The sequence below is a fragment of the Zalophus californianus genome, chromosome 2 (genome assembly GCF_009762305.2).
Source record: "Zalophus californianus isolate mZalCal1 chromosome 2, mZalCal1.pri.v2, whole genome shotgun sequence".
NCBI classification, from domain to species: Eukaryota; Metazoa; Chordata; class Mammalia; order Carnivora; family Otariidae; genus Zalophus; species Zalophus californianus.
In genome coordinates this window covers 177,711,101-177,855,279 of record NC_045596.1, presented here as the reverse complement: position 1 = coordinate 177,855,279, position 144,179 = coordinate 177,711,101, and the positions used below count along the sequence as shown (strand labels likewise).

Sequence of the window (144,179 nt, the reverse complement as noted above, 5' to 3'; positions counted from 1 at the left end):
GGCTATGTAAGTCGTAACCTTGTTGGGGAATCAGTGCTTGTCTTCACACATTCAGCTTTTGGAGTAACAGTTTGAAAGCGCCAAAAGCCAAAAGCAAAATTAAATCCATCAAAATGCCTTTGAATGTACAGCATTCCTCTTATGGAGGACATAGGCTCACCAAATCCGGGCAGTTTACTGCTGAAGCTATCCATCTGCCTCCATCCCAGTGTGAGTGCCATGTGTTTGTCAAGCACACATGTTGTGTTCCTGCCACACGCTTAAACTCTATATTCTGGGAATTAAGCTGAGGAAGATTTCCTCTTCCTTGACCAACTGCCAGAGCATGCTTGCTTTAGTACACAGTGTAAAATGCAAGCCTGGGGTTCTCAGGAAAGCTGTCTGAATTCTTTGTTCTTTAAATAACCCAAATGTGAAGTCTCAGCTCTTATTTACCATTATCAATGCTTACTACCTTCCATGGAGGCCTTGGGTGGGAGGTTACAAGATAGGATACATTATCATCTAAAAATAAATGAGCTGATATTACACAGTACAAATTACATTACTTAGGACTTCAGTTCTTTTTATGGGTCTTCTCCATGAGTTTAGTTACACTGAACTAGTGAAATGGCAAAGTTGGAGGAAAATATTTGAAAAATTAAGATTTGGAATACAAATAGAGCTTCCGTCGTATTCGCTGAACAGCTTGTTTCTGATCACATCTTTTTTTAAAAGATTTATTTATGAGAGAGAGTGCCCGCGAGTGAGGGAGGGGCAGAGGGAGGGAATCTCAAGCAGGTGCCCCGCTGAGTGCGGAGCCCTTACATGGGGCTCGATCTCACAGCCCTGAGATCATGACCCGGAGATCATGACCTGATCCGAAACCAGGGGTCGGACGCTCAGCTGAATGAGGCACCCTGGTGCCCCCTGATCAGATCTTCCTGATTGTTGTCTTCTCTCCTCGCCTGCCTTCTCTTGCTACTGGGTCAGCCCGGCAGTGACAAAGCCAGTGGTTCAGTGGGCTTCTCAAAGGGTAAAAGGAGACCCTGAAAGCAAGGGATCGAGCAGACTCAATGAGACAGAAGGAACATTTCAAGAAGCTAAGAGGTGGATCAGATGCTTGCAAAAACCAAAGAGCTGGAATTAAGGATAGAAGCTATAAACCTGAGAATCTAAGACAAACAGGGATAAAGCGACCAACTAGAATGCACCCTGGTCTTCCTGCTTCACTCAACGGTATATGAATTTACTGTAAAGTACTGGGCTGTCAGAAGAGAACAAAGGAAAACTGGACAGCTCTTCCTCAGCTTTCCTGTCTTCTCTAGGATTTCCTGCTAGTTTTCCCCACCCTCGGCCCCCACCCACCCTGATAACTACCACCCATCCCCATCCTAATCAGGTTAATAGGCATGCGAGGCACATTACTCATGCATTACGTCGTCGGCTGCTTGCTGGTGGATAGAACTGGGGAGGCAGCTGTGAGAGCCTACTGGCTCCCTGTGACTGACTCGCCCTTTCCTTGTTTAAAACGTGTTGTTCCCTTAGAGTGTTCCCCGGGGCCCCAAGGGAAGGCTTGCTGTGATTCATGTGACTTTCAAATGTGATAGAAATGTAGGACCAACTTGTTAAAGTATTTATGGGGATCTATTTTCAGGAGACAAAATGTAGCCAAGACACACATCAAAGTTCAAAAAGGAAGGCAGAGCAACAGTGATGAAGATGTGGTCCTCAGGACAGAAGGACATTGTAGCCGGGAAACGTAAGACGAAGTCTTTCATGTATCTCATTCCTGAGACACTTGTGATAAGCCGCTGGAGAGTTGCTAAATGTGGCGTATACGTTGGGCTTTAAGCACTTTAGAGCCAACCCCAAAATGGACCGTGGAAGAAGTTACATGATTGGGGAAGGGAGGTTGCAGCGGAAGTTACGGATGCTCTTGGAATAGAGCTTAGAGCAAAAGCACCCTCCCACTCCACGCACGGCCACCCCTCCCACCCCACTGCCTCTGTGAAGTATAGTGAACCACGTTTTCTAACACCTTTACAATAAAAGTGTCAACGGTCTGTAAAGGCTGGGGCTCTAGGGGCATAGTGACAAACAGTGGTCCCTGCCCCCCAGAATGTTATGCTATACTAAGAAGGGGGAATATGCTATGATTTAATGGGGAGAGGAGACTGAATGGATGGCCTTGCACGGGCACTCGTCGAGCAGAGAGATGTTTCACATTTTATGTCGAATGTCCACCATCTGTATAAAGTGGAGTGTTCTGCATAGACACCTGCAGCGTGTCCAGTAAGTCTCTTCTGAAAAACAGGAAGTGGCTGAGAGAGAAGGGACTTGTGAAGGAGGTAAAGAATACCCTTGTTGGGGTTACAATAATTCATACTTATGGGAAACGCATGAAAGAAAAAATCGTGGCTCTTCATGGAGGCATGGGGGAAGGGGCATTAACGCAAATGGGCCGGCTCACAGGGGGAAGGAGGAGGGAAAGGTTGAATTCAAGGAGAGAACAGACGCCTCCCCTGGACTAATAAGAGGGGTTCATCTGAAGAAAACACCAGAAATGTGCCCTGGAGATGCAGAGGACACGTGCCTCCAGCATGACCGACAGGGACATCTTGTTAGGGTAAAGGGGAGAGGAAAACAGGGCAAGAACTAATTCCTCAGAACTCTCTCAAGTGAGTGGCGTAAATACTTCCTCCACCGCAAAGTGCTTTTCGGGATAGGACCTCCAAGCCATTCTTTTGAGTTTTGTATGATTACTTTGCTTTTACTTTTATTCGTTTGTTTTTGCCCTAGATATCTGACTTAGGTGATTACTAGTGTGTATGAAAGATGTTAGTGTGCTCTAGAAGGGGCTCTGTAATACTCTGAAGCAGAAGTGACCACCAGGGTGACCATATAGGTTGGGTATTGCAACCAGGGCAACGAGACCTTCATATTACAAATAAACCCAGTTCCATCTTTGCCCCCCTTCTCCCACCAGCCTCTAGGCAGACCAAGCAGCAACTAGGAACATCCGTGATGCTCTAGCGGCCCTCACAGGGCAGAGTGGATTCTCGTACCAGACCCAGCTGCTCTTCTCCCGACATTCCCATCATGCCTTGCAACTTCCCCTGGAAGGCGGGTGAGGTACTGTCCTCCCCAGAAGGGGGAAGATGGCACTCTTTTGAAACACAAAGAACCATGCCTTCTTTCCTCTTCCTTGTCCCAGCTTTTCAGGGGAATTCCTCTTCTACCCTAGCCAGTCTACCGGAAACTTGACCCCTCCTCATTTCTACCCATGAATCACCATTATTCATACCCAAGCACAAACCTGACACCCCTCATTTTGGGGCCATCTCACTACTGGCTCACCTTTGGTCACATCAGTCTAATTTTAATCGTTATAGGACTTACGTCTTATGCGTTATTCACAAGTTTATTGTCTATTCTAGAACATAAGGGCTGTGAGAGCAAGGACTTGCTTGTCCCATTGACACCTGTATTTTTCATGTTTAGCATGCTGTCTGGAATGTAATCAGGATGCCGAATAATTTATTATTGTTAAAAACAGAGGGTAGAGTCAATTATAAATCAAGAACTTGGGGAAATAAAACATTCTAATATTAATATATGAAAATCACTTTTACCTTACAGACTCAAGAGACACCCCCATTCTATTGAGTGCTGCAACAGGGAAATGTAGAGTAGCCAGAGGTCACTGGGGGCTGGAGGAGAGCTGAGGAAAGAGGAGCACTAAGGGCACGTCTCTGAGACCCTTTCAGGGAGTCTGTAAGGTAAAAACTCGTTTCATATTAATATTAAGGTGTTGATTTTTTCACTGTGGTGACATTTCTACTGATGATGCAAAAGCAACAGAGAGCAAAACTGCTGCCTCCTTGGCATGTGGCATGTGGCACCAAATTGTCACCACGTACTCGCAGTAAAACAGATTCCAGTGTCCTTTAAGAATGTCCTTGATAGGGGTACCTGGCTGGCTCAGTTGGTGGAATGTATGACTCTTTATCTTGGGGTTGTGAGTTCAAGCCCCACGTTCGGTGTAGAGATTACTTTAAATATTAAAAAAAAAGAATGTCCTTGATAAATCAGTAAAAATTATTAATTTTGTTAAATCTTGACCCCTGAGTACATGTGCATTTAATATTCCCTGTGTTAAACTGGGAAATACACATCAAGCATTTCTGCTGAATAATGAAGGGTTGGTTTTCTTGAGGAAGAACACTTGGCAATTAAATTGTGAGCTAAACTAGCCTTTTATGCCCCCTGGAACACCATTATTCTTTAAAATTTTAAAGAGTGAAAGCCAAACTATAGTTTAGACTTGGGTATTTGAAGGATATTTCCTCAAAATGAGTAAGTAAGCTTGTCCCCTCAAGTAAAACAACTGACAATATCAGTTGCCAATGATAACATTTTAACTTTCAAGAAAGAACTAGAATTATGGAAAACTTGTGTCCATCACTGTGAGCTTGACAGCTTCCTATGGACATTATCCTGATGAGATTGCTGGCAATATATTAATAATGTGATTTGTGGAGGGATGTGTAATATGTCAAAACTCGGAAGATCTATGTAAGTTAGTGAGCCGATGTCACAAAAGCATGCGTGGGTAAAAGATCCATCCAAAGTGCAAAATAGATCAGTGGATTTCACGTAAGAGCATTTAAAAGGTTCATTGATAAGGTTCCAGAGTCCACATTAAAATTAACTTTAAAGAAACGGGCACTTACTGGGCTTGGGTGTAGTATCAAAGAAAATGCGCACGTATCTTTAAAACCTATTAAAATACTCCTCCCTCACACGAGGATGATTTTTCTTCATAAACTTCTACCAAAACAAGATACTACAACAGATGGAATGTAAAGGCAGAGAGAATGTGAGAATCCAGCTGTTTTCTATTAAGCCAGACAGTAAGGAGGTTTGTAAAACATAAATGACACCGTTCTTCTCAGTAAACATTTTCTGTTTTGGAAAATAGTTATTTGTCATATTCTACATTAACCTGTGATGCCTTATGGTCAATCTTAGATATTTTTTAAAAATTTCTCAGTATTCATTTCTAATATGGTAAATATTGATAACCCACATAAAAAAAAAAGCTATCTGGAATCCTCAGATTTTAAGAGGTCAGTGGTTTTGAGACCAGACTGTCCGGAGAGCCACTGGGTTGGATAAGACTTGTGAGAGTTCAGCCCTGGCTCCAAAGAAACTGAGGCATTTTTTTTCCCTTTGCTGGAGGCCAGGTTCACAGTGTGAGGGACTAAGTGAATTAGAAAATTAAACGGAAGGCAGGAGGCTGTTATTTCCCGAGGCTGCTTTGTGCCTGAGGACCTCTTCTCTCAGGCTGTCCTCAGGAACCAGCCCGTGAGGGAACAGTGATCCGCTCCCCTCAGACCCAGCCCCTGAGGGATCAGTGATCCGCTCCCCTCAGACCCAGCCCGTGAGGGAACAGTGAGCCAGTGCGGCGCTGACGGAAGGAGGCGGCTCAGGAGGGTTCGTTAGCTACGGCCAACAGAATAGGTGGCAGAACCACAGCTCAGCCAGTACTTCCCGTCAGACCAACACATCTAATACTGACTGGAAACGTTTAGGTCCCAAATACTTTCACGCAAAGTATGGGCACCACTGAGGCAAAATAGGACTTCCCTGCCTCTGAATTCTCCCAGTGACCGCCTGGGCATGCCACCCTCCCGGGGCCGGCGAACACAGTGGCATCACCGAACTACCAAATGTCCTGCCAAGCTCTGTAAACCAGCTGCGTTTCTCTTTAAACTTCTTGGAATCGTTCTTCTTCCTAAAGGAAAGAGCTGTGGGTGTTTTGGTTTTTGGGGGGTTTTTTTTCTTCTTTTTTTTGGTCTGTGTGTGTGTGTGTGTGTGTGTGTGTGTGTGTGTGTGTGTGTGTGTTGCCTTCGGTTTTCGTCCTGGCATTCTTTTGTGAGCATGGACCTGATTACTAAATAGGGTCCAACAGCTTGAGCTGGGCTTCCTGTGTGAACGCGAACGGTGCTGATTCCCAGCTTTCCGTCCGATACGTTATCTGCGGCGGCCGCGGCCGGCGTTCGACCTGCCGATGGCTTCCTTCCCCTTCTTGTACCGGCGGAGCCGTGCGTGTGTGCACGTGCGCGCGCGGGCGGCCGGCGCGGCGCGGCTGTCCCTGTGCATCTCGGGGAAGGTTTTCAGTCAGCGGCGGAGAGGGCCGCGCGTTTCCGGGGGCAGAATGCGGGCCAGCTGGCACGCAGGTACCCTCAGTGTGTAGCTGCCAGCGAAGGAGTGAGTTCCCCGGCCCCGCTCGGCTTCCAGCCGGGAAGTTTTGTAGCTCCGAGTTCTGCTCCCAGCCGCCGCTTCCTAACGCCCCACCCCGTGTCGGGTTTGAGGCATTCCGTTTGCTCCTCTCGGACCCACATTCCGTGTGTTCCTTGCCCTCTCGCCTTCCCCTCTTTCTAACCCCTCCGTGACAGCCTCTTATATTCGAATGCTTCTCGAAATGGTCCTCCTTCGCCAGCTCTTTATCCAGCTCCCATTGTCCTCCAGAGAGGACGAGGATGGCGGGCTCTTTCTTAGAAAGGAGATCCAGCCTGTGCTCGCTTGCCGTTCTGTCCGGGGGCTGGAGGTTGGCTTCTGTCTGGACCCTCCCTCTCCCTGCAACAGGGGCTGGAGTCGCTGGGCCGGCAGCCGTTTCTCCAGCTCCGCTCTATGTTTATCAAATCCAGTTAGATTGAAGTAGGCAGGATAATGGCAAACTTAACTCATCTGCCTTCACGTCCGAGTATGAACATTTAAAATGGACCCAGGACGCTAACCTTCTCCTGTTTTCCACCAGCTCGGGCTCCCCTCTCCCTCTGTGGCCTCCGCAGATCCTCCGTCAGTGGGTTTGGCGCCATCTAGTGGTGCGATGGGCGAAGGCTCCGCCGTCCCGTGCCTCCAAGGCTTGAGGAAAACCTGTTCACCCTGAACAGGCAAGCGGGGATTTAAACAAAATACTGGGAACATCTGCAGCGGATCACTTAGTATGCCCAGAGTTCAAGTTTGTTATTAACCATGCAAATGTGTGTAAGTTACAGAATCCCTGGGACCGTGCACAGCGAAGATTTATGGGTGTGTTCACTTCGGATATGAGTCCTGTTGAGCTTTTAACTTTTCAGTGAGGTTTTTGTACGCTTAGTGCGGGATGCAAATGTTGGGTGCTGGTAATTTATGCTCCTATGAAAAACAGGGGCAAATGGCTTAATTTTTCTCAGCCTCAGTTTCTCTTTTTGTTATCTGCAAAAGATAATTTCTAAGGACCTTTCTAGTCCTTAAAAAATGTCAACCACTACAGATATTGCCGTTCTGCAGTTCACGCTGAACACTGTACATACTTCAGATCCGTGATTTTTTTCCCATCTTCTAAGAGTTTAATGTTAACAGGTGGTGTAGAAATAATACCAATAATTATCTTGTCATTGTTTTTAAAAAATATTTATTTTAGAGAGAGATAGAGGATGAGCGGGAGGGGCAGAGGGAAAGGAGAGAGAATCTAAAGCAGACTCCTTGCTGAGCAGGGAGCCCTCCTTGGGGCTTGATCCCATGACTCTGCGATCATGACCTGAGCCAAAACCAAGAGTCTGATGCTTAACTGACTGAGCCACCCAAGTGCCCCGTAGTTGTCTTGTCATTTACTGAGTCCTGCTATATCTCTCTTATTGTTTTAGGCACTTTACACACGTTTGCTTTGTTATTTGATCTTTCAAAAATTCTGGCTGACCAAATTCTGCAAGATAAATATTATTATGCTTACTTTACAGGTTAGGAATCTAAGGCTACCCCACCTTACTCTTCATGTTTACAAACTAGGAAAGAAGATAAAAGAGAAACAAGTGAAAAATATGGCATTGTCATTGGTTTTTTTGTTTGTTTGTTTTGTTTTTGTTTTTAATTTATTTTTATTTATTTGACACACAGAGAGATGAGAGAGCATAAGCAGGGGGAGTGGCAGGCAGGCAGAGAGAGTGGGAGAAGCAGGCTCTCTGCTGAGCAAGGAGCCCGATGTGGGGCTCGATCTCAGGACCTTGGGATCATGACCTGAGCCAAAGGCAGGCGCTTAACCGACTGAGCCACCCAGGCGCCCCTGGCATTGTCACTGTAATTCATCCATCGTTCCACGATTTGCGGTGCAGAGCACAGTGCAATTTGCCAGGTTCTGACAATAGCAAATATATTCAGGCCACATAAGAGGAGATATTTCTCTGTTTTTAACATACTCAGTAAGCTGCTGTCATACGGTGATTGTTAGAGTAGTTAAAAAAAATACATTTTCCAAGGATTCAGGGGGAAACGCCCATTTATTAAGCTCTAATATGGTGCCCATTCTCTTCCCTGTGAGGTGAGCAATGAGGAAAGGTGGAGAATCAGGTCCTCAAAGGTAACTGCCACGTCCCCACTGCTGATCCGAAGATGGCAGGTGGCCAGGGCCCATCAGCACGGTTGCAGGAACAGCTGTGGGGTGCCCCGCCATGGCACAATAACAGCAGTCTCTTGTTTTTGTTGATTGGTTTGTTAGAGTCTTCCTTTTGAAAGCTAGAAAGCCTTTCCCAAAGTGTGCTGCATAGGGTGTTTATACATTTTATGTGGAAAACAGAGCTTCCAGGTTCAGGAGTATGGGATCCAGTGGGCTAAATAAAGTTAAATGGGTTTTTGGCTCTAGCAGAGGACTTCTTGAAGCATTTTGTGCGTCAATGTGTACTTTTTATTTAATTTATAAATGGAATGTATTTTAACATAAAATCAAATAAACCCGAAGGTAGAGATAAGGCAGAAAGTAATTCCTGTCCCTCTGCTAGAAACCCTGTCACCTAGTCACTGTTGATTTTTGTGTGTGTAAATTTCCAAGAACACTGGGGCACCTGGGTGGCTCAGTTGGTTGAGCCTCTGACTCTCGATGTCGGCTCAGGCCTTGATCTCAGGGGTGTGAGTTTTAGCCCCATGTTGGGCTCCATGCTGGGCGTGGAGCCTACTTAAAAAAAAAAAATTCTTTTTTTAATTTCCAAGAACATTGTAGTAGCATCATTTTGCTTATGTGGGATAACACATTAATTCAATGAATGTTGAAAAAAAATGCTCTGTAGCTGTCACCTGGCAACCCTGAGCTATAGTCCTACAGAGCAACTGTGAGCCCAGTAGCTGCCGCCCCCTATGGAGGCGGGGTTCCACAGTCCACCTTGCAAGCTCCTCCCAACATCCTGCCCTTAGGTTACCCACCTAGTTCCTGTAGGCATCCGTCTTTGCTATCAACGGTTTTGATTAATGCGTGCAACTCTTGATCTCAGGGTTGTGGGGTCAAGCCCCATGTTGGTTGTCAAGATTTCTTAAAAAAAAAAAAAAGTCTGTTAAGAATTCCTATGGTTGCTAAACACTTTTTGGGAAATCCTATATCCTGATTCATGGAATCTTACCATTTTAATAATAACATCTTTTCTATGTGCTGGGCACTTAATATATGCTAATTTGACTAGCCCTTCAGCAGCCCCATAACGGAAGGTGCATGCAACATCTATGACTTATAGAAGAGGAATTGAACCAAAGATTGGTTAAGCACCTTTCATCCCTAGACTACAACTTCCAGAATCTCTTAGCACCTCCTACTGTCTCCCTGCATTGGTCTCTGATACCCTGTAGGACCTCTGCTTCTTGGAACTTCAACTGATCAGGACAGAGAGTTGTTGAGCATTTCCTGGCCCACAACTTTGCCTCCTTCCACCAGCTCTCACTTCCCACTCCCACCGCCAGCTCACTGCTCTGAGCATGACACACACAAAGAGTTTCAGTGTCAGACTCTGCAAGATGTTTCTATATTAAAATATGAAGTGAAAGAAACAAAGAGTAGACTTTCATGTATACTCCGACTTGAGTATGGGAAAAGTGCACAGAAAAGAAGACTAGAAGGAAAAATGGTGATTGTGTTAGAGTTGCAGGGTAATGGATTTTTTTTTCTTTTGTATTACTTTTCTGAAGTATGGTTCTATGCATTATTAAATGGGCACGATTTACCTTTTTCATGCATTTATAAATGTCTCTCCAAAAACTGAAAGACACGTATCAACGCAGATGGTTACCATAGAATACCATGAAGTAGTCTTTACAGTAGTTACTATTTATCGATTGATTAATAATTGCTATTTACCTTACATATAAAAGTTTGAATTCCCATAAAAACTCATCAAAGAAGCTATTATTGTGCTTTTTTGAAATTAAGGACACCAAGGTAAAGAGAAAGCCAGTGATTTTTCTAAGACCACATTGCTGGAAGTAGAAGTCACTATTGTCAGGCTCACAAGACTTCAGAATGCCATCTCAGATAAACAGATGTCTACAATGCCTGGATTTCTGTGGGCTGTTTTCACATAAACCCTTTCGGTCATTTTATCAGTCTGTCATCATCATTCATCTGGTAGAAACAGTTATTATCTAAGATCCCTATTTGCATGGTACCCCCAAATTTTGTTACTGTATGAGGATCACGTGAAGAGTGGCAAACACATAATAAGAATCTACAGCTTCTGACAGTGCTCCTACGTCCAGCTTCTGACATTAATTCCTTAGCAGGTGAGTTGGCCTGTCTCCAAGATGGCCCCCAATGAGCCCAGCCCCCCGGATTCATGCTCTTGTGTAGTCCCCTCCCATGTCATAGCAGAGTTGTCCTGGGAGACCAAATGAACACAGCAGCGGTGATGGTCTGTCACTTCTGAGACTGGGTCATGAAAAACATCATGGCTTCTGTCTTGCTTGCTCACTCTTGGATCACTTACCTTGGGGAAAGCTAACTGCCATGTCACAGGGACATTTAAACAGTCTATGGAGAGGTCCACATGGTGAGAAACTGAGGCCTCCAGCCAACAGCTCTGTCACTGAGTGATCTTAGCAGCAGTTCCTCCAGCCTCCTCAAGCCTCCAGGTGACTCAGCCCAGCTGATACCTTGACTGAATCGTCCTGAAAGACACTGACTCAGACCCACCCAGCAAAACCACTTCTGAAATGCTGACCCACCAAAACTGAGAAGGTAAATGTTTGTTGCTTTAATAAGTTGTCGGGTAACTTGCTACATAGTGATGAATAACTAATAGATATTTCACTTAATGTCTTTAGTTCACAGGACCTCCGACAGAGAGGAACCGCACGTCAGGAGAATTACCTGCATTGGGACCTGATTTAAATGGTGGCATTCTGGATTTTGAGCTAGTGACGTACAGGGGTGAGACTTTAGGGCAGCATTGGGAGGAATAAGAGTATTTTGCCTGTGGGAGGAATATGATGGTTCAAAGTATGTCTACAGATTCTTCAACATTCCTTTAAAAAGGCAGAGCCTCATTCCCCTGTACTTAAGGGTGGGCTGGACTTAGCAACTCACTTCTAGTAAATAGATCAAGCAGAAGTGACAGTGTGACTTCAAAGACCAGCTCATAAAAGTCACTGTGTCTTCCCTTTGCTCTTCCTCTCGGAGGGCCCACTCCAGGGAAAGTCGTGAGCAGTGTTATAGAGAAGGCCACGTGACACTGAGACCTTCTGCCAAGAACTGTTTGAACGAAACTTATGGGAGATGGCTCCTCCAGCCCCGGTCAACCCTTCAGATGACAGCAGCCCCAGCCAGCGTCCTGTCTGCAATCTCACGGGAGACCCAGAACCACTCAGCTAAGTCACTCTCAGAACCCAGTCCTCAGAAACCGAGTGAGAAAATAAATGTTGCCTTAAGTTACTAAGTTTGGGGGTTATTTGTTCACAAGAGATCATTAATGTCCCAGTGGTGAAAATTACCTGGTAATATTTTCATATTTGGATTAGAAAGAAAGTTTTGAATAAATCTAAGCAAATTTTCTTCCTACTCAGGTCATGGAAATTTCAAATGCTCTGCAATTTTTCTTGCTCCTGGCCTTCCAACATATGCTCAAAAGTTCCTTTTGTCTCTGTTATCTAATTTTTACCCAAACTTTCTCAGTCTTTAGTCGCTGTCAAAGACCTAGAAGGAGAGAGAGACAGACCAAATAAACATTGGATTGATAGAAACAATAGTATACAAAGGCAGCTGGTCTGTATATACTGTATTTCATTATATACATATACAGTTGAGGTCAAGTACAAATAATTCTAAGAATATACAGAAGATACAAAACAGTCTTTAACTTTAGGTTCAAGTTAAACATTGCACCCTTGAAATTCAGCCCTGCTCTCTGGATTTTCAACTGGCTCCTCTAGCTTATTTACTTCTATTGTCCTCAGCTCCTCCAGGGAGAAGGGCATGGAGGACGGCGGACTGGGAGTCCAGGAGGCCTGAGTGTGGGACTGGTTCTTTCCTGGTGGTGGAAGACCTCTCCCCTTGGGCCTGTTCTCTCTTCCAACCCCTCCCTGGCCCGCCCTTCCCTTCTTTCTTTCCCCCTTTCTTCTCGCCTGCAGCTCAGGTTTTCAGCCCATTAGTTCTGTTGTGATGCTCTATGGGTGAGACTATAGTGTGTGTGTGTGTATGTGTGTGTGTGTGTGTGTGTGTGTACCCAGGAAGGGGGCAGTGACAAGGTAGTGGGATGATATCTGCCACACAAATAAATAATTGCAATATTCTGTGATGAATGTGTTGCCTGTCAACTGTCTAAAAAGGCCACCAGAAAAAGTTGATTTAAGAAAGCTAAGTTTCTTAGATCTCCTGCAAGGACAGAGAACATCATCACCCAGACTGTCTCAGGCACACCTCAGAAAAGGAAATTAGAGCAGAGTATTCATCTGGCTTCAGGGCCTGGGCTGGGGGATTTTAAGGTGAGACTTGCAAGCCGGAATTGATTGGGACTGGGCAGAGTTCTGCCTTGATAGCTTTGTCTAGATGGCTGGGCACAGACAAGGGGTTTGATGCTACTCTTGATGCACAAGGTGTGAGTCTTGTAAGCAAACTGTTTAGTTGGTTCACAGCCTTTTCTTCTAGGAACTTGTATTTCCTGAAGTGACTAGCTAGGTGGTTTTCGTTTGATCCTAATATTGTGTAACACAGGTGCAGGGAACTGTTGGTGTCAGCTCTCAGGGGCTGCGAAAGGAGGGACGAATTCATTCCTTCCAGGGGACAGCTGGGAGCAAAGAGGGTGAGGTTGGGAAAGTCTTGGGCAGAGAGGAGCGACTTGAGCTAGGGATCCTAGGGATGAAAGCATGAGTGTGGATTCTCCAGGGGTGCAAGCCAGGAAAGCATCTAGAATGTTTCTCAAATTTTAATGTTTGTATATATCAGCTGGGGTCTTGCTGCAATATGGATTCTGCTTCTGTGGCTTTGAGTTCCCAGACAGGGTTGATGCTCCCCGTCCTAGGAGTTAGGTCCTAGACCCATGAAAGAATGTGGAAAACCCTCGGGGCATGAGATGGTGATGTGCATTCAGGGAACACCAGCAGGGTGGTGGCATGGGTGTTGGGGGAGGGTGGAGAGGGCTGAGGTGGGAGAGAGCACCCCGACAGGAGGCCTTGTGTGCTGGGAGAGGAGCCGGGGGCTTTGTAAGCCAGGCTGCCTAACCCCACTGCGCACTGGCCTGGGCCTGCATTAGTGGTTCTGGGTGGGTCTTGTTAACTTAGTGTGTTCTAAAACCTCCGGACGTGTTTCTCATCCACAACCAGGCTGAGAACCACTTCTGTGAGCAAGGGGTGCCCCAGGAAGGTCCTTAAAGCAGGTTTGCATCTGAGGTGACTGAGAGCAGGTAGCATAGAGCTGCAGTGGGTAAAGCAGCATAGGAGGAGGGGAGCTTTGCAGATGTCCCCAAACTCTTGAATTGACGTGGATGAGGAGCTGTTTCTGGGGGAGCGAGATGGCCTGGTTTGGTGAGGAGAGAGCCCAGCTTCTGGAAGTTTGCTACTCTAGGCTTGAGATGTTTCCAGGGGAGGGACGGCCTAGAGCCCACTTCCAGTCTCTAGGCCTGGAGGAATGGCATGGGACTACCGATGCCAGCCAGCTGCAGACACAGAGGAGCCCCAGCGGGCACAGTGGGGGCGGGGGTGGGATGAGCACAGTGAAAATCTGTGGAGACCTTTCCCACGTTTACCTAAGCCTGGCCCTGACCTGGCCCTGACCGCGTCCTAACACCATCCAGCAATTCCTACTCAGATATGTTATCAGAAAAATGCCTTTGTGCAAATTAGAAATTTGGAATTTGACCCGTTGATGGTACAGATGCTTGCTTCCTAGATTTCTTCCAATTTTAAGTTTATCTTTTTCCTAACCAATAGAGAACTATGTTTTTTGCTTTATAATTAGAAGGGGAAAGGACAAATGTGGTAATTTCATTACCCCCCAGTTATCTTGTTGTCCTGTAAGGCCCTTACAACAATGTCCATACCACACATTTGGTTAGTATATTACATTTTCCCCTGTGCTAGTGGCCTTCCTTGCTAGCTCTTTCCTTTCCTGACACTTTGAAACTCAAAACTCCAGTTATATCTTATTCAATTTGCTAGGGACTGTTATCGTTAACCTGATTTTACAGCTGGAGACACTGTAGAGATCAGAAAATTGATGCTCAGGAGGGGTCAAGCAATTGGTCAAGGCAGTCAGTCCTACCAGCAAGAGAGCGCCAAGGAAGAGGGAGTAACAAAGAAGGGAAGCCATTAGCTTCCTTTGTCTCCTCCTGGTCCAAGCTCACTGTGCTCTCTATGGTGTTCACTCGGTCCCTGAGGACTTTCTCCTCAGGCAGTCATGGGGAACCACATTCAGCCATTGAGAAACAGGTCCCTTCAAAACCTAAAAGCCAAGGTGGTCAGTTCTTGGTTTTTCAACTCTAAAACTGCTGTCTAGGTGCAAGGCAACATTTTTTTCTCATCCCCATGCTAGATTCCCCAGTCTGGGAGGAAGGGCATTGGTCATTAAAGGCTGCAGAGTCCCCCTGGGCTTGCCCCCCAGCCCGGTCACCCCAAGGCTGACCATGTGGTCTCCGTGTGGGTGAACACTAGATATTGCAGATCCAAGAACCAACTGTAAGCCATCAAATATTTATTGAGTGTTTGCCTTATGTTGAGCACTGTTCTCGGTGGGGAGATAGAGCAGTGGACAAGATGACAAAACAAAACGCCTGTTCTCTTGGAGCTCTATATCTTGGGGATGGATGGAGCAGGTAACATATACAAGTAAAATGTAATATTTGAAGATGATAAGGGCCATGGAGAAAAATGAAACATGGAAGGGGAATAGGGAATGTGTATACGTGTGTGTGTGGTGGGGGAGGTGTTGGGGAGGAATGTGGTGTGCAATTTTAGATAGGTTGACCAAAGGATAACTTTGGTCACATGACATCTGAGCCAAGTCTGGAAGGAAGTGAGGGGAACGTAGCTTATACTTCAGGGAACAGCATTCCCAGTAGAAGGAACAGCAAGTGCAAAGTACCTGAGCCACCTGAGTCCTGAAATGTTGGAGGAATGGGAAGGAAATAGTAAGTCTAGAGCAGAGGGAACAAAGGAAGCCAAGTAAGGTAGTTGGGCCAGTGCTGTAGGTCCTGGAAGGCCACTAACAATTCTCTTCTTATGACTCCCAGGCCAGACCCGCCATACTATCATCCACCATTCTGGGACTGCCCTGCCATTTGGCTCTCCCCCTGCACACAGCCCCTTTCAATGGCCCAGTCCAGGCAGATGCCCCGGGAGTGGATGTGGAAGTTAGGGGGTTGCGTGGGGAGGCAGACCCCTCACTGGGGGGGTGGGGCATAGGCTGTGAGGGAGGCCCCCCATTCGGTCCTGTTTTCTTCCCCTGACCTTATCTTTACCAGATTCCACATGTCATATTTTTAAGTTGTTCAAACCATCCACATTTCAACAGTTGGTAGCCTGAGGTATTCCACTGTAGCATTAGCAGCTGAAGACCCATCGTGATTTCAGTCTTTTAATGCTTCTAAACATTTAATATTTCCAAAAGATCGGCCTTCTTTTTCCTTCCACAAATGAATACTGTCTACTTTCAGTCAAGTACACATCTCTTCGGTCGTCCAACTGCTTCCACGTCTGGAATGGTGTGCGTGTTGGAAGATGTAACAATTTGCTTTGAGAGCCTGCTGTTTGTTGTCTCTGCACTAGCAGATTGCTCTGAATTACTCCCTGGTTAGCAACTTTAAGTGACCAGGTGTTTGAAAGACCCGCTAGCATCCACTTGGGGGCCTCAGCTGGTACTGTGGAGACCTGAGGGACCGGCCATGCCGACGGCTTCCTTCTCCAGAAGAGGGCGACCGAGGGCCACACTGAGTGTGGAGGCCTCTGGGCAGGGTCTGTCTGAGGCCTCACAGCCGCCAAGCAGCCAGGAGGAAGCAAGGGAGCCATGTTCCCCTTTCCTTCTCCAGGCTCTCTAGTCAGATTCTAGTTCATTCTTAGCTTTGCATGTCTCTTTTCATTTCTCAGCCTCCTGTCCCAGCTCCTGGCTGTGTCTCCTCTACCTGCCCCAGACTCCTCCCAATCTCAATCCCCCTTCCCCACCCACACCTTTGCTGGTTTCCAGAGTCATCTTTCTGAAGCACTTGCTCACAAACCTTCAAGAGCCCCGTAGCATTATAGGTTCAAGTTTAAAGCCCCCAGCATGGCATTCGGGCCCTGGAAACTCAAACCACAACCTGCTTCTGCAGTTTTCTCTGCCTTTTACCCCCCTCCACAAAAGCCCTCCCCACCTCCATGTGGAGTGAGTGGAACAGGGGGGTTTGCACATACAGTCCAAGCTGAGGGCCTTCACCCCTCCCAGCAGCGTGACTTTGGCAAGGAGCCTGACCTCTTTGGGCCCTACATTTCTACACCTATACATGGGGCTCAGTAATGCCTTCCCCTCGGGTTGGCGTAACAAGTAAAGGACACTAAATGTGAAGTTCTTTGCATGCAGCACCCACAAGACAAATGTCATTATTGTCCATCATCTGTTTACTCTGAGCTTCCCTCCCTCTTTGCCATTGTCCAAATTCCCTGACCTCTGTACCTCTTAACATTCCACCCTTAAAGGTCCTGCCTCCCTTCTGCCAACCCTCCTCTCCCTCAGGGCCCCATGGTCTCTGTAATTTCCTTTGAGCGCCCCTCGTGCCCAGAGCCAGGCAGCAATAAACTCTCCTCCTGAGCACTCCCTACCCAGCCAGCACGCTGCTGGGCACGGTAGGGTCCTGCAGTGAGAGGGCAGACCAGGTCCTGGTCCTCGTGATATGTGTACTCTGGTAGACAAAGGAAATGCTAAGGAAATAAATGTGTGAGATGAATTTCAAAAGGGAGACTACACATGGCTCTGGGACCATAACTTCTATCTGGTCTGGGTTACGCCAGGGACACCAAAGGCCTTCCTGAGAGAGATGTATTTAACCTGAGGTGGAAACATGATTAAATTGGGCCAAATGGAGAGTAGAATATTCCAGAAAGAGAGAACTGTGCACATCTATTCTGCTCACTTTTGAGTCTGCAGGACCAGGGACTGTATCTTATTCCCATAAAGTCTCCAACAGTACCTAGAAAACCCCTTGCCCAGAGGTATTGTTCAAAAGTAGTTTAACACAAAATACAAAGGAATAAAGAGTTTTAAAATCACCATCTTCAAAATGATGGAAAAACAAGCGTTTTCTGTTCCCATGGTTTCAGTGCCTTTCTTGGTTTGGTTCTTTTGAATCAGTTACAAATATTACAGTAATTAAAAAAAAAGACAAAAAAACAAACAAACAAACCTAGATCACCTGCTTTTGAGGGCCGGGGGCCTCACAAGATGTTATGGTGAGTTTCTTCAGGATGGCTGTGCATCATGCCCAGGAGCGAGAGAGCGCTACATGTGTGCGAGTGTGCAAGTCTCTTCAGCTCACACACTGAACTCCTCCCTTCAGTAGACTGTGGGATTGGATCAGGACACCCTAACAAGCAACTTCAAGACAAGAGTCTTCTTGTTTCGTTGAAATATGAGGGTCCAACTTACATTTCTTTTGATGAGAAATTTTCAGTTGCCCCTGATGAAGATGACCACAGGCAGCTCGCCACCTTACCCAGCTCCAGGATGGGCACTGCTGTCCCGCGTACTGCAGAGGAACAAGGTCGACGGAAAAGACCCACCATACGAAATATGAAAGTAGCAGCTCCACGCACTTCCTACCAAGCCTGGCCATAGGGATCTTTGCCAAGGTCCCCAAAGCTGGGGCTAGTCCTCAGGCTGTGGTACACGTGGGGCTATCCCCAGTCATGTTCCTTCCACTCCCAGGCGAAGTGTCAGGGGCCCAGCTCACTGCCCCAACTGGCTCCCCTGTGAGTGGGGCTGCTCCAGCCTCCCTCTCAATACAGCATCTCCACTGATAAACCCTTGGGGGATTCTGGCCTCTCAAAGGCAGGGATGGGGTTGACTTCATAGTCCTGTTCTCCTCCGGAGCAAGATGGCTTTGAACACAGAGATCTGACTGCCCTAATTTTTCAGGGGTGGCATGTGGGAAGGAAGAGATTTCCCTTTGTATCTCAAAAATATCATGCCTTTCATTTTACACTTAGCCAAATACTGTAGCCCCTTTCTTTTCAAGAAAAAGAAAGAGTTAGTAACTGATGGGTAAATATTGGTTACTGGTGATTTCATTTTAACCCTTGATCAGTTAAGGCTGAGAACCAAGCAACCAAACATCATTGGTTTTATCTGTACTCAAATACAGCAGCCCCCTTTTCCGCGGTTTCAGTTACCCGCGGTCAACCTCGGGCGAAGCAGGCGCTTTTTCTGATCTTAACGCTGCGTCACAACACCTATGTCATTAACCTCACTTCAATTCATCATGATGGCGTCTTATCAACTCACCTCGTCACAAGAAGGGTGAGTGCATTATTTTGATATAGATTTTGAGAGAGACCACTTTCACATAACTTTTATTACAGTATATTGTTATAGTTCTATTTGTTATTAGTTATTGTTAATCTCTTACTGTGTCTAATGTATAAATTAAACTTTATCACGGGTATGCATGTATAGGAAAAAACATGGTATATAGAGGGTTTGGGACAATCCATGGTTTCAGGCGTCCACCACAGGTCTCAGAACATATTCCTGGCAGATAAGGGGGGACTATAGTAAAAATCTTGAGTAAATGAACTCTTTACACCTGGGAGTCTTAGAGGACCATGAGAGAAGGAACTTAGACCTACAGGATCAAAGAGGAGAGGTTATCTTGGCAGAAGACAAAATAAAATCGAGACATGTCCCTCCATAGCCATCTGATCCCAGGAACTGAATTCTATCAGCCAGAGCTGGACTCTTCCTCCCCAGAATGCTGAAGGCAAGCTGGGAGTCAGTGGGGGGTGGGAGAGCTCCTTTAAACCCACTTGCAGCAGGCCCCCCCTTTTTTTTTTAAGATTTTATTTGACAGAAAAAGACACAGCAAGAGAGGGAACACAAGCAGGGGGAGTGGGAGAGGGAGAAGCAGGCTTCCCGCTGAGCAGGGAGCCTGATGCAGGGCTCGATCCCAGGACCCTGGGATCACGACCTGAGCCGAAGGCAGACGCTTAATGACTGAACCACCCAGGTGCCCCGCAGCAAGCCCTTTAAAGTGGCAAATGTGACTTTGTTCCTGGAGCTCAGGGCCAGGACTGACACGGAGGACAAAGATACCAGGTAGAAATGTGGCTGGAGCTGGAAAGGTCTTATTCAACTCCCCCAACTCTGCCTTTTTTTTTTTTTTAAGTTGGAGAGACATAAGGGGAAAAAACTATGGGTGATTCAGGAAGGTTTTTGTCTTTTTTAAGATTTATTTATTTATTTATTTGAGAGAGAGAGGCCCGAAGTGGGGTCCCAAGAAGGTTTTTAATTGCTAAAGGTGAATATGGTGAGTAGTGCCATAAAATACCCTGAATGGAAAGAACTATAGTTGGTGAACAAGAACATCAACCTGGAGCAGTGAGTTCAGGCAATTCTGAAAATGGGACCTGGGCTGGGGTCTGCAGTATGACAAAGATCCGGAAGGAAGTAAACTAACACAGGGAGTGCAAACAATGTGGTGCTTGGGGGAAATGCAGGTCTGCTTCTTGGCTTGGGCAAATCCCTCCTTCTTAGAGTCAGCGACAAGGAAGGTCCCTGGTGGGTCAAACACCTGGCAGTTTTCCACCGGCTGAGGCTGCTTAGCATTGCTGCTTTCATGGGGACTGTTTTCTATGCCCTGCCTCTAGGGAGTGAGTGTACAGTAAAGAGCAGGTACATGAACTTGATGATTTCCTTCTGATCCAACCATTGAGAAAACTGTAAAACCAGCTAACAAATCTGTTCAGGATATAAGTCTTCATCTGAATCTATGCTTAGATATTTCAGAAAATGGCGGATGAGCACAAAGATGGAAGAAGTGATAGGTTTCTAAGGACAAACAACTAGCAATATTTTAAAACCTAGAGATTTCTGCCCAAGAGTACAAGGCACGCACGACCGAGGTTTCATTGATTCTGGCCGAAAGATTGGCACAGAGTGTATTTTATCATGTTTGCCTCCTGAGCAGCCACCACGAGGGGCAGACAGACGCTCAGGGAGATGTGCTGGATGCTTCCATCACAGAGAATGGGAGGTGGTCAGGGTGGTGCCAGGCCAGGGCACCATCTGCTGCCCGAACGCACTCCCGCTGAGCTGAGTTGGGCACACGCCTCTCCCTTCACACCCCCCTCCCTTCACACCCCCCTCCCTTCACACCCCCCTCCCTTCACACCCCCCTCCCTTCACACCCCCCTCCCTTCACACCCCCCTCCACACACCCCCTCCCTTCACACCCCCCCACACCCCCTCTCCCCCCACACCCCCTCTCCCCCCACACCCCCTCTCCCTCCACACCCCCTCTCCCTCCACACCCCATTCTGCTAAGGAGCTGACAACCTGTGGATGCAGTGGGTCCGGAAAAGTGCTTGCATTCCAAGAATGTGAAAAATGGTGTTCTTTCAGTATCGGTACCGTATTTCCACACACACTTTGGATAGTCTATACATTTTTATTCACCTTAAAAGATTTTTTTTTAGTCAATAATATTCTTTTACTAAACCTTTAAAGACAACCTATTATTAAATGGTGAGTTTGGTTTCCTTTAGACAAAGATAATAGAATTTGATTATGAATTTGCCTGGTTTGAAGTATCAGGAGAGGTGGCTGTCTGAATGGATGGAGGTTAAGAACAATATCTGTCCTATCACACTCAGAGTGGAGATAAAAGGCATAATTTTGTTCACCTAATAACATTTTTTAAAAGTACTCATACACACAATTTAAATAAACTACCTAATGTATATCATAGGCATAGGAATTACACCATTTTAAATAATACTGATTACAAAAAGATCCTCAACATCATTGGTTAATGCAAATGAAAGGTCTTCAGATTATTACAACAGTCAAGATATTTTATATCAATTTGTGCTTTTAAAACTATTGCTAGCTGCTTCTGGGAAAGGCAGAAGTAACTGTATATACTGTAGAAGAAAAGTTTTTGCACTTTTGATACCAATAGACATGTCAAACTCAGAAGAAGCACAACTATATTTAACAACTATTTTTCAATTTCCCTGAAACAAAAAAAAAATCTATTAATGAAATACATTTCTATGGTAATTGATAACTTAAGGTTTTGACAAGTACATTAAGAGGGCTATTCCTTGGTCACTCATAACAACAAATACTTGATGTCTAGAAATATATATATATATTTACAGAATACATATTTAAGAGAACATCTAAAGAAAATGGAACAGTTTTCACATCCATATTTAAAGTTTCTCAGAAATTCCACCAGAGTCCACATTAGTGAGCCTTCCCAATTGCCAGTCCTTCCCTAACGAAGTCCCTCCACATACATTAATAGAAAATCTGATGGAAGTGGTATGATTTGCTCATTACAGAAATGCCTGACATTCATCCGAATTCCCTGCAAAGTGAGGATAAATATGAATATAACTTTGACAGGGAACTCAGCATTCAGTTATACTGGCTACAGATCAATGGTGGTGACCCACAGTCTTCTCCATGAGGAGATACCATGCAGAGGAAAACAAATGTTCCATGTGGAGAAAATATGTTGTTTCGTATGGATTAATTAGTAATTGGGTTGAGGTAAGCTTTATTTTTCCCAGCTGTAGTTGAAGAAAAGACAAAATATATATTTATTTGCCAAACAAGGGATCCAGTTTGATTAAACCAGACCATCAGTTCTCACAGGTGGCCCATCAGATGGGTCAGATGGATGGCATGCTAATGATACCCCATCCAGAGAGGGCCCTTGCTGGAGCCTCATCAACAGAGGAAGGCCAGCATCCAGGGGGTGGGGGGGGATGTGACAGGATTCTTGTTCCTGTGAATGCATCCCTTCCTGTGGGACCAGTGGGGAATCAAAAATAGGGCAAATCACAGTCAGTATTTTCTCTGTGATTAGCTCTTAGGTTTCTGTGTGTTTTCCGTGCCACGCAGAATGCTTTCTATTTGCATTACAGTTCTGGTTCTTGGTTGGTGAGAGTTCTTTCAAAATATTCCTGCTCCAGATTGGTGGGCAATTGATATGGAGGTTATGTGATTAAACCAATAATCATAATTTCGTGTTGAGGCCAGGAAAAGAGGAGTGGAGCATTCTTGGTTGGGGCTTTAGGGAAGTCTCTGTAATGCGCTTCACTCCCATGGTTTTTCCATCTGCTGGACGGGTGTGTGATAACGCTTACCTCATATGCCCTTTGCATTGTCGGGATGAAGTGTGCGCCATGCATTTTTCTTTGGAGAAGGGTTACAATTATGGCATTGGAAATCCAAGTTTATATCTAGGGGTTGTGGTAATTGCTTGTTACTCTGTAATTTCTAATAAAAGCGTTGTTTAAAACAGCAGATTGCAGAACAGAAAAAAAAAATTGGGTGCAATTGCAGGAGATGAGCCTGAAAAATGGTCAATTTATGAAGAGCCTGAGCGCCACCCTAGGGGGTTTACAGTTTATTCTGTCGGACGCATCATTTTCTTAAATATGCTTGTCAGAATGCTTGTGCTGGAGGATGTTTATGTGTTGAGGGCAAGCTTGGTTACATTAAGTCCAAACTTACTTTAGGGTAGGCCTTCAACAGGCACGGCGATTCTCTAAGAGGGCGTTTTGTAGATTATGTCAAGTACAACGAGGTGGTAGGTATACGACGGCATGGCTCCTTTGAGTCAGTTAATTTTAATATTCTGTGTATATTCAACATACCTGAGGTTCATTGCCTCATATCCTATGTATCTGGCACAGAGCAGGGTTCAGTCAACAAACAAAATGAGTGAAATATCTGAATAGCCCTCAATTTTCTCACCCATAAAAAGGAAACACAGTAATAACAATGTTTAAAGGGTTGAAGAGTTGGAGCATTTTGTGACAAAGACTATTTTTCTTATTAAAATCAAATTGAAACAGGGTTACAAGTGAAAAAGATAGGTGTAAAAGATGTAAGGGATTACTATCCAATTATTGTGTAACTGTGACATCTTTGCTTAACTTTGCTGAAGTTCACTTGTAAAGGGGATGATCCCACTTCCCTTGAACGGCTCTTATAATCGGCCAAGCACCGTGACTGCGTGTATCATACGGTGCTGTGGTTGAGAGCAGAGGATGGGAGCCAGCCTGCCTGCATTTGAATCTCAACCCCGCCCCTTACTACATGTGGGATACTTGCTATGTGTGTGATATTAGGCAATTTAATTCATTTCTTTCTCAGTTTTCCTAGAAAACAATAAGTATATTTATATACTTATAGTTATATTGTGATAAGGATTACAGATAGAATAATTAATGGTAGATATTAAGTTAGCTGCTCTTATTATTTCACATTTTCTACATAATAGCAGGGAAGAGCTCAGGCCTGCCCTATTTTTTTTTTCCTTAGGCTGCAGCTGCTTAGACCCCATTTCCTCCACCCCTCCCAAACTGAGCTCCATTTTAAGGAATACCTTCCCCGACCAAGCCCCACAACTCTTGGGTTAGCCCCTCTGTCCTCCTCCGAACCCATTTAGTTTTATAAAAAATTCAGCAGTGCTTATTTTTTGTGTGGCTATTAATGTACAATTACATTAATGTTCCTGGATGATTTGGATTTGGATCGCTTTCTCTCTGGATTACCTACAATATTTGCCCTTTCAATTGATGGTCAGTTAAAACATAGAGGAATTCTTGACATCTAGAATTTGGAAGAACATAGAAGGGCAAACTAGAAACAAGAATCCTACACCATCCTGCATCGGACAGTGTGGTAAGAGAGGAGGATCAGACCGACGTGATAACCTGAGACAGTTGTCACAGGGTTTGTTTGTTACAAGACGTGCTGGTGTCACTTCATCACCTTAGTGACAGTTTAAAAAATAATTTAAATAGAGCATGTGCATGGTTGCCAATGTGATGTTATTTTGATTGCATCCTTTCCCGCATGTTAATGCAGTCTACCCCAAATCGCTGGACTGTGTGTCTTCCTTAAATAGGCCAGTGAGGCATCAGTAAGTCAGCAAGGGCTTTCTTTTTTTTTTTTAAGTTTTTTTTTTTTTAATGGGGGCGCCTGGGTGGCTCAATGGTTAAGTGTCTGCCTTCAGGTCAAGTCATGATCCCAGCATCCTGGGATCGAGCCCCGCATCGGGCTCCATGCTCTGCGGGAAGCCTGCTTCTCCCTCTCCCACTCCCCCTGCTTGTGTTCCCTCTCTCGCTGTGTCTCTCTCTGTCAAATAAATAAAATCTTTTAAAAAGAAAAAAGGTTGTTTTTTTTTTTTAAACCTTTTTTTTTTTTTAATCTATTTTGAAAGAGAAAGCGCACATGCATGGGCAGGGCAGAGGGAGAGGGAGAGAGTGAATCCTCAAGCAGACTTGCTGCTGAGCGCAGAGCCCGAAGCAGGGCTGGATCCCAGGGCCCGGAGATCATGACCTGAGCCAAAATCAAGAGTTAGACACTTAACCGACTCAGTCACCCAGGTGCCCTGGCCAGCAAAGGTTTTTAAGGAAAAACCTTCCAGTAATCTCCTAAACACTTTCTGCTACTTCAGATAGTGGGACTCTGCAGGGATGCCAGCAAGGAACAGAGAAGGAACAGGGAAGACACTCTTTGATCCAGTATTATAACGGAGTCCAAGTTTTCATATTACTTCAGATCAGCAAAATCTATAGCTAAGCAAGTTAAGGCAGACTGAACACTCATAAGTAAGCTGTGTATGCTTAAAGTCGCTTATGATTTGTATTTCCATTTGAGGACAGTCCTAAAGATGAGCAAGATTTTTAAATGATTAAGATACTTACATTAGCTTGGCTCTTCAACGACATATATATATAATCTCCAAAGGCGGAAATTAGAGTTGAGAGTGCTTTTCACGTGAATATACCAAAGAGAGGTTATCAACCATGGAGTGTTCAATATTCACACACACAAAAATATCTGGATGCATAGAATTCTTGTGCTCAGCAGATGAAGAGCAAAAGACTACTATTACTGATGGCTTCTTATTTACAGCCTTGTCAAAATTATGGGAAAATCTTTCTCAAGAACCAATCTAGAGAATCATCTTATGTAAAGTAGGGTGTGTGCCCAGCTCGCTCACACAGGTTAGGGCACAGCTATTTTGGTGCGGCCGGCCTAATATGCGGGGTTCCATGTAACTGGTACACTCCCACCAGAAAGAGATGACTTCAAGCAGATTTCTAGCAGCAAGGTTGGCATTAAAGATACATGTGACAACAAGCTTCAAGGAGAGGAAAAATCCACTCGTAATAAAAAGGCCATCAAGACTTAACTGTAAGAACTTCTCCAACTCAGAGAATATTTTCTTTCTACTAAGAAAACCACTTATACTCATGTTTAATGTCCTAATTTAAGAAATGAGACCCTATGATCCAGCGATTGCCCTACTAGGTATTTACCCAAAGGATACAAAAGTACAGAATCAAAGGGGCATAGTCACCCCAAAGTTTATAGCAGCATTATCAACAATAGCCAAACTATGGAGAGAGCCCAAATGTCCATCGACTGATGAATGGATAAAGAAGATATATAAATACACACACACACATAGACATACACACAATGGAATATTACTCAGCCATCAAAAAGAAAGAAAGCTTGCCATTTGCAATGATGTGGATGGAGCTAGAGTGTATTACACTAAGTGAAATAAGTCAGAAAGACAAATACTGTATGCTCTCACTCATGTGTGGAATTGAAGAAAGAAAACAGATGAGCATATGGCAAGGGCGGGGGGAAGGAGAGGGAAACAAACCATAAGTGACTCTTAATGGTAGAGAACAAACAGGGTTAATGGAGGGAGGGAGGTGGGGGATGGGCTAGATGGGTGATGGGAATTAAGGAGGGCATTTGTTGTGATGAGTACTGGGTGTTGTATGTTAGTGATGAATCACTGGATTCTACTCCTGAAAGCAATTTTGCACTGTATGTTAACTAAAATTTAAAACAAAGAAATGGAAGACACTAAATTAATCTTTAATTTATATTCCACTTCTAGGTCTATTTTCATCGTCCCTCTAATGCAAACTGTGTACCAAACACTACAAATCCTATATCTCATATATGGTCCACCAGACAATCTCACCAACCAAAAAGGTGATGATGGGATCTCATTTTGAAGCCAAAAGAGATAAACACATCAGTCATTTTCAGATAAGCATTAAAAATAATCCTTTAGGTTTCTCTGAAAATAGCAACATTATCTTAAGCTAGAGGACAATCACAGAGGGGATAAAGAACCCAAAACAAATGAAATCTTATACAAAACAAGAATTGAGTTTTGGTCCAGGATTACAATGGTCCATAAATTAAAAAGACTTCTGTCAAATGTCAATTCCTAATTATATCTGTCTCCTGACCCATGACGTAGATTTAAACAGACCCACGATTAATCTAAACAGATGCAGTGACCATACAACACCCAGTCTATTCATTTGCCTACAAAGTGGCAGAAATTCAACCTTGAATTAATAGGGCTTAATTCTGCCTAAATCCCTAATATAACTAATAAAATGTCACTTTCGATAAGATAAATGCCCAGATTTTTTTTAAAACAATCCAACAATAGATCCTCTATCAAGGACAAATATCTTGCCCCTTAACAGTGTATTTATAATGAGAGCCAAAATAAAATGGTGCTTCAACCAGATTCTCATTTCCTAAATACCCCTTCAGTTCATAAGAAAAGCATCATTCTAGATGAAAACTCCTCATTAGTCAACCTTGGTCTTATCTTAACCAGACATTCCTGCTTCGAATGAGGTCATGAAGATACCACCCGGGTACTTGCCATGGCGTCTAGTACCCACACCTACCACTCTCTACAGGCTCACAGTGCCTTTAAAAACCTTCCGTGCAACATTGAAAACCTTGTTATTTGTGTATTTGGAAGCAAGTCTGCTTATCATTCAGAAAAGTTCTTGTAACACTTCTTGTCTCTCTCCACCATCTCTCACTTTTTGAAAGACTTCAAGTAAGAGCAAGGCCTTGGCAACAAATTAATGTATCGCGTGATTCCATTTACATCTGCGCAGTGGAGTTTACCTGGTATCTTGCATATGGATCTAAAGTGTAGCCTGAGAAGCAGAACTCACCCACCCCCTTCATTATAAAAATAAAAACAGAATCTTGTATGGAATTGTCAGATCACTGTGTTGTACACCTGAAACTAATATAACATCGTATGTTGACCCTCCTTCAATAGTAATAAAAAAAAGTCAACACCCAGAAACGGCTAAAATCAGCATCTAATACTGACAAATGATATACATGTATCCTCATAATAATTTCACCTTGCAGGGAAAAGAAGATCCCGACAATACTGAAGTTCACTTCCTATTGCTTCTTCAGTTGTCTTATATTAATAATTTACAAATACCCTTAGTCAAATGCTTTACATGCCAGGCTCTGGGTTCATCCAAAGATTTAAAAGATGACCAACTCATCATCTTTACAAACCAAAGCATACATGGATTAAAAATAATAAAATTGGACACAAATTCAGGTAACCATAACTAAACCCAGTGAAAAGAACATGGTCCACCTTTTGGAGGAATTGTCTAAAATGCCCCAGTCAGTCATAATTGTCCTTCTTCTCAGCAATGATACACCAGTTGCCATGATCATTCCCAGAGCTCAGAACATGCAGCTCTGCCACGTGCTCCTTCAGCAGGCCATAGAGCTCACCTTCTCGAAACACATGGTAGTAGCGCATAAAGGCTCTGGAATCCAGAACACTGGGCTGTTGGTCTTCGACAGAAATTGTCTCCTCTGGGTTGGAATCTGTGGAGTCAAGTGCAGAAATCCTTCTCAGGATTCTACTAGCAGAAGGGGGACTTTCTTCCACATCACCTGCATTCATGCCATTCTCACTAGTATTGGCACCTTCCAGAAAATTCCCATCTCCATTTCTCCTAACTTCTCCTTGTTGGTCCCCACATAGATGTTTCATTGTGGCTGGTGCTCTCGGCCACTCCAGTTGCTTTTGAGACATCTCCACAAACACATCTTCGTCTAAATTTTGCTCCCTTGTTGAAAATGGTTCTTGGGGACCTGAGTCTAAACTGGCGTGTGGGGAAGGCTGGATGGATATAGTGCTTTGGGCCCAACCTTCTGTATTTTTCAAGGGTCTCGCCCTTTCAATTTGTTTCCTCAGAGTTGATTCATCCAAAGACCTAGAGAAAAACCAGGAGCGAAAAGATCTTCCTAACGTGTTAGAGAATCCATTTTCTTCCTCCCCTCCCTTAGAAACATCTGCACAACACATTCCAGCCATCAGTGGCTCATAGTCCAGGCTGTGGGATCGTTGTGAATGACACTGCTCTTGAAAACAAACAGAACAGCTACAGACAGAGCAAGGAGGGTGGTAGGGTTGGCTTCTTTCTGGATGTACACACGGCTGCTTTCTCCCAGGTTGGGTGGAGTCTGCGAAAAGCCGGGAGCATAAGGCCCTGTTCCACGGAACGAGCACATCTTGCTTCTCAAAGTGCCGGTTCTTCTGTTCCATGGCCCACACGTAAATCATCAGCTGACCTCCGGGAACTAAGACCCTGGCCATTTCTTTTATTGCTCTGATTCTTCTTTGTTTTGTAGAAAAATGATGTATGACTGAAAGAGAAGAAACTAGATCTCAGTGTGGATACAGATACGTAAACTGACGCATTCAGACATTAGTATTTTCCATACAATAGATACAATTTCAGCATGCAGGAAAGCCTCCTTATTTCCTACATGGCAGGAGAGATGGTGGGAACAGCACAGCCTTGCTTTAGGGGAGACATAATTTTTGTCTCTGGCTCCTGTACATTTTAGACAATTTGGGGCAATTATTTAACTTCTTTAGATTTCAGATTTCTTTGCCTATAATAAGACACTTAAATAATGTGTCCGTTCCAAATCCTCCTAGTTCCCAAATCCTATGGAATTTGCTAACTAGAAGGATGATCAGTGTGAATTAATGAAATTTTCCTGGGAGCACTGTGTTAGGTAAGTATGCCCTAGTAGAAGAACTATGAAATAATTCCTTGCCTTAATGAATGATTGGTACTTCTAAAGCACCAAAAGGTTAACACCACTAATCAATGTTAACAAAATTAATAAAGCAAATAGAAGTGGAGAAGAATGTTAAAGATTGTTTTTCTATTTAGATAATGCAACAAAGATAAGCCAGCCAAGCCCAAGTCCAAATAATTGCTTATAAAAAAAAGTTCTTAAATATAGTTTTTTATAATAAAAAAGTTATTAAATATAACATTTAATATTTAATACAGAAGGTTGGGCCCAAAGCACTATATCCATCCAGCCTTCCCCACACGCCAGTTTAGACTCAGGTCCCCAAGAACCATTTTCAACAAGGGAGCAAAATTTAGACGAAGATGTGTTTGTGGAGACATCTCAAAATTTAATTTAATATTAATATAAATAATAAGTGGTTGTGTATGTATTTTCAAAAAATCAACATATAAATCATTGTTTTACTTCTTATCCCTGCAAAGTTAAAGTGAGATTCAAGTAGGACTGACTTTATCCAGGCTTAAGTGTGTTATTAGGCATATTTTAATCAAATAATATGTGGAAAGCGCCAGTCTATTAGTTCCAAGAGGAGTTTGATCACAGTTCTATGTCAAGAGAAACTATCAAATCTCTTTCCACATGCAGAGGTAAGGCCCACCCCATGTCTCAGGTAGGAAATTGGTTCTAAGGGGAGTCTGGACACTACTGCTCAGGATGAGTAGTGAGAGGAGAGATGGAGGGGAGGCTGGGACAGTTCCTATAACCCTCACCACAGTCCAGCTGGTAGTGGTGATTTTAAGCAGATAAATCTCTAGTTTACCTGCCACAGAGAGATAGCAAATATCTAACATGAGATTATTATAGAGATAAAGCTGTCAAAGGAAGATCATTCAACAGGAACACTTGGTCTTGTTCCCAATCAGGTTTTTGTTGCTATCAGCAGCACACACACCCTGGTGTCTCCTGCCCCGCCATGCAGCAGTGTGAGAAGCCAGAGACATATGATGAGGCTAAAATGGGTTTGAAGAACAGGAGCCCCATGTATTTTGTCCTAGATCTGTTAGTAACTCACCTTGTGATCTCTGACCAATCACCTGACTTCACGTGGCCTCAGACTATTCCCCACTCCCATCCCCACAGGGCCCTTTATAATGGTCCATTGAAGGATGTCTCTATGTCTAGAGACAGAGTCTTGAGCTAAAAGGAGGCACAGAGGTCAGGAGAACAAAGACTTAAGATGATGCTAATGTTCATATCTAGGACTATTCATGGTTGTTCATATCTCCCATGACTTGCACCTAATTCACGCCAGAACTTCTGTGGGTGTATCTTGTAAATATGGTCAATCCTTATTATCTGTGAATACTGTATTTGCAAATTTTGCTACTTGCCAAAATATATTTGTAGCCCCCCAAAACAGCACTCTCCATGTTTTTGTGATCATTTGTTGACATGCACATGGTGGCAAAAAACTCCCATCATGCATGTTCCCAGCTGAGATCAAACCAGGTGACCCCTGCTGCCTTGGTTTGGCTTACCTCCTGTCAACAAGTGTCCTTTCATGGTCTATTTAGTGCCACGTTTTTTGCATTTTGTGCTTTTCGTGTGTGATTTTGCTGTTTAAAATGATCCCTGAGCATAGCGCCCAAGGGTTCCTAAGCGTAAGAAGGCTGGGCTATGTCTCAAAGAGAAAATAGATGTATTACAGAAGCTTCGTTTGGGCTGTTGGCATGAGCTCAAAATAAGTTTTCTTTAGGGGCACCTGAGTGGCTCAGTCGGTTGAGCATCTGACTCTTGATTTCTGCTCAGGTCATGATCTCAGGGTTGTGGGATGGAGCCCTGCCTCAGGCTCTGTGCTGGGCATGGAGTTTGCCTGGGAATTCTCTCTCTCCCTCTGCCCCTCCCCATCTCCCCCACTCTCTGAAAAAAAAAAATACATAAAAATTAAAAAATAAGTTGTCTTTAAACAGAGACATGGGCACCTGGGCGGCTCAGACGGTGGAGCATCTGCCTTCGGCTCAGGTCCTGATCCCGGGGTCCTGGAAACGAGCCCCGCATCGGGCTCCCTGCTCCGCGGGGAGCCTGCTTCTCCCTCTGCTTCTCTCTCTCTCTCTGTCTCTCATGAATAAATAAATAAAATCTTTAAAAATAAATAAACAGAGACACATGTAAAACAAGGCTGTGTATTGGCCAGTTGACAAAAACGCTGCAACCAGAGGCTCACGGAAACCTAGTCCTGTAGTTGTTCTCTGGGAGCAATGGCTCCGTATTCACTAATGAATTGTTCAAGAGACTTAATACAGTATAACTACTGTGATTAATGAGAGTTGACTCTGTTCCTTTTGGGGGGGGTGGGCAAAAAGGAAAAAAGCATCATTAAAACCAGACTAATATAATAGTCTCTTTTTAGCAGATTCATAAGTCTTCAACATTCCAGGATTCTGGGCTTCGAAAGAAGTCTTTTTTAAAAGGAGTAAAGTCTTTATATGTATTTGTTAAACATTTGTTCCGTGATGATTCATTTTTAATAGCATATCACCCAAGAAATATCTCAATCTTTTATATTGCTGCTGCTGCTGTTTTTTTGGGTTTTTTTCTTTTTAAGATATTTATTTATTTATTTATTTATTTGCGAGAGAGAGCACTAGCAGGGGGGAAGGAAGAGGGCCAGGCAGACTCCTCACTGAGCAGGGAGCCCGCCAGGAGGCTACATCCCAGGACCCCAAGGTCATGACCTGAGCTAACATCACACGCTTAACCAACTGAGCCACCCAGGTGCCCCTATATTGTTTTATGTTTATATTTAACATGTAATACTAAGTAACCTTTAGGCCATATTTTTTGGGAAAAATTCACAAATGAAGATTTCTTCATTATATAAAAAATGTATTTTAAAACATTCTAGGGCGCCTGGGTGGCTCAGATGGTTAAGCGTCTGCCTTCGGCTCGGGTCGTGGTCCCGGGGTCCTGGGATCGAGTCCCGCATCGGGCTCCCTGCTCCTTGGGAGCCTGCTTCTCCCTCTGCTTCTCTCTCTCTCTGCTCCTCTGTCTCTCATGAATAAATAACTAAAGTCTTAAAAAAAAAAAAAAGAATACTTAAAACATTCTAAATGGAGCCAAAATGGGATGTGAAGATACATTTACATGAATTATCAGTGTCAGGAAACTATACTGAATCTTTAAAGGATAAAAAAAAATCCCCTTTTGTTTAAAAATCATAATCACAACCTAAAGGCAAAAATAGTACAATATAGGGATTCTATAGCAATGTATTCCTGCTGAGACCCCAGAAAATAGGGAGGTTGAATTCAATTACTGGATTCTAGAACTAGATGGGAAGTTACACAAGATCATCTTTTTTTTTTTTTTTAAAGATTTTATTTATTTATTTGACAGAGAGAGACACAGCGAGAGAGGGAACACAAGCAGGGGGAGCAAGAGAGAGAGAAGCAGGCTTCCCTCAGAGCAGGGAGCCTGATGTGGGGCTCGATCCCAGGACCCTGGGATCACGACCTGAGCCGAAGGCAGACGCTTAACGACTGAGCCACCCAGGTGCCCCATCACAAGATCATCTTTAAAGTCTTGCTATATCTTGATATTTTATGACATACTGTTATGTAACTTTTCCAGTGTACAGGTCTCATCTCTCTATCTAAAAGCATTCAGAATCCATAGGTTTAGCATAAAGCAGAGCATTCCAACCTCAGCACTCCTGACATTTCGGACTAGATAATTCTTTGTTGTAGGGGGCCACCCACTAGGTGATAGTCGGTTGTGCATACACACATCCAGCTGAGCCAGCTGAAAATGTCTCCGGACAAGAACAAGTGTCCCCTAAGGCTGGTGGGGGCAACAACATAACCCCAAGTTGAGAACCGTTGGCATAAAATAAATAGTTGATTGGTACTGTTTTAATATATTGCTATATTTTCATAGAACTATCAAGCTATTCTAAAAGTAAGTGAAAAGAGTGTTTATTTTTCCAATCTGCCAGGAAAACATAACAAATGTATCATTAGGTATGATGCTTACCTTTCAAATTATTATTATTATTAAGAGACATGGAAAAGCAAAAAATGTATATTTCTTCATGTGAAGATTAGCAAAAAGTGCCAACATACAGATTTCTAAACAGGGAAGTAAATATAAATAGACATAAGAGAGACAGACTATCAAAATTTTTCATAATATGGTTCTAAATGTGAAACATGGCTGAAATGACCACATCACATTAATTTATAGTTACAGTTCCTAAAAATACATGGTGTGTTTCCACCTAAGGAAACATTTTTCTTCAGAAGATGGCAACCAGGTGTGTTGCATTTCTTCTGCCGACAAGTCGTGAGACTTCTGTTGAAAGCCAAGAGAGACTTAGAGCATTTCCCAGGCGCAGGAAAGCCAGGCAGTCTCCCCCTGCCCACAATGGTGCCCCAGGGGGACAGCCTGGACGTGGGGAGCCTTGCAGACTAAAACTGATGTCAACCAACAAAAAGAGCAAAGAATACACTTCTCTGAAGCCGCAATTTCTTGTTCTTTAGGTAGAATGACCAACCCCGAAACTTTCTTTCCACTCAAGATTCAAAGCATTGTAATGAGTTGCTTGGTGTAACAGGAATCCCTCCTCTTCATGTTGAGGCCCCAAATGGACTTAACAGTGGCTGTCGTAGAGCAGGTTTTCATGGCAACCGTCTCCTGCCAGTCCTAAGGACTTTCACGGCTGTGGCATCCAGGCCTGCATCCCCTCGCTAAGCAGAGACAGAGTCCCCATCTAAGGTCAAATAGAGCGAGTCCTCATTTCCTTCAGGAGAGAGCAAATAGTCTTACTCTGTATTTTTATCTGACAATCAGTTTTGTATCTAGTCAATTTTATGTAGGATCCCCTTGCTTTGACGAAGCTCGCTGGAGTCAAATAGATTAATCTTTTAAGTGTATTGGAGCAAATGATTTGCTGTGCAGAAGATTTTCCTCTTTGCAAAAGAAATTGCTCCAACTTTCCCTAGCATATTTAAATAGGACTAATGTACTCGGTTTCAGAATTATGTGCATTGCATAAGAGAGCCTTACCTGTGTCTATTTCAGGCATGGGGTTTTGTTGTTTCTTTTCATTTGTGGCCTGTGTGTTTGTATGGGCACCCTTGCTGGGAAAATAGCAACATATTCCCTAGACTTCTGAACAATCTTTGGCATTAAGAGAGCTGAGTGGCATTGTAAAAACAACGCAGTCTGGGACCAGGTGGGGCCATCTTCCCTGGTGCCTTATGCATCATTGAGTGGTAGGGTGCATGACACAGCCTGCAGGTGACATTCAGTGCATCAGTTTTATAATGTCCTGCTAATAAAGGACACACTAGCAACCTAAAGCAGGTAATATGACTTCTAAAGTTCTACTTCACATTGGAAAAATCTGGCTTCACTTCAATATAACCAAGTACAAAATATTCCAATGAGTAAAATTCCCTTAATGCTTTCTTACTCATAAATAAAAGCACTGGGAATGAGTCATCGGAGAGAATACAATACCAACTGGAGGCCTTGACTAGTTATCACAATCCCATGTACCACCATCAAGTACCTTTGAGATTAGTCCAGGAATCCAGCTGAAATATTTTTAATAAAAATTAGATCACATGAATCACATAGACATTTCTACAAAGAATGCACATTGAGTTGTGAGAAGGGCCTCCACCATGTAATGTCATTCTCAAGGTGAAGAGCGAACGTGTGGCCAGAGGCTGCCTTACCTCCTATGGAGATGATAGCATCCAAGCCCTGGTCCCTAAAGGGGAGCTGAAGGTTGTCACATACCATGACTTCACATCCTCTGCTCCTGGCAATCTCTACCAATGGCCCACAGTAGTCACAGCCCAGGGTGTATACCTGGCTGTTCACTTTAAGATACTTTCCAGTCCCACAACCTGTAAGAGAAAAACCTGTGTTACGTGTTGCCCTTTCTGAGAAAGTAGAACGCACAGTTTTTCTTACAACAAGCAATAGAGATAACTTTGTATTAACGAACCGAGACCAGTGACAGCATGGCATGAAGGTATTCACAAAAGCCAAAGAAAAATCTCCAGAGGGCACCTACAGGTTTTCACTTATAGGAGGAGAGGGAGAGGAATCGGGAGAAAGAAATTATATTTATCAAACATTTAATGAGGTCATGCCTATAGGGGTGAGCACGCTAGTGCCACCAAAGACTGTTAGCTGGCTCATGGCAGGAGGGGGGTTTCCTAGACCCCGGGAGTGATGCTCAGTCCTTTATAAAAGCTACCTTCACATACATATTTCATTATGCAAAGGTCTGTCTGTGATGGCATTTATTCTCATATTATCTCTCCAGACATTTTTTAAAGGTTTTATTTATTTATTTATTTATTTATTTATTTATTTATTTATTTATTTATTTGACAAGGAGAGAGAGAGCACAAGTAGGGGGAGTGGCCAGGCAGAGGCAGAGGGAGAAGCAGGCTCCCCACGGAGCAGGGAGCCTGATGTAGGACTCAATCCCAGGACCCTGAGATCATGACCTGAGCCAAAGGCAGACACTTAACCAACTGAGCCACGAGGCGCCCCTCTCCCTAGACATTCTTACCACTCGCTGGCTGTGTAAAACAAACTACTGCCCACCATTTTTTCATTGGATATAAATAAAAGAATGTATACAATAGAACATGCTTCTCAAAAATGTTGAATTTGAATGAAAAGGGAATTTCAGTATCTTTTCATCCAATCTATTGTCAGTTCTAAGTTTTAAATGATCTCTGTTGACTCAGTATGCAACTCTTAGAATTACTTTTTTCTTAAACAGACCATTTTTGACATTCATTTTCTGGTGGTAGAGACCCAAAGAATTCAATATTTACACAACCCAAAGATCTAGATCAATCAGATCTGATACTACAATGAAGAAGGAAGTAATAGGAGTGAGTAACCGCCTTGAAACAAAACCTTCTAGGATCTGGTACCTAGTATTATATTTGCCCAGACATAGCAGCTAATTCCTTTTCCAGAAATATTTAAAGATATCATTAGAGCTGATATTTGTGCTTAATGGCATTAGCTCTAGATTTTTCTCCCTGAAAAAAATATCTACCACTAATCAAGGACGTTTAGTTGGCTGCTTCGGAAATATGTCACAATGCTCTAATAACTCCCTCTTAATAGGCCATTCAAAATTATATGAGACACTAAAAGCATAATTAAAGTTCATCGATGCCAGCTGAGACAGTGGCAAGCCTGTGAATAAAAAAATAAGATTTCCAGTGTGATTATTTCAATGTAAGTGACTGGGGTCTTAGAAATATTTTAGATCTCACAGCCATGGTTCCCAATACTTACGAGAAAAAGAAACCAATATTTGAGGGGAGTTATGGGGAAAATAGGAATCACAAAGTATTTTAAAATGGCAGTACTGAATATTTCAAAGATGATGGTCATAGTTGAAGAAAAAATAGTCTTGCAAATCCGTTTGCTTTTTTTATTTTAATTGGCTCAGGGGATACCTTTAGAAAAATGGAAAATTACCATAGAGAGGCGAATAAGAACAGGTTCGTGATAGACTGCTGGTTATAGGGGGTGGGGGGGTGGGAGGGATGGGTGAAACAGGCAAAGGGGATCCAGAGCACACTTATCGTGATGAGCACTGAGCAGTGTACAGAATGGTTGAATCACCAAATTGTGCACCTGAAACTAATATAACACTGTCCATTAATGATGCTGGAATTTAAAAAGTAAAAAACAAGAAAGAACAGGTTTGTGGACCATTCGAGCTAGAGGGAGGTGTTCAGAGGGCATCTGGCAGTACTGAAACCACTTGGGCCTTTTCAAATCTCAGCATCTCCTGAAAGGCTTTCAGGGCCCATGGCAACCTTGATTTATCCCATATTCATTATTTTTAAGATTTTATTTTTTTGTCAGAGAGAGAAAGAGCACAAGCAGGGGGAGGGGCAAAGGGAGAGGGAGAAGCAGACTCCCTGCTGAGCAGGGAGCTAGACATGGGGCTCCATCCCAGGGCCCTGAGATCCTGACCTGAGCCGGAGGCAGACGCTTAACCGATTGAGCCACCCAGGCCATCCCAATCCCATATTCATTCCTGATGACATTCCGTTTTAAGGATAGTGGTGGATCTCCCAAGTATGATGCCATTATTTATTTTCCAGCTGCGTACACTAAGATGCTAAAGAGGGGCAGATTTTATCCTAATGAGGAGATGGGGAACACTGCCAAGCCTTGTGACCCCGTTATCTTAAATGTGCAAGAAGCCTATCAGAACATTTTTGATATTGCAGCAAGCTCCAGCACGCAACACTCGTGCTGCTTTACAAAATCGCATTAAAGGATAACCTCTCGTAGTACTGAAGCGAGCAAACAAAGTGTCTGTAGGCTTCCATTCCCTCTTTTTTCCATTCTGCACCACACTCAGAGAAGAAAACAGACACTTGCCCCAATTCCACAAAATGTTCTGGTGCACGGTGGGCAAGTGTTTGCTAGAAATAATTAATCTGCTTCCTCTCAAGTTTGTAGGAATGACATTTTTTAAATTAAGTTTTTGTTTTGTTGCTAAAACCGTTATCTGAAAGAGAATTCTCTTTTCCCATGGGAAAGAGAAGAATGTATAGCCTATTTATTTCCCATTTTATATACATTTCTTGAAACCAGAGATGAAGGGATATGTTTTATTCTGTAGGCATATTATGTGCCCACCACAAAGCAGAGGTTCTACATTTCCATTGATTCAGTGAGGGAATGGTAAATAGAGAATGACTTGCAAATCAAATCTGACCACAGAGACTGGGAATAAGTACATACAGTGAAGAGGCAAAGGGAATCTTAATTATTGAAAAGTTCATTTTTATTATGTATGCAAAAATGCAATTTTCAATACTAGTGGGACAGACAGTTGTCTCTGATGTTGGGTAAAAAGGTAACCTTGCCCAAAAAGAATCGGGCTCTGGTCTTTTTCCTGATTTCTAAACTAATCTAAATAAAGCTCTCAAACCCCAGAACACCCTCCATGCTCCATCTAATGTCCTTAGTGACTAGCCCATCTTAGGTAATGGCATTGCCACGACTGCACAGAGCCTAGTATTTCCTGAGAGACTTCGGATTTCTGCTGTCTTTAAATCATCCAAGTTCTTTTCACTTAGGCTATAGTTCCTGCTCACTTAATTCTTGATACCTGCCCTGAAGACTTAGTTGCCATCAGGAACCCTTCATCCACACCTCAGCAAATCAGCTCAATTGGGGAATGGAGTGAGGTGGTTAATAAAATTTTAATCAACTGAAAGTTGCACCACTTAAATAGTGAAAACAGCCTAGGAAATTACTGTATGGGCAACTGGAACCCAATTACCTCCAGATGTTTATTACTTATGCAAAGTTTTACTCGTAATTAACAATAAATTGCTAATCTAATAACTAGTCAAGTTGCCAACGTAATAATTGATTTTAGCGACGTGGAAAAACTGGAAAGAAAAAAATATATTCCTTTTGGAGATAGTCATATTATCCTACTTTCTTTTTTTTTAAGATTTTATTTTATTATTTGTCAGAGAGAGAGAGCACAAGCAGGGGAAGCTGCAGGCAGAGGGAGAAGCAGGCTCCCCACTGAGCAGGGAGACTGATGCGGGACTCCATCCCAGGACCCTGGGATCATGACCTGAGCTGAAGGCAGCCGCTTAACTGACTGAGCCACCCAGGCGCCCCTATCCTACTTTCTTTTCTTCTAATCTCCTTGGGCTTCTTTCTTTTCTTTTCATTTATTTTTTCTTTAACTTCATTTTTATTTTAAAATCTATCTCTCGGGGTGCCTGGGTGGCTTAGTTGAGCATCCAACTCTTGGTTTCAGCTCAGGTCATGATCTCAGGGGATCGAGCCCCCCATTCGGCTCCATGCTGGGCTTGGAGTCTGCTTGGGGTTCTATCTCTGCCCTTCTCCCTGCTCTCAATCTCTTTCTCCCTAGACTATCTCTCTCTCTAAAATAAATAAAATATTGGGACGCCTGGGTGGCTCAGTCGGTTAAGCGTCTGCCTTCGGCTCAGGTCATGATCCCAGGGCCCTGGGATCGAGTCCCGCTCAGGCTCCTTGCTGAGCAGGGAGCCTGCTTCTCCCTCTGCCGGCAGCTCCCCCTGCTTGTACCCTTGCTCACTCTCTCTCACCCATGCTCTCTCTCTAACAAATAAATAAAATCTTTAAAAAAATAAAATATTTTTTAAAAAAACCCTATCTCTCATTGTGTAATCAAAATAGTACCATTCATTTATTGAGTAGTTAAAAAAATGTAAAAGCACAAAATTCGGAAGATACAAATGGGTGAAACAAATATTTACTAGGTAAAATTATGGAGTTGCACAGGGGCATCTAAAGAATATTATTTGCGCCCTAATTTGTAGGAGCAAGATCGAGCAGACGTCATGTATCTGTTAATACAGTGCTATTATCAGAGAATGCTATGCAGGTTTTAATACGACGCAGCTCTATAAGCACACACATGGGATGATCAGAACATATGAAAGGAAACAAAAGCTAGGTTTGTATAGCATACCACCATTTGGGTAATCAAAAAAGGACAATCCACCCATATGTACACATATGTAAATGCTTATACTTGAAATATCTCAAGATGATACAAAAAGCTAATTGGTTCCGGCCTGGGTTACTTGGTGCCGCAGGGCTGGGATGGCATCTTTTTCACTATATACCCTTTGGTACCTTTGTTACTGAGCCATGTAAGTACATCAGCCAGGAAAACAATTTTAAGCAAGTGGTAGTCCTCCTTTTTTTAATTTTCTGTTCGTATCCTTTCCTCATTTTTTTTTTTTAATTTTGGTCCTATTCTTTTGTACTGACTTTAAAGAATGCCCTGTAGATTCAGAAAATTATCCAGTTTTCTATCAGATAAATTGCAGATATTTTTACTTAATTTTTGTTTTTTGACTTCATTTATACATTTGTCTAGATTTTTACCTTGTAGAATTTTTTATATGGCCAAAGATATCCATATAGTCGATCTTCTTTACTCACAGGTTCCATATTTGCACGTTCACCTACGTGATAAAATCTGTGACCCCCACGTCAATACTCAAGCACTTGCACAGTGGTTCACCGACAAGCCTGCTTATATATAGAGAGAGAGCAGCAAAAATTTGGAAAAATTTGAGTTGCCTGAGGTGTCTGGCCAGTGTCTTGTTTTGGTTCTCATCCTATCAACAAGTGCTCTTTCTGTGGTCTATTTAGTGCCACAATTTTGTGCTTTGTGTCAGTGACTTCACGGTTTAGGATGGTCCCTGACCATGGAATTCAAGTGCTATGAAGGGTTCCTAAGCCCAAGATGGCTCTAACGAGCCTTATGGACAAAATATATGTGTTCAATAAATTATGTTCAGGCATGAGTTATATAGTGTGTTGGCCTTGAGTTTAATGTTAAAGAATCCATACTGTATCGTCATAATGTGTCTTCAAATAGACAGAAGCATGAAACAAGGTTAGGTATTGATCAGTTGACCAAAATGTTGTGACCAGAGGCTCACAGGAACCTGATCCTACATTTCCTCTAGGGGCAGTAATTCAGTATTCACGAAGTCAGTGTTCATGGCAATTTTATCAATTTAACATAGGTACTGTGAATAATGACAACTGTATTGTCTTTTATGATTTCTGACTTTCCTTGGTGTTACACATAGAAGGGGCTTTTGCCTCTGAGGATATTTTTAAAAATAATCTAGTTGTCAATCATCTAGTCCTTTAACAATTTCATTTTCTCATATTTAAATCTTTGCTTCATTTGGAATTTTGGGGGTAAGGTATGAGAAAGTAGCATATAATTATACTGTTGTCCCAAAGCCACTAATGGAATGGTTCCTTTTCTTCCTAACTGATTTTAACATTCTGGCACTTTGCTGACATCGAGGGTGGTAAGAGTTCCAAACTCACTGTATCTTCTGAAACTGCAGTTAATTTTTAAAAGTCGACACGATATAGTTTTCAAAGTCTCTCCGTTTCTATATGGCATGCATCCCTTTCCCAGATTCCACCCTGCTCATACCACCTTTAATATGCTAAAAGCCATGGATACACATCTGTTTCTCTTACTAATATTTAGAGTAAATGTTTAGAGTAAATGTCAAATCAGATGGAATTGGTAACTGCAGATTTATGACTCTCCTGGGCACAGTCTGCACACAGTTGCTGGAAAGCAGTTTTAGGTGGGCATGTGTCAAGTGGGAATCCTACCATGTCTTAAACCTTAGTCTTAGATCTGCTGGGTTGTGGTTTACCACTTCTTGATTCAGAAAGATACTGAGCCAAAGTCCTCCAGGCAAATCAGTGATTACGAAGATATGATCTAATTAAAGAAAGGCTCTAATAATGAAAGACCTACGGAATAGTTAAGGGAAAAGGATCTATGAGACTAATAAGAGGTTACGGGACCTCTTGTGTAATCCCACAATTCTGACTCTTCTGTAGAAGGCAAGAGAGCCAGTCAAGGTGAGCCACCAAATGTTATTTACAAATGTGAATGTTTCCAAGTTTTAAATGGTCAGTTTCACCCGCAGTCATCTCAGTCATGATTTATTCATTCAATGTCAGGTCGATTTTGTTGGAGGATGTGCGTGCGCGGAGGCTCTCGAAAAGGTCACCATTGTGTGAATGTAGATTTCAAAAAGTTTCCTACTTTCTGACTTGGTGAATTTCTGCTATAAGGTTGAGTAGTCTAGGTACTGGCAGGCCAAGGACACAATTTCAGACTTCTGGTTAGAACAGAAATGTGAGATGCATCTTAAAAGGAAAGGCACAAGAGAAATATTTCAGACTACAGGGCACAAGCCCGGGTTACCTATGTCAGCGATGAGGCTGCCGGGCTTCTGCTCCTGGAGGAACTGGCGGACCCGAGGCCAGGCTTTGCTCTGCAGGTCACTGAAGTAAGGTGCCGTACTCTCATACACATCATGCACATGTTGCTTCTCCAGCTGGGCAGCTTCATGATCCATCCTGGGAACGGGGCCACCCCAAGAAATGCAGGTCAGAGTACGCACCAGAGATACTGATGGAGGATGCGGGTTTCCTAAAATCGGGGACCTACAACCGTCAAGGTTGTACTGTTTTTTCACTCTCTTTTGCACTGCGAACGACAAAACCTGCAGTGTAACCCCACCATAATTGTCCAAAGGCTAGCAAATGCAGAGTTTTTACCTGCAGAGCTTTGGAAAATAATGGTTTGGAAATGAGCCAGCCACCCTAAGTTCCTGTGCAAGATCAACTCTTCATTTTGGAAGCATATATAAAAGGCTTACCAAATGGTTCACTCTGGATAAAATTATTCTATCTAATGCTAAATATGTTTTTAAAATTTTATAACAGGTAGCTCATCAATCCAGTCATAAAGCCCTATTGATTCTACCTTTTTTTTTTTTTACAGGTCTTTGAAATTTATTGTAGTCACATAGGGAAAAAGTCAGGTTTAATGTTTTTGGATTCCAATCATTTATCTATTTCCATACTAATTCTGCTTTAGAAGAGGTGCTTATCTCCGTGAATTACTTCCACAGTCTGTTAACAGGTTTTTTGTTTGTTTTTGTCTTTTGCCCCTCAACCCCTTTCCTTCACTTACGCCACAACTATTTTTCTAAAACATAAATCCAGTTGTGTTGCTTTCCATCTCAAACTTCTTCAGAGACAATTTATAGCTTGTTCAGTCAAGTTCAGGTGTCTTAGTGGGGCTTACAAGGCTCTTTCTGATCTGGCCTTAACTTACCTCTTGAAGCCACTTCTCACCACCCTTCCCCAGCATCAGATGAGCTGTATTACTCAGTATACCGTGGTTTCTCAGATGCGACACGTTCTCTCCCTGATCCAGGGGCCTGAACAGATGCTGTGCTTTACCTGGCTAACTTCGTTCATTGTTGACATGCACATCACCTCTTCCAGAAAGCCTTGTCTGACCTTTCATGCAGGATTAGGCAATCAGGAGTGGAAAAATATAAGAGCAGTCTGAGAGGCCTCTGCTGTGTTGGGTTTAATCTTTTCATTATTCTCTTGAGGCATGTGAGTGAAGAGCATCCCAGGGAAGTGGCCAGGGGCTCAGCTTGTGGCTTTTTACCAATCAATATCAAAGTATTTTCAATGATTTGAGAGCATCAGCTAGCTTGGTGCGGCCCTTTGTACTCCTGTGCATCCCATGCATACCTCTACAGATACAAAGGGCTATAATATTTTATTCGATATTTTCCTCTAGCGCTGACTGGAAAATCTTAGAGATCAAGGGCTTGTCTTATTTAACGCTGAATCCCCTGGAATTTGCACACAGCAGACCGTCAATAAAGGAACAAACAAACATAACCAGAATGGAATCTAACCATGACCAAAGAAGGCGGCATTGGCTTTGGGAGAAGAGGGAGTGACCGTGGGGCGTGTGGGAAGAGAGGGACCTACACTCACAAGCTTGCAGATGAGAGAGCGACAGGAGAAGGGCCCAGGCTCCAGACAGCCCCTGCGTCCCGCTTCCCACCCTCCATCCTCTTACACCCCCACCCTGGGAAGTAGGAAGCACTTGAATAAGATGGTGTCTCATTAGGAACTACAAAGTACCTTCCCTTCTTACTCCCCTTTGCATTTAAGAAATATCTTGTGGAGAGATACTTTGAGACTACATAAATACCCTGTTTCTCAGAGTCTCATCCACCAATTTTAGCACCCTACCCATGGGTGATTCTTGCCCAAAACAGTTAGTACCATAATCATCACCAAATGATGATATTCTAATTCCATCATTCCTTCTATTGCAAGGAAGAGCTTCTCAGGATTTACTCTTAAGAAAACAAATTAGCAGTAGACTCTCCTTAATTACCATGGACCTGCCCACAGCCCCTGCAAAAAAATCTGGCAAACTCCTAACAGAGTACAAATCTCATTTGTGAGGCCTGACAAAACTTCCACCCAAACTGAAACAGCTTATGTTGCACCCTCAACTGGAATTTACAAAGTAAACATATGGCTGCCTGTAACTGCCTACACACCAGAAAAGCCCAAACGCCGAGTGCTTTTCTTTTTAATCAAAATCTCCCTAGACTCAAGTCTCTTTAACACTTTTTCCCCCTCATGGAATCAAATTAGGCAATGCAATTTTGAGGAACCCTAGAACAAATACATTTTACTTTCTTGTACTTGCACATGTCAAGTGGCAATCAGCATAAACTCGATTATCTTCAATCTGGCTCCAACTACAAGCTCAGAATTTGTAGTACCTGAACAGTACCCCTTGGAGACCTTCCTCTAAGTCCTCTCCCAAATTGCTTGGCCTCTACTATAAACAAAGACCTATTTTAAAGTGTGTGAACAACAGAACTCCACTTTGTTTTTATTGCATTTTAAGTTAAGATTATATACTGCAGAATAAAGAGCTGACTGTGAACCTGATTTGTAGAGTTGGGGCTCTCTGATGTGACATTTTTAACACTGGATTTAAATTTCCTGCAATATTTTCCAGATGAATGTTATACAAATAGGCAAATTCCTTGTGAATTAGGTAATGTGATTAAGCTATTGAGATCAGTACTAAAATAAGAGTACAGGGTTCAAGGTGAGCCAAGGGATATAGGGTTTGGTTTAGCCAGGCTTCTTAACCTGTGTGCTGTCAAATTTTAGGCCCTTGTAGCTAGCTGATGCCTTGCTGGTGAGTCATGAGAGAAGGTAAAATAATCTGGAAGGTAAGGAGAAGTCAGAAGAAGTAGTGCACTGAAAATTCAAAGAACTAATTTGGGTTTTACTTTATTTTTTTTATTTTTTTTTAAAGATTTTATTTATTTATTTGAGAGAGAGAGAATGAGAGAGAGCACGAGAGGGAAGAGGGTCAGAGGGAGAAGCAGACTCCCCGCTGAGCAGGGAGCCCGATGCGGGACTCGATCCAGGGACTCCAGGATCATGACCTGAGCCGAAGGCAGTCGCTTAACCAACTGAGCCACCCAGGCACCCTGGGTTTTACTTTAAATGCAATGGAAAGTAGAAAGTAGTTTTCAGTTGGTAGATGGGGTGGGGGGGCTGGGTAACATAATTGGACTTACAATTTTAAAAGATCGCCCTAGGCATATCTAATTCTAAGTAGACTAGAGTAGCTATTGTTTTTATTTGTCCCACCAAGTTCACCATCCCCCTTATTCTGATAATTCATATCTTGTCCTCCCTGGAGGGGCATGTGACCCAGGCCTGGCCAATCATGGTATCGTATCCCGGACACAATCATTGGTCCAAGGTGGGCAGGTGATACCAGGTGAGCCAATTAGAGTCCTTTCTGGAGAGATCTCCATGTGGAACTAAAGAACCAGTGGCCTTGGGGCACCTGGGCGGCTCCATCCGTTAAGCATCCAGCTCTTGGTTTCAGCTCAGGTCACGATCTCAGGGTTGGGAGATCGAGCCCCCAGTGTGAAGCCTACTTAAGATTCTCTCTCTGGGCCACCTGGGTGGCTCAGTCATTAAGCATCTGCCTTCAGCTCAGGTCATGATCCCAGGGTCCTGGGATCGAGCCCCGCATCAGGCTCCCTGCTCGGCGGGAAACCGTCTTCTCCCTCTGCCACTCCCCCTGCTGGTGTTCCCTCTCTCACTGTGTCTGTCAAATAAATAAAATCTTTAAAAAAAAAAAAAAGATTCTCTCTCCCCCTCTGGCCCTCCCTGCTCCACCTCACTCACACACACATACTCTCTCTCAAAATAAATTAAAAAAAAAACAAAACAAAACAAAACAAAAAAACAAAAAAACCCAGTGGTCTTGTCCCTGGCATCACAGAGCTAGAGAGATGTGAAGGTCAGGCTGCCAGTGACTATGTTTCCCCCACGTGGAAAAGAGCTGTCTTCACGTAGAAGAAGAGAATGAAGTCAGGCAAAGCAAACAGATGAGAGACAAACATGGGAGAGAATAAACACGGGAAGCATAAAGTCCTGGTTCTACTCCCTGAGACTTGGGTTCTTGCAGTCCTGGGGGCTACTCCTTATCCTACCCACCTCAGAGTCTGTCAGTTCCCCTTTGTACTTACACTGGTTGGGTTTCTGACCTGACCCCCGCAAGAGCCCTCTCTAATCCAGCCTTACTTCTTATACTAAGAGCTTTGGGTTTTGCTCTATGGCTAGCCTATATTCCTTGGAAAATGGAAGCGAGGAGAGAAAGTGGTAGGAAACTAACAAGAGAGGTCAGTGGCTTGATGTGTTTCCCAGGGAGAGAGGAACAAAAAGAAAGATATCAGCAATTCTTCTAGCAACTGGGTCATCATTAAGAAGTCACAAATACTTGGTTGTGCTGTTCGGAGCATGTGATTAGGGTAACACTTCTCCACCCAACTTCATTCAGACAAAGCCTGGATTTTGACCATTAAACATGATCAGAAAAGGTGTGAGTTATGTCTGAGCAGAAGCTTTAGGAGCCAGCATGTAGCTCCAGTACCGTTGTCCATGTCTCTGCAAAATCATGGAACCAGCAGTGTAGGTCCCTGATGCACAGACAGCATGGGTGTTTTAAGCCAAAATAAAGGGAATAAACAGCTCACCTAAGAAATGTTGAATAGGTAATGAAAAAGTAAAAACTATCAGTTATCTTCTATTAGAAGGTACCTTGTTACTATGTGAGTGTGTCTAAATTTTTTCCTTCATAAATATTAACATTTTCCTTTTTACTACAGATGTAACAAAATTGGGAGAAAACTGAATATAGTACTGTATCCCATCTTTTAAAACTTAATATTGTGAGCCAAGAAGTGACTTTTGCCTGTGGTTTTCTCCAGACTTCTCAAATAAATGTAATTTCCTTCATCCCTAAATTCCACAGGACCTGAAATGTTTCATAGTCTACAAAGTATTATAATGACTTAAGTAATTCTACCAGATTCTGAACTCTAAAGAAACAACATTAAATATACATCTTTGGTTAGCCCATAGTATCTAGCATAGTCTTAAATAGGTCTAACCATGTTTAATGAATAAATGAAAAATGAAACTCCAGGCAAATAAACAATATTTTTAAATCATTTTATTTTTAACAGTTTAGGTATAATTGATGTATAACAAACTGCACATTTGTAATGTGTGCAATTTGATAAGTTTTATACATATGCATGTGGGGAGCCACAAGACAATTATGATAAAGAATGTAGCCATCACCTGCAAAGTTTCCTATGTCCCTCTATAAGCCATCCCTCTCACCTTTCAGTCTTTCTTAATGCTGTTTCTGGACAAAGAAACAGGGATAGATGGGTGCACACTGAGACATGCCCAACACCCACAATTTCAAATGCAACTTTGAAATTTGAAATGAGTATAAAAAATGAATTACTTTTAATGATCATTGTAAAACTATATGCCTATCACACACATTTATAAAGAGTAAAAACATTCAGAGGAGCTGAAAAGATTTCCCAAGAAAAGATATTCCTAGTATCTCATCAAGGAGATGAGACAACACTGCACTTGACCCACAGAGAACTCTGAGAGGCCTTGTTTTGTCCCCTGGAGTGGCTCCTTGTCCCCAGGGAGGAGTCACCATAGCTGCATATTCTCAGGACAGTTCCTTTCATAACCAGCCCTAGAAAGGCAGCTCAGAAACTGGGATAATAGGCTCGAAGCTCATGGCCCCGTCACCAGAAGGGATTTGTCTTTTGTTTGCGATAGGAACTTCTGTTATATTTTATCCTGAGTTTCTTTCTGCACCATTATTCTCTCTACAGTCAGTCCTCCACGTTTTGGCTCAATGGAAAACATACTCATTTGTTTTCTTATTTTATTCTGTCTCCAGGTACCTACCAATGACATTTCTAAATTAAACTCTCTCTTGCTATTAGGTAAAACAGTAGAGCTTTTAGAGGAAAAAGACAGCTTCTATATAACCTTGAGGTGGGTTAGGATTTCTTCAACAGGTCCTAGAAAGAACTAACCGTAAAAGGGCAAATAAGTAAATTAGACTATATTAAAATTAAGACATCACAGGGCACCTGGGTGGCTCAGTCGGTTAAGCGTCTGACTCGTGGTTTCGGCTCAGGTCATGATGTCAGGGTCATGAGATCGAGCCCTGCATCAGGCTCTGTGCTGGTTGTAGAGCCTGCTTAAGATTCTCTCTCTCTCTCTCTCTCTCTCTCCCTCTGCCCCTCCTGTCACCCCACCCCCCGCCGCTTACACTCCTCTCTCTCTCTCATTCTCTCAAATACATAAATAAAATCTTTAAAAATAAAAAAATAAAATAAAATTAAGACATCAGTAGGAGAGTGAAAATTCAACCCATAGGATGTAAAAAGATAGTCACAGTACATACATCTGACTAAGGATTTGTATCCAGAATATAAAGAATTCTTCCATATCATTAAGCAAGAGACAAACATCCCAATATAAAAATGGGCAAAAAAACCCCACAGAACTTCACCGTGGGCAGGAGATGAACAGGAAACACATGAAAAGGTGCCCATCTTCGTTCATATCAGGCAACTGCAGATTAAAACCACAGTGTGATGCCACCACCCATGCGAGAGAACAGCTAACAGGAAAAAGACAGAAGATACCAGATGTTGGTGAGAACATGGAGCTGCCAGAATTAGAATATGCTGCTAGTAGAAGTGTAAATTGCATCAGCCTGTTTGGAAGACTTTTGGCAAGTGACAACTAAAGCCAAACATATGCATATCCTGTGGCCCAGAAATTCTACTCTTTATGTATGTGTATATGTATCCAAAAGAAATGCTCACATAAATTCACCAAAAGACAGTCTAGAATTTCCACAGTAGCATTCTGCAAAACAGCACAAACCTGGAAACCATGCATTATGTCTGTCGTCAATAGAAGAATCAAAGAAATTGCCATGGATTCATACAACGAAAATACTGTAGAGTAATAAGAATGAAAAGTCTGCGACTATATGCAATGAGATGGTTCAGTCTCCTAAATATAATGTGAAAAGAGAAAGACACAAAAGAATACGGAGTATAGGATTCCATTTGTGTAAAGTGCAAAAACAGGTAAATCTGTGCCATTAGAAGTGGAATCATGGCTACCTCGGGGTATAGGAATTGCAAAGGAGTGGGGGGGCACTGTCCTGGGGTGTGGGTAATATTCTATTTCTTGATCTGGGTTCTGGTTACACAAGTGTGCTTATTTTGTGAAAATTCATCTAAGTGTACACATATATACTTCCCTATAGATTTCAATGTAAGAAAATCCTTTTACTTTCAGACCATTGTCTTACTATGAACTTTAAAGCATTTTTAAAACTCAAAGCTGAGCAGAATATCCTTTCTCAGCCCTGTCCTGCCATTGCCAGGATGAATGAATGTCATTCATTTGGTGCCTTCTAGGGGACACCTAGAAACTGAAGATCACTAGGGTCAAAGATGAGTTAGGGTACCATGTTGATGCAATATTCCCATGAAATTAGATTATGTAATAATATATACAGAAACTGTTGAGAGAGTTTTTAGCTCAGATGAAATTTAACTGAGGATTTCCTCTCCTCTTTTCCTTGGAATAAAACTGTAAGACTTTTTAAAGAACATAAAAATGACCTGAACAAATAGAGATAAACCCAATGCTTGGGATGTGGACCCAACCACTGTGACTTCAACAACCACACATTTAACAATTCTGATTCACAAATAACCCTTAAGGACATGGTCTAGGGAAATTAACTGAGGATTTCTTATTAATTTAAATAAGATAATGTCTCATGCCAGATTATCCAGTAACCAGTGAAGAATAAAGTCCATTTGCTCTCAGTAAAGATGTCCTATCAGGGCAGTGTCTAATTGGTCCGCTACAAGAAAAGAAACTCACTTTACCAACCCTAGATTCATGTGTTTACTAAATACTGAATAGCTTTACCTAAATATTCAATGTGAAATTAAGGATGAATTATGTTAGCTCCAGCCTCCAAGTAGCAGATCTACAATGATATATGAGGATTATGGATCTCAGTAAATGGATGGGAACAGAAATTATGTAAAGAATCCAGGAGAGATGCTGCCTTATCTTTAGCTTTCTAACAGCATGTGGGTCCAATTCTTACTTACCATCATTCTCTCACTACCTTGTTGTTCTATTGTTACTGTTACTCATTAAGACAATTCTCAGACACTTCAGTGCCTTGTTAGAAATGATCGGACAAACTGAAATTTCCTGATTTATTACTGCTATGTTGGTCAGCTGGAATGTTTAGCCAGCTGTTTATATGGCTCTCTGCAAGAGCACTTACTGGAAAAACCTGCTGAGCTTATGGGAGAATAAAATCTTTCGGAACGATTTCACAATATTTATAAGCCATAGAACCAAGGAAACAGCAATTTGGAGCCTAATTGATAGGAGGGCAGTTAATCACTTGAACAACACGGATGTAATAGAAGAAACAGGGCTCCCCAAAAAACAAAGAAGGAGCCAAAAATATGTGCCAATATGGTTTTTCTTTTCTTTTCAATATTTTATTTAATTATTTGAGAGAGAGAGAGACAGCAAGGGGAAGAGCAGAGGGAGAGGGACAAGCAGACTCCACGCTGAGCATGGAGCCTGACGCTGGGGGCTCAATCCCATGACCCTGTGATCATGACCTGAGCTGAAATCAAGAGTCAGATGCTTAACCGACTGAGCCACCCAGGTGTCCCTACAGTTTTTCTTTTTAAAGGTGCAAAATGGAACGATAAAGAAAATGGGAAAGGCACTAGGGGAAGAGAAAAGAAGGAGAAGAAAAAGGAAAACAAATATATATTGAATGATTATCATGTGCTTCTTATATGTTAATGCAAAAGAAGCAAGACACGGGAAGTGGGAAAAGTAGATAAAGATCTAAGAGTTCCAATTTCATAGGGATAAAAATAAAGAAGAGTTAAAATATATAATTGTATGTTTTTATTAATTTTGTATCTATTCCAATTAGGGCTCAGAACTAGATATTTACATTCTGATATTGTTCATAGAATGTATTAATATTAATCAATCATTAATGGAAATCAGAGTGGGACAACTTGTAACTACAAGAGAGATTCGCTTGAACCTTTGTATTAAAAAATTAAAATTCAAAATAATGCCAAAAAGCTTAAAAACTCTTGCTCTAGAAGTCTAGAATTGCAGTATGCTGGAGTTTAATGTATTATGTTCATTTCCAGTGTGATTGGAAATTGTTAAAAAGGAAATTGTGAGCCCTGCTTGTATGTAAGATAACACATCTCCAAATGAATGCATGAGAAATTGGGATCATCACCTTAGAACTCAATTAAATTGCATTTATAAGAAGTATCTATTCAAAGACTGACCAAAGCTGGGCAAGCCAGTGTGTTTCTTAAAGCCCTTTGGGGGCACCTGGGTGGCACAGTTGGTTAAGCAACCAACTCTTGGTTTTGGCTCAGGTTGTGATCTCAGGGTCATGAGATCAAGTCCCACATTGGGCTCTGCGCTCAGTGCAGAGTCTGCTTGAGATTCTCTCTCTCTGCCCTCCTGCTTGTGCTCGTGCTCTCTCTCTCTCTCTCAAATAAATTTTTTTTAAGACCTATTAACCTGCCTTTCAGGGAGAGTAGCAAACTTGGAAATTCTATCACAGATAAGGCATAGAAATCAAATAAATCACTTCAGGTCTCCCGATGTGTTTGAAGATCTGACTGCTACAAAACGAAGGGAAGGAGAGAGGGAGGGAGAAAAGACACTAATGTGTGGACCCCAAAGCATGAAGGCATGAAGGTATTTGCTGGGGGTAATTTCTGGTTCATATCTGTTTGTTTGTCTTAAACCATAAGACTTTAGTTTGAAAGCAGAGGGTCTGCCAAAGGTAGTTGTGAAAAAATTATTTGGGAAACCTGAGATTCTGCAAAATATCTGATCTCTCCCCAAGCCTGAGGCCATACACTTTATGACCATTATCTATATTCCCAGACATTTTAGAAATTAAATACTATTCATTTATTTGTGAGAGAGCGTGTGCGTGGGGGGGGGGGGCAGGGAAGAGAGAATCCCAAGCAGACTCCCTACTCAGCATGAAGTCCCACATGGAGCTTGATTCCAGGTCCTTGACATCATGACCTGAGCTGAAATCATGAGTCAAATGCTTAACTGACTGAGCCACCCAAGTGCCCCAGAGATTAAATACTTTTTTAAAATTTCTGCTTATCTGATCTTCCTTTGAGGAACTGCCCCTGTCTCAGACTCCAAGTGATGCCGGGGCCTGCTAGTCACATAGGCCAAGGGGTGGACACGTGATCCAATCTAGGACAGTCTCTCTCCCCTGGGAAACTGGTAAGAGGTAGTTGGAACGCAGTCACTAATGGCACAACCCTAAAGGAAAGATCCTCAGGTTTCTTCCAAGTGTTGCCTTTCCTGAGGTTTGGTGTGTAGCTCTTCTGTCAGCGACTTAGTACACTCCCAACAACTCCGTCCTTCATGCCCGATGAAGAGTTTGTTTTGACGTTTGCTGCCAACGGACTTTATTACAGACTTGGATGGGTCTTCGCAACCACGGCACTCACCTCAGGGGGTGCCACAGTGGACAAGTCGCACTGTGGCTGCCACAGTTCCCCAAGAGGACTTGCCACAAATAGACGACGAAAGGACCCTTGTTGGAGCCCAGTGGTACTAGAGCATGCTGGGATGGCAGCATCATGTGGGATCCAGCGCTAGCCTAAGAGATCAGAGCTGTGGTACTACCACCGCCATCTTTGCTGTCTCTCCGCCTTTCCTTTTGCACTGCCACAACCTAGTATCGGAGCTGCTTCTGCAGCCTTCCAGTCTCTCTGTCCCCCTTGTCTTCCTCCCACCCCCCACATCTCATATCCATAAGGCTGGGAGTTTGCCCCACCCCTCCTTTAATCATGACTTGCTGGAGACACTGTACGTTTCCATGGTAAAAAGTGACTTGCAGGGACCACACAGTATACGTGTTACTCCCGGCTTGATGGCTGCAGCTTGTCGTTTTCCCTCCATGAACCCAAGAAAAGCAATTTAGAATCTCTGTTTCATGTCAATTCTGGATAATTTTCCAGATAATGGATAAGGGCCATTTAATAGGGTTGAAAGCCCTTCAGGGGTCTCTATTCTCTGCAGGAAGAAGCTCGTACTCCTCGGTCTGGCATTCAAAGCCCTCCACAACCTGGTCCCAGTCTGTCTTCCCAGACTTCTATCTTGGAGCCACCATATCTCAAATTCTCAGCTTCCACCTGAAGACCTCTCCTCACCCTTCCCTGAGTGGGTCTCGTACAGCTCCTCATTCAGGGCTTCACTAAAGCCAACAGACTGTCCTCTGTCACCTGAAATGCTCGATCACCTTCCCCTTCCAAAATCTCACCTGGCCTTCGAAGTCTAGCAAGCTTTGTCCTCCTCCATAAAGACTTCACGGAGAGCCACAGATATAAACCAGCCTTCCCACTCTTTCTGTATTCGGCATATTTATTATCTCTATCACTCTTGGGACATTTCTCCTGATCCCATCTTGAATTCTCAACTTTGTGTATGTGCCTAATGAGACTAGAAGTCCCTGGAAGCAGGAACTGGACTAGGACCTTCCTTTGTCTTAGGACAGTGCTGAACACAGGGCAGTCATTCAATATTTAACTAGAACCAAGGCATCAGTGAGCCCTTTCCTTAGCTCCTTCTGCAGGACAACAGTACTTTACTCCAGACAAACCGGTCCTCAAGTCTTTGGTCAGAAATCATAAAGGCCCTGCTGGGGACCAACAGGAAGCAGGGCTAGGACCGAGCTTTTTCCCGGTTGTGTTTTCTATTTCATGACTTTCTGCCCCAGCAGAGGCTGTTTCACGCATGGACCCTAGGCATGCAGAAGTCACATTTTTGTAACTAAAAGTAAATATAAGCATTGCAAATGGTTCTCCCATTATAAATGCCACAGAAGACACAATATTAAAAAAGAGAACATAAAACTCTGCTTTAAATTTTAAAGACCTGCTCAAATTGCAATTCTAACACAATGATACAAGTTGGTCATGATAGTTCAAAGACTTAATTATAAAATACCTAGGTTTTGGGATTTTTTGCCTTTTAATCCACGATCCTTCAAACTTAACATCTACATATTTCAAGTCCAGATGATACTGCAAACTTTTGTAGGATAACAGTTATCATTTAACAATGCTCTTTCCTAGAAAAGCATTTTGTTCTCTAAAAGATACTAAGTACATTCTTGGAATTTTCACTCACCCTCTACAACTATTTTCAAATTCTTTTTACCACCTTGTACAAAAATAAACTCCAACTTACTTTATATCACATTATCATAAATTTAAAATTATAGCGATGGGGACTAATGAGGTTTGCCCAGCGCCCCAAAATCCTCATGTTATTTGAATTGCAGTAAGAGCTAAAAGGTACTAACCTGAGTCATCTTGTGATTACAGGAAAATTACTTCTTGCCTTTGTGAAGCATGGCAGTTTCTACCCTCAGAGAGTGACAGTTTTGGCTCATGACTTTGTCAGTGTGTAACGTAAATGAAAAGCCGTCGAGTGAAATCAAATAGCGAGGTCCTTCACGCGATGAAGCACTTTGCATGAGTCTCTGAAGGGAACACAGGCTCTGTTCGGAAAAACACAAATACTAAACGTCATTTTGCAAAATACAAATATTGAACCAGCGACAGCCCAGGTTGACCTCTTGACCCACGCATAAATTACCCGGAGAAGAAGGGATTAGAAAGAACTGGGACTTTGTGGACAATGCCAGAAATATAAGAGGTGTTTCTGAATTAATTCCTAAGCTTTCTTTTTTTTTTCAAAGATTTTATTTTGATATCTGACAGAGAGAGACACGGTGAGAGAGGGAACACAAGCAGGGGGAGTGGGAGAGGGAGAAGCAGGCTCCCCGCTGAGCAGGGAGCCCGATGTGGGGCTCGATCCCAGGACCCTGGGATCATGACCTGAGCCGAAGGCAGATGCTTAACGACTGAGCCACCCAGGTGCCCCTAATTCCTAAGCTTTCTATAAAATATACAGTACTTTCTCCCACAATTACATTGAATGATCTCATCTTGTTCCTAGAAAAATTACAAGCCTTGAGAGTCAACTCTGAATCCCATGGTCTAAGGAAATGTATACTATTTAAGACAATGTTACCAAACTGCATTAAATCATTCCAGTACAATTTAACTGCTCAATATTTGCACATCTCTTTGAGAAATACTCCTACTTATTCTTCATTGTTCACATTTATTTTCTTTTCTCATCATACAGTGGGTCTGTCAGGAAACCCAACAGAAGACTCTTAGTTACTTTTGGAAAAGAAAAAAAAAAAAAAAAAGATGGACCTTGTATGCCAAAAAGCACTTTGTAATGTAGAAATCTTGGGGTATAAAATGAGGTCCGGAGGGATGCCTGGTGTGGTAGGAAAAGCCAGTTCTGTAATACAGTGGGACCTGACTCCTTCTCTGTAAATAAAGCAAATGAACTTTAATCTAGATCAAGTTCTCAGCCATGTTCCCTAGTCTTCGTTTTCTTTTCACGTACACCTCACTACCACAAACTGCACCTCCATTATAGACAGTGATTCTCAGGATGGTGGGGTGGCATGCACGTGGCTTCCCCCAACTTCCCCCTGTGCTCCACACCACCCCAGTCTTGGTCCCTATCTAAGAATCACTGATCTGGGGGTGCTTTGGAAAGCTTTATTTTGGGTCCTCAGAATATGCCTATACATTTACACCTCAGTCATCTCTCCATCGTATCAGGTATATGATCTGCACCACTGAGAGCCCCAAGGGTTGACTTTTTAGGAAAAACATTTAAGAAGGGTCTTGAAAGAGCTATTTGTCAAAGGATCTCATCTTTACTCATGCAGTTTTAGAGCCTGCCTTTATCATAAACGAGATGATGTTTGTTTACTGAGCCCTCATGCTAGTCCTGAAAAGAAATGCTCTCTACTTGGATCCACACTTGCATGCCCTGACCTAGGCACTCAGGTCAGTGCCAACTTGGCTATGCACCTTTCCTTCAGGCATTAGTGCCTAAATGTATTAACCTTCTCCAGTATGCCCCTGAAGATGAGTCCATAATAGTAGCCAATGAAAGGAATTATAGACAGTGCAGAAGGCATCTGTGAGCTACCTGGATGGGAGCAGGGGTGGGGAAGCTTTTCTGTATGCCAAAATCATACCTTCAACACCTATACATATAATTGACTTTCCTTATGTTTACTAAATTATGATCCAAATTTGTCCCCATTGAAAATGTGTGAATCATTTTATCTTCTCCAAGAAGCTGTTGGGCAAAGACAAAAGAGGATAGTATCTATCTTTTAAAAAGGTTGAATTCAGATGAGTCCTTTTACCATATTAGCCCTATATCTCTGGAAAGTTAGTAGTAAAAAAAAATGTATTTTCTGCACAGCAAAGGAAACAATCAACAAAACTAAAAGGCAACTTATGGAATGGGAGGAGATATTTGCAAATGGCATATCCAATAAAGAGTATCCAAAATATATAAAGGACTTACAGAACTCAACACCCCAGAAACAAATAGTCCAATTAAAAATGGGCTAAAGACATGAACAGACACGTCTCCAAAGAAGACATACAGGTGGCCAACAGACACATGAAAAGATGCTCAACATCCACTCATCAGGGAAATGCAAATCAAAACTACAATGAGATATCACCTGACACCTGTCAGAATGGCTAAAATCAACAACACAGGAGACAACAGGTGTTGAGGATGATGTGGAGAAGAAGGAACCTTCTTACACTGTTGGTGGGAATCCAAACTGGTGCAGCCACTATGGAAAAGAGAATGGAGGTTCCTCAAAAAGCGAAAAATAGAGCTACCCTGTGTTCCAATAATCACACTACTGGCTATTTACCAAAAAAACAAAACAAAAACAAAAACAACAAAAAAACACCAAAACACTAATTCAAAGGGATACATGTACCCCAATGTTTATAGCAGCATTATTTACAATAGCCAAGATATAGAAGCCACCCAAGTGTCCACTGATTAATGAATGGATAAAGAAGAGGTGGTGTATATATATATATATATATATATATAAAGGAATATTATTAAGCCATAAAAAATAACGAAACCTTACCATTTGCAACAACATGGATGGAGTTAGAGAGTATAATGCCAAGTGCAATAAGTCAGTCAGAGAAAGACACCATAGGATTTCACTCATACGTGGAATTTAAGAAACAAAACAAATGAGCAAAGGGGGAAAAAGAGAGAGAGACAAACCAAGAAACAGACTCTTAACTATAGAGAACAAACTGATGGTTACCAGAGGGGAGGTGGGTAGGGAGATAAGTTAAATAGGTGACAGGGATTAAGGAGTGCACTTGTCATGATGAGCGCTGGGTGATATATGGAATTCTTGAATCACTATATTGTACACCTGAAATTAATGTAACACTGTATGATAACTATACTGGAATTAAATTTAAAAAAATCTCCTTTGGCAATAGTGTAGGCTCATATTGCCCAGCCAGGTTCACAATGAAGATAGAGAAAGAACCCAGTTAAATAGTTTAGGTATGATATTAGGCATGTAACATAAGGGATATTAAGGAGAAAGGATCAAATTAATAGGACTGGGGAACAGAGGAAGAGCACGCTGAAGAGGAAGCAGTAATAATAATAATGCTGACATTGTTAAGGTTTACCACCACCATCTGAAAACCAAGTGGGAGAGATAATGAAAGGCAAACAAAATGAAACTTTGGTAATGACTATATATAAGCCGATGAACCATTGTTTGGAATACATGTGAATCTATCAAAGAAGGTTACTTAAGATTTATGCGTCTGCAGGAAATAGGATATAAGAAGGACTGGATGTTGGTAACTGACTCGGAATTGCCATGATCAGTAACAGGTTATATTTCATGGACTGGCATGGGCTGTTTGTACATACCCCTTACGGCCTCTGGTTGCAGTCTTTTCCAGGTAGGAACAATGTAGCTTATGATGGCTGCATTTTTGCTGGGTATTGCAATTTACACAGTGCTCAATAAAGGTCTATTGTATAAATATGTGTAGAAAGGAATAGAAGAATAAAAACGATGGCCCTTCAGATGGTGCTAAGGTCCACCATCAGAGGGAATAATCAGAGGGAGGGTGCTGGATATATTGTTTCCATCGTGTCTGGAAGACAACAAAGTAAGATGAATATGAAGCTCCAGAGCACCTGCGGGACTAAAGATCATTTCAAAACCATTATCCCACGTCTTGGCAGTTAGGGCCATGGGAGTGGATTAAACCAAAAGAAATTATGCAGAGTTAAGAAAAGGAATGAGGTTAGAACACCAAGGATCCCTAATATTTAACCCTCGTACGTGTTTGTATCAGAGGAAAGGTTAGCCATGTGCTGCTATTATAGCTCTACCATAATTAAATTTAATGCAAGAAACACCGACTGCGTCCCTACTAGGCAACAGTTGTTTTGGTAGCTATGAGAGGAGCAGAACATGGGTGGTCCTTCCTCTCAAGAAGCTACAGGCTGCTACAAGAGTAGCACAGAACAACCACTGAATGACAATACTAGGAAGCAAGCACATGATTTATTGATAAAAAATATGGACAACGAGCAATATTAGCTTTTATAATTTGGAGTGACACTTTGAGTATTATTCCCTCTACGTAATGAGGCAAGTGAAACAGTATGCTCTTCTAATTAATATTCCCTACCCTATACAGAAAAGCCCTTAATGATACACCAGAGAGATTACAGAAGAAATGGTAGAAAAAGGAACAATGGCATTTCTTTTTTTTCCCTTTAAATTTTATTTATTGTTATGTTAATCACCATACATTACATCATTGGTTTTTGATATAGTGTTCCACGATCCATTCTTTGCGTATAACACCCAGTGCTCCATGCAGAACGTGCCCTCTTTAATACCCATCACCAGGCTAACCCATCCCCCCACCTGCCTCCCCTCTAGAACCCTGTTTGTTTTTCAGAGTCCATAGTCTCTCATAGTTCATCTCCCCCTCCAGTTTCCCCCCCCTTCATTCTTCCCCTCCTGCTATCTTCTTTTTTTTCTTAACATATATTGCATTAGTTGTTTCAGAGGTACAGATCTGTGATTCAACAGTCTTGCACAATTCACAGCGCTCACCGTAGCACATACCCTCCCCAATGTCCATCACCCAGCCACCCCATCCCTCCCACCCCCCACCACTCCAGCAACCCTCAGTTTGTTTCCTGAGATTAAGAATTCCTCATATCAGTGAGGTCATATGATACATGTCTTTCTCTGATTGACTTATTTCGCTCAGGATAATACCCTCCAGTTCCATCCACGTCATTGCAAATGGCAAGATCTCATTCCTTTTGATGGCTGCATAATATTCCATTTTATATATATATATATATATATATATATATATATATATATATACACACACACCATATCTTCTTTATGGAACAATGGCATTTCTAATTAAAATCTCATGAGCAGAACAAACTCAGGGCCTCCAAGCTACATAATACGTAGCACTGGGAGACTATGACCCTCTCTGTAATCCCAGCAGGGTCCAAAGGTCACCCCAGAGTCAGTGTACATTGAAAGAAAGCAGACAACATGAGGGAAATATATCTTAGGAGAAAGACCAAATATTCCCAAGAATACTTTGTTTTCCTTGAAAATTTTCAAAGATTACATGTCGAAATTGACTCCATTTAGGAGCAGGATACTACCTCCAAAATCTCAGTGAAGGAAATGAAGGTTCTCCCCTCATCCAGGTGAGGAGCGTGAGTGTATGACGGGGAGGGTGGTTACAGGAGGATATACAAAATAGGAACGAAGAACTCACAGCACAATATTGATGATGAGGTCCGTTATTGAAGGCCACTCCTCCCCAGGCCATGAATGACTAGACCAGATTCACTGAACTTTATTATAATTCATTTTGATTTTGTAGATTAGAGGCTGCTGGGAAGTCGAATATGAGTATAAAGAAAAATGAAAACTATAGCACCCTGCTGCCTCCAGGCACTTGCTGCTGGTGTCAGTTTGACAAAACCAGCTCTGGTCTGTGTTAAGATAAAGGTAATAGGATCTCCAGAATGGCAGCTTGGAAGAGGATTGTTTTGATGTTACAGAAGGGCAACACTGGGAGAAGCAGAACCTGACCCATCTTCTTTCCTCTGAGGAAAGAAGGTTTCAGCAGGTCAGGTGCTGAGGAATCCCACACTCATCTTACTGTCAAATGATTGTTCAAGAAGGAGTTTTACGTGGGCGCCTGGGTGGCTCAGTTGGTTAAGCGACTGCCTTCGGCTCAGGTCATGATCCTGGAGTCCCGGGATCGAGTCCCGCATCGGGCTCCCTGCTCAGCAGGGAGTCTGCTTCTCCCTCTGACCCTCTTCCCTCTCATGCTCTCTATCTCTCATTCTCTCTCTCTCAAATAAATAAATAAATCTTTAAAAAAAAAAAAAGGAGTTTTACGTGAGGACTATGGTGTCAGTATAAAACGAGACATGATTTTCTAAGAATGGAATAAGGGGATAAATGTGAAGATGTATTATGTATTCATAAAATGTGTTTATAATACAATTGATCCAAAGGAGGTAGTCATGAGGCTGTTGTGAAAAAAAATCTGATTATTTGAGATTCAGCAAGAGAGTCACGTGCATACAAAGTATAGTTAAGATCTGGACGGTCAAGCATCTTATCCTATAGACTCCACCTGCATCTCTCCTCTTAGGTGCCTCCCACGCCTTCCCCACTGCCTCAGCTAGGTGTTCCCACTCTTATGGATTTCACAGACCTCCCCCCAAATCTCAGAAGGACATCTGGAGAACCAGAGGGGCCAGCTGGTTCTTTACTTGAAGGCTAGGATGGACACACACGCACGCACACACACACACACACGCACACACGCACACTTTTAAAGCCTATAATTTACTGTCACCATAATTGCATAGATGATTGGACAATTTACCCCCACAAAAGTTGGGAGGCCCATAATTTCGAACTAAAGAAGTCCTTTAAAATTGAATAATATTTGGCTTTGTGAAAAACTGACTAAACCTCCTTTAATTTTCTCATTCCATTAGATTGATCACAAACTAACACTGAAATAAAGAACTGAGTTTTGGGGACCAGAATAATACAATGGTTTCCAGACCCACCAGTGCCCCAGGCTTCACAGCTCTGCGCCCTAAAATTCATTCTCAACAGCACGGTCAAGGTCACATCTCATTTCTCTTCAGACTTAAAGAGCAAGTCCAAATACCTCAGTATGTCACATAAAGTCCTCCGCAATGTGACCCCAGCCCACCCGCCAGCATTTCCCGCTATGATGTTCCCCCTCAAAGTAGCCAGTCAGCAAACTGCTTGTCACCATAAGGACTTGGCACCAGAACTTAAATCAATGATGGCTCCTTTCATTGAGAAACTCTTGCTGGGATGAAGGATAAAGGAATCGGTGTAAATACGCAGCTGATTTGCAGTCAAGGACAAACTCCTTAGCTCGTGTCACCACTCTACACGAATGACTTGAGTTTCTCTGAATGCTTTAGACATTTGATGTCTTCATGCTTTTTGCTCATCTGTTCCTTCTGCCTAGAACTACCGTGCTCCCCTAGACTACCTGAGAGACACAACTATCTTGGAAGGGTCAGCTTGTGCCATATTCTCTATGAAGGCTCTCCTGTCCCCCAGCTAGACTCACCACCCGGTGCTCCCTCATGCCTCCCCTGCATTACATAGATACACATCAGCACCAGCACCATGGTGGCCACTGTTTGGTCTGTCCTGGCTACTTCACATGGTGTTAATGAAACAAATACATGGAATCTCACACAACATTGCTTCGGACCAAGAAGCTTACCTTACAGAGAAAGAAGTAATAAATGATGTCCTACCACTGATCTTACCATGGACCCGATCACCTAGAAATCTTGGGTCTTTTCTAATGGTAGAATGGCCTAAGAAAGACTCAGTTAAGGTCCACATGGGAAACAATATCTTCTGACCTCAAGATGGGGCTTGTATATATGATTCTGATCTATGTGATATGTGATACCCTTTTTTCCCTATAGCTCTTGGGTCTGGGAAACACGAGGTAGGAGGGAAGGGAGAATTTAGAGCAATGCCACTAATAATTATATCTAAGTATTTTTTTTAATATTTTCTCTCTGTTGTTATGGCTCTGGGTTTGCGGGTTTAGAGGTCCTCACACTCCAGCAATTACTATTATTACTGTGGCCAGGGAGCCTCATGTTGCAGGAGGCCTCTGCATCAGTGGCGGTGGGTCCTGGTCAGGAACCATGGATCACATGGAACTGAAAAAACATTCCTGTACTCATTTATGTTTATTTCCTCCAACTTGACTTTCGGCTCTATATGGACAAGGACCATCCCTGCCTCATATCTTTATCCATAATACCTCTTACTGTATGTGGCAGATTCGGTGGTGATGGACAATTGCCAAACGAAGAAATGAAGGCTCCCAAGTAACTAGAAGCATCAGTTAAAAAGCTCTTGTTGGAGTCACAACTTTTAAAAGGAAAGAGGCAAATAAGTCATAAATTAAAAATATTTTTTTATTTTTAGTTGTGATTAAAACACATAAAATAAAATGTATCATCTTAACCATTTGTAAGTGTACAACTCAGTAGTGTTAAGTACCTTCACATTGTTCTGCAACAGATCTCCAGAACGTTTTCATCCTCCAAAACTGAAACTCTATGACTATGAAATAGTAACTCCTCATTTCCCCTTTCCCCAATCCCTATCAAGAACCCTTCCTTCTAAGGGTTTGACTACTTTAGATACCTCATATAAGTGGGGTCATACAGTATTTGTCTTGTGACTGGCTTATTTCACTTAGCATAATGACCTTAAGTTTCATCCATGGATTTCCTTCCTTTCTCAGGCTGAACAATATTTCATTGTATGTACATACCACAGTGTTTATCCATTCATCTGTCGATGGACATTTGAGTAACTTCCACCTTTTGGCTATTGTGAACAATACTGCTAAAACATGGGTATGCAACAAGCTCTTCAAGATTCTGCTTTCCATTCTTTTGGGTAAATGCCCAGAAATGGGATTGCTGGATCATATGGTAGTTCTATTTTTAATTTTTTGAGGATCCTCCATACTGTTTTCCAGAGTGGCTGCATCATTTTATATTCATGCTGATGGTGTAACACGGTGTCACACCCTCCCAATGTGTTTTTTTATGTTTTTTTTTTTAAATTTTATCCATCCTAATGGGTGTGAGGTGCTATCTCATTGTTGTTTTTATTTACATTTCTCTAGTAATTAATGATACTGAGCATCTTTCATATGCATTTTGGCCATTTTTATGTCATCTCTGGACAAATACAACTCCCTTGCCCATTTTTATTTTTTTTATTTTTTTATTTTATCCCTTGCCCATTTTTAAAGTCAGGTAATTTAGCTTGTTCTTTTTTTTCTTTCTTTCTTCCTTTCTTTCTTTCTCTCTTTCTTTCTTTCTTTCTTTCTTTCTTTCTTTCTTTCTTTCTTTCTTTCTTTCTTTCTTCTTTGTTGTTGTTGAGTTGTAGGAGCTCTTTATATATTTTGGATATAAACCTCTTATCAGATGTATGCTTTTAAGTACAATCTTCCATTCTGTAGGTTGCCTTTTCACTCTGTTGATTGTGTCTTTTGATGCAGAAGAGATTGTGTCTTTTATTAAGTTTGATGTAGTCCCAGATAAGTTCTAAATTTTATCCTGGGGTCTACATATATTCAACAGTTATATGTTCAACAAAATAGTTGATATCCATATGAAGTAAATTGTTTGGGCGGGGTGTGGAACATTCTGATTCCCATGGGCTCATAGAAGTACATCTGCTAACCTATTTGCATTTGTTATCATATACTCTTTCCTCCTGGAAAAAAGACAAGGGATGAACTGTCCATACTTAACCTATAAAGCAAACCCACCAGCTTTTTGCTGATAGCTCAACAGCTTCTTTCCTGCAACTCTCTCCCCTCTCTTGCCAACCATCAATTTTCCCTTTGCTATTAAATCTTTCCCATTAATATAAAAATATGCTTCAATATCTCAAAACAACAACAACAACAACAAAACCCTCCCAGGCATGACCACAGATCACTGTCCAGTTTAAGCCCTAATTTCCCTGCTTCCTTTTATGGCAAAATTCTTCAAAAACGCTGTGTCTACTTGTTGGCTTCCCTCTTATTGCCCAATTTTCCAGCGACATGCTCATCATAAAACACCCATCAACCCTAGACCACAATGCTGGACCCAGCAAATAGAGTAGTCAGGGGAGCTACTTTCAGGAAAAAAAAAAAAAAAGCTTTGCTACTGTTGTCTCCCTTTTTTTCCCTTTAAATTCAATTAGCCAACATATAGTACACCATTAGTTTCAGATGTAGAGGTCAGTAATTCATCAGTTGCGTATAACACCCAGTGCTCATTACATCACGTGCCCTCCTTTATGCCCACCACCCAGTTACCCATCCCCCCTACCTCCCCTCCAACAACCCTGTTTGTTTCCTAATGTTAAGAGTCTTTCATGGTTTTTCTCCCCCTCTTATGTAAGAAAAAGGTAAAATGCTTTTGTTTTCCCAATAATGCATCAGAGGGCCATTTCCTTTCCACCAACCTCAAGTCATTGCTTTGAGCGCAGACTGTAACACTCTGTGTTGTGTTGCCCACAGCCTTCGCAGAACTGTCATGTGGAACAAGTTGGATGTGCAGGTGATATGATGTCCCTGGACACCTATTCTGTGGCACTCATACTTCTACTGCTCTTGTTCTCCATTTGCTTTGTTCATAAACACCCTAATTTCTGAAGCGATGATTCCCTGTCCAGTATAAGAGCAAGGTCCATATTGCATTGCAACCGGGAAGTTCTCATCTCCGGCTTGGGCCTGCTGCCATAGTGAAGCCAGTGGCAGAAAAGGTGGAGCATGGTGGTATCGCTTTGGGACCTCCTCCCTTACTCCCAGGTCCAGCTTGCTTCAAACCTTCCATTCTGGAGTGGTTGGAGGGGTGGCTGGCAAGGCAATGTCAGGGAGCCAGAAAAGTCCCTTTTTGACCGGAACTGGTGTGAGCTGATGGTGATCTCTGGACATGGAGGGAACCAAAGGCTGCTTCTCTATTTCATGGAGCATTTGGTGGCCTCTGTGGAATACCTTCGTTGGTTCTCTGTAGACCCTCATCGCTGCAGACCTCTGACCTGTCATTTCCTGACAGGAGCGCACGCACTGTCCTGCTGACAGCTTATGATGGTTCTCAGCAGCTGGTCACCTGCTCTACGCCTCCTGCATTTTCACCCACCACCTTGTGGGCCCATTGGTCGAGACTGTGTTCAGCAGCTAATCTATCTTGTGTGGCCCACATCTGGTCCAAGGAAAACACCTTTGATCCATCCTTAGTGAGAGTGCTGGTATTTCCCAAACAATACCCCCTGCTCAGCTGCCATGGGCTGCTTCTACCAACCTTTATATTTCTCAGGCGTATGCTTGACCCCAGACTACTGTGCCCTCTAAACTGCAGGGGCCACAGATCAAGCTTTCTGTGTGGCCCCCTTGAAGCCCTGCCACTAGACTTGAGGATGGGAGAAACATCTCCCTCTCTTCTCCCAAAATGTGTGGGGGGGGGGGAGGAGGAGGAGGAGGGAGAACATGGAAAGGGGGCATCCACAGTAGGCCAAAAAATGCTCTCTAAATAAATCCCCACCCCAGTGTCTCAGTTCTTCAACATGGGTTGGCCTAAGGACTCACAAAACCAGATTTCATAGAATTCAGCCTTAAAAAGGAAGGAAATTTGGACATATGCTATAACACAGATGAACCGCGAAGACACGCTATGTGAAACAGCCAGACAGAAAAGGACAAATATTATATGACCCACTTATCTGAGGTCCCCATAGTCATCAAGTCCATAGAGACAGACAGCAGAATGGTGGCTGCCAGGGGCTGGGGGGCAGGGGCAGGGGCAGTGGACTTACTGTTTAATGGGTACAGAGTTTCAACTCAGGAAGATGGAAAGAATTCCAAAGATTGGTTGCACAACAATGCGAATGTACTGAATGCCACAGAACTGTACACTCAAAAAGGGTTAAAATGGTAAATTCTGTTACATACATTTCAGTACAATTTTTTAAAAACAACAGATTTCAACCACTTCTGCAAGTTCTGCTTGAGTATTCTAGCAAGGAGTGCCACAACCTGAGAGTACCTTGTCCCCGCTGGGAACATCTTTGGGCCTGTTGTTAAGTCAGTGTTCCTCAATACCCTTCTCTGCGCTGCTCTGTGTGGTGACGTGGGGGTTCTGCAAACAGCGTGTCTTCCTTGTCAAGGGGCTCTGCACACAGGGTACACTAAAGGGAGGCTGGCAGGCGGAGTGGGGAGAAGGGGACCAGCTTCTTTGGATTGCTTCCCGTTCCTGCCCGAGTTACCCAACTCCACGGGCCCCCTCTGACTTCCCAAGGTCTGGCCCTGGGCTCCGGGGCCCTCCTCCAAGCTGCTGGGTTCTAAAGAGCCCAACTCCTTTTCTTTGTTCCCCCAACACACGGTGGGGTGGGGAGGGGGGCAACTGCCGTTGCTTTTGCTGTCCGGCCTTATTTGTCCCCACTTTGTATTTAAAGCTCTCTAATATGTTGAACCAAATCTCTCTATCAAATTCCCTCTATTAACATAACTAGGGTGGTTTCCGTTTTTCTGACTGGCACTGAGTGATACTGCTGTCTTTCTGCACTCGTATGCAAAAAGCAAAAGCAAGAAAATTCCATTTCCGCATCCTGCTAGAGTTGTTTATTACCGTCATCCCCCAACTAGTTTGTAAATACCATGGAATCAGGTGTTTGGGGTTCACTGATGTAGACACAGTACTTTGAACACTGCCAGGCATATGGCAGGTGCCCAATCATCATGGGACAAATGAGTAGGAAATAATTTCATGTCAACATAAAATAATTCTGGTCATGAAAACAGGCTTCTAATATATAAACGTTATAACCACATGCCAATAGTTGGGGGAAAATGAGTAGCTGATCTCTACAAAACTCTCTGAAATTCTTAACAATATCCTTTTTCTGTTTTTGTTCCTCCCCATTGTCTTGTTTAGTAATTTCGTAAGTGGGGGTCTCTCCAATTTTTTTTCTTGTACGTTAGGGCATTATCCAGGAGATAGTCATTCAGTATGATATGGTGATTTAGAATAAGAAACATATATTTGGTCTTTGACCACTGTTCCTGGCACATAGCTCCTAAAACCCTTAACTTTATTATAAAGAGCCCTATGGACATCTTTTGCTATAATATTTACGTTTTTTTCTTAGCTATTCCTGAGTAGCTCTAGAGCATAAAGGTGAAATGGGTATCTTTTGTTATTAATAAATAACAAGGCTCTTTCACCCATACCTGAGTTTATGTTAATGAGGTGACCTTTGGAAAGCCCCTAAGGATGGGCTGGTTGCCAGGGGAGTAGAGGGTTGGACCTATAGGCCCATCCCCCAGACCTCCAGGGAAGTGAGAGGGAATGGAGGTTAAGTTCAAACATCAGTGGCCAATGATTTAATCAAGTGTGCCTCCATAAAAACCCAAAGAATGAGGTTTAGAGAGTTTCCACTTGTTGGACAAGAATGCATTCATGTCAGCTGGGTGATGCACCTCAAACTCTAAGGGGACAGAAGCTTGGAGCCATAGGTCGAGGGAACACCTGATGGATGGCCGGTCAGAAGCACAGGAGACAAGCTGGACCTGTAATTGGCGTCTGAAGTGGGGGAGAGGGGGCAGTCTTGTGGGGCTGAACCCTTAATCTGTGGGATCTGAGGCCATCTCCAGGTAGCTGGCGTTGGAATTGAGTTCAATTGTAGGGCACCGGACTGCTGTCCCAGAATCACGTGACGTGCGAGAATCTCCACACAGCTGGTGAGCAGTGAGGTATGGTGTACCGAGCATAGAGAAGCCTTCCAGGAGGGTGTCTTTCCTCTCCATCCACTCAGTCACTAAAATATACAGCTTGAAACCTGAAACACAAATGTGTGAAACCTCACAAATAAAACTTGAAGAGCAGAACTCGGAGCATTTCGGTGTGATGAAGAATACCGTAGCGGGAGAACACCCAGGCCCAGCTCTGTCATAGGTGCATGACCTTGGGCAGGTCATTTAGCTTCTCCAGGTCTGCATTAGTTCCTCTTAGATATAGAGTGCCCTTCCTCTTTTAAGACTCTGATTTTCTTTTTTTTTTTTTTAAGATTTTATTTATTTATTTGACAGAGAGAGACACAGCGAGAGAGGGAACACAAGCAGGGGGAGTGGGAGAGGGAGAAGCAGGCTTCCCGCGGAGCAGGGAGCCCGATGCGGGGCTCGACCCCAGGACCGTGGGATCATGACCTGAGACGAAGGCAGACGCTTAACTGACTGAGCCACCCAGGCGCCCCGAGACTCTGGTTTTCACATAGTAAATGTGCTTTACCATCCCCCAAGGGCAACGTAACAGTCAAGCATTGACAGCCTGTGTCAGACTTGAACTCCTCTTCTCTCAGTCCTCACACACATTACCCTGCACGGTCTGAGCCTGGACAGGGGCGCAGTGATGGACAGTAAGCCGTCGAAGCTCTGGTGCCAATTCCTACTTCGTGTTCCAAATGAGGTTATTGTTTTCCGTGGCCAGTACTTTCTAAGCTTGCCTGGATATTTTTAAGATCTGAATCTGGGGGGGTAGCATTAATACTAACAGCTACATTCAATGTCTAGCCCATCGGAATACATCGCAAAGCTCAAAAAAGACTAGGTCGGGGCAGCCAACTCTTCTAGTTCAATGACACGTAAAGGTTTCAGAAGGTGCCAGGCAGGATGCACGCTCACGGGGAAGGAGCCCTGCAGCCACCGCAGAGCCACGAGGGAGCTCTGGGATGATGGTACAAGGCTAAGTGCAGTGAATTGCCATCCGCATGCTCTCTTGAGTGTCATGGGTGAGTGAGAATGCAGCACAGTATAAAAATCAATCAATCAAATGCTACTTTAGAAATAAAAAGTGAGGACAGATTACAAACAGGATTACATAAAAAATAGATCTCAGAGTCTAAAGTTCAAGGACAGTGAAAGAACAGACTAGTCTGCTTACTGATAACTGATGTCTACAAAAGCTAACAGTACATTTGTTTTTTGGTGTTTTCATACAATTTTATTCACAGAAGTAAAATATAGTGTGCATATATATATATATATATATATATATATATATATATCTCCACATATGTATACGTATACACACACAAAGTATATATAGGTAAGAAAACCAAGTAGTACTGGAATTATCACCAGGAAAGAACTAAAGGTAAGGGAGTCTTGGTATCAATAAAGGAGCCTGGGATCTCAAATAATTTTCTATATATAGAGAGGGCCCAGATGGAAATCCAGCTATAATCCAGAGGGAAGGGACTTTGGTTTTCCAGACACAGGAGCATGCATCCATGCTGACCCTCTGGGACACTGGTTGGGCAAGACCAGCGCAGTTAATAAAGGGCATGACGTATATCCATCATGCCTCCGCTCTTCTAGTAATTAACAGGCATTGTTAAATTGGAAACTGCACTTCTGGGGTCCCCTGTGAGCCCTGGGGTCAAGCTTTCTGGGCTGCCTGTCCTCACCATCCTGAGGACGGGTCCCTCTCAGAGGGCGCAGCTGAACATTAAGTCAACATGCGACCCTCAGTTCATGCCTCGAAATGTCACTAAGATTCCTCTTAGCGTGATTGTATTCCATAAAAATTCAGACCTCGGAGTAGAGAACATGAAGAGATTTTGGAAGTTAATTAGAAGCTGTAGTAGCTCTCTATGACAAATAAATCAGAAGTTGATAAACGATTAATGCTTATGAAAGGAAAATTCCAAAGAGCAAGCCTGTGGTTTTCTAGATTAAAGGAACAGAAATCAGAAAAGTCTGCCCATTGTGGTCCCCTTCCCACCCTCATCTTCATCAAACAGGCAGCCTCCCAGGACAGTCACATATCTCTGCAGACCTTTATGGTCTCTTAGTGTGTGTATGTCTTTTGTGACTTGGGGGAGCAGCTCATTTAAAATAGAAATTCATCTTTATCCCTTTTTTTAGAAGCTGTATTACAAGGTCCTTCCGCCTATACAATGACTTGTCACAGTGCTTCAAAACAAATTCAAAACATGTTCAGCACTTCGTCCCAGTTATTACTCTGATATTGACATTCACTATTTGGAGTTAAGACGGTGTTCTAAAAACGTATTTAATACTCTGCTGGCATTCTAAGTGGATTAGTGATTGTAATTCTCCTAGGAGAATGAGCTTCCATACTTAATTAACAAGAAAAGTTGAAAACTCAGGAGGCTTTGCCTTCCTTGGAAATTACTGATGATTAAGGGCAGCTTTCATTAGAAAGCAATATGCTTAGGTATTGTGCATTAGTGAAGAAAAGTTTAAAATAATCTACATGGGTCAAATGCTTAGAGGTAGAAAGTCATTTTCATGTCAGTTCTACCACAAGAAAAACCTCTGGGGTGAGCAAGTCATCATCATTGTCCCCATGACCTCACTGTGGTGAGCTTCAGTCTGTGTGCAGGTGGTAGGGGAGAGCAGGAGTCGAGAATGTGACTTTGAAGCCCCAAGGTCGTGAAGTCAGGACTTAGCTGTGCCACTGCCCCTTCCCATTGCAGATTACATTTGTTCTGAGACTTTGGGTGGTTTTTTACATACGCTTTTGTCCAACATACAAGCATTTAATTTAACTGATCAAAGATTTCAGGGCACTGCACGTATCTTTAGATGCTCATTTCAGAGAGAAAACTAATACAGGAAATGATTTACCCAGAACCCTAGAGTGAACCAGTGTTTGAACATGGAACCCACAGAACATGCCTCCTTCTCAATCCAATTTCTCAGGTACTGTAAAAAAGTTTATTTTCATGCTACCTAGAATTGTATGACTTAAACCTCCCGTACTGCTGGAGTATCGACCTTTGGTGTTTGTACTAATGAGGAGAGTTGTGTGATCCTAAAATGCCTTTATATCATATGAGGATTATATTCTCGTAACAGAAAATCGACAGGGACACTGTAAAATGGAAACAAGGTAATGAACATACTGTGACCTCTATTTCTTGTTCCTGCGATCTGGGGAAATGAAGCTTTTAGCCCTCCACCATGGACCTCCCCACCGTGCCCAACTTCTGACCAGGATCAGCTCATCTCCGCAGGGCTGACTCCCCTGATTGAATGCCCCAGAAGCCAGGGTCACTCTGAGCTACCCCATTTTGTTCCTACTCTGGGACGGTGCTGGATGGGATTAGCACATGCCATCCATCTCCTGTATGAGTCTGAGAAGTCCTATGCCAAATAAATATGTACTGAACTCCAATTTAGACCAATTTTAATAAAAACCTGTATCACATAATTTAACATTAGAAATAGCCGAGGTTGATCAAGGTATTATTTATTTTAATGACTTTTATGGAAATCTTTCTAACATAACACACATACTTTTGATGTCTTTCTAAATAGCCAATAAATGGCCTGTTTTTAAATTGGTAACACAGGAGCTAAGTCTGACAAAGCATTAGAAAAGAGTGTTGCTGTCTGGGGCTAAATAGAGTGTCTGCATCTACACCAGGTGGCATGAGGTTTTGAGTACTTCTTCACTGTTTCTGCTGTCGGCACTTTTCACTCTGCCTTTTACTCAGCCTAACAAATCAGGCAACTAAATCTCTTGAAATCCTACCTAAAGTAGGAAGAAAAGACTTCTGGGTTATCAGAGGGGTCAGCTTTGGATAAACCAATTTGGTGACATCTGTACTAACCACTCTCATGCTTTCTGGGTTCTGAGTCGTGAGTTGGATGCCGGAAAAGGCTGGCAGCCCCTGCGACCTCCTGCCAAGTCCCCGGGTCCTGGCCTTCCGATTGGCAGCCTTTTGCTTCATGACCCGAGCTCCCTGACACCATCTCCTTGCTGTGTTCACTTCAATGCTAGTTCTGTCTCCTTTATACTGAGCTCCTAAGAGCTTGGATCTTGTAGTTCCTTCCACAGTCTGCAGCAACCCATACCTGCTCAATACTGATGACAACTGATGCAGTGGTAGGCTTGGAATGTTTGCAGGCTTTCCATTCTCAGTGCCACAATTACGAAAGCTGTACAGACATACGAAATATGCCAGCTAAAAGAACGGTCTAATTTGCAGGCAACTTGCATTGTATTTTGTAAGAGTATGTTTGACATTTTAAGCTTTGCTGTGGCAGTAAATTGTACTTCTTCTAGCAGCAGGAGTTATTAAGTCTGTGCCCAGAATAAACCAGACTGTTTTGGAAGATTTAATTTTTTTCAGTTTTCATACCCCATTTTATAACTGTGTTTGTCTCTTCAGAGATAAGCCTGTAAGGAGACACAGCCTATTACTTCTAATTTCAAGTTAAAATGCCATTCTTTAATCTTCACAGGGTTGCATCATAATCTCCTTAAAAAAATAAATATAAGAGTTCTGATTCTAAATTAAAAATTAAAAATAAATAAGACCAAAGATTTAACCTGAAGCATCTATGGCTGATAGAGATATTTCTTGGTGATGGCCCTCCAGTCCTTAATGGAATCTAGGCTGCCATCTTCGTGGCCTGAATGTTTTTGTCTCCCCCAAAATTCATATGTTGAACCTCTAACTCCCAATGTGGTTGTGTCTGAAGCTGGGGCTTATAAGGAGGTAACTAAGGTTAAATGAAGTCATAAGGGTGGGGCCCTTATAATGTCCTTAGAAGAAAAGACACCAGAGAGGCACCTTTCAAGCTCAGTAGAGCATGCATCTCCTACCTTGGGTGTGGAGCCTACTTAAAAAAACAAATCCAAGCGAGGACACCGTGGAACTCTCTCTCCGTGCGCTCACAGAGGAAAGGTCATGTGAGGACCCAGCAAGAAGGTGGCCGCCTGCAAGCCAGGAAGAGGGCTCTTCCCAGAAACCAGATTGGCTGGCACCTTCATCTGGGCTTCCAGCCTACAGAACTGTGAGAAAATAAACATCTACAGTTTAAGCCACCAAGTCTGTGCTATTCTGTTCTGGTCATCCATCCTAAGACGCCGTCTATTTTGTAACATGCACAATTATTGTGCCAAGAAAGTTGATGATACGCCACCAACTGTAAGATGCACCCCAATCCCTGTGACGTTAAAACATGAAATGTTAAAAAAAAGTTGAAATTCAGTATTTTAGAAAAATAGTTTTTAAAGAACACAAATCAAGAAGATGACAGTAACGACTTAAGTTTTTCAACACAGCTTTTTCCTCAGAAAAGCCAATAGTCTGCTTTAGTCATCTGATCTCTGTTTTATGGCCTCCTAAACTGTTAGAAACTGAGATGCTGCAGAGCTCATGCATGAGAAAACTAGAGCCAAAAATGGGCAAAGAGATATAAAACCAAAGCTTAAAGTTGTATCGTTTGCATTGGGAACCTAATTTGATTTCCCCAGAAAGCCTGGGATGTTGACAAAACAGTGCCTTATCAGGCTAACTCTGCTCATCCTTCACTAAGAAAAGGCAAATTTCTTCAGTTTCCCTCCTTGCCACCCCCACGTCTCCTACATCCCTTTTCCTCCCCAAGATTGTCAGATGCCTCTCAGAGACTAGCATCTCTCTGTTGATCTCATCTCTCCTGGCCTCTGGCCAATCCTTTCTCTCCATCTGCAGCTTCTCCCCCAATGACCACTTCTCTTCTGAAACAGGAACAGAAAACCACACACCAGTACAAGCCATTCCCAGGCCCTGCATCTGCCCGCAAGCTTTAGATTCCCCTTTCTAAGGGGTCCGCGAACCTTGCCTACTTCCTTGTCCTTCACCCCCCCTCTCAAACCACCACAGCGTGAATGCTCTAGAACACCACTCTATCTCAACAGACCCTCTGGTTTTCCTGCTGCAGGCTTCACTCGGTTTTATGGCAACATCACGGTTTTGAGGAAAACTGTGGTTAAACTGCCTAGGATGGCCATTCTGCTGGCACCTCTGGGACTGACATGGGCTTTCTGAAGCTGCTGGCCATCCAGCAAGCAGGGAGCCTCGCCCAGCTAATGTGCTGCCCAAGTGAAGGACACCCGATGCTAAGCAAGGCACAAGAGGAGGCAGGTGTGGTGCATAAGGGCCGGCAGGGAATAGCATGGTGCTGAGGTGGGGCCAATGTCAGCTGTGTGTGGAAAGAGGTTTAAGTTCTATGTCATAGTAGGTGCAAACTAATGCCCTTGGTGCCACTTACAAATCCCTGACAGCCAACCGGTAAAGAAAACTATGTCAGCTTCTTAAGGACTAAGGACTAGAATCCACATGTACTGATTCTATAAGCCCAGAGGCCCAGCAAACCCAGCAAAAGGTCTAGTTTAAATAAACGGATCCAGGAAAACAGGAGTTACTCAGTTCCAGCTTTGTCTAAAGCAGCTGTTGCAGAGTATTCAATAACCTGTAGAAATGCTTTAGTGATCACTATTTACCGACAATAAAAATTTCCGTGTAGCCACTTCGGAAAACAGTGTAGAGGTGCCTCAAAAAATTAAAAATAGAGCTACCCTATGACCCAGCAATTGCACTCCTGGGTATTTACCCCAAAGACACAGATGTAGTGAAAAGAAGGGCCATATGCACCACAATGTTCATAGCAGCAATGTCCGCAATAGCCAGACTGTGGAAAGAGCCGAGATGCCCTTCAACAGATGAATGGATAAAGAAGATGTGGTCCATATATACAATGGAATATTACTCAGCCATCCGGAAGGTTGAATATCCAACTTTTGCATCAACATGGACGGAACTGGAGGAGATTATGCTAAGTGAAATAAGTCAAGCAGAGAAAGTCAATTATCATATGGTTTCACTTATTTGTGGAACATAACGAACAGCATGGAGGACATTAGGAGAAGGAAGGGAAAAATGAAGTGGGGGAAATCGGAGGGGGAGACGAACCATGAGAGACGATGGACTCTGAGAAACAAACTGAGGGTTTTAGGGGAGGGGGGAAGGGGGATGGGTCAGCCCGGTGATGGGTATTAAGGAGGGCACATACTGCATGGAGCACTGGGTGTTATACGAAAACAATGGATCGTGGATCACCACATCAAAAACTAATGATGTATTGTAGGGTGACTAACATAACATAATAAAATTAAATTAAAAAAATAAAAAAAAATTTTCCATGTCAAAACAGAACATAGTTCTTCCTCCATTGTTTTACTGGCCAAGTGTTCTTTGATGTCCTGTTTTCAGGGATGAATCATAACACCCAGAGCACTGGGAATCATTCAAAACACCAAACTGTGTGGTTAAAAGTTTACAAGCTGACAGTTGAGTCAACGGGGCATACCTTGCCTACAGCACTGAGAGCCGGCATTCAGCTGATCTGCTTTTAGCTGCACAAGCGGTGGGATTTCAAGTAGTTTCTGCTTTTCAAAGATTCACCATCATTGTAAAGTGGTATGCTACACACAAAACCATCAATTTTATGCCAGGCTCTATCATCTCAATGAGAATTAAAAGCTTCTGGATGCACATACTGCAAATACATTTCAAAAGGCTCAGATTTTCAGGAGTAGGGCACATTATCAGACAAAAGATCATAAATTACTTTGAAAAAAAAAAAAACCAACACAAAAACCTAAAAACATCCAGCTCAATGTTCTGCTTGCAGGTTCCCACATATACTGCATACATCTGGGTGTGCAGGTATATCTACCTAAATAGCTTTTTTAAGGTGTATGGTCTAGCCCACTTTGCCATAGTCGTTCCTCTGCAGGAACGACAGCATTCCTTGCTAGGAAAACAAGAGGAGCTCGGTCTGCATTTCTGCCCACTTGATGCAAAGGCTCAAGAGCTTCCCGCAGAGGAGAGCCAGCATGGAGAATCCCAGCAGTGTCTGCAGTGGGAAAAATTGATGGCTGACAGTTGGCAGGACCTGGGGAATGGCTGGGCCGCTTCTGGTTTCAGGTGTGTCAGTGGATTCCGTGGGCCCAGACCCAAGTCTTTAACCAATATGGGAAGGAAGTAGTTTGTTCAGAAGTCTGATTGCATGCATCTTCCTCAGCTGTGAAGAGCTTGGGTGAACAGTCTGGTACAGTGTAGCTGGTTAGAGAGGGAAGAGAGGGAAGAGCGGACAGAACCACTCTCATTTGAAGTGAATGAAGAACCCTTCATTGACTTGGAGCCATGTTCCCTGCACTCAACATGCCACCCCTCGGATCCCTGCAGGTGACATTTTCTCCATCTTCTACAATAGCACCAAGTGAAGGGTGTCTTCATTTTTTAAGACACACTTTATGTAATTTTTAACTAACACCTTGCACTGTTGTAGAACATTGGTTAAAACTGATGAACCAATATTGATGTATGATTCTTAACAAATGTCCATAGTTTATATTAGGGTTCACTCTTTGTATTGTACTGTTCTGTGGGTTTTGCCAAATACAAGATGTCTCGTGTCCATAATTACAGGATCATTCAGAATAGTTTCACTGCCCTGAAAGTCCCCTGTCCTCCATTACTGATTTTCGTCCCCCGCCCCCACCCCCCGCCAAAAATCCCTGCCCATCACTGGCCTTTTTACTGTCTCGGTCCAGACTCATATACTACTCTTTTCAGAATGTCCTATATTTGGAATTATACAGTATTTTACCTTTTCAGACTGGTTTCTTTTACTGAGCAATATTTATTCAAGATTCCTTCATGTCTTTTCATGGCTTAATAGATATTTTCATCATTGAATATCATTCTGTTGTATGGATATACCCCAGATTATCTATTCACCTACTGAAGGACATGTTGGTTATTTGCAATTTGGGGGTGTTTACATTATAACATCTGTGTGCAGGTTTTCATGTGGACTCACCTGTTAGTATTTCAGTCCCCACTGATACAGGTGCAATCTGGTGAAAACAGACTTGTGGGCACTGTTCATTCTGGAAAGCTGTAAGACAGTCACTTCGGGTCCAATTTTCTCAAAGCTCCTTAGTACCTGTTGGGCTCTTGGCTACCATTTCTGATTGGCAGATAAACCCTGCACATGTATTTTTTGAAGCTTTGCTCTTACTGATAACCAAAAGTTTGTCAAGTTCCCTCAAGGCTGCAGTTACAGTTGAATTCGTTTCTTTATTGACTCCAGAGAGGGCTGACATCTGCCACAGAGACTTTTGAGAGGGACATACAGCAATTCCTTATTTGTTCCCGACATGTCAACATTACTTTCCAGGTCTATAAACCGCCAGTGGAAATAAAGTGCTTAAAATTTCAGATGAGGAGTTATACTTTGATGCTCCCATTTCCATGAAGGGATTATCGAAGCTGAGATCAGATGTACCAATGTTCTTGACACTGACTTTCTCATATCTACTTCTAGGGCCAAAAGAAGAACATTTTTCTCAGTATCTGGAAGGTCCACATTCCCCTGTAGCCTGTCTCCTTTCATCTCAGCTTCCAAACCAACAAATGGCAGTTGGTTCTGCTGCCTGTTTTCTGGAAGTTCATGGTCCCCTGTGTTACAAAGCTGTTCTAGGTCATGTGGAGCCTCCTGTTATTCAGTCTCATGCTGTTGATTTCCTGGTTCCTTATATTGCTGAAGGCCATCCACTTGACTCAGATTCTGATGTTCTAAATGCCAGCCCTTTTCACTTAGAAACATCTGTGATCAATGCATCATGGTAGCAGAGAGAGAAACACTAGCTTCCTTTCTTGTGTGCAGATGGAATTTGAACCCCTGGGTGTTTTTTTCAGCAGATTATCTGTAACAACGGGTTTTTCTGATAAATTCTGTAGCGGCATCACTGGACTCCAGTCTGACAGAGTACTGTACTGAAGAAGTATGACCAGAAAGTTCCTGTAAAGGAAAAGAATGTTCTTTTTCCCTCCATTTTTAATTTCTTCACTTAAAAATCAATATTGTGGGTAAACGCCCAAAAGAATGGCAAGGAAGGGCTCAAGAGATATCTGCACACCCACATTCATAGCAGTATTATTCACACTAGCCAAAGGTGGAAGCAACTCAAGTGTCTATCTACGAATGAACAGATAAACATTATGTGGAAATACATACAGTGGAAAAATATTCATCATTAAAAAGAAAGGAAACTCTGATACAAGCTACAGCATGGATAAAACCTGAGAACATTATGTTAAGTGAAATAAGCCAGTCACAAAAGGACAGATAGTTTATTACTCCACTAATGTAACGTACCTAGAGTAGGCAAATTCAGAGACAGGAAGTAAAATGGTGGTTGCCAGGAGTGAAGGGGAGAGGTGAACGGGGACTTCCTGTTTAATAGGTTCAGTTTCAGCAAGGCGAGATGATAAAAATTCTGGAGATGAGTGATGATAGTTGCACAACAATATGAATATACTTAATGCTACTAAACTATACACTGCAAATGGTTTAAATCTAAGTTTTATGTTATAAATATACTTACTATAATTTTTAAGAAATCAATATTGCAGTTAATGCAATAATGTTATACAACCAGCATCTTAATCTTGGGTGACCATAAATCCTGGTTTGCTGGCCTTGGTCCCCATTTCTGCTTCTTTTCCCAGGGCAATCATTAATAGTGTCCCTTTCACTCTTAGAAGTATCCCAGATTGAACAACACATCACCTAGTCACCCTAGATCTGTTTCACGATTGCATAAATCATTGCATTGACATTTTCATTTGCAAATGTCTTAACATTCCGAATGTGCCTGCATTTTCTCAAGTACTCTAATTATAAATTCAATGTCCTATAGAACGTTAAGGGTTCTGATCTTTTTTTTTTTTTTAAACTTAAAACGACACCCATTTATTAGCTCATAGTTCTAGAGGTCCGAGGTTTGGAACAACACAGCTGAGTTTCCCGCTCAGTATATGACAAAGCTGAAATCAAGATAGTGGCCAGGCTGAACTGTCATCCAGGGGCTCTGGGGAAAAATCTACTTCCAAGCCTATTTTGGGAATTGAATTCAGTTTCTTATAGTCATAGGATGGAAGTCCCTGATAGGACTGAGGTCCCCCTTTCCTTACTGCCACCCTTAACATTTTTTAAAGCTAACAGACTACTTTCTGAATGTTAACTAAAGAACTAAAAGTGGTCCTCTTTTCTTACAAACTCATTATTTCTTTAAACACTAAAACCCTCTAACTTGTGACAAGCTCACTTCAGTATCTGTAGGTTAAAGGGAGAAGATAAAAGGCCCAGTCTGGGACAGCTGACTTTTTTTTTTTTTTTTTTTTTTTTTTTTTTTTGCCTCCCTTGGCTGCCTTTTTATTGTTTTGCTGTTGTTAAAAATATCAGTAGATATTCTTAGAAATCAAAAATATGTCTGTTTTCGATTAACTCTGCCTTTCACCTTACCATGAGAAAATGAGAAAACCACTGTTCTCCATACTGACTCTAAGAGGACCATTTTACCCACCATAACCCTTTATTACTGTCTCCCCCAGAGTATCAGTCTCTTAAAAGGAGAGCCATCTATCTTTAGCACCCAGTACCAATCCTGGTACAAAAGAGGTTCTTAACAGCCACATCTTGAGTCAGTGACTAAAAAGTCATTCGATGATGTTCAAATACTAGTCTTGCTTGATTGTCCTCAAATTTTGCTTTAAAAAATAAACCAAAAAACCATGCTTTCTCTACCCACCTCCCGCTTCAATTTAGCCCATCAATGATCTAACCAGAGAGTGAGTTCAGATTTGCATGTTCTTCTACTTTTTTTTTTTTTTAAGATTTTATTTATTTGACAGAGAGAGACAGAGAGTGGGAACACAAGCAGGGGCAGTGGGAGAGGGAGAAGCAGGCTTCCTGCTGAGCAGGGAGCCCGATGCCGGGCTCTATCCCAGGACCCTGGGATCATGACCTGAGCTGAAGGCAGATCCTTAACAACTGAGCCACCCAGGCACCCCTGGATGTTCTTCTATTTTTAAGAACTACTTTTACTTGGAAAATAGGAAGATTTTGATTTTTAATCCATAAAAGGAGTTGTGTCCTACAACGTAATCTGCAACTAAGCTCTATATAGCCGAAGATAAGAACTCATCCCCCCCTTATAACCCGGTGGGAGGGAAATCCAGGTTTTTCTCTTGAATGTTTACTCAAATATGAATGAAAGAGAAAAACTGTGGGAAGGGGGAATCAGAGATCCTAATGTGTTACTGTAACATGGATTAATACTACTTACTTTCCCATACAATTAATCAAGTCATAGTGTAATAATAGATTCAAACAGTTCCGTCCTGAGAATACAGTGTCAGTGGGGCTTAGGTAGGGGCTCAGGATGGAAGACAGTGGATTTGTCTTGAAGCTGCGTTTACAGAGCAAAAGCACTGTGTTTGGTTTGGGTGGCTTGGGGGTGGACTGGCTAAACTCTTGTTGTCACCATTGGACTTGAAAGAACACATTCATATTATGGTGTAGTTTACCCCAGGCAGCATTTGTAAATCCGCATTTAAATGCTTTCAACACCTACCAGAGAAGCTATCTGAATGGAATGTTGCCTTTTGAGACATACAAATCAATTAAAAATAGATAAATGTCATAGACTGACCAATTCACTAAGGTACTCCATTTGTTTCAGTTACTCTGCTCTCATTTTCGAGATCCAAATATCAGAGGCAAACATAAAATTACTTCGTTCAATAATCAAGATTCGTTCCTAGATGCACTAATGGAATTTCTGACTGCCGATAAACAATAATTTATTACCTAGCGATAGTAGAGACTCAATCATATTTACTTTAATGGTTTGGAAAAACGGAATCTGACAAGCACCAGGGTGTGAAATAAGTGATTAGAGTCGATACTCTTATTTTAATCTCCAATTAACAGGTCATTTCTATCTTTGTAATCCTTAAAAAAGAAGAAAAAAAAGCACCATTCAAGTTGTAGATTAAAGAAAGTTTCGGTAGAAACACAGATACATAGATAATTCATCTAATGAAAGAGCCAGCCTGCCAGGAGCTATTTCTCTTATCAGACAGGGCATTCTTCCTTTGTACTGCTATGCATTAAGCCTAGGCTATCTGGGACTTTGGTGGGAAGAATTTTTTTAGAAATCAATTCTCTCGGTATTTGACTTTGATTACTAAACCAAAACAAAGGAAATTATTTCACTTTCAAACAGAACCACATGCAGAGGCAGGCGCTTGGTAATTCTTAGCTATTTATTTGCTTGATGCTTTTTCCAGGAATTTTGACTGTAATGACTATAATATCCATCTGTTTGAAATGGAAATTGGTTAAGCCACTGGATTCTTTTTGGATTCTTACAATAGATCATCTACCTGCTTTGAATGAAATATGCTAGCTAAGGCTCTGAAGAAATACGTTTTAGACGCGATGGGGTGTCACTCGCGTTCGTGTTCATTCCTGTCTCCTACAAGGGTGCAATCCTCCACCGGGAGGCTGGAAAGGGGTAAACTACATTTCCCAGAGTTCCTTGCAGTTAGGGTTCTGGGCACAGATCAGGTTCTGCCCGTGAGTACATAAAAAAGATGTCTGCTAGTTTGTTTTTGTTGTTGGTAGCTGTGTTCAGTCACTGGCTTCCCGGGTGGAGTGTAGCAGCTTCTCTCCTCACTGTGCTCTTGATTGTCAGCGGTTCTGGTGGTGGCCCTGATTCCCAGCCCCCACACGGTGGCAATGATGGCAGCAGCCCCCCGGGGGGCCCAGTTCAGCAGTGCTGCCTGGGTGTCACCCCTAGAGCTCAGCCTGGATCCTCGTCTCTCCTTTCAGTGGCAACCTTTTCTTCCAGACTTCTTGTGGGCACCTAACTGCCATGTGAAACCCCGGTCCGCTTCCAGCAGCTAGGATAATTTTTATTATCTACAGCCTCCCTGGTCCAGGGAAGAAGGCAGAGGTGAGGATACTGAGTGCACAAGGCAGCAGGTCTGCCTGGGGAGAGCTGCAAGAAGGAAAAAGTCTGTGTCCATCAGACACCTACGGTTAACCATGAAGAACAGGAAGAAGGTCAAGAGCCATACGATCCAGAACTACCCAAATGAGGCCAACACTGTAGGGCCTGAGGTTAAAGCCAGAGCATAATTATAAAGGCTGAGAAGTAATTATGGGGCCCCTAGAGAGAGAAAAAAAAAAAACATTAAGGAAAAAATGACAAAGAGGGGAGAGAAGAAGGAAAAAGAAGGGGAAAGGGAACAGGGAATAAGAGCAAATAAAACCATGCATATGGTGGAAAGAATCAGATGCCAAATTCTTCACTGAGCTTGCCTGGATGGTGCTGGGGAGCAATCCCCCAAGGAGGCATGCTGCTCCCTGCCACTACCCGGAGGCCCATGTCACAGCTTCTCAGAGCTAGGCTCAGGCTTCTCACATCCAGACTCAGGAGGCCTTTCCACGGGTGAAATGCAAGCGCATCAGTCCCGACAGCTCTTGAATAGATATATAGATTCAAACTGGATCAATATACCTATTTGTATATTTCCAGTTCTCTTGTATACATATATAGGACAAATAAATTTGTATCTATGTATATAAGATGGCGGGAAATATGTAAAATATGAATATTAAAGACAAATCTGTTAAATTTTTTAAAAAGGAAATTAATCCCAGTGGTTTTAAAGTCAGACACAGTAATGCAAAGAGCTGACAAACTAGTCAATTAGGTTTAGGTTCTGATCAGCTTAAAAAAATGACTGTAAATATTCTTTTGATAATTCAATAGAGTAGTCTGAAAGCCTAAGGTAAGAGGTTTACACAAAACAATTAAGAGTTCTACTGAGACTGTGATCCTTGATAGAAAGGAAAATGTGTCTCACAGCAGAGGCCTACTGTTCCAGCCTCATTCACAACATTGCCCCTTCTTCAAAGATACCTGTGCTCTCCTGGGCCCGCCCCTACAGTACCTGAGTGTGCAGAGTCCCCCTACAGTACCTGAGCGTGCAGAATCCCTCTACAGTATACCTGCACGTGTGGAGTCTCTGCAGGGGCTGTTCCTTACATATTAAAGGCTCTTCCTTCCCCCAAGAAAGGACCTTCCTTCACAACCCCAACATCACTGCCAGAAGCAAGCATTCCTGACATCCCTCCCACCCTAGGGCAAATTCCCTGTTTCTGCCCTTGACATTTTCCCTGCCTCGCACGGAGCGCAAGTATAATTACAGGTGTACGTATGTATTACCAGCAGACCTGTGTTCCTTGGGAGGTTACGTCTGTGTTTCTTGCTATTGCATTCTGAAGGCTTAGCGTGGAGCCTTAGGTGCCTAGGCAATGCTGAACAATTGAAAAGCTGAGGGAATGTTATTGCTGCCTCATCCCCAAAGTCCAAATACCCCATTGCAAAATATGTAACTGCCCCTGGGGAAACTAGGAATTATTATCATTTTATGAGGGCCATACTTCTAATGGCATTAACAGAAACGAGCCAATGACATGTTTAAATTCTATTTTAGAATTTCACTTGGTCATCTCTCCCTCCCCTTACTATCTCATCATTATTTCCAAAAACCACCACAGGTAACTTCTTTAACCCTAGATAAGCCAAAGGCCTGTCTCAGGTGGAGGATATGCAAGTTTGACAGGGTGAGCCTCTAGCTCCCAAAGGACACTAACTCCTAGGAGTCTAGTATATGTATACACAGTGTGTACTATGAGAGCATACTAAGTATACCAGGACAGGAGAATGACCCATTTACCTGAATATTCCGTGCCACAGTCAATTACACAGCAACCCCTCCAAAGCCCCCAGGAGATGACATTTAACTCAACACATTTCTCCTTGTAAGACTGCTCACAATGTGCTGACTGCATACTCAGTATTATATACAAATTATTTCATTTGCTTCTCACAGCCATGTCGGGAAGTCTCATGATGGCCATTTCACAGATGAGGAAATGGCTTAGAGATGGGATTCACTCCAGGTGACCCAATGCAGACTCTAAATTCCTTCTCTTGAGTGGTTACAAGTTTGCCTGGATGGGAAGTAAGTACCCAAAGTGAGTGATGTCAACTCCTTTTGGATACCTCTCAGCTAGGGGCTCTATTCTACGTATTCTCTTATGACATCAAGAGAAGAAAATCACAAAAGCTGAAGGACATGCAGTTGGCCATTTAGCACTGCTAGGCTGGCAGACCTTCCAGGGACCAAACTATACCAGAATCAGGCTCCATTTTCATTCCTTCAGTCTGTTCTTATTGTTGTTTTTTTTTTTAAGATTGATTGACTGATTGATTGATTGATTGATTTAGAGAGACTATGAGTCAGGGGAGGGGCAGAGGGAGAGAATCTTCAAGCAGACTCCCGGCTGAGTGTGGAGCCCTATCCGGGGCTCTATCGCGTAACCCTGAGATCATGACCTGAACGGAAACTAGGAGTCCGCAGCTTAACCGACTGAGCCACCCATGTGCCCCCAGTCTGTTCTTAAATAAATCCCCAGCATCTTAATACTTTCATGCCAGTCTTCTCAGAGCACTTCCTCATTTACCTACAAGTAGAATGGTAAGATTGCCCAGACCCGTGCTGACAGCCTCATCTCAACAATGCATTATATATACCAAGAGCTAAATCACAATGAGAGCTTGACTCAATTCCTATTTAAAATACACAGTAGAACATCACCATGCAGTAAACACAAAGACTTAGTTGCATGTTTTTCTCAACATTAAGGTCCTGTATATGGCCAAGCCGGTCTGGTCCTTTGTGCCTTCTTCAAAGCAGTGACAGAGCCTTCATCATAATGTGTTTCAAACTTTGGATACTAGTTCTCTAAAGGTGCATAAGAATTATTTACAGTGACATGCCTATAAGTATTCACATGTCCACCTGCCAGAAATACTATAAGCATTAATACCTTCTTTACAGTCCTCTGAATCCCCAGTAAGATGTGGCTTTAGAAAAGCCACATAAACATAGACCTAAGATTTACCGGGAAAGCACCTCGGCCTCTCCCACTTGCAAACAGAATTAACCATGCATAGTATGTTCATTTTCATATCCTGCCGGTAAGTAAAATTTTATTAAAACCTTGAACTGCCTTGGTGATTTGGATATATTAAAACACACACACAACAGGACAAATTATTTCCGAAGAACGTCACTACAGCAATTGAACCTTTCTAGAGACAGGCTTTCTTCTGAATTAAAAGAAGAGCCTACAGAGAGCTCCCTTCTCAAGTCTGACCAAACGCATTAATAAAGCAGTAGCCTCTGGAGCGGTTTCCTTAGTGAGAAGATGCTTTCCAACTTGTCAAGGGTCCCCTTTAGAAGAAGTTATCTGCACTCAGTGGCCATCAGGGAGTCATTTTCATTCCTCGCAAATGATCCTCCCCTCTGAGCTCCTCTAAAGATCCTTCACCAGCATTGGAGAGTCCTTTACACTGCATTTTCCGTCAGGCATCAAGGACAGAAAAACCTACAGTCCTCCCTTCTCTAAACTTCAGACCAAATTAACCATTCATTAGCCAGTAATGTCAAGGATTCCATACGCTCATGAGTGACGTGACTGATACTACATTTAACCACTGGAAGGAGTTAAATGACAATCGTTGCCTGTAATATTGCTAATAACCTAAACCTCAAAACGATATAGATACTTTCTAGCTCTTTGCCCACACGAAATGTTCAATATACATGTAAAATTCACGCATACCAACCGATATAAAGCTTTGCACGCAGATGTTTACCGCCTTACCCTCTTTCCACATAAAGCGTTTGTATGCTTACGGTATTTACCACAAAGAACTCAGGTAATACCATGAGATACACCTACGGCAAATATTACGCAAATCCTACCGTCTCGTTTTGAAATTCCTTCTTAAACTGGTATTTTTGTCGTCAGCTTTGGCTATTTCAGTAAGTTCTTTCAGATCACCTAAAAAATATTCTGACAAACTTTCTGGTTTTAAGTTCTTAGTTCACTGCCTCCTGCTAGTTAAAAATCAGTTCTCAAGTGGTAGCTTCTAAAGGGAGAGATAACACGTGTGTTCCAGGAAAATACAAATTCATTTTCACCTTTAAGACAAAAACATGTCCCCTGCAGCTCCTGAGTTCTGATTTACCCGGTGTTAACATCTGAAGCACCTCCCGCAATCCCCTACGGCAAGGCAGGCTCGCCCGTTTTGATCACGTCTAAGTTTTCAAGGTAAACAGGTCACTCTTGGCGACTGGAACGACAGAGGAAGAGCACGAACTCACCTAGGCAGTCAGACCCCGGGCGCGGGGACCCGAGCGCGCGAAGCGACCTGTCGCGCCCCCTCCTCCCGGTGTGCTGGGGGAAGGCGGGCGCAGGGCCGGCAGAACTAGGGTGGGAAAGAGGCTCGCCGCCGCTCCCCTCTGCAGACCATTGTCAGCGCCACGGTCGCCGGCGCTTTCTGCACGTTATGGGGGCGGGAGACTCTACGGAACCGAATAGTTGCAAGGCTCTCCCGGAGCCGGGGAAGAGAAAGCCGCCTTTGCATCAGAGCCGGGGGCCGTACCTGGTGCAACTTCCACCCCTTGACCTATTTTAGAGTGCGAGAGCGAAAGCAATCGGGAAAAACAGACGGAACGCGCGCGGGGGAGCGGGGCGCCGGGACGCGCGTGCCCGAGCGGGAGCGGCGCCGGGCCGGGGCTTCCAAAGAGAAGTTACGGCGAGGGCGCCGGAGGCCTCCCGGGCCGCGGCTCGGCGGGCAGAGCTCCGGGCTGGCCCCCTCCGCCCGCTCCTCCCGCCGCGGCCCGGGGCCAGGCATCTCCCGCCCTCCTCCGCGCGCGCCCTGCGCGGGAAGCGCCGTTCCCGGGGCTCGGGGGCCTTCGGGTGGGCGCCGCGACAGCAGCTGGTGACCGCCGGCGGCCCGGGGCGCGCGATTCCCCGCCCCCACCGCCGTCCCCGCCTCCCCGACCCGCCCTCACCTCTCCGGAGGCGGCGCTTGGGCTCCGGCAGTCAGGGGACCAAGGCCCGCGGCGCCTCCAGGCCGGGAGGGCTGACCGCCTCGGAGGGGCGGCGGGCGCGGAGCGGAGCGGGGGGAGTGTCGCCTCCCCGCCCGGTGCCTTGGGAACGCCCCGCCCGAACGTGCTCGGGAAGTGAGGCTCTGCGGCTCCCGCCCGGCCTGGGGATGGGGGTGACCTTCCTGCCTTCTTCCCAGGCTCTTCTCATCCGTCTTTCCCGGCGTGGCCCGTCCTGTGTGGGAGAGGACACCGCCGGGGCGAGTGCACCTGGCCGGCCGGGAGCACAGCAACGCAGTACCTGGGGTGACAACAACGTGACGCTTTAGCGCGTCTTTTCTTGTTGGATTCTTGCAGCCCCCTACATCCCCGGGGATGAGCCCATTGGGTTTAATGGGATGATCCCAAAATCAAAGGGATTAAGTCCAGGGTGCCAATGCCAGAGTTTCCAGGTCTTTTCACTGAAACAGGGTGCTTAACCTGTTAAGAGTTTTGCAAAACTAGCCCCCATCAAAATAGCGTCTATCAGAAGGAGGGATGGAACTTAGGTTAGAAGTTTGTGCTAAAATCGGACACATTGCCTCCCCCCCGCCCCCCCCCCACACCCTCTTGCTTCTGTAACAGTAGGGTTTAACTGCTTTCTGCCAGGTCCTTAGCGTGATAACCGTCAACCCCTGTTGTAGACAACTCACTCATCACCAGAGGCCTGTGTACTTAAAAAAAAAAAAAGTGCACGTGCCCAGTAATTGCTCTGTTGTTCTTTGTGTATGAATTTGATATTCCTGATTCCAAGCAGGAGGGAGGGAACTTCATGTTGAGCTGTTTTCCAGGTGTAGTTTTTTGTTGGGACCCTACTATAGGGATCGCATAGACACTGGTGTATTTAAGATGCTCCTCGGAAGGCGGGTGAAGATCAGCATACATAGTTTGTGATTCTGAAATAATTTGCTAGCTCAACAGTATATTGGGGTAGGGAAGGGAACCTTTGCTTGGGCATCTTTATCACCATGCCCAGGATAATCAAATTAACATTTCCTTTTTCTATGGAACTCTGCCTTTTGCATTTAAAAGGGGAAACAAAAAATCATGAGCCTGATTTTACATGTTCTTCTTGAGCTGGATGCCAGCCCACTGAAGTGCCACTGCTCATTTTTCTTTCTATTTAATGGAGCTACAAATGCAGTAGTATGTCCTTGGGTGCAAGATGTATACTGGATACTGTGATGTTCCTTGCCATTTTCTAACAGTGTAGCAAGCAACAAGGCATACCTCAATTAGTGTAGTGACTTGCACATAATAGATGCCTAATAAATATTTGTCAAGTGAATGGGGTCTCAACAGACTGTGAGAAATACCAAAGGGGGCTGTTTTAAATTCTTCAGGAAAGCATGAGGGAAATCAGTTCTGGGTGATGTGGTCAGGGAAGGCATCCTGGAGGTGGTGACAGGTGCAGGATCTTGATACGGAAAATCGGCTAAGGAATGAAAGTAAGAAAGTCTGTTTACTATGTTTTTGAAATATGGCAGAGGCAGAGGCTCTTAACATTTTGTAGGCTCATATAAAAATCTGAGAGAAGCTTTGGAACTCTCCTATATAAAAAGCAAATGTAAAAAGATTTGCATACATTTTCTGGGATTTCACAGACTGGCTTAAAGCAGATCTGTGGAATCACTAGAGGTCTGTGGACTTGAGTTATCATTTTCTTGTTTGGAGGCAAGGAGAAAAATAAAGAGATTATTCTATTTGAGGCCATCATAAGAGGCATTTCCATGGCCACCAACAGCATTTGAGTACTGACTAGGGGAGTAGAAAGAAAAGTGTGCTATAAAGGAAATTTGTACAATAGAGAAGTATGGCACTCCCTCTCTTGAAGCTAGGATATAGCATTTGTCTTCTTTTTGTACCTGAGAATTTCACTTTCATCTCTCAGCAAAAAGATAAATGAAAATATGACTGTCAAACACTGACAATTGCCGATGCTGGGTGGGTACACGGAGGGGGAGAATGGGCAGGGTATTGCATTATCATCTCATTTGTGATGTTGGACATTTTTCATGAAAAAATTTTTAATTAATTTTTACTCTCCAGTAGATATAACCAATTCTATGGCATTTCTTAATTTGGCTTGTTAAAATAGAAATTTTGGGGCGCCTGGGTGGCTCAGTTGGTTAAGCCACTGCCTTCGGCTCAGGTCATGATCCTGGAGTCCCAGGATCGAGTCCCGTATCAGGCTCCCTGCTCAGCAAGGAGTCTGCTTCTCCCTCTAACTCTCCCCCCGCCTCAGGCTCTCTCTCTCTCTCGCAAATAAATAAAATCTTTAAAAAAATAAAATAAAATAGAAATTTTGTATTAACAATTTTTTGAAGAAATAATACAAGCATGCCAGTGATGCCAAACATAAGATTCCAGTAGTCTCAACTTATCCACATTTTCACTTTCCGTGGTCTCAGTTACCTGGCCATCAACTAGTCCAGAAGCAGATGCTCCTCCTTCTGACACATCAGAACATCAGTGGTCACCTGACCATGCTTCAGGGCCGCTGGGGTCATTTCGCACACCTCCTTACCTCTCCTGGCCATTTTATCATCTCACATCATCATAAGAAAGGTGAATGCTGAACAATCAAATATCTTGAGAGACAGATACCACTTTCACATAACTTCTATTACAGTATAGTGTTATAATTGTTCCATTTTATTATTAGTTGTTAATCTCTTACTGTGCCCAACTCATAAATTAAACTTTACCAGAGGCATAAGTATATGAGAAAAAACATAGTATACATAGTTTCAGGCACCCACTGGGGGTCTTGGAAGGTATGCCCTGTTGAGAAGGGGGATGCCTATATTATTAATAAGTAGAGTCTATATAGAAAGCAGGTATTCTCTTTTTTGTTTTTTGTTATTTTATTTTATTTTATTATGTTATGTTAATCACCATACATTACATCATTAGTTTTTGATGTGGTGTTCCATGATTCATTGTTTGTGTATAACACCCAGTGCTCCATTCAGACGAGATCGGGCGCGTTCAGGGTGGTATGGCCATAGACCCAGTGCTCCATGCAGAACGTGCCCTCTTTAATACCCATCACCGGGCTAACCCATCCCCCCACCCCCCTCCCCTCTAGAACCCTCAGTTTGTTTCTCAGAGTCCGTAGTCTTTCATGGTTCGTCTCCCCCTCCGATTCCCCCCCCTTCATTTTGCCCTTCCTGCTATCTTCTTCTTCTTTTTTTTTAACATATAATGGATTGTTTCAGAGGTACAGGTCTGTGATTCAACAGTCTTACACAATTCACAGCGCTCATCATAGCACATACCCTCCCCAGTATCTATCACCCAGCCACCCCATCCCTCCCACCCCCTACCACTCCAGCAACCCTCAGTTTGTTTCCTGAGATTGTTCTCTTATAGTTAATTATGAACTGTGTTGGTGATGGTCTCAGCAGAAGTCAGACCACTGTGGAACATTTAACAAGTATTCTGTTTCTTTCTAAATATATACTTAACTTCATTGTATATTGCTTAGTTAACTAAATTCCTTTATTACATTTAAATATATTTATATATCATCTTTTATATCATATGTATTATATAGAGAGTGATTATATATAATGTAAATATAGAAAATATGTTCTATCAAAAATGTAGCATGAATATATAAATATGTATAATATTGTCTGTCATATATTATGTCCTATATTATATTATCATATATGATTATTATTACGTAGCGTAGTCAGCTCAGTTCCTTTATTAAATAACTCTGGGTCTGGCATGTGCCTCTTGAGAGGCAGGTGGCAGCGAAGGTTCTCCGAGTATCTGCCTTGCGCCCTTCGGAGAAAGGCAGTGACGTGGCTCTTCACACATAGGTACCATACTTACTGTCACGTGACTACCCCAACAAAGGATTTGTGTCCATCTAAAGGAGCTGTCTAGTTTGTCCTGTGGCCTATAAGGTGATGACTAGGAGCATGCCACCAGATAGATATGTGCTGAAGAGGATGAGACCTGATGAGAGCTTTACCTAAGTGTCTTAGAGGCAAGGCCAAGATTTGAACCCAGGCAGTGAGGGCTCTAGAGCCCGTGTTCTTAACCACTCTGTTCACCGCCCCAAGAGTGGCAAAGATGGAGTTAAACTGAGCCAAACACATGACCAAGTTACACTGGATGAGCAGTGGGTGCCTTGACAACTGGGGAACTCTCCCTGCTCTACCTGGGGTGCGTTTCCTTGTAGACCTTCCAGGACCTTCTGAGTTGCTTGTGGCTGTGGAGAGCACTGCTTGTTCTTCCTTACTTTCTCATGTCGCTTCATAATAAGTAAGTAATATCCACGTAGAGAACCTGTTTCTCTTCTTTATAACCTGAATGGGCACACCTGCGTGACAGCATCCTGGCCATCTGTGGCACCGCCATGACAGGAAGGAGAGCTCTTCGTGGCGCCATTTTTTTAGTGGTCTCCTTTCCTCCTAATAAAAACAGAAGAGTCCTTCTTAGAGATGTTATTTGAAATCAGATTTTTGCAAATCAAATCGTATTTTTTAACTGAAAAATTTTTTGGTAAAGTAAATCTTTTTCCACAAAAAATAACATTTGTTTTCTCTGTGCTATTATGACAACTATATCCAGAATTTAGCCGTTATTATTTTTTCACCATTGATTTAATGGACATATGGGAGGAAATGTAATCAATAAATACTAAAACCAAATTATTTCATGTCCCTCTGCTTGAGATCCAATAGCAGCCTTCCCCTGCTTTCTAAATACCACAAAAAGGCTACAGTGCCCCTCACAGCCTGGCCCCAACCTACCTCTCTGGAATTACCTCAATTCCACACCCCTAGTTTCTTAAGTTATGGCATTAATGTACAAATTCATGGACGCCTGGGTGGCTCAGTTGGTTAAGCGACTGCCTTCGGCTCAGGTCATGATCCTGGAGTCCCGGGATCAAGCCCCGCATGGGGCTCCCTGCTCAGCAGGGAGCCTGCTTCTCCCTCTGACCCTACCCCCTCTCATGCTCTCTCTCTCTCTTTCTCTCAAACAAATAAAATACAAAAAATTATTTTAAAAAATGTACAAATTCATGTCAGCTTATTTTCCTAGAGCTTGTGACTATTTATTTGGTTCTCTTTGTCACAGTTCTTAGCATTTAGTTAGAGCTTAATGCATGTATTTGAATCAGTCAATTTGCATACATTGTGATAAGCCTCAAACTGTGTTGCATGATACTTATGTAACTATTTTATTCATTTCAACTTTGGCTAGCTACTACATGAAAAACCCTCATCTGAGTACTGGCTATTAACCACTCGGGTGCTTATCTATTTATTACTATAATGGGGACTTTAAAAAAACATTGTTGTGTTCTTCCCTTCATTTCTCCTCCTTTCAAAGTCCTTCCATATTTTTGAGTGATTTTAACTAGTTTAGCATGATAATATCTTGGTGCATAAGAAAACAGGACCTCCTCACTCATATGAGGAATTCTTAATCTCAGGAAACAAACTGAGGGTTGCTGGAGTGGTGGGGGGTGGGAGGGATGGGGTGGCTGGGCGCTAGACATTGGGGAGGGTATGTGCTATGGTGAGCGCTGTGAAGTGTGTAAGACTGTTGAATCACAGATCTGTACTTCTGAAACAAATAACGCAACATATTTTAAGAAAAAAGAAAAAAGAAGATAGCAGGAGAGGAAGAATGAAGGAGGGGAGATCAGAGGGAGAGACAAACCATGAGAGACGATGGACTCTGAAAAGCAAACTGAGGGTTCTAGAGGGGAGGAGGGTGGGGGGATGGGTTAGCCTGGTGATGGGTATTCAAGGGGGCACGTTCTGCATGGAGCACTGGGTGTTATGCACAAACAATGAATCATGGAACACTACATCAAAAACTAATGATGTAATGTATGGTGATTAACATAACAATAAAAATTAAAACAAAAAAGAAAAAAGAAAACAGGACCTCTCAACAAGTGGAATTGTAAACAGAGGTGAGGTGAACCACGGATTACAGGAGGAAATTGTGCCCTACTCCCAGAACGATCACCGGGGGAGACTAGAGATAAAACAGTCTGACAACAGGGATAGAAAAGGTTTTGTGACCTCATTGGTTTCAAAGGATTCCCCATAATAAACCAGTCAGACTGGCCTGGGGATTAAGGAGCTCACTGCTGTTGATACTATAAATTAGCACATCCTAGGAATGGGAGCGCTAACCAGAAGCTGTCTTTGGCATTTGGGGCGAGCATGCCCAGGGTTCAGTATGCCCTCCACTCAGTCCTAAACCCTTCACTTCCCCAGCCACTCTGGTGCCGACAGAATCTGGGGCTCCTGCCTTTACCCAAAGAACTGGTATTCTCCAGACCTGTGAAGTTTTCAAGTCCTCCTTGGGATAAACAGTGAATTTCCCAGCGTGGAGGATAGGACGGTTTCTTTTTTGATAGGGTTTTATGGGTTTTCTGTCTTCCTGAACTATGTAAAAAATAGTCCTGCCAAAAATTGCAATATTTCCCAAGCACCTGTCCTTGGTTTTCTGCTTTTCTCTCTTCATCATCTTTCCCTGGACGGCTTCAGCCACCTTTATAACTGCCAGCAGAATTTCTGTGTAGATGAATAAAAAATCTGCGCCTCAGAGCTGGTCTTCTTATAAACCCCCAGATCCACATTGCTGACATTCTGCTTGACATCTCTCGGGGTGACCTCAGTACGTTTGAATCTGAGATCCTATGCCCTATTGACCTAACCCAGTGACTCTTTGCTTTTCCTAGGAACCCCTGGCAGCCACCACTGGTCAATGTTATCTCTGTAATACTTTTACTTATCCACTTCTCTCCCTTCTTATTATTGCTACCCTAGATGTTTATGTCCTATTACTTCTCACCTAGATGATGACAGTGATTGTTGGATCTGGTCTCCTGACTTTCAAGGCCATCTCTTCCTCAAAACCTTTTAGCTCATATCTGGAATTAATCTCTCTGTCCTGAGCACTTATCAGTCTTTATGTATACCCTATGTATGACACTTATCACTAACTTTTGTAAAGTACTTGTTCATTCATTTATTTATTCAACAAGTATTCATTGAACATTTATTATGTGCCAGGTACTGTGCTAGGAAAGCAATGGTGAGCAAAATGGATAAAATACCGACCCCCGTGGAACTTATGGTCTGGTGGGATGGCTGCCATTAATCAAATCATTAGAGACATCACAAAGAAAATGTGTAGTTCGCCGGGTGCCTGGGTGGCGCAGTTGGTGAAGCATCTGCCTTCAGCTCAGGTCATGATCCCAGGGTCCTGGGATCGAGCCCCACATCGGGCTTCCTGCTCAGCGGGGAGTGTGCTTCTCCCTCTCCCACTCCCCCTGCTTGTGCTCTCTCTCCCTGTCAAATAAATAAGTAAAAAATCTTTTTTTATTTATTTTTTAATTTTTTATTGTTATGTTAATCACCATATATTACATCATTTGTTTTGGTGTAGTGTTCCATGATTCATTGTTTGTTCATAACACCCAGTGCTCCATGCAGAATGTGCCCTCCTCAATACCCATCACCAGGCTAACCCATCCCCCTACCCTCCTCCCCTCTAGAACCCTCAGTTTGTTTTTCAGAGTCCATCATCTCTCCTGGTTCGTCTCCCCCTCTGACTTACTCCCCTTCATTCTTCCTCTCCTGCTATCTTCTTCTTTTTCTTTTTTCTTAAAATATGTTGCGTTATTTGTTTCAGAAGTACAGGTCTGTGATTCAACAGTCTTGCGCAATTCACAGCGCTCACCGTAGCACATACCCTCCCCAAGGTCTATCACCCAGCCACCCCATCCCTCCCACCCCCGACCAGTCAGAATGGCTAAAATCAACAAGTCCGGGAACGACAGATGTTGGCGGGGATGTGGAGAAAGGGGAACCCTCCTACACTGTTGGTGGGAATGCAAGCTGGTGCAACCCCTCTGGAAAACAGTATGGAGGTTCCTCCAACAGTTGAAATTAGAGCTACCATTCGATCCAGCAATTGCACTACTGGGTATTTACCCCAAAGATACAAATGTAGGGACCCGAAGGGGTACGTGCACCCCAATGTTTATAGCAGCAATGTCCACAATAGCCAAACTGTGGAAAGAGCCAAGATGTCCATCGACAGATGAATGGATAAAGAAGTGGTATATATACACAATGGAATATTATGCAGCCATCAAAAGGAATGAGATCTTGCCATTTGCAACGACATGGATGGAACTGGAGGGTGTTATGCTTAGTGAAATAAGTCAATCAGAGAAAGACATGTATCATATGACCTCACTGATATGAGGAATTCTTAATCTCAGGAACAAAGTAAAAAAGCTTTTTAAAAAAATGTGTAGTTCCCAACTGAAACAAGTCCCTGGAAGGAAGATTACAGAATGTCATCAAAACTCATGTGTCCCATCTGTTGCTAAAGGGAACGCAGCAGCTGAATCTATCCTGTGCCCTCAGAGGCTAGCCCGGAGCTGAGACTATGGAGGTGTTTAATAAGTTTTTGCTGAAGGAACAGATCCATCTCCTTCTGATGTATAAGTGCGTGACACTTTCTGTATGGCACGGTATTGGATAAAATACCCAGCAGGTGCTTCCTTAGATGCTGATCTCAATTTGTTTTTGTTTCCGTTATCACAGACCCAAGGGTCATCTATCTCCAAATGCACCCTGTTTCTCTGCCGGCATGACAACATGTAAATTCTTGTGCTTCTAGCAGTGTTATCAAGAACATTCTTTGCTGTTCTTAGTCTCACTCATAATATGCTGTTCTTACCAGCACAAGCCCATCATCCTTCTGCCTTATAGCGCATAACGTTTGCCGAGGATGTAAAACGACATTGTATCTTTTGCGTCAGGGGGCACCTGTATCATCCTCCACTATCCTTTGTGTCATTTCCCTACTTCGTCCCCGTCTCTGGAGTGGTTTGGGTATTCCAACTGCATCCTTTCTCTAATGTCTGCCTTGTTGCTCTTTCATAAGCTTCTGTTTGTGATCTTGTAATTTTTGGAGTCAGCTCTCAGCTGGAACAGTGAGTGACACATGTCTCCTGGTCTGTTCCTCTCTCTCTCTCTCTCTCTCTCACTGTGCTGTTATGTAATTTTTGGCAAGAAACACTCTCAGACACAGAATCTCAGGTATGATTTTTTTCTTTTTTTGGTATGTGTTGTTTGTTTTTGACTTGGAGTGGAGAGGGAATTGGAAAGATGACCTTTTTTGTCATGGTAGGGAAAGAAAGACTATAAAAAAGTAAATTCCAACAACAGAGAACGTGTTATATAAAAAAAAATGGAATATCTAGCATGTAGGAAAAATACAGAGCCATGATTTTGAAGACAATTTAGTGACCTGGAAATACAATATAATGTTAAATGAAAAAGCATTTTGGTCGCTTTTGTAAATATTGCAGATATACATATATGTATGGGGAAAATACTGGACCGTGTATACCGAAATGTTAATAGCGATTTCCCCTGGATGATGGAATTTTCATTTTTAAACTCTTCTATATATTTTTTACGATTTTATTTATTATTTGAGAGAGGAAGTGCGCAGGCGGGGGGGTGGGGCAGAGGAGGAAAGGAAGGAGAAGCAGGCTCCCCACTGAGCAGGGAGCCCCATGCAGGGCTCCATCCCAGGACCCTGGGATCACCACCTGAGCCAAAGGCAAATGCTTAACCAGCTGAGCCAGGCAGGCGCCCCTCTTCTCTACATTTTTTTTAAAGAGAAAGGGATTACATGTAGTTTCAGAACAAAACATATTCCTATTTGTAGCCACTACTCTTGTCCTCATGGATTTTATTGATATTCTATCCCTGCCATTACCAATCAAGTGTGTGAGAAGCAGTAGCAACATGTGGAAAGCTGTCTTGTTCCTTTTTTTTAAATATTATTTTAAATTCTTGAGTGCAGTAGTACAAGTAAGTCTACTTGTTTTAAAGAAAGCATTCACCATTACCACAGCATTCACTTACCCAAAAGCTACTCATGGCGCCACCGAAGACACAGCCATATGTGCCCCCGTCTTGTACTGTAGCTCAGTTACTTGTCCTGTTACAACCTGTTTGTCAGATAAAGTGAAATGTCGGCTCCCCGGCTAAGTATCTTGACTGCATCTACCTATTGGTGATGGTAATCTTGAGTTCATACGGAAGTCAGTTCTAGGAAAAATGGAGTAGAATCTTTATGTGTATGTGTATATCTTTGCCCTTGGTGTGTGTGTGTGTCTGTGTGTGTGTGTGTGTGTGTGTGTGTGTGCGTGTGTGTTCCTGGGGATTTGATAGTCTGGGGAAAATGAAAGGTGACTTTTGATGTGGTTGTTTTTATTTTTCTTTAATGATATTTTTGGAACCTTTGGGGGTACAACTTTGGAAAAAAATTAGAATAAATTAGCCTTTAAGATTAGGCACTGATGGCCTGGTGATGGGTATTGAGGAGGGCACGTTCTGCATGGAGCACTGGGTGTTATGAACAAACAATGAATCATGGAACACTGCACCAAAAACTAATGATGTAATATATGGTGATTAACATAACAATAAAAAAATTAAAAAAAAAAAAAAAAAAAAAAAAAAAAAAAAAAAAGATTAGGCACTGATGTATGTTACCAGAAGTTAACTTACTGTAAAATAGTTTCAGAAAACTATGCAATAAGAAAATTTTTTAGAAAATTAATTGCAGTTGCCAAAGTACAGTTATTATCTTCTGAGAAGCAAGACAATAAATACCATGCTACCACAATCCTAGTGAAAAACCAGAGTTCTTTAACCCTGATCTGAATGAAGATCTCTGAATCTGAGATTACTTATCTGAAAAGTAAGAGTTAAATTACAGGATCACTGAGGGTTCTGCACCAGTCTTAAAACAGAAAGCATTTTTTGGGGCGCCTGGGTGGCTCAGTTAAGCGTCTGCCTTCGGCTCAGGTCATGATCCCAGCGTCCTGGGATCGAGCCCCGCATTGGGCTCCCTGCTCAGCAGGAAGCCTGCTTCTCCCTCTCCCACTCCCCCTGCTTGTGTTTCTTCTCTAGCTCTCTCTCTCTCTCTGTCAAATAAATAAATAAAATCTTAAAAAAAAAACAGAAAGCATTTTTTAAAAGATTTATTTATTTATTTGAGAGCGAGAGCGCGCGTGAGAGCAGGGGAGGGGTAGCGGGAGAGAATCCCAAGCAGACTCCCACTGAGCACAGAGCCCAGCACCAGGCTCCATCTCATGAGCCATGAGATCAGGACCTGAGCTGAATCCAAGAGTTGGATGCTCAACAGACTGAGCCACCCGGGGAACCCCAAAACAGAAAGCACTTTGTTTGGATCTAGTAAGTTTTAAATTAAGAAGGGATTTGGTTCTTCTTTATCTTACTCATTTATGATCAAGTCAGTTCTAAGAACAATGGAGGAGTGGATTGAGGAGGAGAAATTTGAGCAGGAGGTTCCTGTTTTTCAAGCTGGATTTCAAAGGCTCAGAAGTGGAGTTAACAGCTGGTAGTAGCCTCTATTTAACTTATGTGAAGAATTTCTGAGGAGCTTGCCGTGTGGAAGAGGAAAGAGACAAATTCCGTGAGGCTCCAGAGGGCAGACTTGGGCCAGCCAAAGTGAATTATAGGGAAGAATGAGGAAGATATTTCTAAAGTTTGAACTGCCTGAAAGCAGGGATCCTTCAAGAATTACACTTCTTGGGATGCCTGGGTGGCTCAGTCGGCAGTCAGCATCTGCCTTTGGCTCAGGTCATGATCTCAGGGTCTGGTCCTGGGATGGAGTCCCGCATCCGGCTCCTTGCTCATCGGGGAGGCTGCGTCTCCCTCTGCCTGCCACTTCCCCTGCTTCTGCTTGCTCTCTCTCTCTCTCTCTGACAAATAAATAAATAAAATATTTTTTTGAAAAAAAGATTACACTTCTTTGTCACTGGACAGGCAGACAAGGAGGCCAGCTCACTTACTGCTCGTGTTTACAGAGGAAATCCACACATCAGAGAGCACGCCATGCCTCAGAGATTCCTCAAAATCCTCTCCAGAGCTGGGATTCTTTGATGTGCTGTTGACAAAGGGTGTTAAGCAGTGGTGGAACACAAAGTCTGTTCAGGTGTTTGGACAAAGAGCAACCCAGCCTTTGCAAGTCTAGTTTCTCCTCCCTCCTCCAGATGGTTTCATCTTCTGTATTATGGGACTGACACTGGTTTTGTCTGGAAACAGCAGTCCAGCCAAGATATAAAAGAACATGGGAAGGGGTCCCAAAGATGGGTTTCAGCCCATTGTTAAGAACTTGGCTGAGACCAGAGCAGGGAATATGCTTTAGCGACCACAAAGCACCTGTGCACGGGTAATCCGGGAAAACCATGCCCTTGGTTTGGCATAAGACGGTGCTCACATTGCTGAGCTGGAATTTGTACTTCCTTTTTCTCGTTTAACATGAAAGAAGAAAAGGAAATAAAATAGGCAAATGAAGATAATCAGTAGGAAGGTGATTAAAAGCATTAAAAAAAATCCAACTGAGCAATCCAAATAATCACAAAAAGCCCAAAAAGGATATTTGGGTTTGGGGGGGGGGGTTTGTTTTGTGTTGTGTTGTGTTGTCTAAAAGCAAAATTAAATAGCCATCACCCAACAAGAATAACACACCAGGAGAAAGTGTCTTTCTAAGGGGAAGATTGCAGGTGAAATGGCCCAGCGGTTGTCATTGCCAGGGGGGCAGACAGGCAGGAAAGCCCTCTGCCCGTGCGTTTTCTATTACTGCAGGAGAAAACATGCCTATCATTTCCAACAGTGGCTCTTTCATTCCCCAAGGCAAAAGCTTGTCCACACTAACCATTCTGGCCACATACACGCAAATGTAATGTAATATAGGTAGGCTTCCCTCATGAGCTCGATTCTCTCTGATCAGAAATCAAATTAGTAGAACCTGAAGAAGACAATGTAAGAGAAATGTCAGGCACAATTTTCTATGTCCAAACTGAATACATGTTAACAGAATCCTCTTCACACGAGAGTTAACTTGACTGAAGAAATGTTCATCGGAAAGAGAAAGCCATCTTGCATGGAAATAAAAATGAACTTTTTTTTCAAAAATTCAATCTATCCTTAAAATTCGTAAATTATAGTATATGTATAAATTAGGTGTATTAAAGCCCCGGCTTTGAAGAAAATCTGAAATGGCTTGGAGTTCTAGAGCTCTGTATCTCCGATTGTCATGTTCAACTGTTAGTGGAAGTTGACGTTAGAGATTATTTGGAATTATTCCAGCATGTATTGATTCAGGCTCCAGGTGCATATTAGAGAAAGAAGGAGGAAAACAAGGATTTGAAATCATATTTTAGCTCTTTACCACCGAGCTATTACTAAAAGAGAAAAAAAATCTCAAAGCAAAACAAAACAAAATGATTTGGTTCTTAGGAGATTAATCTTTAATGTTGCTGGCCAATTATTCTAACATAAGAATAAAGCAAAGAGTTTCCCTAGGGAAGTCTCCCTGTCTTCATGAGAAAACAACATAAAAGAATCCCATCATGTTAAAAAAGCAATTGTGTGTGCACACCAAGTTTAAAAGCTGTAAGGGCTTTTTGAGATAATAGAGAGCATGTGAAAGAAACCAATGTTTAAAAATATCTGAAATTTTAGAATTATATGAAAAACAAAATAAAATCCATAACTGCACCAGTTAAAGACATCATTATTTTTTTTAAGATTTTATTTATTTATTTGACAGAGAAAGAGAGCATAAGCAGGGGAGAGGCGGAGGCAGACGGAGAAGCAGGCTCCCCATTCGGTGCACGCTTGTGCTTTCTCTCTCTCTCTCTCTCTCTCTTTCTCTTTCTAAAACAAACAAACAAAAAATCACCATGACAGCTATGTGAACTGCATCTTCCCTCAGAGAACAAATCCTACTTTCTGGTTAACATCTTCCATTTTCTTTTTCACCGCTCTGAGTTTTAAAGGGCCAATACATTTGTCTCTATGTTTGGGAAGTAGGGTAAGCCTACCTTACAATTATATATGGAAACCCAGTGAACACTATATCTGGGTTTTTTTTATAGTAATATGACATGAATCATAAACTGAAATCATGTAAAGGATTGCTGTGTATTTTGGCACTTGCCATACCTTACATTATGTTATTGCTCTCATTAAAGGTAAGTCCTGACCCCTGCCTGAATTGTCAACCCCTTCAGTAGATTATATCATTTCTTGCATTTCAGAATCTAGCACTTCATCTTGCACAATAGTTATTCAACATTTGCTTGCAATATGCATGACGGTGATTCTGTTGAGTGTATCAGTTCTTTAATACTAAATACTTAAATGCTAAACAGTAGTCCCCTTACATGAATTAGCCTTTCTAGATAATCTTGAGTCTAGCAGAGATAATGCTTAGTGATCGACAAATCAGCTCCATTCACCTGCTCGGCACATGGGGAGATTGCACAGCCCAGCCTCCTTTTCTGTTAAGTGGGACCATGTTCCTGTGACTTAATTCTGGCCCAAAGAATGTGCACAGAAGTGATGTATGCCTTTGCAGTGTTGGTCCTTGCTCCCTACAACCTCCTCTGTGATATGACCTCTCTCTCTCTCTCTCTCTCTCTCTCTCTCTGTGTGTGTCTCACATACACACACACATACACACATGCACACACACAGAATTCGTATGGGAAACAGAACTCTTAGAATCATAGGTCCATGAATCTCCATGTGAATACTAAACTTGACTGTGAGACTTGGGGGTTGTTTGTTACAGCATCGGATATCCTAGCATGTTGATTGTGTACTGAGGTTCAGTGATGCAGTATGCCAGGATGTGCTCTCCTACCATGTTTCTCTTCCCTTTGCTCCTACTCTTTCTTCTACCTGATGTTCCCTCGATCCGTGTCCTTACCTATTAAAACCCTACACATGACTCAGCACAAATGTCCCTTGTTTGAAGGTTTGTTTCTTATCAGAGGCAGAATAGTCTTGCTAAATGGTCACAGAGCTTTGTTACCTTACTGTACGTTCCTAGCTGAGTGTTGGTCACCATTGTATCCCTAGTGCTTTGCCCAATGGTTGGCCTTTATTAGCACCCAGTAATACATGTCAACAAATAGAAGGATGGATGGATGGATGGATGGATGGATGGATGGATGAATGAGTGGGTTTCATTTCTTCCACAGGTTTGATAAATTCCTTGTGTGTAGGATCATGGCTCCTTTATCTTTATACTTCTCAGTGACAGGCTTGGAACCTGGCACATGGGAGGCACTTATAAAATGGGGAGTGGCTAATGTGCCATTGACAATGATGGGGGTGCAATTTTTTTTTCTTAGACTAGGTGTTCAATGGAGTTTTAGAATTCTTCAAATATTTAATAACTTTCACAGATGGGAAATTTATCACTAAATTTGACCCAAATTCTTCCAGTTCCAATTTCAATTCTTCCATGATTCTCAGTTACCCTATGCTCACAACACTTTTGAGCAGGAGGAAGTTCAGTTTTCATAAGCTATTTCTGTCTGATTGATGTATTTACAGAAGAGATGGCAATGATTCAACTGCTCTAAATCAATACGGCTGCATGATTTCAGGAAAGACAAAATTTTTAGAGTCTTCTATCATATATTCCTTTTCCTGTGTGGTTTCTGTAATTGATTACAGAGTCATGCTTCTATGGAGGTGGAAAAATGGGGATATAATTATTGGGGAGAAATTAGGAAGGTGGCAGTGGGCGATGCTGACTCTATTCCTGAAGCCTCAGTAGTTAGCCCTGTAAACAGAAAAGAGAATACAAAGTATTTTCCGAATATGGAATGAAGAAATATGTATCCTGTAAGTAAGTAAGGTGGTGAAAATGATATGAAATTAATTCTGAAAAATATAGCCATTATCCAAAATATAAACACAATCTGATTTCAGGAAACACAGCTAAGCCTTGAAAATGCCCACCATGGCCGTGTTGAACAGCCTCAGATTATGCCCTGAAATATGAAAATATGTACCTATTGCCAAATATTACAAGGACAGCAAAATAAGCTTTTCCATTTTCATGGCACAAATAATATCCAACTATATTTTGGTAAAAATTTACAATAAGGAAGATGTACAGGGGGAAAAAAGGCCCTGTTCACAATCTCCTTCTCACCTCACACGCTCTTCTTCCCAGAAGTAAGCTTTGGTAAGGATGCGTGTTGTCCCTCTGGACTTCTGAAAGGTCACCAACGCACACTTGCCTGTGCATAGGTGACAGGTGTGACAGGGAACAGTTCTTCCCTAAATGTCGTCTGCCTGCAATCTATCATTCTGCAACTCGTTTTATCTATTCCAGAACTGTGTCTTGAAAACTCTTCGCAATCCGCTTAACCGATTGAGCCACTCAGGCGCCTGTCGGTTAAGTGGCTGCATTCAGCTCAGGTCATCAACCAAGGGTCCTGGGATCTAGCCCCGCATCGGGCTCCCTGCTCAACGCAGAACCTGCTTCTCCCTCCCCCTCTGTCTGCCGCTCTGCCTATTTGTGCTCTCTCTCTATCTCTGTTAAATAAATAAATAAAAATCTAAAAAATAAAAAGGAATTCTTTAAAAAAACGAAACAAAACAAAACAAAACTCTTCGCAATCCGTACTCATAGCTTTGCCTCGTTCTTTTTAACTGCTGCTGTGGCATCCATCGTGTGGATTTGCAACATTTTATTTAACCATCTCTCTATTGATAGAGATTTACATTATCTCTGCCCTTATGATGAACTGCCATGATGAAAAAAAATCATTGCATTTGTCTGTTTTTTGTGTGCATGTATGAGTGTCCCTGCAGATTGGAAAGTGAAAAGTGGAGTATCTGTATAAATATCAAAGGATATTTAGAGTGTATTTAAAATTTTGGTGAATGTTCCTCAGTGCCGTTCCACAAAAACCCCACCTATGTATTGTCCCAATTACAGTGTATGAGAGTACTCCCTTGTCAGTTCTGGACATTAAAAGTCTTTATAATTTTTTTTTTTTGCCAATTTTCTAGATAAAAAAAAAAACCCTCATTATTTCTTCCATTTGCATTCCTCTAATTGTTAAGGAGGTTGAACAACTTTGGCCATCTATAGCTCTTTTGTGAGTTACTTACTTATTTCACTTTCTCCGATTTCACTGGGTTGGGTTTTTTTTCTTACTGATTTGAAAGAGACTTTATAAATTCTAGATAATCCTTTGTTTACTATAAATGTTGCAAATATTTTCTCCTAGTCAGTTACAAGTCTTTTTAATTTTGTTTGTGTATCTTTGGTCATATAACAGCTTTAAATTTTTAGGTAAATTTTTTTTTGAGCAATGGCTTCTGGGATTTGCATTTTGCTTATAAAATCTTTCTCCTTCCCATGATTATAAAAATACTTGCCTATATATTCTTATTTTGTTATTGTTGTTGTTGTTGCTGCTGTTAGGGTTCAAGATAAGGATTATGGTCAACACAGCGGAGGGAATGCCTCACTGAATGGCCATCCCACCCTGCTTCTAGACTTCCATATAACTAGGGTTTGGGGATGTGAGTCTGGTTCTACCAATAGGAGGTACTTACAAAAGACTTGTATTTGAACTGAGTTAGAGAGAGAGGAGAAAAACAGTGCATGGGCATATCTTTATAGGCTTGGATCCTGGTGGAGGCAGCAACTTCTGGAAGCAGCAGTGACGGTGGCTACTCCTAATTTGACAGATGGATTCCTGTTTCGGCAGCTTGCTGAGATGGCAAAGGGGCATGGTTCTGAGCAACAGCTGTGGTCTCACTTCCTGATTCTATAACCTCTTCTTGTAGTTCATGCATCAGTTCCCTTGGCTGTTTAGTTCTGTGGTGTGGCTTTGGTAGGCATTCCTGGAAATGCATCCTGGAATCTTTTTCTTCACTTACTCGCTACAACATTTTGTGAGCTCCACATCCTCCTTATTAAATTCCTTAAAAAAAAAAAAGATTGATTTATTTATTTTAAAGAGAGAGAATCCCCTTACATAAAATCTTAAAAAGAAAAGAACTATAATTTCCAAAACAACAACAACAAATAATGAGAGGAATGGCATTATTTTACATTTTTAAAAAGATTTATTTATCTATTTTTAGAGAGAGGGAGAGAGGGAGCTGGGGGGAGGGACAGAGAGAGAAGGAGAGAGAGAGAATCCTGAGCAGGTTCCCCACTGAGCACTGAGCCCACCTCAGAGCGTGATCTCACAACCTTGAGATCATGACCTGAGCTGAAATCAAGAGTCAGACACTGAACCAACTGAGCCACCAATTTTTTACAGTTTTGAAAATCTCTTTAATATCCGGCTTGATAAAAAAGAGTAGGTTTCCTATATCTGCTTCTTCATCCAATCTGCTGTGATAATGCTGTCTAGATTGAAATGTGTGAAAAAAATATTGGCCTCACACAGATATGTGCTTGGGAAAGGAAAGTGTTTTAATAACATTTTCAGATAAGTGTGGATATTTTTCTTTGATACTACACCACAACTTGATATAGAGCAGTTTCATGAGGTTAGTAAAAATGTGGAATCTGAAATGTTATCAATGAAATTTTTATAGTCTAATTCATTAAAATCCATTGATCTGCCTTGCACTTTTAATAGATTTTTACCCATACATTTTGCAACATGATACATAGGTCATTTGGCAAGTATTACTGAGTTTTGTTGACCTTCCAAATATTAACACATTTCTTAAGCAAAATTTAAAAATTCTACTCATTAATATCACCACCATTCTCATCAGAAAAGTTGTCAAGTATTGGAAGGCTCACAAGGTAATGCATAGTGAATACACGTTCTCCAAAATTTTAATTTTCACTTAACTTAAATTTTATCATGAGCAATAAACACTGTCAGTTGTTTTCTTTGAAGCAATAGGTCTACTTCATTCCATTTTCAAGAAAATGTTTGCCAAATACCCAAGTCTGAATAACCGTAGTTTTCCATAATTTGTTCTTTCAAGTAAAAATAGTGCTTCATGGGGCACCTAGGTGTCTCAGTCGGTTAAGCGTTTCCCTTCAGCTCAAGTCATGGTCCCAGGGTCCTGGGATTGAGCCCCACATTAGGGTCCCTGCTCCGTGGGGAGACTGCTTCTCCCTCTCCCCTTGCTCCCCCCCCCCCCGCTCGTTCTCTCTCTCTCAAATAAGTAAATAAAATCTTAAAAAAACATAGTGCTCCATGAACAAAGTAGATGAGTTATTAAAAAAAAAAAAAAAAACTTTGAGTTAATAGAGCTTTTTGGAGTTCAGAATCAAGAACTACATGTACTTTGTTACTGATACCTACATGTCTTTTCAGGGATTATCTTGATGGGCTGAATAATCAGTTTATTTGACAAGTATATACTGAGCACCTGCCATGTACCAGACACTGTCGTTCTTGGTCCCAAGTATAACAAAACAAAGCCGTGAAGCTTAGATTTTAATGAGGTGAGGCAGATTATAAACATGTAAACAGATAAATATAGTCCCAAATATGAGGAAAACCGAAGCACAATGCAGACATAAAAAAATGACAGAGGTGTGATCGAGGGGTTAGGGTGAAGTGGGAGAGGTGTGGATGGAGGGTGAGGGGCAGTGCTATTTAACTAGGGTACTCAGGGGAGGCTGCCTTGGCCTTCAGCTAGAGATCTGTATGAAGTAGGGCAGCAAGCAAGGTAAGTGTCTACAGGCTATTCGGGGCACAGCAGACAGCAGGTGGTCTAGAAGCAGGTATGTTCTAGCGTGTTTGAGGACCTGTGAGGCCAGAGTTGCTACATCAGAAAGAGCAAGGAAGAGCCTGCTGCCAGATGAAGTCTTGGAAGAACTTGGGATCCCATTCAAGCATTGGCACACCATTTTGTGATGGTACTGAGCAGGGTCGTGGCATGATAAGGTTTATGATTAACAGAATTATTCTGGCTTTTGAGTGGTGAAATAAGGGAGTGTACTGGGGCCTGGGGCCTAGGGCTCAGTAGCCCTACCTCTTTTTAGAGAACCTCCCTATCCTGCAGAGATGAGAAAGCTGAAAACCTCATCCCCCATGTTAGAGGTTCTGCCCATCAGATGCATTTGCATGACATTTAGTAAGGGAAAGGCCATGAGCCATTTGGTTTTTCTATTTTCTGCTGGAAAGTATCATTGCCAGGAGAAGTGACTTCTGATCATGGTGGTTTTTTGTTTGTGGCAAAGCAGCATAGTGCTGGATGCATGTGCTGGCCAGTTGAGTGATTGTAGAAGTGGTAATAGCTCCCTTGGTGGCCTGGTTCTACAATGGATCATCAAAGTTTTTATTGGGGGCTCAAACTGGCATTTGCTTCTTCGGTCCTCCTACTGATTCTACAAGCCATTAAAATGGCTTCTAGTAAATTTCTTTCTGCTACACTCACAAGATTAGATTCTGGTCTCTGCCCCAATAGAGGGAGCCAAGGTGGAGACCGGAAGCCTAATTAGGAGGCTATTTATTTTTGCAAGAGAGATGATGGTGGGATGCTGCAGGTGATAGTGGTGAGAAGTGTTTAATTCAGAATATATTGTAGAGGTGGAGCCCACAGGATTTTGATGGATTGGATGCTCAGTGAAAGAGATTGAGGATTGTCAAGGATGATTACAAGGCTTTTGAACCTGGGCAACTGAATTAACTGTGGTATCATTTTCTAAGATGGCAAACTTTGGGGGTAGGCCAGGTTTGAAGGGGAAAAAAATCTGGAATTGAATTATGGGCAAGTACGAGAGGCCTGTTAGATATTCACATAGATATATGGTATAGACAGGTGAACACGAGAGATCAAAGTTTGTGGGAAAGGCTAAAACTGGAATGTATAAATGCGGGAGTCTTCAGTACACAAATACTATGGATGAGATTGCCTGTAGAGGAAGTGTGGAGAGAAGAGAAAAGAGGGGGGTTAGGGAGGGGAGTATGTAGCAAAACGGAATGCTAGACATTTGAAAGAGGAAGAAGATTGAGCAAAGAGACAGAGAAAAGCAGCAGTGAGGTAGGCAGTGTCCATGCTCTCCAGCCAAAGCCCCCAGGAACATGCCCGTAGGTGAACGAAGTCGAGTTTATTACCTGTGGCAGCAAAGGGCAAACATACCCCTTGGGGAACCATGGAAATCTCAACAAAAGTGTTAGAGTGACTCTCTTAATAAGATCTGGGCTTGTGTCCGTGACTTTGAGAAGTGAAGCAGGGCTTTTTGGCTTAGATTAGCTGCTGTCAGGAAGGGAGAATTCTGTGATTGGATTTCTGAACAGATCTCTGGAGAAGAAGGGGAGGGTAGAGCCAGGGCAAGACTGTAATTGATACGGAGGCCGCGGTCCCTTGGATGAGCCGGGATAGGGGATGTTTGGGATTTTGTAGGTTTGGACAATGTTCACACATAGGACTCTGTTAAGACCGCATTATGAAGCAGTTTTGTTTTTTTGTTTTGATGCCTAGTGGTCACAGAGTGACCTTATCTGAGGTTGATGTTCTATGAAACTGTTCATGTTCAAGGGGAGAACACCAGGGCCCAGCTGTGAACGCAAGGCCAGCTCCTAAAGTGCAGCAAGGCCTGACTGGCTGCCTCAGGCCAGCTCCCAGACGCCAGGAGCGGCTTTCCTCTTTCTCAGAGGAAAACCAGGAGAGTGTGGTGTCGTCAAAGCCAAGAGATCAAAATGATTCAAGAAGGGAAGAGCGACCAATTCTTTAAAACATGGCCAAGAGGTCTGGTTAGATGGAATTAGGAAGTTCCTGTCAGGCTTGGCAATATTGAGTTTTTTGGAGACTTTGATGAAAATGTGGAAAGTTAACTGAATTAAAACTTAAAAAAAAAATCTGAGTTCTAGTTTCAGCTATTGTTTTAAGACTAGCTATCTGACCTTGGACGAGTCAATTCACTTTTCTGAATTTCAGCTTTCTGTTTGTAGGATGAAGAGGTTGACCTTGATGCTGACTAAATCCCTAGGGAGGACAGTGTGGCATAGAGTCTTTATTTACTGTAGAACAGTGGTTCTCAAACTTGAGCATGAATCGGAATCACCTGGAGGGCTTGTTGTTTGGTTGGGTTTCTTTAAAATTTTTTGTTTTGTATTTTATTTTATTTTATTTTATTTTATTTTATTTTATTTTATTTTAGAGAGAGAAAGAGAGAACGCATGCAGGTGGGGGGAGAGGCAGAAGGAGAGGAAGAAAGAGAATCTCAAGCCTACTCCAAGCTGAGCACTGAGCCCAATGTGGGGTCAGTCTCACAACCCTGAGATCATGACCTGAACCAAAATCAGGAGTTGGACCCTTAATGACTGAGCCACCCAGGCACTCTTGGAGGGCTTGTTAAAGTACAGGTTGCTGGGTCCCAGCCCCGGAGTTTTGATTCAGCAGGTCTGAGGTGGGGGCTGAAAGTTTGCATTTCTAGCAAGTTCCCCTACAAGACTACTGCTGCAGCCGCGGGCCCAGGGACCACGCTAGTTAGTGACCCACTGGTATTGACAGAAGATAAATGGACTCTGTGATCACACAGATCTGGTGTCAAATCCTGGCTCTGCTTCCTACATCTGATGTCTTGAGGAAGTCACCAAAACTCTTGGAGTCTCAATTGCCCCGACTCTGTGAATTTCCAAAGTTGCTGTTCCCCACCCCTTGGCCTTGGCAGCCTCTGTTTCCGCTCCACACCCCCTTTGAAGCAAGACTTAACATTTCTCCACAAAGCAAATTCAAGGTCAGTTTTATTAAAATAGGGTTGCTGTTGTTTTGTTTGTTTTTTGTAAGAGGGGAGTAGAAATGGAGGAAATGGTTTACGACGTGATCGTTTAGCAAGTAAGTTACCATTTTAAAATCCTACACACGTGTCCTTTTCCATCCTGATACGTCTCCTCAGCCGCCAGCCCCTTGGTTTCCTCCACTTCATTCTTCGATGGGCTCTCATGCAGCCTTTTCTTTTCCTTCTCCTCCACTCTTCTTATCCTTCCCGTCCTTCTCTGTTTTTGTTAAGCAGAGCACTTTTGCTTAAGAAAAGCATCTTCACTATATACTGTAGTATTTCCCCTGCATCTCAAGATCAGCCAATAATGGACTCTCAGATGAGCAGAATTTACACCAAGTAACACTCAAGCGGTTTAAAAGGACACAAACATTGGGCACCTGGGTGGCTCAGTCGGTTGAGCAGCTGCCTTCGGCTCAGGTCATGATCCCAGGGTCCTGGGATCGAGTCCCGCATCGGGCTCCTTGCTCAGCGGGCGCCTGCTTCTCCCTCTGCCTCTGCCTGCCTGCTGCTCCCCCGCTTGTGCTCTCTCTCTCTATCTCCCTCTCTCTGTGTCAAATAAATAAAATCTTTAAAAAAAAAATAAAAGGACACAAACATTTAGCTTGCATCCTCTAACAAGGTAGTAAGACCATCTACTTTTATGGGTGTTTGGAGGAATAAACGAGATATGAAATGTCACGCGCCTAGCCTGGTGCCTGACATACAGTATAAAAATCCGTTTTTACTCCTCCCTACTCCCAGAACTCAAATTTGTGATTTATGATTTTAGCTTTTTCTGGTCTAAGAACAGTCTTAGAGAATATCTAATTCACAGTTGGCTAGCCTTCCCAAATAAGCAGTCTTACTCTCCCTGGTGTTCTTTGCCCTCTCGACACAGTTGATAAGGACTCACAAGTGGGTTCTGATTACTTACACTGGTTGCCTTGGGAGCCAAGCATCAGGGAACGGGCTGATGGATCAAAGTACAGTAAAGACAATCTAAGAGGCTCTTTTGATATATTTTCATTTCCATCTCACTGTCCTTATCAGTCAGTTCCTACCCAGTAGCTAGAAGATTGAAAAGCTTAGTCTTAATGTTCTAGCTTAAATTCAATATTCCAAGAGCCTTCTAACCTGACAGCAGCAAAATATTTAAGTCTATTAGTCTTTTGGTTCCAGGAATTTCACAGAGATGCTTTTGTCAGATGATTTCCAGCAAGGACATATTAAAATGCATTTATCTCATCTGTCTGTGAAGACTTTGACTTGGAAACAGTTTGTTGGAGGGATTCGACTGTAGGGTCAGATGCTTCTTTTAAGCCCTCATCAGCCAGCTCTTCGTTTATGACATTTGAAGCATGCACTTGCCAACAGAGATAGGAGGTAACTATTGATTCAAGATATTGACAGTACTTGGCAGGACTCAGTATGTATAACCCAGATGCCAAAATGGATTTTTAAATTAACCTCGCTACTCAATTTTCTCTTCAGCCCCCAGATCTGGGAAAATACTCCATTAACAATCCGATGCTGAGATAATTTTTAAAAGCTGCACCTACCTGTGAGGGTTCCAACCCGGAACTTTTGGCTTGCTAAGTCATATTCAGCTCCCACCCTGCATATCTCTGCCACCCTCAATTATCCCAAATACCATTCCCTTCCTTGCACTTCAGATCTGTCCCCCACATTCCCTTTGGAGATGAAGGCCTCTCTGCCTTTTTCATTTTTCTAGTCTCTGGAATGCACACATAGGGACTTACAGATGGTAGAAAGAACTCAACAAATATTCAAGCATAAAGAAGAAATCAAATACTTACGAGATCCAGAATTTGAAGCCTACTGAAGTTATTTACAACTTTGAAATAAGATTCTTGCTTTTATGTCTTAACATCTCAGAAAGCAAGCCGAAGATTTTATGTAAGAATACTCAAACCACCCCTCCCCTGCGATCTTCTAAATTGTCACAGGAAGCATGGTGTCCTCAGAGACTGCCTTAATCTATCGAAATGTGGCCCTACATTCAGAGTTACATATTCCAGTTCCTAAACATCACCTTTTCAAATTTAGCACATCCCTCTCTTAAGTCCAGGGTCCACACATTTGGAACCAAGGGAAATCATCTGTTGGCCTTTTCTTAAGTAAGGAAACTCTCAGTCCAGTCAACCTGCTCCTTGGGCCATCAACCCAACTCCACATGTATAATAGACCCACAAGGATACATCTGTGTGTTAGCCATAGAATCAGGATCGTCAAGAGACATAAAACTTCTAGGACATTACCCTGCAATCCCATTTCCTTCAAGGGCTGGATTAAGTGAGGCATAATTTTAGCTACATAAATCAGTAGCTAGCATCCTACTGATTTCTAGCTAAGAAATCCTCTTATCTGAATTGTTTCTTTTCCTTTATTTCCTCCCTTCCTCCCTCCCTTCCTTCCTCCCTCCCTCTCTCCCTTCCTTCCTTCCTTCCTTCCTTCCTTCCTTCCTTCCTTCCTTCCTTCCTTCCTTTCTTCCTCCTTCCTTCCTTCCTCCTTCCTAAATCTGTAAAAAGGAACAAATAAGACTGTATTACTATGCTGTGCCAGGAGCTGTATACATTCAGCGGGGTCTTGTCTCTCTTGTTATTTTGATTCAGTTTTTTCATTTGCTAATGAAATAATAATATTCCTGGTTGATTCCTCTGCCCAAGGTTTCTATTAAGTTAATAGAAGAGATTAAATCAAGGTAACTGAAAAGATTTGTAATCCCTTTAATGCAATCATTCATTTCTAAATCTAATTACAGTGACAAGCCTAGGGCTTGAGTCATCTCCCTTCTCTGATAGGGGAGTTTTATACTTGGCAGGTTGCACATCTGATATATCAGTAGTGTTTTCAGGCTTTGACTTTGGTAAAATAGACTCTGTGAAAGCAGATCTGCCTACAGGTGAGCATAAGCAGTAACTACTACAGAGATAATGGAGGACACTTGGGGGAGCCTTTCCATCCCTTTCCTCATATTCTTTGTAAATGGATAGGCAGATATACGTTGGTAAAGAGAGTCCCAGCTGATGCATGAAAAATTCCACACAAATGACCAGCCCATCCAAGCTAGAAGGAACATCAAGGAAAGGAAGACCTGTGTTTGGGTGAGATGAGATTGGAGGAAATAGGGAAGAACTGCCCCTCTGGGGAGGAATATGGAGGGGCCCCAAGCAGGAGAGCCTCCCCCAATGGATAGCCTCCTGTCCACAACTTCTTTTTTATTATTTTTTATCTTTCTATCCTTTGGAACTCACTTTGCATAGGGATGCAACTAGATATGGGAGTCCATACTCATTCATACATGAGTGGGACTTACCCTAATCATTTTAATTTCTCAATATACTGGAAAATTGGAGGCAGGGAGGGGTTGTGGAAGGCAGTATAAAAGCATTATATTTCTCATCTTTCATATAGATACCAAATTTTTCATCTAGGAAATCAGTAAGTTATGAAATTATGTGAAATAATGAAATTAACCACCAGAAGCACTGCCAAATAGAAGCTGGCAAAGGGGGGAAGGGACTAGGTGGGGAGAATCTAACTTTCCATTTTAAAAGCTTCTAAATAATTTTAGAAGGTCACTGTCATCAATAACAGCTTAAATAAACTGCAGTACATCTACACCATGAAATATTATGTGGCCATTGGAAAGGGCAAGGTAAGGAAGACTTGTCTCTTCTGATGAGGAATGTTTCCAGGAGGTAGAGCCGATGACCCAAATAGTTCCAGTACAATGTAGATAATATGATCTTATTTATGTAAGGGGGAAAAATCATATACATACGCAGAGCAACCTTTCTTCTAGGTTTGCCAAGATGTTCTTGGTTTGCTTTTTCTCTAAGTGTAATTACTACTTGTGCCTCTTCTGCTTTTGAAAGTGCCCCTGGGTGACTCAGTCAGTTAAGCGTCTGCCTTCAGCTCAGGTCATGATCCCAGAGTCCTGGGATTGAGCCCTGCATCGGGCTCCCTGCTCAGTGGGGAGCCTGCTTCTCCCTCTCCCTCTGCCGCTTCCCCTGCTTGTGTTCACTCTCTCTCTCTCTCTCTCTCTCTGTCAAATAAATAAATAAAATCTTAAAAAAAAATGAAAGTGTCCCAGTTCAAACAGCCAATCTGTGCTGCCTTCCCCTGCCTGTGTTTGTGTAAATGTAGAAAGCAGTGTGTGAGGGTCCACTCCACTGTGCATTGGAGAAGGCTGAGGGGAGAACTTTTCTTCTTTACTGACTTATATTTCCAAATCATATTTTATAGCGAGCTTGTATTATTTTGTTTTGGTTTGGTTTTGGAATTTTTTTAGAGAGGGGTTAACAAATAATTCAGAAATACATTCTCCTCATAAGAATTCAAATAATGCATATAAAACAATGTTGATCATCTCTCTCCGCCCAGCTTCTCCTCCTGAGGTAGAATCTATCACCTCATAAACAAATGTTTTTGTTTTTTGTTTTTTTTTAAGTAAACGGGATCAATGTGCGCAGAGACTTAACTTTATATCTTAGAGAACTATGTCTGCACACACCACCGTTTGCTTTTTAACTGTTACATAGCATCATAGTGCAGTGAGCTTAATTTTGTCCCCCCAAAACTGATATGGAATTCTTAATCCCCAGTACCTCAGAATATTGCTGTATTTGGAGATAGAGCCTTTAAGGAGGTAACTGAGTTAGAATGAGGTCATTAGGGTGGGTGTCCATATAAGCAGACCAACACAGGGGCGAGACACACAGAGGAGACAGCCATTGTGAGGGAAGGAAGGAGGCTTGATAAGCTACCCCACCTGACATCCTGAGCTTGGACTTCCAGCCTCTAGAGCTGTGAGAAAAGTGTCTGTCGTTGAAGTCATGCAGGACTCGGATCCCCGCATGTAGTTACAGCAGCCTGAGCAAACTAATACACATAGTAACAAAGTACTCTAATTTCTCTAACTGTTGCCTTGTTGGAGATTTAGGTTTTTTTTCCTTTCTCTCCCCCCCCCCCTTTTTTTTTGTTTGGCTCTTACAAATAATACTGCAGTGAGACTTCTTGTACATTGTTCTTTGTGCACCGTTTTAAGACTTTCTGTTTATGCACATGTGTGAGACTTTCTCTTTGATACATATCAAGGAGAGAAATTGTTGGGTTGAAAGAATATTCATCTTTTAACATTTTTTAAATCCTGCTAAGTGACCCACAAAAAAGTATCTGTAATAATTTTACTCCCACCAATACTGTAAGAGAGAATTTATGTCTTCACATTCTCCACCGTGTTGGATATTATCCATTTTTTTAAGTTGCCAAATTTGGAGGCAAAAAAAATTCAAATTTGGTATACATTTTATTATATAAATTTTCCCTAAATGTTTGATGATTATTGATTTTTTTTAACATAGTGAGTTTTGTATTTTTAAAAAAATCACAGCCTGTCTGCAAGGATTGTCCGGGAGGGTTGGGATGTGCTGCAGGGTCCTGAATGCCAGTCATAAGACTTCTGGACATGAGGACAGGTGATTGTGCAGTGCATTGCTTGGCACATGTGGGAGACAGGAAGTGCCTGACTGGCTTAGAAGCTCTTTTTGCTGTTCCCCAACCATTACCTTGATAATTGCTCCAACGCTCCCTCCAGCTCTCCCATCAACAACCTCAAGGAGCACTTCAATTCAGCTTCCACTGCAGTGCTCTCTTACTTATATGATCTTTCAGTCAAATATCCCATCTCCTTTTAGGGGTTTTTCATCATTTCTGTTCAATTGAGAGCATACCAACTTGTTTTCTGGACACATTAAAAAAGTACACATTTATACACACATACACACTTCAATCTGCCATCTTTCTCTAATCTGCCTACAGTGCAACCTCATTAGGAGTGCATTTGAGATGGACTGAAGACAGATATTCATTTCAATAATTTCAGGAATTGATGGGACGCTGGGGGCTTAGTTGGTTAAGCATCTGCTTTCAGATCAGGTCATGATCTCAGGATCCTGGGATCGAGCCCCACGTCATACTCCCTGCTCAGCGAGGAGTCTGCTTCTCTCTCTTCCTCTGCTGGTCCCCTTGCTTGTGCTCTCTCTCTCTAATAAATAAATAAAATTTAAAATTAATTAATTAATTAATTTTAGGAGTTGAAAACCAAATGGCCTCCAGAATGAGCCCCTCGTTGTGCTCAGTGTGGGTTGAATAGTCTAAGATGTGTATTTTTTGGTACAATATGGCCCCTGAATGCAAGCCAACCACTTCATCGGATGCTTAACAGAAGAAACAACAGTCTGTTCCGACGACGGAGGGATAGCAGTGCCGGGCTTACTGAAACACCATAGGCTGGTCTTCAGTGTAGTATCTTCCCACAGAATACACGGTGGCAATTTTGACTATAGGACATTTTACCTTACAGGTTAACTTTAGAACCCACTCCTAATGTGGAAGGTGTAACTCTGTTGTGTTAACATGACCACTTATGACTTTTAAAAATAATAAAGTATTTTAGATGAACATCTAGTTGAGATCGACTGGAGGTAAATATTGACTTGAAGGGCAAGATGTGTAAAGAAATGAGATAGTAAGGGATTGGGGAGCATGGAAATGATGGGCTGGAGAGCAGTGGCAGGTGGAGAACACTGACCACACTCAGGGGAGCGGAAGGTGACGTTTCTACCCAGAGCCTCACTGGAGCCCGTAGAACATGAGCTGGGGTAACCCACCACTCAGGAATTGACCAAGTAGGACTTTAGGGCTATTACAATCTTTGAAATTATATTTATTGAGAAGTATAGTCTACGTTCCAACAACAATCTTTATTTAGTCAGAGTATTGGCTAATTATTTGTGCTTTTGTTTCCAGATTCCTGCCAAAAATTTAATATTGATTTTTGCCATCTGTTACTTAGTGTGTCTCTCAGATTTGTTTCAACCAAATAATTGCTAATAATGAACTTATCCAAATCTCAGATTAAAATGTGAAACAGGGCAGAACAAAGATGAGAATTGCATGGTGCTTTGCAGGAAGGCAATTCACCCCCTGTAGTTTATAATCCTTACAATTTTGGAGATAAAAAGCCTTTTTCAGAATATCTAATGCAACTCTCATATTGACCTGATAAGTGGGTTCAAGGACATACAATTTATTTTTCATTTATTTAAGGTGTGTGTGTGTATGTGTGTGTGTGTGCTGTTTAATCTATTATGTGAACTCACTGTTAGTGGAAGAGCCCAGATTCTTCCCTGACTCCAAGATCAGTGCTCTTTTTCATGGATTCCTTTGGTAATGAATCATGAATCATCACTCTTTGAGTACAGATATTTACGTAGCTCTTAGAACACCTACATTACTTTCATCTAAACCTGCAAGGTTATCATGGATTATTCTATAACATACTTTGTTGATATTAATGTAAAGTTGACTATAGCAGAATTCTAAACCAGATCCTCAAGATTCCTGGACCCTGGTTACTTGATCAAATACTAATCTCCTTACTGCTGTGGAGAGATTTTGCAGATACAATTAAAGTGCCGTATCAGTTGACCTTAAGATAGGCAGATCGTCCTGGTGTGTCTGACCTAAGCACATGAACCCCTGGTCAGAGAAGAGAGGAAAGAGATGTGCTTTGGCTGTCCTAAAAGAAAGCAAGCAACCATTCTGTGAACTGTCTGGGGAGTGCCATGTAGAAGGAATGTGAAAGGGACCTCTGGGAGCTCAGAGCAACTCCCGCTCAACAACCAGCAAGGAAGTGGAGACATCAGTTTTTCTTTTTTTTTTTTTTAAGATTTTATTTTATTTATTTATTTGAGACAGAGGGGGAGAGAGAGAGAGAGAGCATGAGGGGGAGCAGCAGAGGGAGAGGGAGAAGCAGGCTTCCCGCTGAGCAGGGAGCCCAATGTGGGGCTCGATACCAGGACCCCGGGATGACGACCTGAGCCGAAGGCAGACGCTTAACCGACTGAACCACCCAGGCGTCCCAATGTTCAAATATCTTAATCTGGCTTGGGAAGACTGGCAGCCTGTGACCCCAGCCTGTATTTCCAGCATTGTCCTGTCATTTTCCCACATCCGACTTGGCTCATTCCTGTAGACCAAGTCACATTAATTCAGGTTGCTTTGACTTTGCATGTGTCTCATTTTTTGAGATATGCTCCGCTATCTCTCCTGGGATGAGTCCCTGTACCACAGGCAGACATGCTTGCTGGCTCTTTAAACTCTCATTGTACTTTGTAGAGCCTCAGATCCCACATCATATTATGTGATAATCACAGTTTGCTTCCTCCTATGGGATTGTGAGCTACTTGAGAAAAGGGACTATCTTTATTCATCATATTTTATGACAGAAGTGAGCCTCAGGCTTAATTTTCTGAGCTCTCTGGCTGTATTACTATTTTCTTTATAAAAATTGGGGCAATATTAGCCTGTCTCTAAACTTCTACATTTTTTCCCCTTGGATTAAAGTTTCTATTTTTTTTTTTTTATTGTGACCAATCAGGGGAAGCAGGGAAAGTAGAGAAGTGGAAAGAGGAATATTGAGGCAAGCATTAGGAATGAAAATGAGGGAAGGAGCAATGTGTGAAGCAAAACTTCTGAACCTGAAAATCTAGCTACTTCTGCAAATCTCCTATGTGAATATTGTTCTCTTTTTCATACACCAACACTGTAGCCTATTTTCCTTTGGTTTCACCCTTCGCAGGGGCCATTCATAACTTTTACTTCATTTTAAACTGAACCCACCCTCACTGACTGCTCCACACACAGCCACCAACTATGATCATTTCACATACTCTATTTTTTTTAATAGAATGCTTTTTTAAAGATTTTATTTATTTGAGAGAGACAGAGTGAGTGAGCGAGTGAGAAAGCATGAGGGAGGGAGGGGCAGAGGGAGAGGGAGAAGCAGCCTCGACATGGGGCTCGATCCCAGGACCCCGGGATCATGACCTGAGCCAATGGCAGACGCGTTTAATCGACTGAGCCACCCAGGTGCCCTGATCCTTTCACATATTCTAAGTAAGAATCGGTACTCCTGGTATCCATATTGGAGTCCAGTGAACAGTGTCAAACAAACTGAAGAGGCACACTGTTAAAATTGTCCTATTCCTGCTCTGTTTTTCTACTTTGTGGACTGATTTTAAATACTTCTATCTAATGTAGAAACTGATGGTGCTTCATAAGTATCCTCCCTCTCTTTGCCCTCCACCCATTGCTTCTTCTTTTGGATTAACAAATATCCCTCTACATGTCTACAGCTTCTCTTGCAGTTGGGTTGGGCGTGGGTCTGCCAGTTAGAATCTGGAGAAAAGTGAGGCAAATCACTTGAAGTCCTGGCCCATGAAAGATCCCACACACCTCTTTCACCAGTTCTTGCCCTACTATGGTGACCTTGAAGGTCCCATACACCAGATGGCACCATCTCAAAGTGAGGAGAGCCAACTGGTTTACCTCACTTTGTGTGAAACTGCTATTCTATTAAAGCCACTCAGGTTTCAGGGTTTAGTTGTTCATGTGGCAGAGCGAAGCCATTACCTAGCTTAGTCTGCTAAACATTTAAAACTTGAAAATCCATAAAAATTCACTGGCTGCAAATATGTAACTGAAAATAAAAGATGATTTGGAAGAAATCATTCAAGAAACTCTGCATTTTTTTTTTCAAGTGAAGCTTTGTTGTTAAAATTTAAATGCTAAACAAATGCTACAGACGCACAAGATTATAATTAAAGGAATCGGAAGGAAATACAGTTCCCACGCACAGATATAATTTTATCCAAGAACTAGGTTGTACCCCTTCCAGTATTCTTTCAGAACTCTTAATTATAGAGATTACTAGCTCAAGGAACAGGAGGTTAAACATCTGCTTCCTAAAATGAAGCCAAAAGCTTGAAACAAATAGGCTGAATCATACTGAAATTAAAGAATGAGAGGCTAAAATTAAATATCTCCACCAGCAGCTTATAATTCTATTGAGATAATCCTGTATCAAAGGGCTCAATGGAAGGGGTGCAGTTAGGTAGTGAGGGCATCAAGACAAAGGTCTTCTCATGTGGCCGCCATTTTAGTTGAGAAGTGAGACCCAGAGAGGTGAACTGTGTAATGACATTAGAACATCCCTAGTTGGTGCTCTTTCATCATTCCCAGCAGAATACAGGTTAGCGGGATTGGGGTGGGGGTGCAGGGTGACCAGGAGGCAGGCAGGATGGAGCTGTGCCATCTGTGGAACAGAGAAGAGACTGGATAGATGCAAATCCATCAGGCCTCATGGTGGTGTCCATTGTTTAGTCCTTTGTCATAAAAACACAAGAGTCTAAGATTCATTCTTCAGGTAGAAGTGAATCCCCATCTTCCTTTTTAATTATATGTTAAATGTATCTATTAGAGTTTCATTTTAAAGCTTATTTTATTTAAATATTAGATGTTTTTAAATGACAGAAATTATATGTGGTTGTATAACATGTCTGTTCTATGTTTTTTGGTATGTGATGGTCAGTCAGGTGTGGTCACAAGGGGGGACAGAGGACAGACTCAGGGAAACACAGTTTCTTATTCTCGTAAGTCTTAGAAGCAAGAAGCGCTGCACCCCCAACAGGGCCACATGGGGAAGCCTCCTGGGAGTTAGGAGCCAGAAAGCAGGAGCAAAGGGAAAACCAAAGCCAGAGCCTGTATTGGGCATTTTTCAGGAAAGGCAAGGCAGGGCATGGGAAACAGGTTAGGACGGACTAGTTTCAATACTTTCTGAGGGCTCTAAACTGTAGGGATGGTCCCTAGATGCCTGGCCTGAGGTGATTAAGGCAGAGGAATATTGCCTCCTGGTGTACAGGGACCATACAGGAGATATGACTCTGGACTGATTAGTTTGCCCACCAAAAGCTCATTTCCTGCTGAGCCTTTTACCATCTCTAAGCACTGGCTAGCCCGGGGGCGGGGGGGGGGGGGGGGGCGGAGATCTCCCCTCAGCCAGAAAGGCTTTTAAGGTGTCAAACATAATACACAGAAAATTTTAAAATATAAATAATAGAAAGTCAAACAATATAGGAGCATAAAAATGGAACATTAACAATTTCACCCATACCCTCCCCCAAGTCCCTTATACAACTCCACCTTATCTGAAGTAAAGTTAGCACTGTGGTGTGAAAAATCCATTTTTCTCTAGGCAAACATATGCAAACAAACATGTTGATTCAAATGTAGGAGATATTTTTAATAAACATGAAATCACACCCTGTCATATGTCTCTCTGCCTCTTATGCTCTCACTTGCCTGTATTTGTTCCACACTAATAATTGCAGATGTGTAACTCATTACATTAATTTTTATGAGCCTGATAGGTGATAATGGCTTAATGTTTTTTCATTATCTCATCTTTATTTTTTGTTTTAATTCCAATATAGTTAACATACAGTGTGATATTAGTTTCAGGTGTACAATAGAGTAATTCAACACTTCCACACAACACCCATTGCTCATCACAAGTGCCCTCCTTAATCCCCATCACCTATTTCACCCATTCCCCCCACCCACCTCCCCTCTGGTGACCATCAGTTTGTTCTCTATAGCTAAGAGTCTGTTTCTTGGTTTGCCTCTCTCTCTCTTTTTCTTCCTCCTTTGCTCCTTTGTTTTGTTTCTTAAATTCCACATATGAGCGGAATCATACGGTATCTTTCTCTCACTGACTTATTTCACTTAGCATTACACTCTCTAGATTCATCCATGTCATTGCAAATGGCACGATTTCTTTCTCTTTTATGGCTGAATAATAGTCCCTTATATCCTTTATATATATAGGTATATAACATATATACCTATATATATAGGATATATATATATTTAGGATAATATAGGATGTATATATATATATTTTAGGGTATACTTCACCTCTTTATCCATTCCTGGACTTACTTTGTTGAGGACTCTTATCATGAATAGATATTGTACTTTATCAAATGCTTTTTCTGTGTCTATTGAAATGATCAGATGGTTTTTAGGTTTCATTATTTTTCTAGTTTATATATTTTTTGACTACTGATAACACTGAGCATCATAGATGAAAAGCCTCATTGTTGAATTATATAAGAATACTAAAAACCATATTTTTCTCTTGGTCTCTTCTGAAGGTTTTATTCCCTGAGGAAGTTGGTTGAGTTACTGCACACCACACATAAGTGCAGATCCTTGCTCTTTTTCTCACATGTCTGCATTATACATCTTCTGTCTCCCTGGAACAAGATGAAATAGAACTCTGGCCACTTCCAAATTCCTTTGCTTTGATTCAGGCTGCACAGAGGAGATTATTACAATTCTATTTGTTATTATCTCATCTTAGGGGATAATGAAAAGAAAATAGCTGTCAACCACTTCCTTCTGAATGCTGTAGTTTATTTTCTTTGAGGAATTAATATTACACTGAATACATTTAGCCTTTGGATATACTTTGGCCTAAAGGTATTTTGTGCTGTCACTGAGACCTAATTACACCACTCGTCTGTGGTTTGGGTATTGTTAAACCTTGTCTTGCTAAACAGCATGAATCAAAGAACAATAATAATGAAGCCCTGGTTTCTCTGGGTGAGCCTAAGGTAAATAAACCTGGGACAGCTAAACCCTGACTTTTGATAGAATGGCCTCGGGGTGGGGGGTGGGGGGGTATTGGTGAGGTGGCAGTGGCCTTAGCTTAATAGCTAGGAGCAGCACCCCAGATCAGTGTAAGGGGACGATGCTGAAGTGGTTGTATTAGAGCTCTCCAGAGAAACAGAATCAATAGGATCGATCAATCAATTGATCTACCATCTATCTATCCAGATATTACTTTTAAGGAATTAGCTCATGTGACTGGGGAGCTGACAGGTTTCACACTTGTATGGCAAATCAGCAGTCTAGAAACTCATGTCAGAATAGATTTGCAGTCTTGAGTCTGAAGGCTGGAAACTCAGGCAGAATTTGTATGTTGCGATCTGGAGGCAGAATTCCTTCTTTTCCAGGGTACTTCAGTCTTAGCTCTTAAGGCCTTCAGTGGTTTTGATGTGGCCCACCCACATTACGGAGAGTAATGTTTTACTTAAAGTTAATTGATTGTAAATATTAATCACGGCTAAAAATACCATTACAGTAACATCTGGACTAGGGTTTGACCAAACAACTGGGCACCATATTTTGCCTAAGTGGACACACAAAATTAACCATCACAATGGTGTATATTTTATTTGCTTCTGATGAATTTAAATGATCCAACTACTATTTGTTTCTCTATGCAACAAGCGATTTAAAGTGGAGCCTGGCTATAGTGAAGCTATAGTCCAAAAGCTAATGTCCCATTCATTTCTAGCATTATCTAGCTCCATGAAAAAACAAATGCAGTGACCATGAGCATATCCTGCTTTAGGAAAAGGGTAGGAAAATAAGTAGAGAATGCATGATTTTCCTATTCTCCAATGTAGTTTGTTTTCGTCCTTTGTCCATTTACCCCAATAAACTGACCTCTTTTCCTTTTTAAAATAACTCATATTAAGAGTGCTCAAATGAAATGGAATCCATCTTTTCTTTGGCACAGTTTTTCCAGTTAATGGGATAAGACATTCGGGAACATACAGATACATTTTACGTAAAATTTGCACCTGAGTTGTTGGCCTTAGCATCTATTGATCAAATTTGTGGAGAATTTTAAAATCTCCACTTCTACGTCACTTCTATAATTTAAAAAATAATTTATCAAGGTGAAATCACATAAGATAAAATTAATCACTTTAAAGTGGACAATTCATTGGCATTTAGTAGATTCACAGTGTCGGGCAAGCACCATTTTCTGTCTAGTTCCAAAACCTTTCAACCATTCCAAAGTAAAATCCTAACCCATTAAGCCATCTTTCCATCTAGCTTCTGGCACCACTAATCTGTGTTCTGTGGCTACGGATTGATTTATTATGCATATTTCTTAACAGTGGGATCATGTCATATGAGACATTTTGTGTCTGGCTTCTTTCACCTCGCATAATGTTTGGAGGTTCATTCAGATTGTAGCATACATCAGGACTTCTCATTCCTTTCAATAGCCAAATAATAGCCCATTCAATGTATATGCCACAATTTGTTTACCTCTTTGTTGATGGACATTTGGGTTGTTTCCACCTTCTGGTTATTCTAAATAGTGCTGTTATAAACACATGAGTGCATGTTCTTGTTTGAGTACTTGTTTTCAACTCTTTGAGGATCATATGGTGATTCCATGTTTAACCCCTTGAGAAACGGTCAAACTGTTATCCACAGTAGCTGCACCATTTTACATTTTCATCAGCAACATACAAAAGTTCCATTATCTTCACATGTTTGCTAACACTTATCTTTTGTTTTGTTTTTAAATTTTATTGTATTCCAGACATCCTATTGGGTGTGAAGTGGTGCCTTATTGTGGTTTTGATTTGTATATCCTCAACGACAAATGATGTTGTATATCTCTTCATGGGCATTTGTGAAGTCTTAATATTTTCATTTCATCCTGCATCATTCATCTCAGGCTGTGAGCAGACTCCTCCACTTTCTCCACTGGGCCATATAATTTTATCATTTTTTATGTGTGCCAATAAATGAACAATTTTGGGAATACTGGTTTAAGGGGGTGTAGAAAACCATAAGCATCTTGATCTGTCTTGGTTAATGGAATAACAAATCGACTCAGAGATGTTTTATAGAGTTGGAATTTAATTTTTTCAGAAATCACAACACAAGACTTTCTATAATGGCTCAGTGAGAATAGACATCCTTAGACCATGTTCCTAAAAAGGGCATTTTGTTAATGGAACTAGAATAGAAAAGTCTAGCGATAGAGCAATCATGATAAATCTTCTAACTTTGGGAATTTGAATCTTCAAAATGGCATATAATATAGGAGTACCTAAAACACTAAAACACAAAGCATATGTATTTATGTTTTATCATGACTTATAAGAGGCAGATATTTTGGATAAAAATCCCAATTCTAGGCAATGTGAGGATCATCTATCCAAGGTTAATGGTAGGCATGGTTAATGACAGTACTTTGATAGCTTAACTTATCAGGTATTCCCTATAAGTGGTGCCAAATTCATAGTGATATAGATCGGACCAATTGTGGCTGGGTCCCAGGGATAAAGATACCCACAAGGGTGGGTTAGGGGGTTGGGCATTATCTGAGAAGCAGGAAATCCAAAGAAGAACCAGGAGATGGGCAACTGGTATCAGGGAGGACTGGCAGAAAAAAGGAAGCATTAGTTCATGAAAAAGACGGAGGATGCCAGAAATCAGTCAAAGTAAAACCTTGGGACATCCCTACAACCATCTTTCTCATCGTATCTTCACATGTGGAAAGCATACATGTCTCCCCTTCTTTTTGTGCGGGCATTAATCCCATTGTGAGGGCCTGTCATTACCTAATCTAACACCAATCACCTCTCCAAGGCCTCACCTCCAAATACCATAACATTGGTGGTTATAATTTCAACATATGAACACAAACATTCAGTCCATAAATAGGCAGTGATCCCCCCAGTCACTGGTCCCTAAGTGACCATAGGATAAACTGAAATACTGGGTTGATGCTGAGCCAAAAAGTTAATGTCTTTAAATGGAATTGGGAATCACAACTCAAATAAGCTTGCAATCTTATACCCTATTTAGAGTTATGTACAAGAGCATTGAGTTGCATTTTGAAATCCTTATAAAGCTTCCTCCGACAGGGACTAGATGTCATCATGTTGGATTTCTGGGCAATAAACGAAAGATGTGATACTGGATGCTCTTGGTGATGGAGAAAGCTTTGAGATAAGCCACCCCAAGTCAGGGTCTCCAATTCGGTTCAGTCCTGGAGGGCAAACAGAAAGCATTGATAAGTGTTAGATTCTGTGACTCCAGGGAAACTTCATTTGAACAAGATTCAGACACTTGCATCAAGGGTCCTGTTGACCAAGTCAACCCATCATTAATACCCAGAATCTGGGTATTAATCCATAGCTCTTTTCCCCACCCAGGACATTTCTATGCTCAGAGAAAATAGAAAATGTAGCCCTTTTATGCAGTTGTATCGGATTAAAATGAACCTCAAAGACAACCTACGGCCAATGAAATCTAGAACATAAAGACTAGTAGTATGTCAGCCTGGCAGTCAGCAAGCTGATGCAAACCACACTCCACACGCAGACGTTCAGTTCTTACTGACAGCCTTCTTCTCTCAACCCTGGCATGGAGCCCCTCACAATTCAGAGCCCAGGGGAATGGAAAGTTTTTAGGTCTGGTACCATTCCCCACCCCGGCCCCCGCCCCCCGCAAAAAAAACCATGCATTTTTCTGGGAAAAGAGTCAGTGTGAATTGCAACCAGGAAGGGAAATGTATTGTATAAAATACACTTCAGATAAATATTTTCTAATGATCTGCAGGGTGAATGGTGCTACGGAATGTTTGCAGGTCATTAGAAAACGACTGGCCATCTGCCGTCCCTTGTGACAGATTGCGACACAGAAAAACCTCCCGCAGAAGTGGATGCATCGTCGTGGCATCCTGAACACGACTTCCTTGCATTTCCTAACAATGCCGTTTTCCAGAAGAAATTAAGTTATTTCATTTCTTAGCTAAGTGATAGCATGCATGAATATGGTATAAAACCTGGCTTCTGGAGACGACACACAAATAAGTAGTAAATCCTCTTGAGAAACCAATGCTAGAATATTATTACATGATTTAATAGCCTTTAGTCCTCAAATCAAATCTCATAAGAACCAGTTTCTAGAAGGAAACCTAGCAAAGTGAAAGGGAAGAAAACAAAAACAGCAATGTCAACAGCGAAAAATTTGTATGTAGCATCAGTTTGTGTTATCATGAGAACATTTCCTTAGAAAATAAATATCTCATCAGGGTGGCAGAAACAATTTTGCAAGTTTGCTAGAAACACTTTTTTAAGTTTCTACAAATAATTGTTCTATAAATAATTTCTACAAAATTAACACTATTCTGTAATGCAGCTTTCCTAATGAGGGCCAGTTTTATTTCAGAAATTATTAAAAATATTTTTTTCTTTTCATATTCATGCCCCTAGGTTAGTTATTATGTATCTAATAAGGTGAAGATGGAGTCTTTACCTAAGAAATTCTTTGGGATCATTTAAGCCTCAAAGTTTATTTTTTGTGAGTTTGACTATTGATCACATTAATCACAATATTGACCACATTAACCATTTCATTGCCAAATTTCTTCTTCACACTATTTGTTTTTAGTGTGTCAGTGTGTGTATGGTGTTTGTGTGGTTTGTTTGTGGTATATGTGTGGTGTGTTGGTATACGTGAGATGTATGTGTAGTGTGTATTTTAAGTGTGGTGTATGTGTGCATGGAATATATGCGTGGTATAGTGTGTAATGTGTGTGTGGAGTATGTGTGGTGTGTTATATGCACAGTTGTGTGTCCTTTCTATGTGCTCTGTCTGCTTGATATTTCTGTTGTGTGTGTGGTCATGTTGCTGTGTATGTGGTACATGTGTGAATAGTTTATTGTTGTATGATTGTAAGGTGTGGAATTGTGTGCACGGTATGTGAGGGGAATGTGTGGTGTGTGTGTTGGCAATATATCTGGTGTGGGTGTGGTATATATGTGTGGTGTGTGTGGGGTGTGTGGTGTATGTATCTGTGTAAGTGTGGTGTGAGTGAGGTGTGTGTGTGGTGGGCATGAGGTGTGTGTGTGGTGTGTGTGAGGTGTGTGTGTGTGGTGGGTGTGAGGTGTGTGTGTGGTGGGTGTGAGGTGTGTGTGTGGTGCGCGTGAGGTGTGTGTGAGGTGTGTGTGTGTGTGGTGGGCATGAGGTGTGTGTGTGGTGTGTGTGAGGTGTGTGTGGTGTGTGAGGTGTGTGTGTGTGTAGGTGTGTGAGGTGTGTGTGTGTGTAGTGTGTGTGAGGTGTGTGTGTGGTGGGCGTGAGGTGTGTGTGTGGTGGGCGAGGTGTGTGTGTGGTGTGTGTGAGGTGTGTGTGTGATGTGTGTGAGGTGTATGAGCGGTATTTGTGTGGTGTATGTCTGGTGTCTGGTATATCTGCGGTGTGCAATATATGTGTTATGTGTGGTGTATGTGCTATTAGTGGTTGTGTGTGGTATATATTTCATGTATGTAATGTTTGTGGTGCGTGTACAATGTGTGTGTGGTTTATGTGTGGTGAGTGTGTGTGTTTTACGTGATGAAAGTGTGGTGTGGGTATGGTGTATGTGTGTTGTGTGTGTGTGTGGTATATATGTTATATGTTTGGTACGTATGTGGTGTATATGTGCTGTGTGTGGTGTATGTGTGTGTGCGGTTTATTTGCCATGTGTGGGTGGTATATGCGTTGTATACATGTGGTGTGTGTGCTATATGTGTAATGTGTGGTTTGTGCATGTGTGTTTCTGGTATATATGTATCATGTCTGCATTTCACACTATTTGGAAGCCACAATAGTTACAAGGGGGAAATCCATTTTTATTATTCATTTAAAGATCAAAATGACTGTGATAGGAATATTTTGCCTTAAAATATTAACTCACCAACAATGCCAGAGCCGTAAGATCACTAAAATTATGGTGAAAAATGATGCTTGCCATTTCTGTGCCTTATACCATTCTTTTTATAATATATTTGCCTTTGGTCTACCCAATCTGGTTTTAAAAGGCTTTAAGAGGTGGTGATAGGAAGATTCTTTTTTTTTTTTTTACTTGAACGTCTCTTCTCTCTCTAAAAAACAGACTATGCGACATTGCCAAGCAGCTAAACTTTTAAATTCATTAACGAGAAAGCAAGGAGTAGTTTAGCAACTGAGAAAATAGAAGATTTTGAGTATTAAAATCAAAGGTCATAACAGTCTCAGTACTAAATACTGAATGTCCCTAATGCAAAGGCTCACAGCACTGATAACACTGTTAAAATTCAAATGGTTTTATTCAGCTCAGATATGGTTCTTAGAGAGCCTATTTACTAAGTGTGAGTGTGTGTGTGTGTGTGTGTGTGTGTGTGTGTGTGTGTGCGCATCCACAAATCCTGGTTGGGAAGAATGGGTGTTACCATGATTAAATATGATAGTGAACGTGTACCTACAAAGGTACATTAACTGCCGGAAGAGCTAATACCCGTGAATCTTAGTAGCCTAACAGAAGAGTTTAATTTTACTAAGATAAAGTCCAGCTGGGTTTGGGCCTTACTCAGACTTTGTCCTCCAAATCTTTTCTGTTTTATTTTTGACTGTTTGCGGTATAGAAGCAGTCCGCTTCTTTTAATCCTGCAAGGCCTGAAGTTTCCAGACGAGCCCCTATCATTTCTGCTTGCCAACCGGCCAATTCTTGCTTAAGCCCCTCTCTGCCATAAGCGATCTCAGCTCTAAGAGCCAGCACTCACTGCTCACGTCTCTTTTCTGGTCCCTGCTTCAGGTGGCGGCCAGGAGACTGCCTTCCAGGTGAAAAGCGTTGTCCCTGCTCCACCTGGATCTTCAGGTTGCGTTCCTCTGTTCTCAGTGTCTCCCCCTTTTCACTGCCTGAATGCTAAGCTAAGTCAGACTTTAGGCTTGGGTTGAGTGGTACCCCGTGTCAATGTACAAATTTCTGTATGACTCATGGAAGGGTAGTCACAAAACATTAACCCCCAAACCTCAATTGCGTACGAGAAACCTGTTCCTTGCTCACATGCGACCCACGAGGGGATTCAGGAGGGGAATTAGAGTTCAGATTTAGACGGGAATTAGGGTTTGCTTCAAAAAGAAGTGAGGGAGATTTGGAATCCCACTCACTTTGTGGAATTTCTGAAAAAAGCCTGCTTTTACCTTAAGTGCATGATGTCTTTCTTGTGAGTCGCATTTTATCCAAACACCTCCGGCCCTTGGACGTTGAGTAAGACGCCAGATCTCATAGAAATAACTTCTAAATATGTTTTCGCTCTACCGGCTTCCTCCCATTCTTTAAAGCATCAGGATGGGACTGTTCACAGATATTGGGAGGAATCACTGATCGTGAAGTGAATGATGAGCTCAGCCTAGCACCATGAACTCGTCCTTGCTGATTTGAAGCAAGACAGAGGCCGCGCGTGTCAAAGGTTATCAAGGCTTAGTGGTTAGGAGTCAGAGCCTCACTAAAATCTCAGTCCCCCTGTTGACTCGCTCTGTGTCTTAATTGCATTTCTTAGCCTCTAGCTTTTAATATATTAGTACCCGCAGAGCAAAGCAGGGAGGATCATAACTTTCAGGACTTTACTCAGGTATTTAAGGAAAGAAGGGTAGACACTGCTCTTAAGAAACCAGTGATCTGGGTGCTGTACTTTTTGCAACTGTGGTATTGTTCACACCAGGCTTTCGTAGCAGACCAAGCTAAGATATGGATATGTGTATATGCATTCCAACAGATACATGTTTGTGCATGCATGGGTAAGTGCGTGTGCACATACGTATCTCACACATAATTTCAGTGTTTTCACTTGCATGCACGCTTGGATTTGTTTTAGCCAAATTTCCATTTTGATTTGGGAGGCCTTTTTTTGCATGACCCTGCAACAGCTATTCAGCTGGCAAGAGTCCAATTAGCAAGGAATTAGGAGGTACCTGGTATAAAATAAGCATCAGATAAATATATTTTGTGTCATTTATTATAAACATGGGTGGCCTAGATTAGCCCACCATGAGTGGTGTAGATTTGTCCTTTGCTCTTAGGCAAATAATTGGAAGGATGCGATTAATGTTACAAGTCACAGTCACAGATGGAATCTGTGATACCTTCTTTATCCCTGAAGCACAAGTTATTACGGATGTGAAAATAAAGAAGTGTACGTCCAGTATGCTTAAACCTCAGACGTTGTCCTTTTTTGAAAAAACAAGTCAAGATTTCTGTTTGGAGGCGGAAGTGCCTGTCATTTCTGGAAGGAACATGAACTTGTCAACGGGCAGATTGCCCCAGGGATTATTCCTAGCTAGAGTACTGTCATGCCTTGGCTAAATCTGAATAGGAAACTAGCCACTGCAAGGCAAAGTGTTATTTTAATATATTATTTATTAAAGTAATATTTATTATTACCTTAAGGTAAAATGAGAGTTACTTTCATACTGTCAGAAGTAATTTCTCAAACCCATGCTATTGATGGACCTGATATTCATCAATAAGTAAGCACCTCACAGATATTAGTTGATTTTTATAATATCTTAAATCAATCTGATAGATTTTTACTTTATAATGCGCAGAATATTGTGCATACCATGAGCAGTAAAATTAATCATTAGCCTAGGGGTCATGAAAAATTAATTTGTAATGAGTTGACAGCCATCCTGTGCGCCATTATTATTTCATTAGAGACGAACTTGCTGATATTTCTGTCATGCTATTATCATATAACAGAGTATATATATATGCCTCCAGTTCTTGGCACAGAGCTCCTAAAACCCTTGTCATTTCTTAAGTGATAAGAGCACTAAAAGTATCCTTTTTTCTAATATTTCGTCTTTGACCCTGGGTCCTGACAGAGAGCTCCTAAATCCCTTGGAATTTCCTGGGTAATAGCAATATCTTTAGTTCTAATGAGGTGACCCTTGGGGGCTCCTGGGTGGGGGGTGGTCACCAGAAAAACCAAACCACAATTAGAAGCTTGAAATTTTCAGCCCCATCCCCATTCTCCAGAAAGAGGAGAGGGACTGGAATGGGGTAATTGATTGATCATGCCTACGTGATGAAGTCTTTCATAAAAACCCCGTAGTGTGGCATCTGGAGAGCGGCTGGGGCGGTGAAAACGTGGGGTCCTGGGAGAATGGTGCACCTGGAGAGGGCATGGAAGCTCCGCACCACTCCCCCACCCCACCCCCGTACCTGCTGCTTTACATGTCTCTGCCCTCTAGATGCTTATCTGCATTCCTTATCCCATCTTTTTATAAGAAGCTGATAAACAGGGGCGCCTGGGTGGCTCAGTCGGTTAAGCCTCTGCCTTCTGCTGAGGTCTTGATTCCAGAGTCCTGGGATATAGTCCCAAATCGGGCTCCGTGCTCAGCGGGGAGCTGGCTTCTCCCTCTCCTTCCTGCTCCTGCTCTCTCTTACTATCGCTATCTCTCTCTCTGTCTCAAATAAATAGAATCTTTAAAAAAAAAAAAAAAAGCTGGTAAATAGTGAGTAAATTATTTTCCTGAGTTTGGTGAATCTCTGCAGCAAATTAATTGAACCCTCAGAGGGGATCACGGGAACTCACAATTTATAGCCGATTGGCCAGAAGAACAGATGACACCCTGGACCTGCTACTGAGGTGGCCGTGTTGCGGGACCCAGCCCTCAACCTGTGGGTTCTGAAGCTAGCTCCGGGGAGATAGTGGCAAATTGGAGTTAAATTGTAGAATTCCCAGCGGGCGTTGCAGATAATCTTTGGTGGGGGGAAATCTTGCACACATTCGGTGTCCCAAGTGCCGTTAAGTGAGGTAACAGCGTGAGAATAGGGAAGAAACACACAGGAGGAAGAGTTTAGGTTTTTCCTGCACAACTACCATATTATATTTGTTAATGCTAATGAAAAATGCCACATGCTTTATAGCCAGGGTTATTATTATCATCACTTTTTGTACATAATTAAGTTGTGTTTCTATATCTTAAAGTATTTTTTAACCATTTTATTTATTTGTTTTAGAGAGAGCATGATGGGGGGCAGGGAGAACAGTAGGAAAGAGAAAACCTTAAGCTGACTCCGAACTGAGCCTGGAGCCCAATGTGGGGCTCGATCTCATGACCCTGAGATCATGACCTGAGCCAAAATCAAGAGTGTATGTACGCTTAACCAACTGAGCCACCCAGGCGCCCCTGTATCTTAAAATATTTTTTATCATTGAGTATCAGTATAGAGTCTCATGTGTACAACTAACTATATTTGGTAATTGTCTTGCGGCCAAAGAGAATTAATGAAGTCTCTCCAGTGTCTAAGTTATTATAGAGAATTTGGGCATTGTCTCTGTTGGATATGGAGTTAAGTAATCTTTGAGTGTAAAAGTTACCTAGAGATGCTCTAATATCATTCTGTAATTTTACAGATAGTTTTACAAATGAGGGAATTTGAGCTCAGAAAGGTGACATTAACTAGTGCAGAATGAACATTTCATGGACGAGCTAGATCCAGAATCCAGGCATTGGTCCCCACATGCCTCCTGCAGAGCAGGCCTTCCTTGAATGTGAGAAATAAGTGAATGAACTGTCCACAATCAGATCTATACCTTAGGTGATCTGAGTTAGGCCCGACCAGAACAACGTTAGGTAAAGCTGATGACAAATCAGCATTCACAACTTGAAGAGGTTGAAGATAGTAATTTTAAGGAGAGTAAGAAAAGTATATTGACTTGCTTTTAACAGCTCTGACTTTACTTTCTTTAAAATTAGTTGCATTGACAGCTATCACAACCCTAACCATCATATTAAAAACATGTTTTTATAGGTGGAGATCTTATTTTTTAAATATCTTCATCTTGTAAGCTGCAGTGCATTAGCTCTAAAAAAATCAATTAAAATTATGTCTTGGTCCTTTCTTGTTATTTTGTTGTTTGGTTGGTTGAATGTTAGGCTGTCATTTATTTAGTCTTGTTTGTGGTCAAATATCAGTGTTGCCTAGAATATGGCAAGTTTGCTAATAATGCCAATTAAATTTACACATTTCTTTTTCTTTTTTTTTTTAATCATTGATCATCCGCCTTGATGTTGGACTGCTCATGGTATCCCAGAGCCCAGAAATATGCTTCTTTTTTGTACATCAAGTACATCCACTTAACATTTAGAATTAGCATGGGTTTAGTTCCCTCTAGGCATTTTATGTTCAATGCTACAAAAGAACGACTAAAATAACCAAGATTCAAAAGGATTTTTATAGAGCACATATAATGAGCCTGATTCTCTGACTCACAGGTCACAGATGGATCCCACTGTCAGGCTAGCTAGAGAGGAAGAAAACTTTTTCTTGCCTCCTGGTCAGGAACAGGTAGCCAGCCCCTTATTTCTTCTATTTCTGGAGCCTAATGCGCACCTGAGAACAGAGCTGTTCGCCGAGCCCCTTTGATTTCCTGGCCTACTCACTATCCAGAGAAGCTTTTGTGATGCCGCCCAGAGGGCTACAGATGCTCAGGAGCCAAAGTTATAGAACAGCCACCAGGCAAGGCCTTGCTTCATTCACTCTGTAGATAGGAGGGACTTCTCCGAGCTCAGGGAACTTGCAGGGTCACTGTGATGATCATTCCAGACAAAAGAGCAAGTTTGTTTTTACTGCCTATTCCTATGAATCTCTTTTGTGGTAGAGCTTGGGCTTTTATTTTATATATATTTTTAAGATGTTTTATTTAGTTTAGAGAGGGGGAAGGGCAGAGGGAGAGAATCTCAAGCAGACTCCCTGTTGAGCAAGAGGTGGGGCTCGATCTCAGAACCCTGAGATCATGACCCTGAGATCACGACCTGAGTCGAAATCAATAGTTGGACGCTTAACAGACTGAGCCACCCGGGCACCCCAGGCTTGGGCTTGGAAATCAAAGTAGAAGATTAAGAAGAAGCAAAGGACCAAGGACCGAAAGACGGACTTTCCTAAGATCTATAACCAGCCAGTGGCAGGGTTTGCATTTATTCTTCTTTATTGCACACCACCTTTCCTTTCTGTTTCTCTGCAGTTTCTAATTTCTACTAGTTGCTTTGTAATTGTTACTGGTTTAATGTGATTCAATTAAGTTAATCATCATGCCCAAAATATGCCTGTTCCTAATCCTGATTCTGTGCCTTATATTGCCATTCCTTAGGACGTTGATTTGTCATTTTTGGATTACAATTTTCCCCTCAGAATTCAATTGCTTTGTTGTGTTTACTACTGTATAGAAGACATGTGAGGCCAATCTAACTTTTCACTTTATTTGTAATCTCGCTTTTTTCTTCCTGGACATTTGTAGTACTTTAAATTCCATTCCAGAGCTTGAAACCCCTCATGTCATTTTCAGATGTGGCCCTGTCTTCATGAATTTTACCCAGTAATCACTATTTAGTATTCTTTAAATATGTTAACTTAGGCTTTTTTTTAGCTTAAGAAAGTTGTATTAATGAGCACTGGGTGTTATATGCAACTGATGATTCACTAAATTCTACCCCTGCAACTAATAATACACTAAATGTTAAATAAATTGAATTTAAATTAAAAATTTTTTAAAAAGAAAGTTATATTATTTCTTTTAATGGTTATTTCTACTCTGACCTTCTGTTATCTGTCTGGATTTCCTATGCATTATATCCCTTGTGTCTAATGTATCATTTTCCATCTCTTCAGTCAGTTCTAATTCTTCTGGTCTAGCTGAAAGGACAAAGAAAAATTTTGATTTACTAATAACAAACATATCAAATTTGGAGATCCAGCATCTTGGAGAGAGGTAGTGGGAAGTACTGTGAGCAATCTCAGCAGCAAGCTTATGTTCTGTACCATTTCTTCTATACATTTTATGTGACCACTTATGCCAATATTAAGCCCCAGTCAGTCTTACTTGGCTTTCTGTAGTGCCCCCCTTCCTACCTGGTTGATTTACTAGTGTCAGGGATGAGCCCCTTCCATGCCAGTTTTGGTCTGCATTTGGGTCATCTCTACTGTTTACGTGGCAGCCCCATTGATCAAATGCTTTGACTCATAGAACAAAAAGTACCCAGAAGTTGTTTATCTCCCAACATTCCCTTAGGCATGCCCTTGCCTCTTACTCTTACCTTCTGAGTGACAGAGTGTAAGGGGATTCCTCTAGGATCTCTCAATTTCATCCCTAAGCACATTGCTTTTTTCCAGAAGGGAGTTTCACGCTATCTCCAATGCTCCTCTCCCAATCTGATCCCACCTGTACTGTTTGTAGCTGAATTTCTTGACCTTTTTGACATGTGGATGACACTCTTCCCTAGTTTGTACAATAGGCAAGGTAGGCTCTACAGATGTTTCCCCAGGCCTGGATGAAGTCTTAGGTGTCCTGTATGATGCTCTCACCCCTATATATTACTGCTGATGGAATTTCTTCCATGAGGTTGGGTATACAAAATGGGATCTTCTGATTTCTCTTTGCCACATAAATGGAACGAATAAGTAGATGAATGAATGATGAATAGCTGTTAACCAGCTGAAGAATGGAGCAAGACATTTTAGGCAGAAGGAATAACGTTTATAAAGAATCTGAGGACAGATACTGGCAGAAAGTCAGTATGGGTAGAGTATGGTAGGTGAGGGTGTGATGGTTCACTTTATGTGTCCATCAAACCAGGATGCGGTATGCAGAGATGTGGTCAAATATTATTCTGGATGTTTTTCTGAGGGTGTTTTTGAATGAGATCAACATTTAAATAGATAGTCTTTGAATAAAGTAGATTTTTCTTCATTCAATTTAAGGCTTGAATAGAACAAAAAGACTGACCTCCTCTGAGCAAGAGGGAATTCCACAGTAGATGGCCTTCAGAGTTGACTGCAACATTGGTATTTCCTGGGTCTTCAGCCTCTACCCTGAAGGTTTTGGACTTGTCAGCTTCCATAATGAGCCAACTCCTTAACATAAATCTCTTTTTTGTGTGTATGTATATACACATATAATCCCATTGATTCTGTTTCTCTAGAGAACTATTACAGAGAAGAAATATGGGTACTCAGGGTGTATGATTTATATGCTTTATTCAAAGATTAAGGATAAGAGACATGATCTGATTTGCATTTTAAAAAGGTCGTCTGGCTTTAGCGGACAAATCAGATTCAAGGTATATTTTGGTGATGGACTGGATGTGCAGGATAAGGGAGACTCGAAAGTCACTGGCTTATGCAACTGGATGGATAACATTGTCATCACTGATACATGGAGGTCATGGGAGAAAGTTCTGGGGCACTGGGGATTATGAATTCAGTTTAGGATATGTTAATTTTGAGATGCCCATGAGGATGTTGAGAAGATAGCTGGATATACAGGTATGGACCTAAGAGGTGAAATATGGACTGGAGCACTTGCTAGACCCAAAGCTTTATATGCTGTTCTGTACTTTCATCATCACCAATGATGAAAAGTATGTCCAAAGTTCATAGAAGATCTTCAAATACAAGTGAGAGATTCAAAATAAAATCTATAGGAAAGGTCATATCAGTGGTTCCCAAACTTTCAGATATCACAGACCAGTGAACTTAAGATAGATGAACAATTGGGAAATTGCCAACTTTTGTCAACTAAAGACATTTAAAAAATAAAATGCTACCCACCATCATCATAATGTTAAAGAATAGTTCCCATTCTCCCCCTCCACGCCCAAAATCGAGGAAATATATATATCCCTATATTAGGTAATTCTCTTGAAAAGGAATAAATTTAGCTTTATGAAAGCAATATCCTTATGTTTATTAATTTTGTAAATCTGTGAAAACTTCATTTCACACCAATACTATGGAAAAATGTTTGACAAGCCATGGGATACAGGACTTAAGATATTTTGGCTTCATGAGAAAAGAAAGATGAAAGCTGATGTGTTCATTAATTTCTTCATATGAGCTACATGCAGCTTCTACAGTCCCATCCCCCCCCCCCCATGTCTTTCTGTCCATTCCTACATGATGGAGATCTAGAGATGTCAGAGCAAAGGAGAAACCCCTGTGACCATGTGACCAGCCTTACTGGGTTTTGTTCACCTCCTCCAGGAGCTCTTCATATACTCCGGAGTGTGGAACTAAAGCAGAACAGTCAACTCATTTGATGAACCAACATTTTCAGGGTCCCTCCTATGGGCTTGCTCTGGTGTTATGCTGGAAATACAGAGATACAAGACATGGCTCTTTTTTCCTTCGAGAAGCACAAAGGATAGAGGCATGTGAGTGCTGTCCAGGGCCAAACCTTTTGTAGGCCTGTTGATTGGGACACCCAATTGCCTTATCTGGTGGTTGGTAAAGCCTGGAGTTCCAGGCTAATGTTTAAAAGGCAAGTTCATGAACCTCCCACCAAGCTCATGACTGGTGATTTCCTTTTCCTACCCAAGACTCCTATTGGGGCACCTCTTGTGAGGACTGGGTGAGGCAGTGGGGAGGTGAGGCCGCTACCTCATTGTCTCTACCTCTTTCTGTGACACAGCCTCATTACTGTGAAACAGGAAAACAAAAGTAAAAGCAACTGAAATCCTAATTGTCATTCTTCCCATCTTTGATCTTGGACCAGCTGTTTATTGCCTGGTGCGGTTCATTGGCAATCAGTAGAGTTGGCAAGAAAAAGGTGCACTTTAGCAAGAATGCAAAGTGTGGGGTAAAGGCCAGTCATCCCAGCCACCAGGGAAGGCTGCTTTAGCCCACAGCATTCTGGCCCAGACCAACTGGCACTTGGGGAGGAGACTGAGGTAGAAGACCGATTATCCACAACCAAGTCCCCCTGTGGCCAGCACCAAATGGAAGCGAAATCCAGATGCATTGGAGAAGGTTTGGGTGGAGGACATGGCTCAGGTTGCCAAGTTGGGAGGAGAGGCCTCTCCTTACATGCCGATGGTGGCAGGGACCCCGGCTCCTTCCTGAGCATTCTTCCAGCTGCTGATTGTCACAGCCCCTCTCTGAAGCCCCAGGGGGCCCTCCCCATTCATCCCATGGAGACAAGTCCCAGCAGTGGTGACTCCTCCCCTCCGAGGACTAGCATCACACCTAGACTGGTAGCAGCAGCTAACGCGGAACTGTTCACTAGCACTGTGACCCGGGACAGGCTAGTTGGCTTGTGGGAGCCTCGGTTACAGGAGAGATGCTGCCATGATCCACTTGTGGAGCTGGTCAAGTTATGCCCAGAGCCCTGGCTTTGGAAAGAGGCATGAGCCGCTTTGTTAGGGCAACAGGAGCAAAGGGTGGTCATAACGATGTCTTCAAAGCTGCGTCAAATTCAAGAGCTGAAGAGGTCCAAGGTTAAGGAGAGTATGCCCTTCCCTCCTGGGGGCAGGGATGGGAAGCCCTCGTGCAAAATGAGCCTGAGCTAAGGAGTAAGGAGCACAGGGCCTGCAGTCGTGCCCTGGTAGTGAGTGGCCAGTGATAGTGTGAGCTGGGCACCTCACCCGTGGGTGCCCACAAAAGCCCCCAAATTGAGGCGGCGGTGACAGTAATGTGCTTTGTCTGGGACAGAGTGGAGTGCTGGCATGGCTCTTCCCCCAGAGACAGGAGAGACTGAGTCCATGGCTCTGAGCTCTCCAGCCCACACACAGGCTTTCTTAGCCCAGGGGGACCATTGTCTATGTTGCTTGAGATGCTCTTTGCTGATAATGAGCGAGGCACCAGGGAGCAGCATTGCTACTCCATTGTACCTTTATTCTGAATCCCTTTTGCACCTTTGCTGGCCCTCAACCCAGTACTGGGGTTTTGAGGTCTGGCAGAGCACAGGGGGGAAGCAGATATGTAAAGCCGAAAATGTTTCAGTATGCTAAAAGCTGGGTTGAGAGACCCACACCTGCTCTCATGGAGGCGCGTGCCAGTGACGCCTAACCCAGTCTGAGATGAACAATCTGAGGTTCTCGACTGCCACGCTGAATTGTGGGGAGCAAAGAGAAGTTAGGTGGGGGTGGAAAGGAAGGATAAAAGCATTCCAGGCTGGAAGAACAGTGTGAGCCCGACTATGGAGTTCAGGGACCAGTGGAGGAGTTTCTCAGCCTTTATTTTCCAAGTTGGTAAATGCATCTCAAGACTCTCGGCAGAGTTTCTAGAGAGAATTGTCTATTAATGCATTCAGTCATTCAAAAGACACTTATTGAATGCCCACAGAGTACAAGGCAAAATGCATTAAAAGATTAATAAGGCTCGTCCTCAAAGAACTCAGTTTAGCAAATACTATTTATCAAGAGACAGGTGTGGTGATAGAGGTTAGAACAAAATGTTACAGGATCATGAAGAATGGAGTGATTACTTGTGATTAAGCAGGTCAGGAAAGCTTTGCAGGGGAAGAGATTTTGAAATTATGAAATAGGATGGGAAAGGGCCATTTGTATTGCCAAGATGTTTAAATACGTCCGGACTTATTTTAGTTTGCCCTATTTGCAAAAATGCCTCAACTGCTGAGATGCCTATAAATTAGATGTTAATTAATGAAGTGAAAATGATGTAGGGAACAGATCCAGATTTATTTTGGATGGAAATTGAGCTCCTTGTGAAAGTCAGGTTATGCAAATAAAACTAACTGCCTTTATAATTGTGAGAGAATTGGAATGTTTTTTAAATATGTTAAATATATTCTAACAGATAGTGAATATTTATAATGCCAACTCATTTTTTCTTCAAGGTAATATATAACATCATGCATTTCTAGTTCTTTTTTGAGAAAATTTTCTCCTCAATATTAATGTTTCTCTTCTCCTGTACATAAATATAGTATATTTGCTATAGCACATTTTCTCAAACGGGAGGGATTCTACTGTGCTTTTACTTTCTGTCCTTTCTTTATAAAAGATGTTTCTTTAATTGAGTTACAACATGCAAACCTGCACAAATCTTAAGTATGTGGGTTAATTAATCTTTACATCTGTATATGTTCGTGTAACTATCAGTCTGATTAAAATAGAAAACACTTCTGGCATCTTTGAAGATGCCTTCATATCATCTCCCAATTAATACCCAACCCTGCAGAGGTGACTACTGTTCTGGTTCTATCTCTGTAGATTAGTTTTGCCTGTTGGTAAACTTTATTTAAGTGGAATCATAGAGAACACACTCATTGGGGTCTGGCTGCTTTAGCTCGACATTAGTATATACTGCAAAATAAATGTTCAAATTCCAACAATTGAAAGCCGTAGCAACAGAGTATCAGAGACTTGGTATTCTTAGCCTTTTTAATTGTAGCCATTCTGAAGAGTGTATCACAGTGTATCTCGCTGTGGTTTTAATTTTCATTTCTCTGATGACTAATTACCTTGAAAACCTTTTCATATGCCTATTGGCCACTTGGACATCCTCTTGTGAAATGTCCGTTTAAATATTTTGCTCTTTTTTTAAAAGTTAGTTTGTCCGTCTCTTGCTGACTCTAGCAATTCTAGTCTAAACATAGGTCCTCTGGCAAATAAACGTGTGGTGAATATCTTCTCCTGGTCTTCAGCGTGCCTTTTCACTCTTTTCAGGGTGTCTTGTTTTTGTTGAAAAGAAGTTCTTCCCTTTAATGAATTTCAGATTGATCAATTCTCTCTTTTGTGGTTAGTGCATTCCATGTCCTCTTAAAGACATGTTTGCCTCCTCAAGGGAAAAATTATAATGAATGGAAAAAATGTTTTAACATTTCTCAGAGAACCCTCAGATTTCCGTGAATACCAGCCTAGAGGGGGAGGAAGGAGCCCACTTTGAGCTCCATCCTCTAAGACACTGTTACAGAACAGCCTGTGGATAGATAGAGCCCCAAAAGCCAACACCAAAATACCAACATGGGGTGATTCCATTTTTACACCAAATGGGCAAGGAGTTTTGACTTTATAGGAGCAGTTACTAGAGAAATATTGGAGAGATATATATAGCAGTTAGTATAGGAATATTACATGTTAAATAAATGTAACATATATAATATATATGTTACATAAATATTTTTGCTTCCTTGTGTTTCAATAATATGAAAAAGTTTGGAGGAAAAAAAAGACCGTGAGATGAGAAAATAAATTCACTTGGAAGCATTGGAGCAAAACTCTGGTCCTTCCTCCCCCTCTCTGCCCAGTTGGGAATACTAGTCTCTCCCCTTGACCTACTTTTTATCACCACTTCAACACACACACACAACACACACAGAAGATCCTAGTCCCAAGGCAAGAACATGACTGTGCTATTTATGGCTTCTGAAACTTGCTCTAACTTGACAGTTCACAAACATAACAGATGGTCTATAATGACTGAACTATTGTTGGATTTGTCTACAATGGTTAATTACACACCCATTTCTTAAAATATGAAATACATGGAGACTCATTATTCTCACCAAAGGAATATAGTCATATTTTCATATTTAGTAAGTCATGTTATATAATTTTATAAACAGATTTCAAATAATTAAACACATTAAAACACAATTTCCATTTGCCATATTGAACATATATTTTCCAATTATCAAGTCTTTGTAAAGCTTATAAACATCAGAACCTTAGGTAGTAGCATGCCTTTATTAAGTAATACCACCAAATTTCTCTCTCCAACAATGTTCCAGCTAGAAATAAAAAAGAGACATATTAAGTTTATATGCCTTACTAGAGTCAGAGCAAATCATTGAAATATCTGAAACTGTATTTAAAAACTTGACAGAAAGGCCTTCCCTCAGTGTCCAGACTAAGACAATTTATAATGCTAAGACTCTATTTACGTTTTCTCTTTTTTTAAATTTTATTTATGTATTTGTCAGGGACAGTGAGAGAATGCCAGGCAGAGGGAGAAGCAGGCTCAATCCCAGGACCCTGGGATCATGACCTGAGCCGAAGGCAGACACTTAACTGATTGAGCCACCCAGGTGTCCTTGTTTTCTTTTCTTTTTTGGTTTTTTTTTTTTAAGATTTATGTATTTGTTTTAGAGAGAGCACATGAGCAGAGAGAGGGACTGAGGGAGAGGGAGAGAGAATCCTCAAGCAGACTCCCTAACCCTAACCCTGAGCGTGGAGCCCAACAGGGGGCTTGATCCCAGGACCCCCAGGTCATGACCTGAGCCGAAATCGAGTTGGCTACTCAACTAACTGAGCCACCCAGGCGCCCCTAACACGCCTGTTTCTTGAGTTTGATCTTTTCCCAATGTGTCATGATTATTTTGGAGAATAAAAAACTGTGCAAGAATATTAAATTTAAGATATTGAAAATGAAGACACATTCTTCTTCATTTGTTCATTCAATTTTTTAATTCCTCATTTATGAAAATTTTTGTTCACATGTAAACAATAAATACAACAAAAGGGTACATGGCTTTGTTAAAAGGGGGTATGGTGGGCCTCACATGAAGAAAGCCAGTTCCACTTGGGGTGGGAAGGGCTTTAGGAAGTCTTTATAAAGCCATAAAATAACCTGAAAGATGAGTAGGCTTTTTCTCTTCCCTCCATGTCTGCTCTGGTTTTATTTATTTATTTTTTTCAGTTGTACTCTTCACAGTTGATCTGTTTTCCAAAAATGTTTTCGTGGATGTTGTATCACTGGTGCAGCCAGTGAAGGTGGAAGACATTATCTGGAAGATTCCTTTGGTCTCAGTCTGCAGAATTCATATCTGCCCTGGGCTCAATGTCTACAGATCACTCACCAATAACAAACTACTTAAGAGACTGCTTAGGATAGATGCTTGCAAGATCTCGGATTATAGAGATACCTTGTATTTGTAGGAGAGCTCTGGAAGCCTCACTTGGGTGGCAAAGATACAGAGAATTCAGTCATCTTTGGTTTAGCTTTGAAATCCTAATGAAGGTTGGGTTTATAGTTCTTGATTCTGAGTTCTTAAGTACATCTCATTCTGTTCTTTGTGGAGTCAGACTGCAGTTCAAATAGCAAGGAGCCCAATAATGCCATTTTTGAACAATTAGACAACCTCAGGAGTTTTAGTTCCATAATTAGGATGGATGTCCAGTGGAGTCCAGGTCAGTTGCTCTTGCTCAGGTCCAGTTGACAAGGGTACTCTGTTTCCCAGTTCTCTACTATGTTTTTTTTTCTGTTAGGCTTTTTCTGAAACTTTACAGCTAACTGTTAAACAACATACACAGCAGAGTGATTCTGATAACTAATTTATGTCTCTTTACAAAAGAAAAAAATGAAGAAATATGGAGAGAGGAATCTGAGCTAAATAAATTATGTATTATTCATCCAAAAACAAAAATAACCCTCTTTATTATTTCTAGCACAATGTGCCAGACTCATTAATCCTGCCAAGTTATTTTTATTTTTAATTCTTTCCCAAAGGGTTATGTTGATTTTTTTCACATTGTATCAGCCACATTTCCTACTTCAAGATTATTTCTCAGTAGTTTTAAATTTGGAAGACATTTTTATTAAGTAGGAAAGAATTTAGGGTTTTTTAAAGTTTGAGTGTCTCAATCAGTGGGAAGCCAGGAGTTAAGGGAGTGAAAGAGGAAGGAAATGTCTGTGTGTTATCTTGACAGATGCAGGGATCAAGTACGGGGGAAAAGAGGCATTTTCAAAAAAACTAATGATGTAATGTATGGTGATTAACATAACATAATAAAAAAATTACAAAAAAAGAGGCATTTTCAAGAAAATTACAGTTATGATAGGCCTTTCTCCCGTGGGTATTTAAAAAGTATGGATCTTCTTATGGTATAGTATTGTCTAGATATGGGGTAGTAAGCTATTAGAAACCAGTGGTACCTAAGGTCTTTGATCATTTCCCTGTGTGAAGGCATATAGACTAATGTGGAAACTTTATAGTCTCATTTCAATTACTTTGCTCAAAATACGTCTTTGTTCAAAATATGTCT

General features: G+C 42.2%; 1 protein-coding gene and 1 long non-coding RNA gene across 9 annotated transcripts; one reads left to right on the top strand and one right to left on the bottom strand.

Moving 5' to 3' along the window:
• Positions 1-10,627: 10,627 nt before the first annotated feature.
• On the top strand, positions 10,628-11,696 carry LOC113924089. Its single transcript, XR_003520528.1, has 3 exons — positions 10,628-11,020; positions 11,107-11,212; positions 11,462-11,696. It is a non-coding gene; the product is annotated as an uncharacterized LOC113924089 (long non-coding RNA).
• A 14,570-nt stretch (positions 11,697-26,266) lies between these two features.
• On the bottom strand, positions 26,267-87,229 carry TRMT9B (tRNA methyltransferase 9B (putative)). 8 transcript variants are annotated; one of them, XM_027600500.1, is made up of 6 exons: positions 87,150-87,229; positions 86,274-86,425; positions 54,744-54,941; positions 42,255-42,409; positions 35,161-35,334; positions 26,267-29,014 (listed from the first exon to the last, which is right to left on the bottom strand). In XM_027600500.1, exons 4-6 carry the CDS (start codon positions 42,406-42,408, stop codon positions 27,981-27,983), a joined length of 1,362 nt encoding a protein of 453 aa, XP_027456301.1. In that variant the 5' UTR covers position 42,409; positions 54,744-54,941; positions 86,274-86,425; positions 87,150-87,229; the 3' UTR covers positions 26,267-27,980. The 8 variants fall into 8 exon arrangements, with proteins under 8 accessions (XP_027456301.1, XP_027456300.1, XP_027456304.1 ...); XM_027600499.1 differs by lacking the exon at positions 87,150-87,229 and adding an exon at positions 86,738-86,940; XM_027600503.1 differs by lacking the exon at positions 86,274-86,425 and having other exon boundaries at positions 87,150-87,218.
• Between the last annotated feature and the right edge of the window lie 56,950 nt (positions 87,230-144,179).

Bases quoted from the DNA above. Each gene is read 5' to 3' on its own strand.
- TRMT9B (XM_027600500.1), bottom strand. From the start codon at position 42,408: ATGGATCATGAAGCTGCCCAGCTGGAGAAGCAACATGTGCATGATGTG. The intron at 35,335-42,254 runs GTAACCCGGGCT...TTTCTCTTACAG, and splicing joins CAGCCTCATCGCTGACATAG to GTTGTGGGACTGGAAAGTAT. The intron at 29,015-35,160 runs GTAAGGCAGCCT...CTTCTCTTTCAG, and splicing joins TGCTATCATCTCCATAGGAG to TCATACATCATTTTTCTACA.